The 130,096-nt window shown below is 43.9% G+C and overlaps 2 protein-coding genes across 2 annotated transcripts; both read left to right on the plus strand.

The window, feature by feature from the left end:
- Window positions 1-16,594: 16,594 nt before the first annotated feature.
- mybpha (myosin binding protein Ha) lies at window positions 16,595-70,358 on the plus strand. The gene is made up of 11 exons (XM_080209784.1): window positions 16,595-16,725; window positions 17,124-17,258; window positions 24,478-24,645; window positions 25,788-25,876; window positions 31,072-31,267; window positions 33,728-33,867; window positions 36,472-36,631; window positions 38,759-38,895; window positions 40,382-40,568; window positions 58,747-58,801; window positions 70,107-70,358. The coding sequence occupies exons 1-10, from the start codon at window positions 16,695-16,697 to the stop codon at window positions 58,764-58,766; spliced, it is 1,263 nt and encodes a 420-aa protein (XP_080065910.1). The 5' UTR covers window positions 16,595-16,694; the 3' UTR covers window positions 58,767-58,801; window positions 70,107-70,358.
- A 13,399-nt stretch (window positions 70,359-83,757) lies between these two features.
- LOC145357050 (choline/ethanolaminephosphotransferase 1-like) lies at window positions 83,758-129,020 on the plus strand. The gene is made up of 8 exons (XM_080210117.1): window positions 83,758-84,241; window positions 94,749-94,896; window positions 104,250-104,391; window positions 105,901-105,985; window positions 113,047-113,178; window positions 113,738-113,896; window positions 114,731-114,856; window positions 125,598-129,020. The coding sequence occupies exons 1-8, from the start codon at window positions 83,852-83,854 to the stop codon at window positions 125,733-125,735; spliced, it is 1,320 nt and encodes a 439-aa protein (XP_080066243.1). The 5' UTR covers window positions 83,758-83,851; the 3' UTR covers window positions 125,736-129,020.
- Window positions 129,021-130,096: the final 1,076 nt, after the last annotated feature.

Raw genomic sequence — 130,096 nt, forward strand, 5'->3', positions numbered from 1 at the left:
CTGTTGTCTGACTCAAAATGTTGTTATTGCTAAAAAAAAGGTCAGCTTGTTTAGTTCTGCAAGATAAATTCTGCAGACTTTAAGTTGTACAAAGATGCTAACCTTTACAACAAAGCTGGTTTTCTGTAACAAAGAACTCTGTAGCCACTTCTCTATCATTTTCTGATTAATTATTCATTCTTAAACCTAACTTCACAATCCTATTAAAGCCTCAACCTTTATATTTGTTATCCCCCAACACTGCCCATTTGATAAATGGACTAGCTGAATGAGCCACAAAGTCTAGCCTAAAGAAGCAGTCAGGAGGGACCCTGGAGACCAGGATCTCATGATGCCTTCTGGGCTATTGAACCACTCCACTTGCAACAATGGGGGTTTCACCAGCAGAGTTGTAATGAACCATTGCCTCAGAACGAGACTCAGACTCATGTTTCCAAATTTGCCGGGGATATAGTGGCCAGCCAAAGCAGTCAGAAGACGAACAATGATTCATAAGAACATAAGAACATAAGAAATAGGAGCAGGAGTAGGCCATCTAGCCCTTCGAGCCTGCCCCACCATTCAATAAGATCATGGCTGATCTGTCGTGGCTCAGTTCCACTTTCCTGCCCTCTCCCCATAACCCTTAATCCCCTCTCTTATCAAAAACCCATCAACCCGCGTCTTAAAAATATTTAGCGAGGCAGCCTCCACCACTTCAACGGGCAGAGAATTCCAGAGATTCACCACCCTTTGAGTGAAGAAGTTCCTCCTCAACTCCGTTCTAAACCACCCCCCCTTTATCTTGAGGCTGTGCCCCCTAGTCCTACTGTCTTTTTTGAGCGGGAAGAGTATCTCCACCTCTATCCTATCCATCCCATTCATCATCTTATACGTCTCAATGAGATCTCCCCTCATTCTTCTAAACTCTAACGAGTACAAGCCTAGTTTATTCAGCCTCTCCTCATAGCTCAACCCCCTCAACTCCGGTATCAGCCTAGTAAACCTCCTCTGCACTCCCTCCAAGGCCAAAATATCTTTGCGCAGGTGCGGCGCCCAAAACTGCACGCAGTACTCCAGCTGCGGCCTCACCAATGCCCTATACAGCCGCAGCAAGACCTCCCTACTTTTATATTCAATGCCCCTCGCTATGAAGGCCAGCATCCCATTCGCCTTCCTGACCACCTGCTGCACCTGCAAGCTGGGTTTTTGCGACTCATGCACAAGGACCCCAAGGTCCCTCTGCACCGTCGCCTGCTGCAGTTTTTCGCCACGTAAGTAATAGTCCTTCCTACCATTATTCCTACCAAAGTGGACCACCTCACACTTGCCAACATTAAATTCCATTTGCCATTTCCTGGCCCATTCTCCCAGCCTGTCTAGATCCTTCTGCAGACTCTCCACACCCTCCGCACAATTTGCCGTTCCCCCAATCTTGGTGTCATCAGCAAATTTCGACACCTTACACTCGGTTCCCTCCTCCAGATCATCTATATAAATGGTAAAAAGCTGAGGCCCCAGCACCGACCCCTGGGGCACTCCACTAGTCACCATCCGCCAATCCGAATAGCACCCGTTGACCCCCACTCTCTGCCTCCTATTTGACAACCAGTCCTCTATCCACGCTAACACCCTACCCCCAACTCCATGTCCCTCGACCTTCTGAAATAACCTCTTGTGAGGTACTTTGTCAAACGCCTTCTGAAAATCTAGAAAGACCACATCCACCGGCTCTCCTCTATCCACTGCCCTAGACACATCCTCATAGAACTCCAGTAAATTTGTCAGACACGACTTCCCTTTAATGAAACCGTGCTGCGTCTGCTCTATCAAGCAATTCCCTTCAAGATGCCTCGCAATTTCCTCCTTAATGACAGATTCTAACATTTTACCTACCACAGACGTTAAACTAACCGGCCTATAATTCCCCGCCTTTTGCCTGGCACCCTTCTTAAACAATGGCGTAACATTAGCCGTTTTCCAATCTTCCGGCACTTCCCCAGAATCCAGCGACGTCTGGAAAATAACCACCAAGGCATCCACTATCACCTCCGCCATTTCTTTCAGAACCCTCGGATGCATTCCATCCGGTCCTGGGGACTTGTCCACAATCAGCCCCTCCAGTCTGTCGAGCACCGCCTCTCTCGTAACAGTAATGTCATTAAGACCCTCCAGTCCTACCACCTTTCCATCGCTAACACCCGGCAAATTATTCACGTCCTCCTCCGTGAAGACAGAAACAAAAAAGTTATTCAATACCTTAGCCATATCCCCATCCCCTACCACTAGGTCCCCTTTCTCATCCTCTAAGGGACCAACGTTCACCCTAGCCAGCCTCTTCCTTTTTATATACTTATAAAAACTCTTGCTATCCTTTTTTATATTAAGCGCTAGCCCAGCTTCATAGTTTCTCCTACCCTTCTTTATCAACTTCTTTGTCAATCTTTGTTGACATTTAAACCTCTCCCAATCCTCTTCTCGCCCACTACTCTTAGCTACTCTAAATTCCTCCGCTTTTAATTTAACACTTTCCTTCACCTCCTTCGTTATCCATGGCTTATTACCTCTCCTCCTACGGTCCTTTTTGACCATCGGAATAAATTTCCGTTGAGCACCAAGAAAGATCTCCTTAAAGATCCTCCGCTGCTCCTCAGCAGACCCTCCCTCCAACGCGCTCCCCCAGTCAACATTCGCCAATTCTTCTCTCATCCTACCGTACTCCCCTCTGTTCAAACAAAGGACGCGTGTCCGGGAACCCACTTTCTCCTCCTCCATCTGCACCAGAAACTCCACCATACAATGATCACTCTCCCCAAGAGGATCCTTCACCTCAAGGTCCCTAATTCTACCCGCCTCATTACATAGCACCAGATCCAAGATAGCTCGCTCCCTCGTCGGCTCCAACACACACTGTTCCAGGAAACTATCCCGGCAGCATTCCAAGAACTCCTCCTCGAGCCCACTGCGTCCAACATGGGTCGACCAATCAATATGCAGATTGAAATCCCCCATAACTACTGCCGTCCCATTCCTGCACGCCGCACTTATTTGCGCGTTAACAGCCCGCCCCACCTCCAGATCATTATTCGGGGGCCTATAGACGACACCCACCAGCGTCTTCCTCCCTTTGCTGTTCCTAATCTCCACCCACAACGATTCCACGTTCTGCTCCAACATGGTGGTTTTCAGTAGATGAAGCTGTGTATTGCAGCCATTATAGCCCTGACCGTCTGGCTGCCCCAGCTGCCTCCCCCACCCACCCACGCCTTCCCCCCAACCCACATGGCCAGCCCACGACCACCCACTTCCTTTCCTCTGCCCACGATCCAACAATCCCAAATGTGGACTGGCGACAGGATTCCATCCCCCATCACCACCAATCACCCCTTCTGGCCTTGCCCCCTTGGCACTGTCTGATGCCTGGTGGGCAGTGCCACTCTGCCCCTTGGGCAGTGCCAGAGGCAGGCTGGCACTGCAGGTTGTCAATGCCCGGGGCCAGCGCCTTTATATCCAATCTCTTTGGGGGGGAGGGGAGCTCCATGGCTTTATGCTTCAGTGGGATTGACCACCATTAGTGGGGAGCTGTTGTAAACCCCGCTGGTGTGAAGCACTCCTGGCGGGAGGAGGCGGAGGGGTCTTCAGTCATGGGACTGCTATTCCAGAAATCCTGTGTCCAGAGACACATGAAGACAGTGGAGCCCAATGGGGGGGCTTGTTAAATGGCCTCCGCTGATGTCTCCCGACCCAGGCTGAGAGAATCGCCCCCTTCATTTATAATGAACTGGATTCATATGTTTATTGTTCAATTATTGGGGACTGAGTAAATTGATTGTTATCAATTACATAAAAGAACTTAAGGGGGAGGGTTTTGGTGATTGTCTCTGTAAGAGTCACATGACCCCAGAAATCAACTGGGGACCAGGTTGGAGGTAAGCAGGGGTTTCTGTTCCAGAATGTGGGAGCTGGCTGCAGTCAAGAGCCTGTGAACTTCTGTATAATCTTTATCTGTTATTAAGTGTGTCACTGTTTCACTCTTAACTGGTGAACAAGAATTATTACACCTACCAACCCCAATAACCTTTCACTCCTTTGATAACCAAGAATCTTAGAAATAGTAAGTAATTGGCTGATGACTGCTAAGTAGTTTTTCTTTTATTTTTCCTCATTTATTTTCTCGTGGCATTGTAGTTAACTTAAGGGTTAAGTCATGGCAGGAGATCCCAGACCTGGGGCATGCACCTCCTGTGCGATGTGGGAATTCAGGGATCCTTCCAGTGTCCCTGGTTCCTCCATGAGCAGGAAGTGTGTCCAATTGCAGCTCCTGTTAGATCACTTGAAGGTTCTAGAGCTGTGGGTAGATTCACAGCAATGCTGAGGAAGTCATTGATAGCATTTTCAGTGAGTTGTTTACACCGCAGATAAAATGTACTGAGAGAAACAGGTGATGGGTGACCACCAGCAAAGGAAGAGTAGGAAGGCAGTGCAGGGGTCCCTGCAGTCACCTCCTTCCAAAACTGGGGGAAGATAACTCACTCGGGGAAAGTGGCAGTAGACAAGTTTGTGGCACTGTGGCTGGTTCAGCTGTACAGGAGGGCAGGAAAAAGAGTGGCAGAGCTATAGTAATGGATGACTTAATTGTAAGGGACATTTCTGCGGATGCAAATGAGACTCCAGAATGGTATGTTCCCTCCATGGTGCAAAGGTCAAGGATGTCTCGGAATGCTGCAGGGCATTCTGGAGGGTGAGAGTGAACAGCCAGCTGTCATTAAGCCTCCAACAATATAGGTAAAAAAATGGGATGAGGTCCTACAAGTTAAACATAGGGAGTTAGGAGTTAAACTGAAAAGTAGGACCTCAAAAATAGTAATCTCAGGATTGCTACCAGTGCCACGGGCTAGTGAGAGTAGGAATGTCAGGATAGCTGAGATGAATATGTGATTTGAGGGATGGTGCAAGAGGGAGAGATTCAAATTCCTGGGACATTGGAACTGGTTCAGGGCAGGTGGCACCAGTCAAATTGGATGGTCTGCACCTGGGCAGGATTGGAACTAACGTCCTTGGGGGAGTGTTTGCTAGTGCTGTTGAGGAGGGTTTAAACTAATGTGGTGTGAGACGGGAACCAATGGAGGAAGTTAGAGGGAAATAAAGTGGGAACAAAAACAAGAGGGAGTAAGGGAAAAACTGGAAGGCCGAGAAACCAAAGACAAAAATTAAAAAGGGCCACATTATATCATCATTTTAAGAGGGCATTAAATGCCAAAAAAACAAGCCTGACGGCTCCATGTCCCAATGTGAGGAGCATTTGTAATAAGGTGGATGAATTAACCATACCCCTGTCTACATCAATAGGGATGAAGTAGAAAGGGTCGAGAGCTTCAAATTTTTAGAGGTCCGGATCACCAACAACATGTCCTGGTCCCCCCCCACGTTGACACTATAGTTAAGAAAGCCCACCAACCCCTCTACTTTCTCAGGAGACTAAGGAAATTTGGCATGTCAACTACGACTGTCACCAACTTTTAGAGATACACCATAGAAAGCATTCTTTCTGATTGTATCAGAGCTTGGTATGTCTTCTGCTTTGCCCAAGACTGCAAGAAACTACAAAGGGTTGTGAAGGTAGCTCAAACCATCACGCAAACCAGCCTCTCATCCATTGAGCCTGTCTAGACTTCCCACTGCCTCAGCAAAGCAGCCAGCATAATTAAGGATACCACACACCCCAGACATTTTCTCTTAAGAACATAAGAACATAAGAAATAGGAGCAAGAGTAGGCCATCTAGCCCTTCGAGCCTGCCCCGCCATTCAATAAGATCATGGCTGATCTGAAGTGGATCAATTCCACTTTCCCGCTTTCTCCCCATAACCCTTAATTCCCCTGTCTATCAGAAACCTATCTACCCGTGACTTAAATATATTTAGCGAGGTAGCCTCCACCACTTCAATGGGCAGAGAATTCCAGAGATTCACCACCCTTTGAGTGAAGAAGTTCCTCCTCAACTCTGATCTAAACTGCCCCCCCCCCTTATCTTGAGGCTGTGCCCTCTAGTCCTGCTGTCTTTTCTGAGCGGGAAGAATCTCTCTACCTCTACCCTATCCATCCCCTTCATTATCTTATACGTCTCTATAAGATCCCCCCTCATCCTTCTAAACTCCAACGAGTACAGATCCAGTCTATTTAGTCTCTCTTCATGGGCCAACCCCCTCATCTCCAGTATCAGCCTAGTGAACCTAGTGAACATTCCACATTCTTCCACATTCTTCGTCAGGAAAAAGATATAAAAGTCTGAGGACATGTACCAACCGACTCAAGAATAGCTTCTTCCCTGCTGACATCAGAGTTTTGAATGGACCTACCTTGCATTAGTTGATCTTTCTCCACACCCTACCTATTAATGTAATACTACATTCTGCATTCTCTCGTTTTCTTCTCTATGAATGGTATCCTTTGTAAAGCACGCAAGAAACAATACTTTTCACTGTATGCTAATACATATGACAATAATAAATCAAATCAAACAGGAAGGAAGATTATTATCTGAATGGTGACAGTTTAGGAAAAGGGGAAGTGCATCTTGACCTGGGTGTCTTGGTGGAACAATCGCTGAAGGTTGGCAGGCAGGTATAGCAGGTGATGAGGAAAGCTAATGGCATGCTGGCCTTCAGGGCAGGAAGATTAGAGTAAAGGAGTCTTGCTGCAGTTTACAGGACCTTGGTGAGGCCACACCTTAAGTATCGTGTGCAGCTTTCGTCTCCTAGTCTGAGGAAGGACATGCTTACTACTGAAGGAGTCCGGCGAAGGTTCACCAGGATGATTCCCGCAATAGTAGGACTGACATATGAAGAAAAATTGGATCGACTGAGCTTGTATTCCCTGGAATTTAGAAGAATGAGAGAGGATCTCAAACAAACATATAAAACCCTGATGGCACTGGATAGGCTAGATGAGGGAAGAATATTCCCGATGTTGGGGAAGTCCAGAACTATGGGTCACGGTCTAAGAGTAAGGGGTAAGGCATTCAGGACTGAGATGAGGAAGAACTTCTTCACAAGAGTTGTGAACCTGTGGAATTCTCTACCTTAGAAAACTGTTGGGGTCAGTTCATTAGATACGTTCAAGAGGGAGCTGGACGTGGCCCTTGTGGCTAAAGCAATCAAAGGGTACGAGAGAAAGCAGTAGTGGGATACTGAAAGTCATGATCAGCCATGATCATATCGAATGGTAGTCCAGGCTCAAAGGGCTGAATGGCCGACTCCTACACCTACTTTCTATGTTTCTAACTGGCCTGTAGTTTCTCACTTTCTGGCTCCCTTTTTGAATAAAGGAGTTACATTTGCTACCTTCCTATCTAATGAACCTTCCCCCAATCTGTGATGTTTTGGAAAATTTAATCCAATGCATCATTTCACTAATAATTTCTTTTAAGACCCTAGAATGAAGTCCGTCAGCACTTGGGCTCTTTTCAGCTGCGAGTCCAACAATTTACTCAGTATTACCTCTCTGGTGACTGTAATTTTTCTGAGTCCCTCTCTTCCAGTTCCTGGTTTCTAGCTGCTTCTGGGATGTTACTTGTATTCCCTGTAGTGAAGACTGATGCAAGATACCTGTTCCATTCATCTAAATACTGGCACAAGACTGATAGTCAACAAGTACCGTAAGGGAAAGTTGAAAAGAACTTTGAAGAGAGAGTTCAAGAAGTCGTGAAACCGTTAAGTGGTAAACGGGTGGGGTCCGGTTTCCTCCCACACCCCAAAGATGTGCTGTTAGGCTGATTGGCAGGAATAAATTGTCCCTAAATCAGTTTCTCTCAATCTGGATGGCCATAAAACATTAGACAGGGGTCATGGGTAGAGAGGTGGACTGGTGGTGTTGAGATGGTGGCGCGGGCTCGTTGGGCCGAAGGGCCTGTTTCCTGGGCTGATTTTGTTCTTTGTTCTTTGTTCTTTATCTACCATCTCCTTGTTTTCCTTATTTATTCTCCAGGCTCATTTCCTTTAGGACCAACGCTCACATTGTTAACTTTTCTTTTTTAGATATTTATAGAAACTCCTACTACCTGTTTTTACATTTCTGGGTAGTTTTCTCTTGTAATCTAATTTTTTTCTCCTTATTAATCTTTGTGTCATCTTTTGCTGTTCCTATTATTGTGCCAATCTTCTGACCTGCCACCTGACTTTGCACTATTATGTGCTTTTTCTTTCAATTTGATGCTGACTTTAATCTTTCTAGTTAACCATGGTTGGTGTATCTGTCCTTTGTGCTTTGTCCTAACCATTGGAATGTGTCTATTCTGTTCATTCCAAAATATCCCCTAAATATTTGTCACTGTATCTCTATCCTTTAACCTAATTTCCAATTCACTTCAGCCAGCTCTGCTTTCATTCTGGCCGTATTACTGTCGACTTGTTCTCTTGAACCTTCCGAGATCCAGGGTAGCTATTCCAACACAACTACCACATTAGTTTCTACCTTACAGTTGGAAAATTGCCAGGCTATGTCCTGTCCATACAAACAGAATAAATCCAATCCAGCTCATTACCACTGTCAGCCTATTTTTGATCAACAGCAAAGTGATGGAAGGTGTTATCAACTGTGCTATTAAATGCAGATTGCTTAGCAACAATAACCTATTCATCAATGCTCAGTTAGGTTGTGTCAGGGCCACTTGGCTCCAGACCTCATTCTCAGATATGGGCAAAGAACTGAATTGTGGTGGTGAGATGAGAACAATTTCCCCTCACATTAAGGCAGCACTTGGTTGAATGTTGAATCATGGAGCCCTAGCAAAACTGGAGTCAATGGGAATCAGGAGGAAAGCTTCCACTGGTTGGAGTCATACTTGGCACAAAGTGATTGGAAATCAATAGTTGGAGATCCAGGATGTCTCTGCAGGAGTCCCTCAGGGTAGTGTCTGAGGCCCAACAATCTCCAGTTGCTTCATCAATGATCTGTCCTTCATCATAAGATCAATGGTGGGGGTGTTCACTGATGACTGCACAATGTTCGGCACTAGTCACGACTCCTCAGATACTGAAGCAGTCCATGTCCAAATGCAGCAAGCTCTGGACAAAATTCACTTAGGCCTGGGACTGATAAATCACAAGTGCCAGGCAATGACCATCTTCAACAAAAGAGAATCTATCCATCTCTTCTTGATGTTAACAGCATTACCATCACTGAATCCCCCATCAACATCCTGGATGCTACCATTGGCCAGAAACTGAATTGGACAAGCCATACAAATACCGTGGCTACCACAGCAGCTTGGAGGCTGGGAATCCTGCAGACAGTAACTCACCTCCTGACCTCTCAAAGCCTGTCCACCACCTACAAGGCACAAGTCACGAGTGTGATGGAATGCTTCCCACTTGCCTGGATAAGTACAGCTCCAAAAATACTCAAGAAGCTTGACACCATCCAGGTGCATTGGCACCACATTCACTCCCTCTACCACTGACGTTTAGTAGCAGCAGTGCGTACCATCTACAAAATGCACTGCAGCAATACACTGCAGCAGTACCTTCCAAATCTATTACTTCAACCACCGAGAGGAAAGGAAGCACATACATGGGAACACCATAATCTGCAAATTCCCCTCCAAGTCACTCACCACCTTGATTTGGAACTGTATCATCATTTCTGCACTGTCACTGGGTCTTAAATGTGGATCCCCCTTCCTAATAGCACAGATTGTGTATCCACAACACACGGCTTAAAGATACATGTCACATGACCTCTGAAAGGGCAATGAAATGACAGCCGTACCAGCAACAACCACGTGTTATGAAAGAATAAAAAAAACTTATGTTGCACAGGCTGCAAATATCTACAGCCGCACACATCTCTCTAGCTGTACAGAACCCCTTGCATATTCACTGGCTGTGGAAAGTTGTTGGCAGTAGATGACATCACATTGCTTGTACAAGTTCCATTGACTGTATGCATTTAATTGACTGCACGTACCTCATTGATTGCAAAGACCTCACTAGCTCATTATTAAACATAAGAGCAACTGATAACAAAGGCAATTAACCAATTGTAGGAATTTCAATCTTCATAAACATTGGACAAATTAAATCAACAAACACAGTTTGGAGGACAAGATTATGGAATAAGACCATAAGACATAGGAGCAGAATTAGGCCACTTGGTTTATCGAGTCTGCTCCGCCATTCAATCGTGGTTGGTATTTTTCTCATTCCCATTCTCTTGCCTTTTCTGGATAACCTCTGACCTCCTTATTAATCAAGAACCTATCTATCTCTGTCTTAAAGACACTCAATGACCTGGCCACTACAGCTTTCTGCAGCAAAGGGTTCCACAGATTCAGCTCTCTGGCTGAGGAAATTCTTCCTCATCCCTGTTTTAAATGATCGTTCCTTTAGCCTGAGGTTGTGCCCTCTGGTTCTAGTTTTTCCTACTAATGGAAACATCTTCTCCATGTTCACTCTATCCAGGCCTGGCAGTATCCTGTAAGTTTCAATAAGGTCCCCCCTCATCCTTCTAAACTCCAACAAGTACAGACCAGAGTCCTCAGTCACTCCTCACATGACAAACTCTTCATTCCAGGGATCATTCTTGTGAACCTCCTCAGACCCTTTCCAAGGCCAGCATATCTTTCCTTAAATATGTGGCCCAAAACTGCTCACAATATTCCAAATGGGATCTGACCAGAGTCTTATACAGCCTCAGGAATACAAGAGGTCTGCTCTTGTATTCTAGCCCTCTTGATATGAATGCTAACATTGCATTTGCTTTCCTAACTGCCTACTGAACCTGCACATTAACCTTAAGAGAATCTTGAACAATGACTCCTAAGTCCCTTTGTGTTTCTGGTTTCCTAAGCATTTTCCCATTTAGAAAATAGTCTATGTCTCCATTTCTCCTTCCAAAGTGCATAACCTCACACTTTTCCATGTTGTATTCCATTTGCCGCTTCTTTGCCCACTCTCCTAACCTGTTCAAGTCCTTCTGCAGCCCCCCTGCTTCCTCAATACTACCAGTGCCTCTACATATCTTTGTATCATCTACAAACTTAACAACAGTGCCTTCAGTTCCTTTCCCCAAATCATTAATGTATATCGTGAAACGTTGTGGTTCCAGCACTGACCCCTGAGGCACACCACAAGTCACTGGCTGCCATCCTGAAAAAGACCCCTTTATCCCCACTCTCTGCCTTCTGCCAGTTAGCCAATCCTCTATCCATGCCAGGATCTTACCCTTAAGGCCATGGGCATTTAACTTATTTAACAGTCTCCTATGTGTGTAGAAATGTACTGCATTGATTATTGGAGATTTTAATTTTCATATAGATTGGATAAATAAAATTGGCAAAGGTAGCTTGAAATATTCCGTATTGTTTCTTAATATATTTTCTGAAACAAACTAGGGAACACATTATTTTAGACTGGTAGCATGTAATAAATCAAGATCATTGAAATACCTTATAGTAAAAGATCCTCTACGGTCACAGGAGTAACCATAACATGGTAGAATTTCACATTCAGTTTGAGGGTGAGAAATTTGGATCTGAAACTACAGCTTTAAACTGAAATAAAAACATGGGAACGTAGGAATTAGGAACGAGAATTGTCAATTCAGCCCCTTGAGCCTGCTCCATCATTCTATATGATCATGGCTGACTTCCAACTCAGCCTAACTCCACTTCTCTGCCTTTTCCCCATACCCTTTATCCTGCCTTTGGTCAAATATTTATCTGTCTCTTTTTTGAATCCATTGATTGATACCGCATCCACTGCACTCTGGGGCAGTGAGTTCCATAGACTCATAACCCTCTGAAAAGTAGCTTCTCCCTATCTCTATCTTGAACCTCCCCTTTCTTACTCTACAACTATGTCCTTTTGGCCTGGACTGCTCCAGAAGGAGAAACGTTTGGTTAACATTTACTTTTTCAATCCCATTGAGTGTTTTATTTACCTGAAAAACAATTGCAAGGGTATGAAAACAGAGTTTGCTAAAGTAGATGGGGCAAATAGGTGAAAAGGTAAGACAGTGGAGGAAGAGTAACAGATAGTTAAGGAGATATTTCATAACTCCCCAGAAAAATATATTCTATTGAAACAGAAATACTCTGTGAAAAGGATTCTCCATTCACAGACAACTAAGGAAGTTGAGGACGGTATCAAATTGAAAGAAAAAATGTACAATGCTGCAAGTTAAGCCCAGGAGATTGGAAAGATTTTTTGAAAAGGACCATTAAAAATTAATAATGAGGGAGGATTTGGAGTATGAGAGAAAATGAGTAAGAAATATAAAAATGTTGATGAAAGCTTTTGTAGGTATATAAAAGGAAGAGTGACAATAAGTGTTGGTCGGTTGAGAATGGGACTCAGGAATTGGGAAGCAAAGAAATGGCAGAGGCTTTGAACAAGTATTTTGTATCTGCCTTCATAGTGAAAAAGATGAAAAAAATCCAAATAGTGAGAAAACGAGGGGAAGGGAGCAAGGAACTTATAGCAATGTCTAGAGAATAAGTACTTGGAAAACCAGTGGGACTAAAAGCTGACAAGTCCCCAGGACTTGATGATTTGCATCCTCATATGCAAATCTTAAAAGAAGAGGCTGCAGAGATAGTGATATATTGGTTGCAATTTTCCAAAATTCCCTAGATTTTGTAAAGGTACCTGCGGATTGGAAAACAGCGAATGTAACACCTCTGTTCAAGAAAGGAGGGGAGATAAAGCAGGAATCTGTAAGCTGGATAGCCTAACATCCGTCATGGGGAAAATCTAAGGTCCATTATTAAGGAGGTATTAGCATTCCATTTAAAAAGCTCAGAATATAATCAAGCAGAGTCAACATGGTTTCTGAAAGGGAAATCATGTTTGACAAACATTATCCTCCACAATCATCCTCAACACCAGTGCCCAACAAGACTGTGTTCTCAGCCCTCTACTAGGCTCTTTCTACACCTATGACTGTGCGGCCAAGTTCCCCTCCAACTCGATTTTCAAGTTTGCTGATGACACCACTGTAATGAGTCGGATATCAAGACGAGGCAGAGTACAGGAATGAGATAGAGAGTCTGGTGAACTGGTGTGGTGACAATAATCTCTCCCCTGATTTCAACATAATGAAGAAGATAGTTGTCGGCTTCAGGAAGTGTAGTGGAAAACATGCCCTATCTACATCAATGGGAATGAAGTAGAAATGGTGCAGTGCTTCAAGTTTATAGTGTCCAGATCACCAGTAACCTGTCCTGGACCCCCCATTTCACCCACCTCCACATGATAGTTAAGAAAGCCTACCAGTGCCTCTACTTCTTCAGGAAGCTAAGGAAATTTGTCATGTCATCTATGACTCTCACCAACCTTTACAGATGCGCCATAAGAAGCATTCTTTCTGGTTGTATCACAGCTTGGCATGGCTCCTTCTCTGCCTAAGAAGCCTAGTCCATCACGCAAACCAGCCTCCCATTCATTATAGACTCTGTCCACACTTCCTGTTGCCTCGGAAATGTGTTAAAGAAAACTAGCAATTCAGCAAATTCAAGCAGAAAAGGTAACTGAGATTGCTGTCTAGGTTCTCCAACCTCGCCTGCAGCTGGGTTTCTCCAGTCCTGCTGCAATGAATGGAGATTTGGTAGAGTGCAAAATTCTCTGTTCTCACTGGCAGTGCCATGGTTTGAATGGCTGGAGAATTCCTGCCTATATGTCAGAATGAGGTTCTGCTGAAATCGTCCTGACAATGGAAATGCACAAGAACCAAAATGACAATATTGTCGTTAGCAAACAAGATGAATAGAAAAGCTAGGAAGAGAAGGAACTTTATCACACAACATAAGTACCAGAAACAGAATAGCATGACTTTTTCCTTCATAAGTGACAAATTGAGTTTGTGTATGAGCTGTCAGGATTTAAGACTGTGTGGTATTGTAATGATGGGAGCTGTGTGCATGTGGAGTAAGGCCCCTGACAGAGAAAAGGATCATAGATTACTACAGTGCAGAAGGAGGTCATTCGGCCCATCGAGTCTGTACTGACTACAATCCCACCCAGGGCCTAGCTGCATAACCCCATGCATTCACCCTAGCTAGTCCCCCTGAAACAAAGGGGCAATTTAGCATGGCCAATCAACCTAACCTGCACATCTTTGGAGGAGCACATAATGGCACAGTGGTTAGCATTGCTGCCTCAGAGCACCAGGGACCCAGGTTCAATTCCGGCCTCGGGTGACTGTGCAGAGTTTGCATGTTCTCCCCATGTATGTGTGGGTTTCCCCTGGGTGCTCCAGTTTCCTCTCACAGTCCAAAGATGTGGCCATGTTAAATTGACCTAGGGAGATTAGCAGAGTAAAATATATGGGATTACGGGAATTGGGTCTGGGTGGGATTGCAGTCGGTGCACACTTGATGAGTCGAATGGCCTTCTTCTGCACAGTCAGGATTCTATGGATCAACAACGAATTGAAGAGCGACACCAACCACAGAATAAGGTATGCAGTCCTTAGTCAGCATAGAGTCTAGGACAGAACTCAGAAAGCAGCAAGCTCGTATGAATGATCCCATGCAGGACCATATTTGGAACTGTGCGTAGTTGAAGCTTTCTAGAAATGTTACGTTAAATGCAAAGCTCAAGATCCCTCCACTGAACAATTACTATACCAATTTACAAATGTCTAACTTGTGTATATAATGTTTATTTAGAATATGGGTTGAATAAATTGATTTTGAAGATTGTATAAGAAAGTTAAAGGGAAAAGGATGCTGGTATGTGGAGTCTGAGACAGTTAAAGACAGTTTAAGTCAGTACAGTCGAAGTGTCACCTGACTTGAGGGACTAATGGGAACAGTAAGTGATCACCCCAGAGTGTGGAATTATCTCAAGGAAAATTATCTGGAAGCCATGTTGGAAGCATGTAAAGACTGCTCCGGGGCAGATTGGAGCTGCAACCCTCCTGCACCAAGTTCCTCTTATCAATAAATAACTTTTGTTCCAAACAAAATCTGAAACTTCTTAGCAATGCCAGAGCATGCCACAACATAACAATTTGGAGCTCCAAAAGGTTTTCAATAAGGTGCCATGTAAATGGTTGCTGTGTAAGATGATGTTGGGTTATAATTTTAGCATGGAGAGAGATTTGGCTAGCAGGAAGCAGAGTTGGGATAAATGGGTCATTTTCAGGTTAGCAAACTGTTACTAGTGAATATCCACACAGATCAGTGCTGGGGACTCAACTATTTTTATTATTGATGGCTGAATGAAGGGACAGATTGTATTGTAGCCAAGTTTACCAGTGATACAAAACTAGGTGAGAAAGCAAGTTGTGAGGAGGATACAAAGACTATATAAAGTGATATAGACAGGGTCGGTGAGTGGGGAAAAATGGCACATGTAGTATAATCTGGAAAAATATGATGTTGTTCACTTTGGCAGGAAGAATAGAAAAACAGAACACTACTTAAAAGGAGAGACTGCAGAACGCTGTGATACGGAGGGATCTGGGTGTCCTTATACATCAAACACAAAAAATCAGCATTGCAGGCACAGCAAGTAATTGGGGAGACAAATGCAATGGTGGCCTGTATTGCAAGGGGAATGGAGTATAAAAGTCTGGAGATTGTGCCACAACTGCACAGGGCATTGGTGAGACCAAACCTGGAATTGAGTGTAGTTTTGGTCTCCTCACTTTATACTGTCATTGGAAATAGTTCAGAGGATATTCACCAGTCGGATTCTTAGAATGAAGGGGTTGTTTTTTCATGAAATGGTGAGCAGGATGGGCCGATACTCACTGGAGCTATGTAGAACGAGACATGATCTTACTGAAAAGTGGAAGAGGGGGTTTGAAAGGATAGTTATTCAGAGGATCTTTCCTCTCATTGGGGAATTTAGAACTATGAGGCAAATTTATTAGTAAGGCATTTTCTAGTTCAGATGGAGATAGGGAGGAGTTTCTTCTCTCAAGGTTCCATAGTTTTTAGACTTCTCTTGCCAGGGAGCAGTGGAGGCTGGGTCATTGCATTTGACAAATTTTTGACTGACAAGGGGCTCAAGGGTTCTGGGGGTCAGAAATGAAAATGGAGTTAAGGCTGCACTCAGGTCAGCCATAATAAGGAGAATGGGTTAATTAGTAACCTCATTGTGAAAAGTTCTTCAGAGAAGAGTGATCTTAATATGCGGGAATTTCAAAATTGGAGAGTGATTTGTATCAATCCAAAGCAGCAGTATGGAAAGTAAATAAAGCTCCTCACCCAGGATGTGGATCAGGGAGAATGGAGATGGGAATATGCGTGAGTAAGGGTGGGTATATATGTGTGAAGATAGAGGGAGTGTGAGAGTGCGGGGGGAGTGTGAGAGTGCAGGGTGAGAGTGCAGAGGGAGTGTGAGAGTGCGGGGGGAGTGTGAGAGTGCGGGGAGATGACAGTTAGGGGGAGTGTGAGAGTGGGGGTGAGAGTGTTGGGGAGGGTAAGAGTGTGGGGGGTGGGTTGGTGAGAGTGTTTCGGGGGGGGTGAGAGTGCAGGGGGCGGTGGGGGTGGGAGACAGCGAGGCAGGGACAGCTCCCACCCCCGGTCTGCCACTGGTTGCTCAGTCTCTGCCCCTGTGGGGGCGGATCCTCAATCTCTATATAAATCACTGACTGTCCACATTCTCCCGGTACTGTCGGAATCTCCCCCTCGGACTGTCCAGCTTCTCCCCCGGACTGTCCAGCGTCTCCCCGGACTGTCCAGCCTCACCCCCGGACTGTCCAGCCATGTCTTCGGAACCAGAGACTCCTAAGGAGGGTAAGTGAGTGACCAGAGGTGCAGTGATTCTGCCGCAGATCAGTTACTGCTCCGTGTAGTTACCTGTGAGGGTATTGAACTATTGTCCCTCATATAACTTTATTCCGATCGCTCTCCCGGTATTTCTTTCTGGTAGCTGTCTGTCTATCTACCTATCTGTCTGTCTGTCTATCTATCTGTCTGTCTGTCTGTCTCCCTGTGTCTAGCTGACTCAATTTCTACCTATCTAGAATTTCTCTAAACCTCCCTTTACCGAAACTGACACTACATTTCCATGTGTTCCCTCTATCCTTATCTTCTGTGACTGGCTGTTTTGTTGTGATATGAAATATAAATGTGTAAGCTCTAGGTGAATTCCAGTGCACTAACCATATTGTCCTCTCCCTTTCCCTCTGCAGTGCCCGAGGGCCAGCCCACTGAGCTGGCAGTGGAAGATGTGACTGGCAGCTCACTCACTCTCCGGTGGAATCCCCCCAAGTACATTGGTTCCTGTGGACTAGCGGGATACATGGTGGAATATCGCACAGAGAGCTGTGAGTCACTCTCCCCACCAACCCCCACCCCCCGTGCACCAACTGACAGTGGGAGCACCTGCTCAAGACACGCTCACATGCCTCATGACAGTAAGGGCAGGCAAACGCTTCAGGCCCGCAGGCCAACTGGGTGGGTGGGGATGGGGAAGGTGGGGGGGGGGGGGGCTACAGTGAGGAGGGGTGAGGTTAGAGTAAGGAGGCAGTGGGGTTAGAGTAAGGGGAGATGGGGTGAGGGAGAGGTTGGGGTTGGGGTGATGGAGAGATTGGGGTTGGGATGAGGGAGGGGGTGGGGGTAGAGGGGGAGTAGGGGGAGAGATGGAGAGGGGGAGTGAGGGGGAGAGGGGGTCAGGGTGAGGGGGTGGGGTAAGGCAGGGACTGGGATTGGTGGGGAGGGAAAGGATGGAGTGAGCCTGCTCCTGTGGAAGGTGATTGGAGGGATATTTCATTCACTGCCACTCTACATAAGGCTAATCTCTATTTCATCCTAACTCATTTTCCCCTCAGCCCTTTATCTCCACATATCTTTATCCTCATAGCCCTTTGTCCCCACAGCCCTTTGTTCCCTCAATCCTTTGTCCTCATAGCCCTTTATCCCCATAGCCCTTATCCCACCTTTGATCAAATGTTTATCCATCTCTTTTTTTAAATCCATTGATTGATTCTGTATCGCCTGCACATTTCAGTTGGTCAGTTGGATACCAGGGTCAGTATCATGCAGAACAGGACTAAACAGGGATCACACTTAACTCATCACAGAAATAGATCCAAATCTTTAAACCGCTGACAAAGGCTTTACTCAGAGCATTGGCTCAGAACACAGTTCAGTAATGGGTTAAACACATCACTAGCTACTTTTAGATAATGATTGAGAGAGCAGAGATCTCATCTGTAGAATGAGGATTCCTCCCCTGAGTCATCTCATACTTGTATCCTGACCCCTCTCAGATATGAAGGACAAACGTTTAAAGTAAATCATCACAGTAACTATGACCAGGAAAATCAACTACAAATATTAATATTACAATCACCTTTTGTTCATAAGCTGAGTTACATACATTCATGCCAGGAATCTGAACTAGTTTAGCAACATTCTCTAAGATTGGATAGTGATGGTGTGAGTTTACGATTAATTCAGATTAGGATTTTGATTTGGTTTTTGATTTGATTTATTATTGTCAAATGTCTTGACATACAGTGAAAAGTATTGTTTCTTGTAAGCTATACAGACAAAACATAGAATATAAAGGGGAGAAGGAAGGGAGAGAGTGCAGAATGTAGTGTTATGTTTATAGCTAGGGTGTAGAGAAAGATCAACTCAATCCTGGTAGATCTGTTCAAATGTCTGATAGTGGCTGGGAAGAAGTTGTTCTTGAGTCAGTTAATACGTGTTCTCAGATTTTTGTATCTTTTCCCAAGGGAAGAAGGTGGTAAAGAATTTGACTGACTTTGAGTTTCCATTTGTAATGCGAGAGTGTCTGTACAACAAGCTTTCATAGGATATGGGTGTCGCTGTTTGGCCAGCATTTCATAGAATTCATACAATGCAGAAGTAGGTCATTTGGCCCATCGAGTCTGCTCCGGCTCTCAGACAGAGCATTCCACTCAGACCACTTCCCCGCCCTATCTCCGTAAATCCATGCATTTACCCCGCTAATCCCCCTAACCTATATATCTTGAGACACTAAGGGGCAATTTAGCACGGCCAATTCACCTAACCTGCATATCTTTGGACTGTGGGAGGACTCTGGAGCACCCGGAGAAAACCCACACAGATATGAGGAGAATGTGCAAACTCCACACAGGTAGTGACCCAAGCCAACAATCAAACTCAGGTCCCTGGCGCTGTGAGGCAGCAGTGCCATCATGCTGTCCAGTTTATTGCCCAACCCTATTTGCCCTTGAGAAGGTGCTAGTGAGATGTCATCTTGAACTGCTGTAGTTCATGAGTTGTAGGTGCACCCACAGTGCTGTTAGGGAGTTCCAAGGATATGGACCCAGGAGCAGTGACAGAATGGCCAATGTATTTTCAAGTCAGGATGGGGCGTAGCTTAGATAGGAACTTGCAAGTGGTGGTGTTCCCATGCATCAGCTGCCCTTGTATTTCTAAGTGGTAGCGATCCTGAGTTTGGAGGGTGTTGTTGAAGGAGTCTTGGTGAGTTCCTGTAATGCATCTTATAGATGGTACACATGGCTGCTACTGTATGTTGGTGGTGGAGGATGTGGATGTTTGTGGAAAGGGAGCAATCAAGCGGGCTGCTTTGTCCTGGATGGTGTTGAACTTCTTGAATGTTGTTGGAGCTGCACCCGTCCAGGCAAGTGCAGAGTATTCCATCACACTCCTTGCTTATGTCTTGTTGATGGTGGACAGGCTTTGGGGAGTCGGGGTTGAATATTGTGCAGTCATCACCAAACTTCTGATGTTATGATGGAAGGGAGGTCATTGATGAAGCAGCTAAAGATGGTTGGGCCTAGGATACTACCCTGAGAACGTGCTGGAACTAAGATGATTGGCTTCCAACAAGCACCACCATTTTTTATTTGTTCCTGGTATTAATCAGTTGTCTAATGAAGAGTTCTATATGATGTGTAAACCAAGAAGCACAAATTCAACTTAAAGGCTCTCACTGAGACTCAGCTACAAGCTGCACATGATTGGAGGATAAATGCCATATAGCTTATAAGTGTTTAGAAAATACATTGAATTTCAGAAAGGATGAGAATAAACATTGATAAAAAGTGCTCCAAGAGACATCAGTAAATTTGAGCAGGCAATAGAAAACATTCAGGTACAATTGACCCAAAACTAAAGATGTTGATGCGTTGGGGGAAGTTATCTACTGATGTCCTGATGAGAGTGGGGAAGTAGCAGAATATATAGACGTGGGGATGGTGGGTTGGAAAGGTTGAGTGGCTATAATTTTCACATTGACTGATGGAAACAGAATAACAGGAGATTTAAAGACAGGAGACATTCTGGGGAATGTTCAGACAGTTCCTTGTATTTAAACAAGAGTATGGGATTTTGTGGTGAGTAATAAACAAGAGTTAGTCAGTTAGCGAACAGTAAGTGACACAATTGAGTTCCATATTCGATTTGAGATGGAGATGATGAGTCACCAACCAAGGTTTTATATTTAAATAAGGTCAGTGTTGAAAGGTTCAGGAAAGAATTGACCACAATATACTAGGCAGAAATATTAAAAGACCACCTAAAAGACAGTGCTGCTTGCACCATTAAATAGTCTTGGTCAGCAAGAGAAGTGAGATATTGTAAAAGTTAAATAGTAACAGAGATCCTGTAGGATCCCCCCAACTCCCACAGCTACCTCAACCATACCTCCTTATGCCCTCCTACTTGCAAGAATTCCATTCCATTCTCCCAAATTGTCTGTTCTGATGATGCCACATTCAAATATGGCGCTTCTGACATGTGTTTTTTTTTTCCTGAACCAAGGTTCCCCCCACTATGGGAGACAGAGCACTCAACTGGGTCTGACCCCTCTCCCACATCTCTGCCCTCACTCCTCCCCCTGCCTCCCAGAACACAGTTCCCCTTGTCCTTACTTTCATTAATCGAGGGATTGAGTTTAGGAGTCGGGAGGTAATGCTGCAACTTTATAAGACCCTTGTCAGACCCCACTTGGAGTACTGTGTGCAGTTCTGGTCACCTCACTACAGGGAGGATGTGGAAGCTATTGAGAGGGTGCAAAGGAGATTTACAAGGATGTTGCCTGGATTGGGAGGCATGCCTTATGAAGATAGGTTGAGGGAGCTAGGTCTCTTCTCCCTGGAGAGATGAAGGTTGAGAGGCGACCTGATAGAGGTTTATAAAATGTTGAGAGGAATAGATAGGGTGGATTCTCGGAGGCTATTTCCCAGGGCTGAAATGGTCGCTACAAGAGGACACAGGTTTAAGGTGCTGGGAAGCAAGTACAGAGGAGATGTTAGGGGTAAGCTTTTCACTCAGAGGATGGTGAGTGAGTGGAATCGGCTGCCGTCGGTGGTGGTAGAGGCGAACTCGCTGGGGTCTTTTAAAAGACTTCTGGATGAGTATATGGGATCTAATGGGATTGGGAGTTACAGCTAGTTCTATGGCTTGGTAAGTATAGATGTGATCGGTGCAACTTGTGGGCCAAAGGGCCTGTTTGTGCTGTAGTGTTCCATGTTCTGTGTACTTTCACCCCACCATCTTCTGCCATTTCTACCAACTCCAGCATGAAGCCACTACCAAACACATCTTTCCATCACTCACCATGTCAACACTCTGCAGGGACCATTCCCTCTGGGATACCCTGGTCTACTCCTCCATTACCCCCAACACCTCAGTCCCTGCACATGACACCTTCTCTTACAATCACAGAAGGGTACAACACCTGCCCCTTTACCTCATTCCAGTCACTGTCCAAGATCCAAAGCACTCCTTTCAAGTGAAGCAACATTTCATTGGTATCTCTTTCAATTAGCTCTGTATTTGTTGCTCCTAATGTGGTGGTTTCTAAACTGGGAGAATAAATGCAGACTGGATGCCCACTTTGCTTAACACCTTTGCTCAGTTTGCATGACCCCAACCTTCCTGTCACATGCTATTCTAACTCAGGACCTAGTTCTCATGTCCACATGTCCATTCTTGGTCTGTTTCACTAAAGTCCCATGCAAATTGGAGGAACAGCATCTCATCTTCCAATTAGGCATGTTACAGCCTCTGGACTCAACATTGAGTTCAACAACTTTAGATTGTGAACTCTCTCCTCCATCTTAAATCCTTGGTTAAATATCCCACTCATTTATTGGCTCAATGCAAAAATCTTCTTCTCCCACCCCCAGCCAGGCCATCTGTCTCTAAGTTTGCTATATCTTGCGGCAATCTTGCCCAGCTACAGTTTTATAAAATAACACATTTTCTAATTAATTTCATTTCTAATGAAACATTGACTGGAATTTTACCGCTCTGCCTGCCACGGGAGTCAGAGGGGGCAGTCAATGGAAAGGTCTGTTGACCTCGGATGGGATTTTACAGTTTCAGGACAAACATAAAACCCTGCCCATAAACTATGTTTTCTCTTCTTACAGATACTGTCAGGTCTGTTGGGTTTTTCCAGCATTCTTGTTTCAGAGATCATGTAGACTGGGAGATTTAAAGACCAGCAATAGGATATAGGGAAAATGGTAGCAGGATATCAAAGACAAGTATGTTAAGAGAAAGATTGTGGGCCTTAGATAACAGATAGGTGATATTGTAACTGGATAGCAGGAAATGGCAGACAGCACGGTTAATGATGTGGAAAAAATGTATGAGACACAAGAAAAACTAAACCAAGTCAAGAAAATCACTCACCTGATGAAGGAGCAGTGCTCCAAAAACCTGTGATTCCAAATAAATCTGTTGGACTTTAACTTGGTGTTGTGAGACTTCTTACTGAAATCAAGAGAAGGAATTAACTAGATTTAGTTTACTTAAAACTGTGGGATAGAGAAATTAATGAGATTAAAAATAGACAAATCTCCAGGACTTGATGGTCTCCACCTCAAGATATTAAGTAGGTTAGGAAATTATTGATGTATTAGTTGTGATCTTTCAAAACTTTCTTGGTTGAGGAATTGAACCCTTAGATTGGACATTAATCTATCACTCTATTGTCGAAGAAGAGTACAAGAGATGTAGGGAAGTTACTAGAAGGTATTATCAGGGACTGCCTCCACACTTAGACAGCTATAAACTCTCTCATCAGAGAGATAGCAGCAGTATGGATTTGTAAAGGGGAGGTCAGGTGCAATGAACACAATTTAAATTTTTGAGGAGGTAACTAACATGGTAGATAAGGGCGTGATAAGGAATATTCTTTGTCTCAGCATCCAGAAGGTATTGAACTAATTTCCACTTAAGCAACTTCACAAAAAGGATTGCTTATGGAAATGGTAGCAATTATTCACAGGGAACTGGTTAGCAGCTAGGAGACAGAAATTTAGGATAATGTCTATAAACTCCAATTGGCAGCACCCGACTAATAGTGACCCTTAGGATTCTGGGACTTTGGTTTGCACACTATTCATAAATGACTTAGGCAAAGGAATAACAAGGCATGTATTCATGTTGCCGATGATACTAAGTTAGGTGACAGTCAATAGTGTAAATGAAAGGAGAAATAAGGTAGGAATTTTATCTCCTCGCCAACCTGAAGCACATTAAGATCCCATCCAAAGCCAACAGAGAATAGTGTTCTACAAGCCTCACCTACCCTGATAAAATTACAGCCATGTGGGGATTGCGAGGACATTATTTGGCACCTAAGAAAGTTGGTTTAATTCATTTTTTAATGGTGAATAAGTAGGAACTTTAACAAAAGAGAAATTTTGGAGTTCAAATACAGAAAGTTAGTGGACCAGTTCAACAATAAATTTAAAAGCAAATGGATTGGTTGCCTTCATCTTAAGGAGGCTGGAATATAAAGTTAGACTGCTGTTATATAAAAGTCAGTCTGAGCCCCATGGAGGCTTCTGACCATCACAGTTCAGCCAGCAGATGTTGATTTTAGATTCACCAAAATGTCTCTGGGTAAAAAGGGTGACGTTCTGAGGACTGATTCATTAGATTAGGCTTTTATTTCTTGAAGTGATGAAGCTTTAAGCATCCTTATGGAGGTGTTTATGGTGATTTGTGGTATCAATAGGGTGTGTAGAGAGAAATTTGTGAAGAAGACCAGATCAAGAGCACATTAAGATTAGAAGCAGACTGTTTGGCGGATATGTCAGGAAGCACAGTTTCCACAATGATAGTGAGGACCTGGACACTCTTTCTTTCTAAAGGCCTATTGATACTTGGCAGGGGGGGGGGGCGGTGGTCAATTGAAAATTTCAAATCTGAGATTGTTATATTCATTTCTAGGCAAGAATAATAAGGATTACAGAGTCAAAGCAGTTAGACAGAGTTACGATGCAAATCATTTTTGATCTCACTGAATGGGAAGAGGCTCAACATGCTAAACTCCTGTTTGAATGTTCCTCAGTAACTGGCACCAATCAATGACTGTAAATTCAATGAACGTCTGAAGTCTGTAACTGAACTCTAGCCAAGTGTAACCATTATTCACTGATTACTCCCTCAATATGTTTGTACATTCTCAGAAAAGGAGAATGAGGTTTCACAGAAATATCTCGATGTTATTTTCTACCCTAAGCTTCTGACACAAAGCTGAGTTAATTTATTGATTCTTTCTTTAAGCTGAAGCCTGGCTTGCTGTTAATAAGGAAGTGACTACAAAAACTGTCCTGGTGATTAAAAACCTGGCTGAAGGTGACAAGGTTCAGGCTCGGGTTAAAGCAGTTCATGGTGATGGTGGTATTGGCACTACTGAATTTCCAGAGCAAGTGCTAATCAAGAGGCCCATTGGTAAGTGAGGAAGGAGTTAACTCATAATTCTGTTACAGAGTTTGACTTAAAAAGATTCTTGAGCAGAAGGAGTGGGAGGGTGTCACATTTCCCCATTCCCAGCAGACTGATAGTGACAAGTGTTGGTATGAAGAAAAGATTCTGTGACAGATTCCTGACTCAGGGAAAACATGTAATTTCAGCTGTCCCTGAAGACATCTGGATCATCAACGGTTATGTGTTCAGTATAGGACTGACTGTCATTTTGCAATTATCTCTCAGTTACATACAGTACCTGTTTCCACTCAGTGGCCCACAGACTGCCCAGCTAGTGATCTATATTACCAACAGGAATTCGCATTAACATTTTGTAACTGACAGCGCATTGATTAACTTGCTATTCTGTACATCCCAATTCAGTTTCCCACATCACCATTCAGTAATTCAGATTATCTCAAGTATTTCACTTCACATTCAGTGAACCAATTCTAACCACATTGTGACAGCTTCATTGGCAATTCTTCTTACTTTGAAGATTTTTTAAAAGACTGAATATAAATTACCACAGCGCAATTTGATTTCCAGTTATCTGAGATTTCTAATTAAGTACCGCTCCCATTACACTTGACAGCTCCAAGGGAGATTTAGACAGTTGGCTGCACTTCAAACACAAATACGATGCTGTGTTAATCCTATTTACAGGCAGATATTTTGTACACCAGTGTATGTCAATGTATTAATGTTTAGTTTGCTACCTGATATACCCCAGGGACCTGGATGCATGATCAAGGCCAACACACCAAAGCAGAACAGGTGAGGGCTGCATTGTCAGAGGTGCCATTTTTTTGAGTGGCCCAGCCTCACGTGGGTGTATTAAGTTGCAGAGCAGTTTTCCCCAGTGTCCATCCAATATTTATTCTTCAACCAGAATCACCAACGCAGACCATATTATTTCATCACTATTTGTGGGAGCTTGCTATGCATAAATTAGCTGCCGAGTTTCCTACATCACAATAGCAACAACACTTGGAAATAGCAAATTGGCTGTGAAGTGATTTGGGATGCTCTCAGGTGATGGAAATTGCAACAGACCTACAATATTTACTCTCTTTTGAATTCTCAGCTTCAATTTTGATTCAGTGCTTTATTCTTTCTTCTCACAGATGCTCCCAAAATTCGTTTGCCTCGCAACTTGAGGGAGACCTTTATTAGGAAGGTTGGACAGCCATTAAACCTCTCCATACCTATCCAGGTGAGTGACTAGCATTGGGTGCTGAATCCTCATGCTGAGTTCACAGCGCAGCCCGCACACATTTCTTGGGCTCAGCTAAATATTAGCATTAGCCCAGACTGGCAATATGCTTCACGAAACCTTGATCAAAGGCTTTTTTTTATTATTATTCATTCATGGGATGTGGGTGTCACTGGCTAGACCAACGTTTGTTGCCCATCCCTAGTTGCTCTTGAGAAGGTTGCGGTGAGCCACTTTCTTGAACCACTACAGTCCATGATACACCTACAATGCTGCTGGGGAGGGAGTTCCATGATTTTAACCCAGCGACAGTGAAGGAACGGCAATATATTTCCAAGTCAGGTTGGTGAGTCACTTGGAGGGGAATCTCCTTGTGGTGCTGTTCTCATGTATCTGCTACCCTTGTCCTTCTAGATGGCACTGGTTGTTAGTTTGGAAGTTGATATCTAACTTTGGTGACTTCCTACAGTGCATCCTGTAGATAGTACACATGACTGCCACTGTGCATTGGTGCTGAAGGGAGTGAATGTTTGCGGATGGGTTGCCAATCAAGTGAGTTGCTTTGTCCTGGATGGAATCGAACTCAATGAGTATTGTTGAAGCCGCACACATCAAGGCAAGTGGAGACATAGAAACATAGAACATTACAGCACAGTACAAGCCCTTCAGCCCTCAATGTTGTACCGAGCTATGTCCAATCCCAAGATCAAGCTATCCCCTCCCTATAATCCTGGTGCGCTCCATGTGCCTATCCAATAACCGCTTGAAAGTCCCTAAAGTGTCTGATTCCACTATCACAGCAGGCAGTCTATTCCACACCCCAACCACTCTCTGAGTAAAGAATCTACCTCGGACATCCCTGCTATATTTCCCGCCATGAACCTTATAGTTCTGCTCCCTAGTGACAGCGACATCCACCCTAGGAAATAGTCTCTGCACGTCCACTCTATCAATCCCTCTCATCATCTTATAAACCTCTATTAAGTCGCCTCTCGTCCTCCTCCACTCCAAACAGAAAAGCCCCAGCTCACTCAACCTTTTCTCATAAGACCTACCCTCCAAACCAGGCAGCATCCTGGTAAATCTCCTCTGCAGTCTCTTCAATGCTTCCACATCTTTCTTATAATGAGGTGACCAGAACTGAACACAATATTCCAAATGTAGTCTCATCAATGCCCGGTATAGTTGCTGCATAACCCCACAGCTCTTAAACTCAAACCCCCTGTTAATAAACGCTAACACATTATAAGCCTTCTTCACGGCTCTATCCACTTGAGTGGCAACCTCCAGAGATCTGTGGATATGAACCCCAAGATCTCTCTGTTCCTCCACATTCCTTAGAACCCTGCCATTGACCCTGTAACCTGCATTCAAGTTTGTCCTACCAAAGTGAACCACCTCACACTTAACAGGGTTAAACTCCATCTGCCACTTTTTGGCCCAGCTCTGCATCCTATCAATGTCTCTTTGCAGCCTGCAAGAGCCCTCCACCTCATCCACTACTCCACCAATCTTGGTGTCATCAGCAAATTTACTAACCCACCCTTCAGCCCCTTCTTTCACGTCATTGGAGAGTATTCCATTACACTCCTTAGATGGCGGACATTTGTTGCCCATCCCTAGTTGCTCTTGAGAAGGTTGTGGTGAGCCACTTTCTTGAACCACACCAGTCCATGATACACCCACAGTGCTGTTGAGGAGGGAATTCCAGGATTTTGACCCAGCGACAGTGAAGGAACGGCTTTGGAGAGTCAGAATATGAGTTACTCTCTGCAAGATTCCCAGCCTCTGACCCGTTCTTGTCAAATACAACCTGCTTGTATTTACATGGCTGATTCAGTTCACTTTCTGGTCAATTGTAACTCTCAGGATTTTGACAGCAGGGGGTTCAATGATGTAATGCCATTAAATGCCAAGGGGTGATAAATTCCCTTTTGTTTGAGATAGTCATTGCCTGACACTTGTGTGGCATGAATATTACTTGCCACTTGTCAGTCCAAGCCAGGATATTGTCCAGATCTTGCACATTTGTATATGGATTGGTTCGGTATCTAAGGAGCCATGATTGGTGTTGAACATTGTGCAGTCATCAGTGACCAGCCCCACTTCTGACCTTATGATGGAAGGAGGTCATTGATGAAGCAGCTGAAGATGGTTGTTTCCTTTGTACCTCCAACCAGTGGGGAGTTTGCTCTAATGTTGCTAGGGTCCTTGATGCCATACTCGGTGAAACGTGGCCTTGATGTTAAGGGCAGTCTTCTCACCTCACCTCTTGCATTCAACTGTTTTATCCTTGTTCGAACCAAGGCTGTAATGAGGCAGGTCACCCTGCTGAAATCCAAACTTGAGAATCAGTGAGCAAGTTATTGTTGAGTAAATGCTTCTTGATAGCACCATTGATGACCTCTTCCATCACTTTACAGATGATCAAGAGTGGACTCTTTGGTTGGTTGTCCTTTAATACTCTGCACTTTTGTTCTGCATTTACACATTCCAATCTCTTAATGGGCTGCTATTAGCACCATTCTCAGCCTTTACTACCATCATTTTCCATCCCTTTATCGTTTTGTCTATGACATTTTTGACAACTACACCCTCCCCACCCTTGCTGTATGAGTTTTGTCCTATTTTCTTTGTCTTCAGCTCTGACGAAGGATTATTCAGACTCAAAACATTGGCTCTATTCTCTTTCCACAGATGCTTTCAGACATTCTGAGATTTTCCAGCATTTTTTGTTTTTAATTAAGAATAGATTGGTGGGGCAGTAATTAACCAAGTTGGATTTGCCCCATTTTTTGTGTAGAGGATATACCTAGGGAATTTTCCACATTGTCAGGTAGGTGCCAGTTGTAGCAATACTGGATCCCTAGCTTGGCTAGGGATGTGGCAAGTTCTAGAGCACAAACCTTCAGTGCTATTGTTGGAATATTATCAGGGCCCATTGCCTTTGTAGTATCCAGTGCCTTCAGCCATTTCTTGATATCATGTGGAGTGAATTGAATTGGCTGAAGACTGACAGCTGTGATGCTTGGGACTGCCGGAGGAGAAAATGTAATAATCTTTTCTAAACAGAAAAACATATTCAAAGAATATATGTTAGAGAAACTTCACTCAGAGGATGGGTGAATCTATGGAATTCTCTACCACAGAAGGCTGTGGAAGCCAAGTCACTCAATATATCTAAGAAGGAATTAGACTTTTCTAGATTCTAAAGGCATCAAGCAGTTTGGGGAGGGACGGGAGTATAGCATTCAGTTAGAGAGTCCGCCGTGATCTTATTGAATGGTGAAGCAGGTATTCAATCCATACTGACTGAGAGCCTACTTCCTCACACTACCATAAAATCATGGCACCTTGCAGTTCCAAAGTGAATAGTTACCAAGAGAACAGGCTAGGAATGTATTATAAATACTTGAATGCACAAATTGCAATGAGGCCAATCTGATCAGAGAGAATTTAATTTAAATACATGAATATTACTTGTTTGAATGCACAATTTGCAGTGAGGGCAACTTGAACAGAGAGAATTTAATTTAAATACATAGAAAATATAACAGGTGAATGAATATTGTCACTTGTTCATACAGCAGATTGAAGTACATCAGAATGTAACCTGCCCTCCAGTATGAGGGCTGAGTGTGTTTCAAGGAATAAGGTATTTTAAGCCATTGTGTTTTTCAACCCAATGAAAGGTAAGGTTACATCAGCAGTTATTTTGCTCAGAGTCACATTACTGTGGTGAAACTTTAAGCAAGGGTTTTACCATTAATTTTTAATTTGAATTAAATTTTACATTAAACCCTCTTGCAATGACAAACATGATAGTCACTGTGTCATCAAAAAGTGGATCAACATGGGGGGAGAGGGGGGTGCTGCTGGGCAGAGTAACTCAGTGCAGGATGGTTCAGAGAGTGGATCATCATGGGGGTGGATCAAGACTGGGTCAACATGGGGGGGCTCAGAGAATGGACCAATATGGAGGGACAGTCAAAGAATGGAACAAGGTGGTGGGGTGGAAGGCTGGAGGGTTCAAAAACAGATGAACCTGGGTGGCAAAGATTGGGTCAAAATTCAGAACAAATCAAGCAGCTCAAAACTGGCATCAATGAGGCGTTGCGGGCCATCAGAAGTAGCACAATTATACTCAATCACAATCTGCAACTCCTCAGGCACTGAAGCAGTCCATGCCAATATGCAGCAAAACCTAGACATAAGTAGGTTTGAGCTGATTAGTGGCAAGTGACATTCACACCATACAAGTGCCAGGAAATGACTATCCCCAAGGGCAGGCTATTTAGGAATGAGATGAGGAGGAAATTCTTCACTTGGAGAGTGGTGAATTGTTTAAATTCTCAGTCCTTGAGTGCTATAGAGGTTCAGTCATTGGGTATATTCAACATAGAGACCAATAGATTTCTACATATTAAAAACATTACGGGGATATTGTGGGAAAATGGCATTGAGGTGAAAGATCAGCCACGATCTAGTTGAACGTTAGAGTAGGCTCCAGAGGCTTAATAGCAACTGCTGCTCTTACTTCCTAAGTTCTCAACAAGAGAGAATCCAACTTTCACCCCTTGACCTTCAATGGCTTTGCCATCAGTGAATTCCCGGTATCAACATTCTGGGGGTTACTATTGACCAGAAACAGAATTGGACTAGCCATATAAATACTGTGGCCTGCAGGGCAGGTCAGAGACCGGAAATCCTGCAGCGGGTAACTAACCTCCTGAATTTCCACAGTCTGTCCACCATCTACATGGCACAAGACAAGAGTGCGGTGGAATAATCCCCACATTCCTGGATGAGCGCAGCTCCAACAACACTCAATCTTGACACCATCCAGGAGAATGTTTTGATTAAATTAATATTTAACTGTAACTCACTGCCACTGCCTCACTTTGTGATGACTTCCTCCTCCATGTTTATTCACTGCTTTCACAAATTCCCTCTGTGTTTATTTTCTATTCTGTTGAGTCTGACATCACTGCCATTTTCAAACCTCAGAGCTCTCCTGAGGATCACTGCACTCCCGAGGTCTCTGAACAACTATTCTTGTTGCTGAGGCTGGTGATGAGAATGCTATGATCACTGCTCTCCTACAAAACAATCTGAATGAACATACAGTGACTAGTCCATCCACAGCAGCTGCACCTTTCCTCACTTTAAGAATATTTCTTGTCCAATGTGCTCAGGGCAATCCCCAACCTTCCATAAGCTGGATGAAGGATGAGCAGCCTGTGGACACAGCCCGTGTCAATATCCGCAATAGCCCCCGGGACACAATCTTATTCATCAGGAAACTAGAGAGAAAGGATTCGGGGAAGTACAAGCTGAGAGCCCAGACAGAAGCTCTGGTGGATGAAGTGGTCATGGACATCCAAGTTATAGGTAAGCAAACGTCTGATACTCAGAAATATGAGCTGTGAGTCTGCGTTGAAATATAGTCATTATAAATGTGTTGGTATTAAATACAGGCAGACACAGGGAAATTGTAGTGTCAGTTCAATGGTACCATACTTGCTTCTGAGCCAGAAGCTTTGTGGGCTCAAGTCTCACTCCAGGGGTCTAAGCACAAATTGCAGGTCGCCATCCAGCAAGGAACTGAGACAGTGCAGTACTTTTGGATGAATGTCACACTAAAGCCCCTCTGTTTGTCTCTCTTGTGGATGTAAATGAGTGGATAACCTCTCCCCAGTCTCCTGGCCAACATTGTCCCTCAACCAAAATCATTATGGAAGAAGAGTCACATTAGACTTGGAACATTAACTTTATCTCTCTCTCCACAGATGCTGCCAAACCTGCTGAGTCTTTCCAGCATTTTCTGTTTTATTTCAGATTTCCGGCATCTGCAATATTTTATTCTTATCATTACGATATGTGACAAGGAACAGAAGGTTCCGAATTTACAAACCTAAATGTACATCAACATATAAGGTTTCCACAAATGGAAAATAAGGAATTGGTGGATAAATTGAACAGACATTTTGTATCTATCTTCACTGTCGAGGATACAAAAAAATCCCAGAAATAATTATGAATCAAGAGGTGAAAGAGAGAAACTTTAAAAAATGCCTATCGCCCGGGAAAAGCTATTGAGAAAATTATTGGAACTAAAAGCTGACAAGTCCCAAGTTCTGATGGATTTCATCCTAGGATTTTGAAAGAAGTGGCTGCTGAGATAGTGGATACAATGGTTTTAATCTTCCAAAATTCCCTAGATTCTGGAAGAATCCCATCGGATTGGAAAACAGTGAAATGTGATCCCTTAATTCAGGATAGGAGGAAGACTGGAAGCAGGAAACAACGACTAAATAGATTAACTTGTCACAGGGAAAATGCTTGAATCCATTATTAAAGAGGTCATAGCACAGTACTTAGAAAATTGCAATATCAACGATGTAGTCTTGTTAAAGGGAAATAATAAAGGACTAATTTATTGAAATTCTGTGAGGAAGTAACACACAGCTTAGATAAAGGGGAACCCGTGGATGTGGTGTACTGAGATTTCCAGAAGGCATTTGAGGAAATGCTAGACCAAAGGTTACTATGTAAAATAAGAGCCCATGGCGTAGAGGAGGACATATTAGCATAGAATCCCTACAGTCCAGAAGGAGGCCATTTGGCCCATCAAATGGGTGGCACGGTAGCACAGTGGTTAGCACTGCTGCTTCACAGCTCCAGGGCCCTGGGTTTGATTCTCAGCCCAGGTCGTTCCGAAACCGTAAAATCCCACCCAAGGACAACAGACCTTGCGGCGGAATAGTAAAATTCTGGCCACTATCTGAGAGTGTGGTGGAAGCAGAGTCAATTGAAACATTCAAAAGGGAATTAGTATCTGAAGAAGAAGAATGTGTGGGGTTACAGGTAGAAGGTGGGAGAATGGCACTGAGGAAATTGGTCATTGGGAGAGTCAGTGCAGACACTGTAACAATACTGTGATTCTGTGGTATGGTCTGGTCAGTATCTCATTGCTGCTTTGGGGATCCTGCTGTGTACAAATTGGCTGTTGTGTTTTCTAAATTAGACAGTGACTACATGTCAGAAATATTTTGGTGGCTGTGAAGTGATTTGGGATGTTCAGACAGGGTGTAAAGTGCTTTTAAAAATGTGTTTTTTATATTTTTCCTTCCTTTTCCCAAACACTCATCTTCATCAAACACGAATAGTAACAGAAGTAAAGTGAGTAAATGTAGTTGGATACAGATTGGCCATGGTCTAGGTAATGCAGAACAGATCTGAAGAGCTGAATGACCTCCTGATGCACATCAGATTAAAGTCTGGTGAAATCAGTATAAGGTGATGGTTACACCAGCTGACACCCTGGGGTGCCTGTCTGAGATGATTATGCCAGATTAGCCCATATACTGGAAGATTTCTTGAAGCCGGCATACCACACTTTGCATGAGATTGGATAAAGGAAACAATGCCAGGTGGGCCAGCAGTGAGGGTGACTAAACCTCCACACACCCCATTGGCAATGGCCTACTTAGCACCTGGCGAATTTGTGAGACTGGTACCAAACTCTTCTCAGTAAATGAAAGACGCCGAGTTCCACCAGGAATGGACTGCTCTGATCCCTGGCTCTTTATCATATTCACAAGCTCTGTGAATCACATCTCTCACTGACTGGACTGAGAGAGTGTCACCAGGAGGGTATCCACCAGGATCCTTACCTTTACAGTCACAAGCTGGTGTAGGAGCCAATGAGATGTTGGGGGGGGAAACTGGTGGAAAAAGATTCCATCCCAATTTCTGTCCCCTCTCCTCCCAAAGGGATCCAATTAGCCCCCCCGAGGAAACATGTTCCAAAGCACTTCGCTGACCAGGCAACTTTCATTAATTTTACAGAGAAGCCTGGACCTCCACAAAACTTGAAGATGTTGGATGTTTGGGGATTTAACGTGGCATTGGAGTGGAAACCACCCAAAGACAATGGAAATGCTGAGATCACTGGCTACACAATTCAGAAAGCTGACAAAAAAACAGGGGTGAGTGGTGGGAGGAACAACTTGACCAGCACAAAGTACTTACTAATTGCATTAATAGATCAGCACAATAGATTTATCACAATTAGATGATGTTTTCAATTCCAACCGACAATTTCATCCTCAGAAGTCCCATCAACTATCCTGATTTTATTTCTTCAGGCTAATCTGGTTAATACTGAAAGTTGATGAGTAACTCTCATATCTCAGAGAGAGGATATCAAGGGTTAAAGTTGTATATCAAAGATTTTAACACAGAATCCAGCAATGCTCCATGCAGCTGTACAGAGAGAGTGCTGCAATGATCCATTTCAGATAAGACATGAATCTGAGGTCGGCCTACCCTCAGGTGGATTTGGAAAGCCCCCACAGCAATATTCCAAAAAGCACAAGAAGGACTGATTACACAAGGTCTGTAATGACTCAGGAAGCCCAGCTGGAAAGGAACATAGTTTATTAAAGAATGCTAAGTAAAACCACTGCCCTGGTGTAGATACAGTAGTCCCTGCCTAAAATTACAGTTCAGCAGGCCCAGTCATGGGCCTGCCTTATAAAAAGATCAGGTAATGAGTTCCAGCTCATTCCACTGCCTGTTTCCAGGGGAATGCATACTCACAAACCACAGGGAGATCAATCAGTTATTACCCACTAAAAGGGGCTTGTCCTCAGTGATGACCTCTAACTGGGTGTCCATCGCTTCTGTCACCATATCCGAGCCAGAATCTTCATTGACCAGATGATTGGCTCTTGAGTTTTTAGAGAGCAGAGTTTCCTGTCCACAGGCTAGTGTGGAGGATGCCGATGAAACAGTTAGAAACAGTTGCCTTTTCATAGGGTTGCCTGTGATGGAGGTGATTTACGTGTTTCTTTGAGGTCTTCATTGTGGCATTTGCAATTTCTGAATTTTTTTTAACAGAATGTGGAGAAGTATCAGCAGGGTTACCAAGTTTGGTATGAATTTTCCATAGTAATTTATGAGACCTAGGAAAGACTTGTTCCTTGGGAGTCAGAGCCCATTTTCAGGCCTTCACCTTCTCTCCAACAGGTTGTAATCCATCCTTGTCAACTCTTTACCTGAGGTATGTTACCTCATTTACCTGGAACACATTTTTTAATCAAACACCAGCATGAGAAAAACACTGTAAGATCTCCTCCAAACTCTCCAAATGTTCATTTGCAGTAATTCCTGAGATTAAAATGTCATCCAAATAGAGTACCACTCAGGGTGTCTCTTAAAGGATGGTCTTCATTATCCTTTGAAAATGGCACAAGCTGACGACACCCCAAAGGGCAAATGAGTATACTCGGCCCTTTGTGAGTATTTATGGTAACATGCTTTCTAGATGAGACCTCAAGCTCCAGTGGCTCATGTCTAATTTGGAAAATACATGATCTTCCCAACCAGCTTCACATACAAGTCTTCCATGCGTGGCATAGGGTATTTGTCTAAGCGGGAGGCTCTGTTGACTGTCAACTTTTAATCCCCATAGAGACGGGCCAAATTGTCGTGTTTTAAAACTGGGACTACTGGCTCAGCCCACTCAGCAAATTGTACTTGGCATATGTATAATGCCAAGTTCCTCTCGATAATTTGGCCTCTACTTTGGCACAAAAGGCATAGGGGATTGGTCCTACCTTTAAGTATTTTGGTCAGGCCTCTAGGTCCACGGAGATCTTGGCCCTAGCACCTCTAATCTTCCCAAGGCTTCTGTGGAAAACTTCAGGATACTTCCCAATGACTTTGTATAAATTGCTAGTACCCATTATATGATGGAGTTTTTTTGGACTCACTGTGCCACCTATGCTAACCCTGTCCTTTTGATGCACTGTTCCATACAGGGAACTGATAGACTATGTGCTGTAATCTCACCACAAGAGATCCATCCATTTGGCAACTCTTTGTTTGAGCACCAGATCTTTCCACTTCACTTTTCGGCTTTAACATACTCATTAAAACCTATCAAAATTTGTTCACCTATCCTGATATCTTTATGTGGCTCGGTGTCAAATTTGTTTTGTGATGCCCTTATGAAGTACCTTGGAACATTTGGTTATGTTAAAGGTGTTATAAAAATGCACCATGGTGTTGTTATTCTTTCCCTTCTGTCTGCAGATCCTTCCCTTTCCAGTATGTATCCAATTCTCTTTTGAAAATTATTATTGGATCTGTTTCCACTGTCCTTTCAGGCAGCACCTTCCACTTCACTACCACTCACTTTTTAAAAAAGAATCTTTCCTCATCCCACAGTTCTGAAGGACCTGAAATGTTAATCCTGTTTCTCTCTCCACAAATGCTGCCTGATCTGCTGAGTATTTCCAGCACTGTCTGTTTGTTTTTCAGTTTTCCAGTATCTACACTATTTTATGTTTATTTCCTCCCGTTAACTCGGCTTCTTTAATCAACCAATAATGTTTACCAATGAAAACAATTCCTGGTCCTTTATGAAAAACCTTTATAATCTTCAACAGCTCAATCAAATTTTCTCTTAACCTTCTCTGCTTAAGGAGAATAACACCAGTTCCTGCAGCCTAACCACTTAGTTGCACCATTATCAGTGTGTGGGAGTCTGATGTTCATATTTGGTCCTTCTCTTCTGTTTTTGACAGGAATGGTTCACCGTGGTGGAGAAGTGCCATCCCTGTTCCTACACAGTCTCTAACCTGGTGATGGGCAATCGCTATAACTTCCGAGTCTTCTCCGAAAATATGTGTGGACTCAGTGAGGCAGCAGCACTGTGCAAGGACACAGCCTTTGTCCCCAAAACAAGTGAGAGCTCACCCACTGTCAAACAAACTGGTGCCCTCCAGGGGCTCAGCAATGACAGCCTGATCAAGTGTCATTTAAAGGGGTAACTGAGTCAAAAGGGTAATTGAAAATTGGGAAACGGGGCTCACTTCTGATTTCAGTACAGGAGGGTGAGCTGATAAACTGAGAAGGCAGCCCAGTCGTTGAAAGAGGTACCCTCTGTGTCAGTTAAAGTTTTATTTTGAATTCATGGAGAACAGAAATCGTGGCTGGTAGAAGGAGTTGAGAAGCTGAGCATATTTGGTAGGAGCCTTACTGCACTATTTGTGGAACACTGTAATGTCCTACCTCCCACCCACCCATCCCTCATTCCAGCTACCAGCTTCTCCCATTATCTGACAATTCTCTGCAATGTACAATCATCCTCTCCTCACTGTCAGACTACAACATTGACTGATAACCACCCCCATGCCACCCAACTCACACTGTGTGACTACACTACTGCTACTGCAGAAAATACAGATGCATGGGATTGAGGGTGATTTAGCAGTTTGGATCAGGAATTGGCTAGCTGATAGGTGGTGGTTGATGGGAAATATTCAACCTGGAGTTCAGTTACAAGTGGTGTACCTCAGGGATCTGCTTTGGGGCCACTGCTGTTTGTTATTTTTATAAATGAACTAGATGAGGATGTACAAGGATGGGTTAGTAAATTTGTTGACGACACCAAAGTCGGAGCAGTTGTAGACAGTGGGGATGGATGTTACAGTTTGCAGAGGGATATAGATAAGCTGCAGAGCTGGGCCGAGAAGTGGCAAATGGAGTTTAATACGGAAAAGTGTGAGGTGATTCACTTTGGTAAGAGTAACAGGAATACAGAATATAGGGCTAATGGAAGGACTCTTAGTAGTGTTGACGAGCAGAGAGATCTCGGTGTACATGTGCATAGCTCCCTGAAAGTTGGCACCCAGGTTGATAAGTTTGTTAAGAAGGCGTACGGTGTGTTAGCTTTTATGGGTAGAGGGATTGAATTTCGGACCCATGAGTATTGCGTACAGTTCTGGTCGCCGCATTATAAGAAAGATGTGGAGGCATTAGAAAGGGTGCAGAGGAGGTTTACCAGGATGTTGCCTGGTATGGTGGGAAGGTCTTATGAGGAAAGGCTGAGGGACTTGAGGTTATTTTCATTGGAGAGAAGAAGGTTATGAGGTGACCTAATTGAAGCATACAAGATGATTAGAGGGTTAGATAGGGTGGACAGTGAGAGCCTTTTTCCTTGGATGGTGATGGCTAACACAAGGGGACATAGCTTTAAATTAAGGGGTAGTAATTATAGGACAGATGTCAGAGGTAGATTCTTTACTCAGAAGGTAGTAAGGGTGTGGAATGCCCTGCCTGCAGCAGTTGTGGACTCACCAACTTTAAGGGTGTTCAAATGGTCAGTGGATAGGCATATGGATAACATTGGAATAGTTTAGGTTAGAGGGTCATTAGATTGGTTCCACTGGTTGGCGTAACATCGAGGGCCAAAGGGCCTGTACTGCGCTGGAATGTTCTATGTTCTATGTACAACTTCCCATTTCCCCGAGTCTCGTGTGCTTCCTATTTCATCATTGTCTACTCCACTCCTCCCCTTACACCATCTGACTCCCTCCTATATATCCTGCTTCTCCCCCTTAACGACCACCTTCCCTGGTACTGTTCTCTGCCAGTTTTCCTAGCCTGTCCAGCTGCCTGGCTCTAAAGGTAAGAAACCTTTAAAAATTCACCAAATTCAATGGGAGCTGTGAGAAAGCCATATTTCTGAAAATCCTGCTTCATCTCTCAAGCTTCTCTTCCTGGAGAGGCAGAGACTCAGAGTCGTGAGGGTAACCAGAGAACTGGAAAGGCGATGACAGCTTGACAGCACTGCTGAACAAACAGCATCCACACTGCGTGCGCGCATACGCGTGCATGTGTTCCTTTCCCTAGTCCAGGATTTGATGAGCACTGTACTCTGCATCATCAGCAGGCAATATCTAGGAATGGGATGCTATCATTTCCTGGTCAGCACAATTCAGCAGCAATAGTTTGTGTGATTCATAGGTTCACCTGCTCATGTCTCGCTCCACCAACAACTGCAATCTCAATGTTTATTTCTGTCTGTAGGTACCCAGTACAAACCTCCTGTGTACCAAGCGAAAGACTTCACCGAAGCCCCAAAATTCACACAGCCCCCAGCGGACAAGACTGCAACTGTGGGATTCACCACCAAACTATTCTGCAGCGTTCGAGGAAATCCCAAGGTCAGAAATCACTCGCTTGCTCTCTCACTCACATTCTCTCTCTCACTCACATTCTCTCTCTGACTCACATTCTCTCTCTGACTCATGCTCTCTCTCACTCACGCTCTCTGTCGCACTCACGCTGTCTCTCACGCTCTCACTCACACTCTCTCTCACTCATGCTCTCTCTCTCAGTCACACTCTCTCTTACTCACACTCTCTCTCAGTCACACTCTCTCTCATGCTCTCTCTCTCAGTCACACTCTCTCTTACTCACACTCTCTCTCAGTTACACTCTCTCACTCACTCTCTCTCACTCATGCTCTCTCTCTCACTCTCACGCTTTCTCTCACACGCTCACTCACTCTCTCACTCACACTCTCTCTTACGCTCTCTCTCTCACTCATGCTCTCTCTCTCTCTCACACTCTCTCTCACTCTCTCTCTCACTCACGCTCTCACTCACCACTCTCTGTCATGCACACTCTCTCTCACGCACTCTCTCATTCACCCTCTCTCTCATGCTCTCTGTCACTGTCATGCTCGCTCTCTCACTCACGCTCTCTCTCATTCACACGCTCTCTCTCACTTCTTCCCTCATCACTATCCATATCACGAAATCTGCTGTAGGCTCAGAAGTCTATAGTCTTTGGTAGGGATGTAATCTGTATCCACATATTCCCTTCATTCTTCCACTCAAAACATGATTTCGAGTGGAATCCCACCCCAACAATTTCCACGTGCCATCTGCCAATTTTTACAATAGTCACTGAATTTCTGTCTGGTTTTTATTAATTGAACTTCGGACCTTTATGCAAACACAGAACAGTACAGACCCTTCAGCCCTCGATGTTGCGCTGAGTTATGTCCAAACCCAAGATCAAGCTATCCCACTCCCTATCATTCTGGTGTGCTCCATGTGCCTATCCAATAACCGCTTGAAAGTTCCTAAAGTGTCTGACTCCACTATCACAGCAGGCAGTCCATTCCACACCCCCACCACTCTCTGAAAGAAGAACCTACCTTGGATATCCCTCCTATATCTCCCACCATGAACCTTATAGTTATGCCTCCTAGTAACAGCTACATCCACCTGAGGAATTGTCTCTGCACATCCACTATCTATCTATCTATCTATCTATCCCCCTCATCATCTTATAAACCTAATCATGATCTTTGGATAACCATCCTTTACTGCAATTCCTTAATCCAGAAAGCCAGTTAATGAAGTTTAGAACTGGAGTAGATCTTTACACATGTTTATATTTATGTACAGAGGTACACGTCATAAAGACGTACCTCCTCACCCAATAACCACAGCTTTACTCTGTGTCTATTGATAAGGGGTTCAACTGAATCCAAAATAAATGCCCACTACTTGAATCCAACTGAATACCATTAATATGCAATAAGCCTGTTTTACTACAATTGGATAGAAAATGTTTCCCCCAGTGTAATCGATTATAGTGCTTCACATCACAAAAATTCTTTATTATGGTCTCTTGCAGCCCAAAATCAGTTGGCTGAAGAACCAGATGTTACTTGACCAAGACCCCAAGTTCAGAATTCTGACCATTGAGGGGATCTGTACGCTGGAGATCCGGAAGCCAAGCCCCTTCGATGGAGGAGTTTATACATGTAAAGCAGTCAATGCATTTGGAGAAGCAATAGCAGACTGTAGGCTTGATGTGAAAGGTAAGTTAGAATGAATTGGCATTTCACAACCTTAGAGTGTCCCAAAACTTCCAAACTTTCAATATGATGAAGGTGTGACCTATTTGCACACTACAAGATCCTAAAACTGCAGTGATCAGATAATCTGTTTCAGTGATGTTGATTGAATGTTAGATATTGGCTAGGACGTGGGAGAATTTTCCTGCTTATCTTTCACATAGTCCCATGGGATCTAAATGTGACACCACTGTTTAAAAAAGGAGGTAGACAAAAGGCGGGTAACAACAGGCTGGTTAGCTTAATTCCTGTAGTCGAGAAAATGCTTCATCATTAAAGAAGAAATAGTAAGACATTTGGATAGGAATTGTCCCATTGGGCAGACGCAGCATGGGTTCATAAAAGGCAAGTCATGTTTAACTAATTTACTGGAATTCTTTAAGGATATTACGAGCGCGGTGGCAAAGGGGAACCAGTGAATGTGCTTTATCTGAATTCCCAAAAGGCATTCAACAAGGTGTCGCACCAAAGGTTGCTGCATAATGTAAAGGTGCATGATGTTACGTGTAATATATTGGCATGGATAGAGCATTGGTTAACTAATAGAAAGCAAAGAGTGGGGGTAAATGGGGGTTTTTCTGATTGGCGATCAGTGACTAGTGGTGTGCCTCAGGGATCAGTGTTGGGACTGCAATTGTTTATCATTTATATAAATGATTTGAACATAAGAACATAAGAACATAAGAAATAGGAGCAGGAATAGGCCATCTAGCCCTTCGAGCCTGCTTTTTGGAATTGGGGACCAAGCGTAGTGTGTCAAAGTTCACAGATGACACTAAGATGAGTGGTAGAGCAAAGTGTGCAGAGAACACTGAAAGTCTGCAAAGAGATGTATGTAATCTAAGTGAGTTGGCGAGGGTCTGGCAGATGGAGTACAATGTTGGTAAATGTGAGGCTGTTCATTTTGGTAGGAATGACAACAAAATGGACTATTATTTAAATGGTAAAAAATTGCAGCATGCTGCTCTGCAGAGGGACCTGGGTGTCCTCGTGCAGGAATCTCAAGGAGTTGGTTTGTAGGGGCAGCAGGTAATTAAAAAGGCAAATGAAATTTTGCCCTTCATTGCTAGAGGGATGGAGTTTAAAAACAGTGAGGTTATGTTGCAACTGTATAAGGTGTGCAGTTTTGCTGTCCTTACTTGAGAAAGGATATACTGGCAGTGGAGGGGGTGCAGAGGCATTCACTAAGCTCATTCTCGCTCATTATGTGCACATGCTTGACCTGTATAAAGACAAAAGAAAGGCGTCTGATCAGACGTTGCATGTCCCCGTGTGTGGTCAGTCCTTCCAGAAAGGCCAGAGGATGACATGGAACAGCATAGTAGATGGGATGATAGTGATGTGAGATTCACCTCATGTGTCCATGAGATTCTGAATGCCGATATGCGTGCCCCGCTAATGGATGTGGGAGACCCGTGATGAGAGTGCCTATTTGAGTACATGACGCCATGCTAAGAGTTTAAAAGTGGAGCAAGCTGAGAGAGGACTTACCCTGGTGTGGTGAAGGAGATCATTCATTCATTCCCTGCATTGCATTGTCCCTCTGGACAGTTGCTAGTCAGACTAATCTCTGGGCAATGACCTCCCAGGCTGGAGAGGTGGGGTTGTGCTTCCTGGAGTCTCCCTGGGGGTAGAGAACATGTCTCTGTGCCCAATCTCCTTGAGTCAAGGGCATGGTGGTTGAATCATGGTGCTGACTTCTTCTTGAGGCTGCTAGACTTTTCACTCTGAGTTGCTGAAATCCTGAATGGACTGATGAAGACAGCTAGGCTGGAGAGCGCAATGTGGGGCTGCTGGACTGGCATTTATGGTGCTGGGGCCTTTGAACCCAACACCTGAGGACAGGTGGATGAATCAGCTCCCGATCTGCCAGGTGATTCCAAAAGATACTCAATTGGCCATAGCTAATAAGGCTTCAAGTGCAGAACTGGGCATGAGTTCCCACCATTCTGGCCATCAAAATGGAGAATTCGGCCTTTTGTCTCTGGCAGGCCATCCCCATGCCCCCACTTCTTGTCTTCACAAGGCCACCCTCACACCCCCATTTCTTGCCTTCACAAGGCCATCCCCACACCCCCACTTCTTGCATTTAAACAACCGCATAACCTCAAACAGACCATTGTCCGCAGCAGATTACCCAGCCTTCAGGGGAACAGTGACCACAATACCACACAACCCTGCCACAGCAACCTCTGCAAGATGTGTCGGATCATCGACGCGAATGCCATCATCTCACGTGAGAACACCATCCACCAGGTACACGGTACATACTCTTGCAACTTGGCCAACGTTGTCTACCTGATACGCTGCATGAAAGGATGTCCCGAGGCATGATACATTGGAAAGACCATGCAGACACTACGACAACAGATGAATGAACACTGCTCGACAATCACCAGGCAGGAGTGTTCTCTTCCTGTTGGGGAATGCCTCAGCAGTCACGGGCATTTAGCCTTTAATCTTCGGGTACACGTTCTCCAAGGCAGCCTTCATGACACATGACAATGTAGAACCGCTGAGCAGAAACTGATAGCCAAGTTCCACACACATGAGGACAGCCTCAACCAGGATCTTGGGTTCATGTCACACTAACTGTGACATGAACTTGCAACTGGGCTTGCAAAATCTCACTAACTGTCCTGGCTGGAGCCAATAGACATCTCTTTAACCTGTGCTTAACCCTTTCTCCACTCACCTTGCCTGTACCTTTAAGACTTAATTACCTGTAAAGACTCGCATTCCAACCATTATTTTGTAAATTGAGTTTGTGTCTTTATATGTTCTGTTTGTGAACAGAACTCCCCACTCACCTGATGAAGGAGCAGCGTTCTGAAAGCTTGTGGCTTGTGCTACCAAATAAACCTGATGGACTTTAACCTGGTGTTGTGAGACTTCTTACAGGATTTCCTCAGCCACAGGAAATAAGTGATTCAAGAGAATGTTTGTCAGGATTTTTCCTGCTATGGACAAGTGGGAATACCTCGATAGTTTCCATAGCAGGGTTTATCTCTCTTCTTGAAGATAGTCACAATTGGCGCATTCCTGAAGCCAAGATGGGCTTTTTCCTCCTAAATCGATGGGATGAGTGCATGGAATCTCGTTGTAAGCTCAGACTCTGCAGCTTTGAAGACCTGAGCTGGAATGCCATTCTGATCGCAAGCTTTGTTAGTCTTCATCCTTTTGATTGTTTGTTGTAACTCTCCCATTGATGATGGTCACCCATGGATTTTATCACAGGGACTGGGAGTGTAGCCTGGAGAGTATCAGCTGTCACAGTGAGTTCACACTTGAGTTGTTGGGAATGACCTGTGGCATTGTTACTTTTGAGAAGAGAAAGATCATTCAATGAGCGAAGGGGACTTTGTCCATTTGATTTTGCTCTACAGATGGCTTCAAAAAAACCTTGCATGTCAGGATGGTCAGCAAATTGTTAGATCTCAGGCTTTCTCTTCCAACCACATATCTTTTCTGTAGAATAATGTGTAATAGTTATGGTAATGAGATAGTGTATCATGCTGTAACAGTGACATTGGCAGTCATGTAGAAAAGAAGATGGAATAGTGTATCCAAGAGGGAGATGGACTTACCTAGAATCCTGGAGTGTTTGTTATGTAAATAAAGCAATTTTTGAAGACAGCTACCAGAATTTGACTGCAGTCACTCATAAGTTGTTGGAAACCCTCCCAATCCAGAAGGTGTCACAAGTTACCTGAAGAGAGATTGAAAAAGTATTTAAAGTGGAAATCAAGACACGGGCCATTTTATCTTTGGAGGTCAGCCTTGGGCTGGTGGAATGTTGCCACCTTGACTTGTCATCTTGGGTTATTCTGCCAGACGGTGAAGGCTGACTCTCTTTGGAGGAATTCCTCTCTTTGGTCAGACATTGATCATCTTCCTCTTTGAGCTTTGGGTCTTCTGATGTTTTGTCGCTATGAGGATGATCATCTTGAATCAAACGTCAATGATCTGTCTCCATGTGGATCGAGTGATACAGACATCACTTGGTTCTTTGACCTGCGGAATGCACAATCTAGGATATGCCAATGCTTTGATATAGAGTGCCTCCATGCGGTTTTGTATTTGTCCTTCTGGCTGAAGACGGTGTTTGTTATAATGACACAGTGTTGAGCATCTTTGTCAGCATGAGAATGTCATTTACATCGGGAAGAATAAAGGTATATGGGGTGGCAGTGCTGCCTAGGGAAGTCATTGTCATGTATGGATGAAATGATATCCTTGAGGGACCAAGGGCAGAATCTATTTGGTTAAAGCTGTAAAGCAAGAAAGGTATGATCATGTGACTGGGGACATTCTATAGATCTCCAAATAGTGAGAGAAGTAAAGCTACAGGGAAATCACAGAGATGTACAAGACTGATAGAGTGGCAACTTTGAGATACTTTAATTATCCAAATATTGATTACCTAAATTGGGCGGCACGGTAGCACAGTGGTTAGCACTGCTGCTTCACAGCTCTAGGGTCCTGGGTTCTTGGCTCGGGTCACTATCTGTGTGGAGTTTGCACATTCTCCTCGTGTCTGCGTGGGTTTCCTCCAGGTGCTCTGGTTTCCTCCCACAGTCCAAAGATGTGCGGGTTAGGTTGATTGGCCATGCTAAGAAATTGCCCCTTAGTGCCCAGGGTAGTGGAGGTTAGAGAGATTAGTGGGTATAATGGGTAGGGCCTGGGTGGGATTATGTTTGGTGCAGACTCGATGGGCCGAAGGGCCTCTTTCTGCACTGTAGGGTTCTATAGTTTAAATGTTAAAGTAAAGGGTAGGGTGGAGGGAGGAACTTTTGAAAGAATCCAGGAGCATTCCTTGATTGGTATGTTCTCATTTCAACTAGGAAGGAGGTATAAATAAAAGCAAAATTGTGTGGAAATCTGAAATGAAAACAGAAAATGCTGGATAAACTTAGCAGGTCTGGCAGCATCTGTGAATACAGAAACAGAGGGTGGAATTTTACCGGCACATCTGCCCGAGGTTCGTACAATCCAGCCCGAGGCCAACGGAGAATGCCGTTTTCCAAGCCTCACACGCCCTTGGAACTGGGGCCAGCATGTCGATAAAATTCCAGCCAGAGCTAACACTTTGAGTCCATATGACCCTTTTACAGAGCTGGAGGACGGATTTCTTTATCTGGTGCTGGGGAATGGTGTGGGTCAAGCGAATCCTAGTGTCTGTGGGGAAAGAGTGATTGTTGTATCGTAAGATTTGGTAATGGAGAAGAACAAGGAATAATGTTAACTGGAATTTCTAAAGTCGAAGAGGGCTTACTTCAATGGAATGAGAGGGGAACTAGCCAGAGTTAAAATGGAATCAAAGACTGGCAGGAGAAATTGGGGCCAAACAATGGGTGATGTTGAAGTGGAAGATGTTTTAGGTGCAGAATATTAACATTCCAACAAGAATGAAATGTAAAGAGACCAAATGCAGGGCTACCTGACTGATGAGGGGCACGGAGTGTTAAACCAAGTAGATGCATGATAAATTGCAGGAACAGGAAGGCATAGTAAATGGTTATTTTTCAGACTGAGGGAGTGTTTACAGTGACGTTCCCCAAGGGTCAGTGTGGGTAACAACACTGCCCATCTGAAAACTGTTGATTATGTACATTCATGGTGATCAGTTTCATTTTGGCACAGAGGTGATTGCGGTTAAAGAGTTTTCCATCCAGGCGGTATTTAATATTCACACCAGTGGGCAGTTGATCTTTGATGAGGTGATGTTAGAGAGGTTGTAAATATATGGGAGCTATCACACAGCATTGCTTGACATCAGTCCAGATTTTGAAGGTGTCAGTTTCAGAGCTCCCACTCAGGATAGTCGAGATATGTCATCATGAAGCAGTTGCAGGGCTGTGAGGAAGTTTTTTTTTTGGACAAACAACAGAGCCTCACAATTGACTGAGTCAAATGCTTTGGTCAGGATAGTGAATGCAATGCAGGGTTCCTGGGGTTCACGACATTTGTCAGATCCCATTTTCTTAACTTTCAAATGGCCAGCATTCTGAAAAGGACCAAGAAACTATTATAAAGATTCACTGAAGCTCTCTTTGAAGTGTGATGGTATTGACACTAATAACTGGAAGGAGCTTTCTACCAATCATTCAGAGTGGTGACAACTTGTCCGTCAGGCCACTTCACATTTGTATCCAAACATCTTAATGATTAGAGTGGCACAGTGGTTAGCATTACTGCCTCACAGCACCTGTGTTCAATTTCTGGCTTGGGTCACTCTCTGCATGCAGTTTGCACGTTCTCCCCGAGGGTTTCCTCTGGGTGCTCATTTCCTTACACAATGCAAAGATGTGAGCGACAGGTTGATTGGCCATGCTGAAATGCCCCTTAGTGTACAAGATGTGTAGGTTAGAGGGATTAGTGGAGCATATATGTGTGGGGCTATGGTGAAAGGGCCTGGGTGAGGTGCTCTGTCGGAAAGTTGGTGCAGGGTAGATGGGCCGAATGGCCTCTTTCTGCACTGTAGGGATTCTGTGATTCTATGAGGCAGAGCAGCAACGGAAAGAAGGAAAAGGAATCAAATCTTGCATCCAGATCTCACTGCATTATGGGATATCTTGCCCCAGGTGTTCGAAGACCTGCGAGTTGAAAATCGTCCTATTCACATAAGGACACATAGCAGAAACTCACAACACTGAGTTGATTTCACCCTCTAATCAAGGGACAGCCAACAACATTAATGATTGAGTACAAAAGCAGGGAATTTATGATGAATTTTTATAAATCTCTGGTTAGATCACAACTAGAGTAATGCAGACAGCTCTGGCCATTGCACTTCAGGAAGGTTTTGATTTTGATTTGGTTTGGTTTATTATTGTCACGTGTGAAATAATTAAACATACAGTGAAAAGTATTGTTTCTTGCGCTATACATACAAAGCATATCATTCATAGAGAAGGAAACGAGAGAGTGCAGAATGTAGTGTTACAGTCACAGCTAGGGTGTAGAAAAAGATCATCTTAATGCAAGGTAGGTCCAATCAAAAGTCTGATGGCCGCAGGGAAGAAGCTGTTCTTGAGTCAGTTGGTACGTGACCTCAGACTTTTGTATCTAGATGCGTGGGGTCTTTAATTATGCTGATTGCTTTGCCAAGGCAGCAGTAAGTGTAGAGAGAGTCAGTGGATGGGAGGCTAGTTTGGGTGATGGATTGGGCTACATTCATGACCTTTTGTAGTTTCTTGCGGTCTTGGGCAGAGCAGAAGCCATACCAAGCTGTGATACAACCAGAATGTTTTCTGTGGTGCATCTGCAAAGGTTGGTGAGAGTTATGGCTGACAGGCTAAATTTTCTTAGTCTTCTGAGAAAGTAGAGGCATTGGTGGGCTTTCTTAACTATATGTTGGCATGGGGGGAACCAGGACAGGTTGTTGGTGATCTGGACACCTGAAAACTTGAAGCTTACAACCCTTTTTACTTCATCTCCATTGATGTGGACAGGGGCATGATCTCCTCTATGCTTCCTGAAGTCAATGACAATCTCCTTTGTTTTGTTGATATTGAGGGAGAGATTATTGTCACCGCACCAAATGTAAGGGTCCTTGAGAGGGTGCAGAGGGGATTTACCAGAATGGTCCCAGGGATGAAGGAATTTAATTACAAAGAGTAACTGTTTCCCTTGGAGCAAAGAAAATTGAGGGAGATCTGATTGAGGTGTATGATATTATAGCAGATTTCATTAAGGTAAACAGCAAAATACTTTTTGCATTAGTTATTCGTCCATGAACATGGGAGAACAAATTTAAGGCTTTGAGCAGTGTTGGGACTCTTGTTTCTCCTGATATACAGGAGAATATCTTGATATATCTTGTTTCTCCTGATATATCGGACTTTATTGATCGAGTACAACCGCAAGAAGGTTATGTGAAGACACTAAAGAGAATGCAGAAAAGATTCATTAGAATGGTTCCAAGGATGAGCAACTTCAGTTAAAAAGATAAACTGGAAATATTGGGACAGTTTTCCTTGGACAAAAGAAGGCTGAGAGGAGATCTGATAAACATATTTGAAGTCATGAGGGTGAATGTGAGGGTTCATGGACACTATTTTCCCCAGTGTCCTGGCCAATATCATTGTAATAGAGATGCTAGCTGTTGCTTTTTGAGGGAGCTTGCTGTGCACCAATCAACTGCTACATTATTGTAAGGTATACTTCACGTTTTCTTCATTAACTCTGAAGTGCTTTAAGATGTCTGGCCATCACGAAAGATGTGATAGAAATGCTGGGCAATTAATACTGCATTATGAGTAGAATCGACCAGTGAAACTCATTTAAGATTGATACAGTGATAAAGTAATGTGGTGTTGAGGGAGGTTGCAGGATTCAGGCTGATAGGTTTCTAGGCATTCTGGGTTCAAGGTGGTGTAATTCCTACTGGTGCAGGGGGGTGGGATATCTGGGATAAAGGTTACAAGTGATGGGGTCTCAGGTTGTTCAGGGACTCCATAGAAACCATAGAAAATTACAGCCCAGAAACAGGCCTTTTGGCCCTTCTTGTCTGTGCTGAACCATTTTTTGCCTAGTCCCACTGACCTGCACTTGAACCATATCCCTCCACACCTCTCTCATCCAAGAGCTTACATTTCTCCATTCATGTTGGTAAGAGTTCAGAGGTTAATTGTGACTGAGACCAATATCACCTGTATTGTCCAGTGTTTTAAAGAACAAAGAACAAAGAACAACACAGCACGGGAAACAGGCCCTTCGGCCCAACATGTTGGTAAGAATTCAGAGGTCAATTGTCACTGTGACCAAAATACTGGACAACACCAGTTGATATTAAATCTGCTGCTGATATGTGATCGATCTCCATCAGTCTTCATCATCCTTATCAATGAATGTTTGCTGTTTTGACAAAGTCCCATGTGAGAGATTAGTGTGTAAAATTAAAGCACATGGGATTGGGTTTAGTGTATTGAGATAGATAGAAAACTGGTTGGCAGACAGGAAACAAAGAGTAGGAATAGATAGGTCTTTTTCCAAATGGCAGGCAGGAACTAGTAGGGTACTGCAGGGATCAGTGCTAGGGCTCCAGCTATTCATAAGATATATTAATGATTTGGAAGAGGGAACTAAATGTAATGTCTCCAAGTTTGCAGATGACATAAAGCTGGGTGGGAGAGTGAGCTAAAAGAAGGATACAGAGATACTTCAGTGTGATTTTGACAAGTTGAGTGAGTGGGCAAATGCAAGGCAGATGCAGTATTAGGTGGAATAAATGTGAGGTTATCCACTTTGGTAGCAAAAATAGGAAGGCAGATTATTATCTGAATGGCCACAAATTAAGAGAGGTGAATGTGCAAAACAAGACCTGGGTGTCCTCATACGCCAGTCATTGAGAGTAAACATGCAGGTGCCACAGGTAGTAAATAAGATGTTGGCCTTCATAGCAAAGGGATTTGAGTGCAGAAGCAGGGATGCCTTGCTGCAATTATACAGGGGCTACCACACTCTCGATCACAATGTCACTCTTCCCTATCAGTGATCCTGCTAACCTACAGCCCAATCATAGAACAGAATCATAGAATCCCTACAGTGTAGTAGGCCACTTGACCCATCGAATCTGCACCGACGCTCTGAAAGCATATCTTACCCAGACCCTCTCCCCACCTTAGCTCCATAACCCCACATGTTTACTCTGGCTAATCCATCTAATCTACACATCTTGGGACACAAGGGGGCAATTTAGTGTGGCCAATCCACCTAACTTGCACATCTTTGGACTGTCTCCTGCCCTGTCTCCCTTCTCTCCCCAGCCTCTGTCCCTTCTTCTCACCTTTTAGTCCTCTCCCCACTGTACTCTCTCCCACCAAACATCCCATCTCTCCTCCCATCCCACTGCAGGAATGAAGTACCTGGGAGGGCAGAAAACCTGGACAAAATTGTTAATACAGAGGTATTGCTTAAACAGGGGCCAATGTTGGTCAGTGAGAAACTGGAAGATAGATGAACAGACTTGGTGTTAGTAAGGACACAGGCAGTAGGGTTTTGGATGACCTCAAGTTTACAAAGGGTAGAATGTGGGAAACTAGCCAGGAACACATTAGAGTCAGGCCTGGAGGTAACAATAGCATTAATGAAGGTTTGAGTGAAGGCATGTAATAAATCAGGCATTGTTCCAGAGGTGGAAATCTTTGTGATGGAATGAAGGGAAGATTGATAGCTCTATGCAGTCAGTTAGGGTGTCATAATTACATAAGAACATAAGAAATAGGAGCAGGAGTAGGCCATCTAGCCCTTTTAGCCTGCCCCGCCATTCAATAAGATCATGGCTGATCTGTCGTGTCTCAGTTCCACATTCCCGCCCTCTCCCCATAACCCTTAATCCCCTCTCTTATCAAAAACCCATCAACCCGCGTCTTAAAAATATTTAGCGAGGTAGCCTCCACCACTTCAACGGGCAGAGAATTCCAGAGATTCACCACCCTTTGAGTGAAGAAGTTCTTCCTCAACTCCATTCTAAACCGCCCCCCCTTTATCTTGAGGCTGTGCTGCCTAGTCCTACTGTCCTTTCTGAGTGGGAAGAGTCTCTCCACCTCTATCCTATCCATCCCATTCATCATCTTATATATCTCAATGAGATCTCCCCTCATTCTTCTAAACTCTAACGAGTACAAGCCTAGTTTATTCAGCCTCTCCTCATAGCTCAACCCCTTCAACTCCAGCATCAGCCTAGTAAACCTCCTCTGCACTCCCTCCAAGGCCAAAATATCCTTGCATAAGTACGGCGCCCAAAACTGCACACAGTACTCCAGCTGCGGCCTCACCAATGCCCTATACAACCGCAGCAAGACCTCCCTACTTTTATATTCAATCCCCCTCGCTATGAAGGCCAGCATCCCATTAACCTTCCTGACCACCTGCTGCACCTGCAGGCTGGGTTTTTGCGACTCATGCACAAGGACCCCGAGGTCCCTCTGCACCGTCGCCTCAATTGCCTGATATACCCTCAGGAAGTGGCCAGTGAGAGGTGAGGTGTTGGTGGCTAAGGAACAAAAGCATTGGATAATCCAGGATGATCCAATATTGAAGCAGCTCGAACAGTTCAGACATGTGCTGACAGTTAGATATGTTGGCCGAAATTCTCCCAACTCACCCGCCTCGGGAATGGTAGCAGGCGAGACAGAAGATTTGGTGGACCACTTAAAGGTCCATTGAGCTCAGGTGGGAATTTCCAGTCTTGGGGCACGCACAATGAGAGAATTCTACCCATTAACAGGAGTCATCTCTGACCTTCGGGGAGAAGGCGGTGAGGGGCGAACCAACAGAAGATGTACAGACCAGGGAGCCAATAAATAAAGCCCAAAGAGTGAGACCTACATGACTTACCTTTAGGGAGAGAGGCAGAGAGAAGTCCTGGAGTGCCATCAGAGTGAACAAAGAAAGGAGATGACTTAAAAGTTTTAAGTTGATTTACCAGTGTTAGACACTTTGGTAGGAAGAATAGAGGCATAGAATGTTTTTTAAATGGGGAAAGGCTTTGGAAATCTGAAGCACAAAGGGACTTGGGAGTTCTGGTTCAGGATACTTCAGGTTAACATGCAGGTTCCGTTGGCAGTTAGGAAAGCAAATTCAATGTTAGCATTCATTTCTAAAGGACTAGAAAATAAGAGCAGGGATGTACAGCTGAGACTGTATAAGGCTCTGATCAGATTCCATGTGGAATACTGTATGCATATCTAAGGAAGAATGTGCTGGCCTTGGAGGGGGTCCAGAGGACGTTCACAAGGATGATCCCAGGAATGAAGGGTTTGTCACATGAGGAGCAGTTGAGCAGTCTGGGGCTATACTCAATGGAGTTGTGCAATGTGAGGTAATGTATTCTGGAAGGTCTATTACATATGGGAAATGTAGAGTAAAGAGTATTGATAGGCAGAGGGATCTAGGTGTACAAGTAGTCAGGTCACTGAAAGTGGTAACACAGGTGGAGAAGATGGTCAAGAGGGCATACGGCATGCTTGCCTTCATCGGTCTGAACATTCAGTTTAAAAATTGGCAAGTCATGTTGCAGCTTTATAGAACCATAGTTAGGCCACACTTGGAAGATAGTGTTCAATTCTGGTCGCCACAAAACTAGAAGGATATGGAGGCTTTAGAGAGGGTATAGAAAAGATTTACCAGGATGTTGCCTGGTATGGAGGGCATTAGCTATGAGGAGAGGTTGGAGAAACTTTGTTTGTTCTCACTGGAACGACGGAGGTTGAGGGGCAGCCTGATAGAAGTCTACAAGATTATGAGGGGCACGGAGACAGTGGATAGTCAGAAGCTTTTTCCTAGGGTGGAAGAGTCAATCATCAGGGGACATAGGTTTAAGGATCGAGGGGAAAAGTTTAAAAGAGATGTACAAGGCAAGTTTTTTTACACTGGGTGGTGGGTGTCTGAACTCACTGACAGGGAAGGTAATGGAAGCAGATATGATAGCGGCTTTTAAGGGGCATCTTGACAAATACATGAATAGGATGGGAATGGAGGGATATGGTTCCCGAAAGGGGAGGGGGTTTTAGTTCAGCCAGGCAGCATGATCGGTGCAGGCTTGAAGGGCTGAAGGATATGTTCTTGTGTTGTAATTTTCTTTGTTCTTTGAGTTTAGAAGGATGAGGGGGGGATCTAATTGAAACTTACAGAATACTGAGAAGCCTAGATAAAGTGGACGTGGAGAGGATATTTCCAATAGTGGGAGAGACTAGAACTCGAGGGCACAACCTCAGAATGAAGGGACATTTCTTTACAACTGAAATGAGGAGGAATTTCTTCAGCTAGAGGGTGGTGAATCTGTGGAACTCACTGCCACGGAGGGCTGTGGAGGTCAGGTCATTGAGTGTCTTTAAGACAGAATTAGATAGGTCCTTGATCAATAAGGGGATTATGGGGAGAAGGGAGATGAGAATTGTATCAGCCTTGATTGAATCGTGAACCAGACTCATTTGGTCGAATGACCTAATTCTCCTACATCTTATGGTCTTATGGTATTGCTGCTTCAAGACTGAATCTCAACAACTGGGGGTTTAACAATCGTTAAAAATATTAACAACAGATAACAAGCGAGTAGCTGTGGAATCTTATCTTCCATTTTTAAGTTTAATACATCACTGAGGTGTATTAAGTATCAATAAGATTTATCAGTATTAATAAGGTTTACTAACAGTAGTGTTTATTGATATTAGTAAAGTTTGTTACGATTAGGAAGGTTTATTAGCTGTAATTAATTAATAGATAGAGTTGAGGCAGTTTGAGCTCTGGGTTTTGGAGATTGAGAAGCAGCACCCTGTAAGGGTGAGAACTTTGTGGATAGTATGTTTACAGATCTGGTCGTTGTGCAGCTTAAAGATATGCAGGAAGAGAGGGAAGGGTTGACCACCAGACAGCAGGCAGGCAGTGCAGGAGTGCCTAACTTTTCTGAACAGCTTATTGCCAGGAATATTTAGCATTCAGTCCTGCTCTTCCTCAAGCCAGGTCTCTCTTATCACCACAACTTCATACATAATTCCACATAATTATCTGAGTCTGTAATTTACCAGTCTTACTTCTATATCCCATTCTTTCACATACATGCACAGTAATCCTGACTGTTTCTCCTTTACTCTGACCCCCACTTTATAGATACTGTTTCCTACTCTAGTGTTCTTTACCCCTCCCAAATATTCTGTATCCCTTGGTATTCCTCGCTGATATTATTTCCTGGTTCCCATGCCCCTGCTGAGTTAGTTTAATTCCTCTCCAAAAGCAACAGCGAAATGAGCAAGGAACTCCATCCTGGTTCTGTTTTGGTAAAATCTGTCTAGCCTGAACTGTAGGCTCCTCTCCACCAGGGCTGGTCCCAGTGATCCAGGAGTCTAAACAACCTCCCCCCACTCCACCCACCCCTGCCCATCTTTCCAGCCATGCGGTCATTTACCTTATCTTCCTGTTTCTGTTCTTGTGTGTGGCAATGGGAGTAATCAGGAGATTATTACTTTTAAAGCCCTACATGCTAATTTCCTGCCCAGCGTCCTGAATTCTGACCTGTGGCATTTGTACCAGCTGGAATATTGTGTACAGTTCTGGGCACCTCACTTTAGGAAGGATTTAAACACATTGGAGAGAGTGCAAAAAAGGTTTACAAGGTTGGTTCCAGGGATGAGAAACTTCAGTTATGAGGATAGATTGGAGAGGTCAGGACTGATCTCCTTGGAGAAATGAAGGCTGAGAGGAGATTTGATAGACATGTTCAAAATCATGGGAATGCTGGACAGAGTAGATAGACAGAAACTGTTGCTGCTCATAAATGAAAGAGAGCATTGATATAAAATAAATTGTAAAAAGAAGGAAAAGTGACACGAGGAAAAACCTTCTAACATAGCGAGTGGTTAGGATCAGAACATAATGTCTAAAATTTTGTTGTAGACAGAGTCACACAGCGAGTGGTTAGGATCTGGAATACACTGCCAGAGAGTGCGATGGAGGCAGGGCCAGTTGTAGCATTTAAAGGGAGTTAGATTGTTATCTGAAAGAGAAGAAGGTGCAGGGATATGGGGAGAAGGTAGGAGATTGGCAGAATGCAGATACAATGGGCTGAATGGCCTTCTTCTGGACTTCAGACAATCCTGGGATCCTAGCATCCTCTCCACCTTGGACAGGAACCATTCACACTGGCAGATACTGTTCCAAGATGGCACAGTCACTAACTTCACACCACAGGGAAAGTCACCTTCCTCCCACAAACATCCTGGGGAACAGTTTACAAAGTGAAGAAACATTTTCACAAGTAGGTTTATAGCCCTTCATAAATTAGCTTGTCATTGAACAGGATCAGAATGTCCCTACTGGCAGGAGCAGAAATGGAGAGAATGGTAATGAAGAACATGTCCTAAATACCAGTCATTTCTCTTTGAATCTGGGTCTGTGCCAGTGCTGAATTGTTTACTGTGGAAAGGACCATGTTCCATCTGGTTGTATTCCATCTGGGTGCTAAAATAATCCCAGAATCTTTGCCAAATACCATCAGGAATGTCCCGAGAGGAATTAGCAGCCCATTAGAAGCTGCTATTTGACCTGGGGCTGCTGCTTCACACATTGCAGGTTCAGAGCCCTGTCTCAGACTGTTTGTGCCACACTGTGATTTCTCTATCCTGACCACCCCACCAAATGCTGACTCTGCCGCTCTTCAGTCACATGGCGTAGGCCTCATCATTAACTTATCCAAACAGCCACTCAGCATTGCTGCACTTAGACCCTCAGAGCACTGACCTCAATTCTAAACGTGATTCTAAGCCTAATCCTAATCCCAACTGCTTCCTGAAATCAAGCTCATTCCTGAGATCAATGCAGAACGTGGTCCTGATTTGAATTACAAACCCTTATCCTGATTCTGGTTCAAAGTCAGATCTCAAACCCAATCTCTGGCATGAATCCTGATCCAGGTCCAATCTGGATCCTAATCCAGAACCTGAGCAAAGGCCAGATCCTGACCCAGGGCCTAGGCTGAGGCTGGATCCTGACCCAGGGCCCAGGCTGAGGCTGGATCCTGACCCAGGGCCCAGGCTGAGGCTGGATCCTGACCCAGGGCCCAGGCTGAGGCTGGATCCTGACCCAGGGCCCAGGCCGAGGCCGAATCCTGACCCAGGGCCCAGGCCGAGGCCGAATCCTGACCCAGGGCCCAGGCCGAGGCCGGGTCCTGACCTAGAGTCCAGGCTGAGGCTGGATCCTGACCCAGGGCCTAGGCTGAGGCCGAATCCTGACCCAGGGCCCAGGCCGAGGCCGAATCCTGACCCAGGGCCCAGGCCGAGGCCGAATCCTGACCCAGGGCCCAGGCCGAGGCCGAATCCTGACCCAGGGCCCAGGCCGAGGCCGGGTCCTGACTCAGGGCCCAGGCCAAGGCCGGATCCTGACTCAGGGCCCAGGCTGAGGCCGGATCCCAACCCAGGGCCCAGGCCGAGGCCGAATCCTGGCCCAGGGCCCAGGCTGAGGCCGGGTCCTGACTCAGGGCCCAGGCTGAGGCCGGATCCCAACCCAGGGCCCAGGCTGAGGCTGGGTCCTGACTCAGGGCCCAGGCTGAGGCCGGATCCTGATGCAGGGCCCAGGCTGAGGCTGGGTCCCGACCCAGGGCCCAGGCTGAGGCCGGTCCCGACCCAGGGCCCAGGCTGACATGCCTTTATTATCAAGGTTATCTCTCATAAGAACCTGCCTGAAGAACTCCTGTCTTTCACCTTCTCCTGTCCAACCCTGGCACTAAGACTAATTGCAATTCCCTGTTGGTGCTCTGAACGCCTAGCCTTCCTAGCCTGTCGTGTCTCAGCTCATTTACTAGCAGAACCACATACTTTTGATGGCACTCATGTTGACCCAACATCTCGAGAATTATTCGACCAGGTTTATCCTTCAGTGTTTGAGCAGAGTGATAGTATTGGGGCTGATATATGAACAATTGATGTCCTCAGACTGTCTCAAAGTGATTTACAGCCCAATGAAGCATTTTAAGTGTGCAATAATGAAGGGAAATGAGGTAGTTGGCTCACAGCAGCTTCCCACAAACAGCAATATGCTACGACCAGATCATCTATTTATTGGTGTTGATGAAGGATCAAAAATTAGTCCAGACACAGGAAATTCCCTTCTATTACCCAAATAACACCCTCTAACTATTTGGCTGGGAGACACCAGCAATGTTTTTAGTGCAATTTCTATGTGATTACTGGTCCTGGCCCACTATTCTCCAGGCCCACTAGAGTCCGGCAATGCCAACCTGGCACCCTGGCATTGCTCAAGGGACACCAGCCAGTGCCAAAGGGGCCGTGCCAGTAGAATGGAGCATACTGGGGGCAGGACCGACTAGGGGGAGGGGGGGCAATAGGTGGAGGTGGGGTGGGGGACGGCTGCCACTCAGCACTTGGAGCATTGGGAGAGGGAGGGAGGAGGACGATCGGGCCTGGTCATCAGGGTGAGGTGAGGGAGTGGTTGAAGCTGGTCATGCAGGTGGGGGGGAAACCGCGGCTGGTGGTGTTGGGAATCAGGGCTGGTCACATGAGTGGGGGGGACATCGAGCTGGTCCATGGAGATCTGATAGGCCAGCAATTGAGAGTGGGTGGGTCTGAAAGGCTAGCGATCAGTGGGGTTGTGGGGCTGGCCAGCAACTTATTGCAAGATCCGTTGGGGATCAGCGGGAGGCCAGCATGGAGATGCCACTGCGCATGTGCTGATCTTCACATTGACAGCTCGGCACATGTGCAGTGGCCCACTCAGCACTATGCTGCCGGCCTCCCGAGCGGGAATAGGCCCCACCCTCTACTTACCAGAAGGAATACTGCTGAGGCACTCTGCTTTGTGGTCTGTTCTGATAAGTACACCCAAAAAAAAGGCGGGAAACATTCCCATTTTCGCGCTGTTGGGCACTTAGTTTTTTTGGGGGGAGAATTTTACACTATGGACCTGAGTTTACCATCACAGTGCATCTGTTTTTGGGCGCAAAAGCTTGGTAAAGTTGGCACAACGCGAGTAACGTGATCCACGCCTGCTTGTGTGCTGGTTCCCCCTTTACCAAGGCCCAAAAGTGGCTGCAATCGGGATTCACCAAAAACGGACACGACAGCCATTCTGCCTGAGATCAGTAGGGGACAAGAGGGGTCCGCTGCCACTCTGCCTGAGATCAGTGGGGGAGAAGGGGGGATCTGCTGCTACTCTGCCTTAGATCGGTGGGGCAGCAGGGGAGAGGGGCCCAAGATCAGTCTGGGTGGTGGAGCGGGTTGGGGTATAAGGGGGTCAGCAATGTTGTGGGAGTGGGTCAATGTCTGTGGGGGCCAGGAGAAGGCATTATCCAGCCTGTGACTGATGTGGCAGGGGAGCTGTACTCTATCATTTTATCCCTGCGCATGCGGAGTTGGAGGTGCCGATAGGAGCTGCAGGATTTTGGGCGTGATAGGCCCTCCCACAGGCTTCTGCAGCGCAATTTGGAATTCCTGGTATTTTTGCAGGCAGAGTGCGTAAGGGGGTGCCTGAGAATGGGTTTAAAAGTCAGATCTGAAACACTCCCAGTTTCAAGTCCGCCTAGCACTTAGAATTAATGTGGTAAAATTGGGCCCTCTGTCTCTTTATCCATTTCCCTCTTTTTCTCCTTTCTTTCCACTCTGATTCTGTTGTTCTGTGCTCTCTGCAGCTGTCCCTGTGGCCCAGTGAAGATTGGAACCATTGAAACTAGCTCCTCTGGACAGGTGAGGTTCAACATGTTCCACAAAACTGAATTCTCCCCCAAGTTCACTTTTCACACAGAGTGTGGAGGAACAATCAGTCACAGGAATTACTGAAAGGAAGAATTGGCATTCATCTCTCAATTGATCACATCTCCAGGGTGTCACACACTGCATTCTAACCAAATAAATAAATCCATTGTTATTTAGACCACAAACTGGTTCACACTTGGATTTTACTGTGCAGCCAATTTGCACACAAACAATCTCCACAAAGAGTACATTTAAAAAGGTTAGATAATCAGATTTTAGAGTAAAGTTTATTTACTAGTCACAAGTAAGGCTCACATTAACACTGCAATAAAGTTACTGTGAAATTCACCTAGTTGCCACACTTTGGCACCTGTTTGGGTCACTGCACTGAACCAGTATAGAACATAGAACATAGAACATTACAGCGCAGAACAGGCCCTTATTCCTAGTCTTTGTTTCCTGTCTGCCGACCAGTTTTCTATCCATCATATACTAAACCCAATCCCATGTGCTTTAATTTTACACACTAATCTCCAATGTGGGACTTTGTCAAAAGCCTTTTGAAAGTCCAAATAAATCACATCCATTGGTTCCTCCTCATCAACTCTATTAGTTACATCCTGAAGAATTCCAATAGATTTATCAAGCATTATTTCCCTTTTGTAAATCCATGCTGACTGTGTCCAATCCTGCCACTGTTTTTCAAGTCCTTTTATGTTTCCTGCATGCTTACTCTCAAACTCTATTTTTCCCTTCTTAGTCAATCTCTTGGTCCTTGTTTGATGAATTTTAAACTACTCCCAACCCTCAGGTCTGTTTTTTCCTATGGCCAATTTGTATGCCTCTATTTGGATTGCATACAATCTCTAATCTCCTTGTAGACTAGGGTTTGAACACCTTTCCCATTTTACTTTTGCACCAGACATGAATGAACAATTATTGCAGTTCACCTACGCACTCTTTGAATGTTTGCCATTGCCAATTCAACATCATCACTTTAAGTAATGTTTTCCATTCCATCATAGCCAACTTGCATCTCATACCATCCTAGTTTCCTTTATTCAGGCCCTAGTCTCAGAATCAACTATGTCATTCTCCATCTTGATGAAGAATTCTAGCATATTATGGTCACTAATCCACAAAGGGCCTCACACAACTAGATTGCCAAGTATTTCTTTCTCATTAAACAATACCCACTCTAGGATGGCCTGTTCTCTAGTTGGATCCTCAATGTATTGGTCCAGTAAACCATCCCGTATACACTCCACGAATTCCTCCTCTACAATATTGTGACTAATTTGATTTGCCCAATCTTTCTGCAGATTAAAGTCACTCATAATTACAAATGTTCCCTAATCACATGCACCTCTAATTTTCTATTTAATACCATTCTCTACATCTCCACTACAGTTAGGGGGTCTATGTACAACTTCCACTAATATTTTTTGCCCCTTCATGTTTCTCAGCTCTACCTAGAGAGATTCCATATTGTCAGAGCTCGTATCTTTCCTCACTGTTGCATTAATTTCCTCTTTAACCAACAATGCAACTCCACCGCCTTTACCTTTTGTCTATCTTTCCTAAATGCTGAATACCCCTGGATGTTCAGTTCCTATCCCTGGTCACCCTGAAACATTGTCTCGGTAATCCGGACTACATCATGCCTGTTTACATCTATTTGTGTGATTAATTTATTTGCTTTATTGTGAATGCTTCCATATTAAGGCACAAAGCCTCAAGGCTTGTCTTTTTAACATTACAGTTTGATTCCGGCCCTTAATTTCTCTGCCTATCACTTTTCTTATTCCCCTTTCTCTCTTTTGTTCTTGTCCTTGATTCTGCCTCCTCTGATTCCTTACACAGGTTCCCATCCACTGCCATTTTAGTTTAAACTCTCCCCAACCACTCCAGCAAATATTCCTTCTTGGACATCAGTCCTGATCCTACCCAGGTATAAATCACCCAGTTTGTAGTGGTCCCACTTCTCCCAGAACTGGTCCCAATGTCCCAGGGATCTGAAACCATCCCCCTTTCCCATCGCTTCACCAAGTATTCATCTGATACATCTGTTGTTTCTACTCTGACTAGCACGAGGCACAAGTAATACTCCTGAGATCACTTCCTTTGAGGTCCTACTTTTCAACTTACTTGCTCCCTATAATCTGTCTTTAGGACCTCATCGCTTATTTTACCTATGTCATTTGTATCAATGTGTATCGCGACCACTGGCTGTTCGCCCTCCACATCAGAATGTCCTGCAATCACTTTGAGACATCTTTGACTCTAGCACTAGGGAGGCAACATACCATCCTGGAATCCCTTTTGCAGCACAGAAATACCTATCTATTCTCCTTACAATTTAATCCCCTATTACTATTGCATTCTCACACCTTTTACTCCTCCCCGTGCAGCAGAGCCAACCATGATGCTATGAATTTAGCTGCTGTTGTTATCCTCTGAGAGGTCATTCCTCTAAACAGTAGTATCCAAAGTGGTGTACCTGTTTTGCAGGGGGAGTAGCCATTGGAGATTCCTGCACTGCCTGCCTAGCCCTCGTGCTCTGCCTGGTGGTCACCCATTTCCTTCCTGCCTGTGGAATCTGAGCCTGTGGTGTAACTACCTTTCTATATGCACTATCCATGACACTCTCCACCTCACAGATGCTCCACAGTGTCCCCACCTGCTGCTCCAGTTCTGAAACAGGGGTTTCTAGATGGTGCACCTGGAGATATTTCCTGCACAAATGCTGGCCCCAGGCACTGGAGGCTATAGAAAGACTTGGACAGGTTAGGAGAGTGGACAAAGAAATGGCAAATGGAATACAATATGGAAAAGTGTGAGGTAGAAAGAATAGAGAGATAGCCTATTTTCTAAATGGGGAGAGAATTCTGAAATTGGAAGCACAAAGGGACTTGGGAGTCCCAGTTCAGGATTCTCTTAAGTTTAACTTGCAGCTTGAGTTGGTAGTTAGGAAGGCAAATGCTATGTTAGCACTCATTGTGAGAGAATCAGAATGCAAAAACAGGGATGTGCTGCTGAAGCTTCAGAAGGCTCTGGTCAGACTGCATTTGGAATATTGTGAGCAATCGTATCTTAGGAAAGATGTACTGGCATTGGAGAGGATCCAGAGGAATTTCACGAGAATGATCCCAGGAATGAAAATCTTGATGTATGAGGAGCTTTTGAGGACTCTGGGTCTGTACTCAATGGAGTTTAGAAGGATGAGGTGGGGGGATCTCATTGAAACTTACAGAATACTGAAAGGCCTGGATAGAGTGGATGTGGAGAAGATGTTTCCATTAGTTGGAGAGTTGCTCCTATACCTTATGGTCTTATAAAGAATGCCAAACAGTGTGTTAGGAAGTTGGAATGAATTTAGAGTATTTACTGAAATACCTAACAGGGGACAGCCAGCTCTATCTCACTGGTGGATCTGTACAGAAGAGATACTGCCTGATGGCACATATAAGGCCAAAGAGCCATTAGTAGGCCAAGACTTTGAAGAGAGATTAGGGAATCAGGATATCAGAGTGGACTAGCCTACTGCAGGGAAAGTACGTTTGGCTTCGTATTCCTGGAAGTATAAATCAATTGACATGAAGGTTGCATTTTTACAAAGTGAAATGTTTGAAGTTTGAAGTTTTTTTGAGACTGCCCAGAGAAACTAATGATATAGAAGGAAAGCTATGGAAATTGAACAAGTGTTGAATGACATAATGTTTTTCCATTAGGCCTATCCTATTGAAAGCTGGTTGCGTTCAGTTAAAGGTGGATTCTGCAATGTTCCACTCTTGCCATAAGGAGAAACAGCTGATTTATCATCATGCATATTGATGATTTCATTTGGGGAGGCTCTGCTGAATTTGTGCAAGGGGTAATTGAGAAGATGAAGAAGAGATTTAAGCTAAGAAGTCAAGTTTCGGGGGCTTTAAATACATAGGTTCAGATAACAAGCAAAACAAGTTAGGAATGACATTGAATCAGCAGTCTTGTCTAGAAAATATCAATCATATCCCTATACCTCACGTTAGATCCCCACAAAAAGAGAATCGAGCTACCAAGGAAGAAAAAGAATAACTGAGAGTTTGATAGGACGGTTGAACTGGTTGGAGAAGTTTGTTTGGGCAATTGAACTGGGTTGTGCACTCAGACTAGACTTGTGGCTATAATTGTGTTAAATCTATGCACCATGATGAAACATGCTTCAGCTGAGGAAATTCTAAGAGCACAGTAGCACAGTGGTTGGTACTGCTGTTCGCAGCACTGGAGTCCCGGGTTCAATTCTGGCCTTGGGTCACTATCTGTATGGAGTTCGCATGTTCTCCCTGTGTCTGTGCAGGTTTCCTCCAGATGCTCTGGTTTCCTCCTAACCTTTAGATTGACTGGCCATTCTAAATTGCTCCTTAGTGTTGGGGGATTATCAGGGTAAATACATGGTGTTACAGAGATAGGGCCTCAGCTGGATTATTGTCTATGTGGGTTCAATGACCGAATGGTTTTTTGCAAAGTAGGGATTCTATTATTAGATTTAATGAAAAAAGCCACATCGGGAAAGATGTGTGCTCAGGTTCTTAGCCTTGGGTGAGTCAGCGATATGAGGTTGGTTATTTTTAGTGATACTGCACATGCTAATCTCCTACGTGGATGTTCTAGCTCAGCAGGGTATATCATATTCCTGGTGGGAAATAGTGCTGTCCATGGCTTGGGAGGCCAAGAAAATAAACAGTTGTAAAAAGCCCATTCGCTGCTGAGACATTGGCATTGGTACAAGCACTGGATATGGGGCTTTACCTGAACAATATATTGTCAAAGATTTCATATAAGGGGGAATGCAGGAAAAAAATGTTACAAAGGCAACCAGTCTCTTTGAGCCAATGGTCATTCAACAAAGAATGTAATTGAGAAAAAGCTAAGAATGGATTAGCCAGCATAAAGGAAATATTAGAGTGAAGGGAAATCTCTAAATACAATGAGTTGACACAAGTAACCAACTGTCTGACTGTTTTACAAAAAGAAGTGCCTGCTCTAAGAAATTACTGAATACCTTAGAAAAGGGCTGTCTAATATTATAATGATGAAATAAAAAACTAATTTCTGTTCATGTAATGGCTTATGTGTATTTGATAAAGGAGTTATGGGATTCATAGATGTGAAAATCTGAGATCATTTATTTCTATTTAAATTCAAAAAAGGGAATCTGTCAATATACTACAGATCAGAGTGGCAATGATCTCAATCAAAAAATTGCCAATAAAACCTCTGACATTTAAAATTTATTTATTAGTGTCACAAGTAGGCTTACATTAACACTGCAGTGAAGTTACTGTGAAAATCCCCTAGTCGCCACATTCCAGCGCCTGTTCTGGTAGCAATGCTGTCTCAGAGCAATGGGTTCAATTCCGGGCTTGAGTCACAGTTTGTGCAGAGTTTGCATGTTCTCCCCGTGTTGGTATGGATTTCCTCCGGGTGCTTCAGTTTCCTCCCACGGTCTGAAAGACATACTAGTTAGGTGCATTGGCCATGCTAAATTCTCCCTTAGTGTACTAGAATAGGCGCTGGAGTGACGCTAATAAATAAATTTTAAATCGTAGAGTCTGTGACTCTATGACAGACCTCTTATAATAGACCTGCCATCCCAGGAATCAGCCTGGTAAACCTTCAGTGTACTCCCTCTATAGCAAGCACATTGAGGGAGAATTTAGCATGGCCAATGCACCTAACTAGCACATCTTTTGGACTGTGGGAGGAAACTGGAGCACCCAGAGGAAACTTAGACCCGTGGAGAACATGCAAACTCCACACAAATGGTAACCCAAGCCGGGAATTGAACCCAGCACTCTGAGACAGCATTGCTAACCAGTGTGCCATCGTGATGTATGATTATGCTGTAAATAGAGACAGCTGCAACATTTTGGGGTTACATGGGGAAACATAAAAACTGGAAGCAGGAGTAGGCCGTTTGGCCCTTCGAGCCTGCTCAGCAATTCATTTTGACCATGCCTGATCATTGAATTCAATATCCTGGTCTCCCCTTCCCCCAGTATCCCTTGATCCCTTTAGCCCCAAAAGATATATTTAATTTCTTCTTGAATTCAGACAACGTTTTGGCCTCAACTACTTTCTGTGGTAGTGAATTCCACACATTCGCCACCCTCTGGGTGAAGAAATTTCTCCTCACCTCAGTTCTAAAAGGTTTACCCCTTATCCTCAAACCATGACCCCTAATTTTGGACTCCCCTAACACTAGGAATATTCTTTCTGAATTTACCCTGTCTAACCCTGTTAGAATTTTATAAATTTCTCTCGCTCTTCTAAACACCAGTGAATATAATCCAACCAGTTAAGTCTGTCCTCTTATGAAAGACCTACCATGCCAGGAATCAGCCTGGTAAAGCTTCAGTGTAATCCCTCTATAGCAAGGACATCCTTCCCTCAGATAAGGACACCAAAATTGCACACAATATTCCAGATGTGGCCTCATCAATGCCCTATACAATTGCATCCTTGTACCTATATTCAAATCCTCTTACTATGAAGGCCAACATAGAACATAGAACATAGAACATTACAGCGCAGAACAGGCCCTTCGGCCCACGATGTTGCGCCGACCAGTTAAAAAAAAACAACAACAATGACCCACTAACCTAAACCAATCCCTTTTCGTCCATAAACCTGTCCACAGACCTCTTAAACGCCCCCAAACTAGGCGCATTTACAACTGCAGCAGGCAGGGCATTCCAATCCCTCACCACCCTCTGGGTAAAGAACCTACCCCTGACATCTGTCCTATAACTACCCCCCCTTAGTTTAAAGCCATGCCCCCTCGTGCTAGATTTTTCCATCAGAGGAAAAAGGCTATCACTATCCACCCTATCTAAACCTCTAATCATCTTATATGTTTCAATAAGATCCCCTCTTAGCCGCCTTCTTTCCAGCGAAAACAACCCCAAATCCCTCAGCCTCTCCTCATAGGATCTCCCCTCCATACCAGGCAACATCCTGGTAAACCTCCTCTGCACCCTCTCCAAAGCCTCCACATCCTTCCTGTAATGTGGGGACCAGAACTGCACACAATACTCCAAGTGTGGCCGCACCAGAGTTGTGTACAGTTGCAACATAACGCTACGACTCCTAAATTCAATCCCCCTACCAATAAACGCCAAGACACTGTATGCCTTCTTAACAACCTTATCTACTTGATTCCCAACTTTCAGGGATCTATGTACACATACACCTAGATCCCTCTGCTCCTCCACACTATTCAAAGTCTTCCCGTTAGCCCTATACTCAACACATCTGTTATTCCTACCAAAGTGAATTACCTCACATTTCTCTGCATTAAACTCCATCCGCCACCTCGCGGCCCAGCTCTGCAACCTGTCTAAGTCTTCCTGCAAACTATGACACCCTTCCTCACTATCTACCACACCTCCGACTTTGGTGTCATCAGCAAATTTACTGATCCACCCAACTATACCCTCATCCAGATCATTAATAAAAATCACAAACAGCAGTGGCCCCAACACAGATCCCTGAGGCACACCACTTGTAACCGAACTCCATGATGAATATTTACCGTCAACCACTACCCTCTGTCTCCTATCCGCTAGCCAATTCCTAATCCAGTTCCTTAGATCACCCCCAATCCCATACATCTGCATTTTGTGCAGAAGCCTACCATGGTGAACCTTATCAAACGCCTTACTAAAATCCATATACACCACGTCCACTGCCTTACCCCCATCCACCTCTTTGGTCACTTTCTCAAAAAACTCAATAAGGTTAGTAAGGCACGACCTACCCGCCACAAAACCATGCTGACTATCTCCAATCAACTCATTACTCTCCAAATAACTATAAATCCTATCCCTAATAATTTTTTCCAAAACCTTGCCCACAACAGAAGTGAGACTCACCGGTCTATAATTCCCGGGGAAGTCTCTGTTCCCCTTCTTAAACAATGGGACAACATTCGCTAACCTCCAATCATCTGGTACTATACCAGAGGCCAACGACGACCTGAAGATCAGAGCCAGAGGCTCTGCAATCACTTCTCTTGCCTCCCAGAGAATCCTGGGGTAAATCCCATCCGGACCAGGGGACTTATCTATTTTCAGCCCCTCCAGAATATCCAGCACATCCTCCTTATCAACTGTAACGCTGTCAATTCTACTCCCCTGCAACCCAGTGTCCTCCTCAGCTATATCCATGTCCCCCTGCGTGAACACCGAAGAGAAATATTGGTTCAATGCTTCACCAATCTCCTCCGGTTCCACACATAACTTCCCTCTTCCGTCTATAACTGGCCCTAACCTTGCCCTAACCAACCTTCTGTTCTTGACATACCTATAGAACGCCTTAGGATTCTCCTTAACCCTATCAGCCAAAGTCTTCTCATGTCCTCTTTTAGCCCTTCTTAGCTCGCTCTTCAACTCCCTCCTAGCCAATCTAAAGCTCTCTAGTGCACTACCCGAGTGCTCACATCTCATCCGAACATAAGCCTCCTTTTTCTTTTTAACCAACGAATCAACTTTTTTGGTGCACCACGGTTCCCTAGCCTTACCAATTCCACCTTGCCTGACAGGGACATACCTATCACAGACTCGCAGTAGCTGCTCCTTGAAAAAACTCCACATTTCGGACGTTCCCAATCCCTGTAATCTCCTAGTCCAACCTATGTTTCCTAATTCTCTCCTAATAGCCTCATAATTACCCTTCCCCAGCTAAAACCACTGGCCCGAGGTTCATGCCTATCCCTTTCCATCACTAAGGTGAACGTAACCGAATTGTGGTCACTATCACCAAAATGCACACCAACTTCCAAATCCAACACCTGATCTGGCTCATTTCCCAGCACCAAATCCAATATAGCCTCACCTCTAGTTGGCCTATCTACATACTGAGTCAAAAAACCTTCCTGCACACTTTGCACAAAAACTGACCCCTCTAACGAGCTAGAGCTATAACAATTCCAATCAATATTAGTAAAGTTAAAATCCCCCATAACAATTACCCTATTACTTTCACTCCTAACCAGGATCGTCTCCGCAATCCTTTCCTCAACCTCTCTAGAACTTTTAGGAGGTCTATAAAAGACTCCCAACAGGGTGACCTCTCCTCTCCTATTTCTAATCTCCGCCCATACTACCTCAACAGACAAGTCCTCATCAAACCTCCTCTCTGACACTGTAATACAATCCCTGACCAATAATGCTACCCCTCCCCCCCTTCTACCTCCTTCTCTACTTCTACTAAAACATACGATTTGCTTTCTTTACTACCTGCTGTACCTGCGGGTTAACTTTCAGCGATTGAGCTACTTGTCGGCCTGTGGCTTTGAGGAAGAGGTATACAATAAAATAACTTGAACCTAAATACAGTGTGAAGTGATTCTTCCACCACAATAACTTATCGTATGTAATGTCAGTGTATATTAGATGGCAGGATGTAGGGTGTGTTAATATCAGTGTATAATTTGATGGCAGGATGCTGGGTGTGTTAATGTCAGTGTATATTAGATAACAGGATGCTGGGTGTGTGAATGTTAGTGTATATTAGATGACAGGATGCCATGTGTGTTAACATCAGTGTATATTAGATGGCGGGATGGTGGGTGTGTGAATGTCAGTATTCATTGGATGGCAGGATGCTGGGTGTATGAATATTAGTGTATATTAGATGGCAGGATGCTGGATGTGTGAATATTAGTGTTTATTAGATGGCAGGATGCCGGCTGTGTTAATGTCATTGTATATTAGATGGCAGGATGGTGGGTATGTTAATGTCAGTGTATATTAGATGGCAGGACGTAGGGTGTGTGAACATCTTCTAAGCAAAGTTAAAGCTCGTGTATTGAAAGGGACAATACCAACATGGATAGTAAATTGCCTGGTGATTGGAAACAGTGGTGCTCAGTTCTGAAGAAGTGATATTGATTTGAAATGGTATCTCTGTTTCTCTGTCTGCAAATGCCAGCCCTGCTGAGCTTTTTCAACACTCTGTCTTTCAGAACCCTGGACTTTTAACAGGAGCAAAGAGTAGAAGAGCAAGGCAGTATGTTGAACTTGTATAAGACTTGTTCAGCCTCAACTGGAGTACTCCATCTACGTGTGGATACCACTCTTTCTGAAGGATGTGAAAGCATTGGAGAGAGTCCAAAAAAGGTTCATGAGGAATGGTTCTAGGGATGAGGAATGTTAGTTATGAGGATAGATTGGAGAGGTTGGGACTGTTCTTCTTGGAGTGAAGAAGGCCAAGAGGAGATCTGATAAGAGATGTTCTAAATCATGAGGGGGCTGGACAGAATGGATAGGGAGGAACTGTTCCCCATCATAAAAGGGTCAAGAACAATTTTAGGCATGGAGAGGGGAGAACAAATACGAGGAAAAACCCTTTCACACTAGTTTTTAGGGCTTGGAATGCACTGCCTGAGAGTGTCGTGAAGGCAGGTTCAATTAAAGTATTCAAGAGGAAATTAGATTGTTATCTAAATAGGAATGCAGGATTACAAGGAGAGGGCAGGGGAATGGCACAAAGTGAACTGCTCATTTGGAGGGCCAGTGCTGACACAAAGGGTCGAATGGCCTCCTATAGTTCCCTACCCACTCTGCCCAACCCCCTCATGATCAAACCATTGCTCTCACATCTCCTCTCAGCCTTCCCTTCTCCAAGGAGAATAACTCCAGCTTCTTCAATCTATCCTCATAAGTGAAATTCCTCATCCCTGGAACCATTCTTGTGAATCTTTTCTGCATTCTCTCCAATGCCTTCACTTCCTTTCTAAAGTATGCCGCTTGGAACTGTATGCAATAATGCATCCAAAGCCAAACTAGTCTCTTATACAAGTTCAACACATCCTCCTTGCTCTATTATTGGAGGCAGTATGTTTTATTAACTGCTCTCTCCACCTGTTCTGCCACCTTGAATGATTTATGCACGTATACACCCAGGCACCTCTGCTCCTGCATTCCCTTTACAATTATATGCTTTTGTTTATATTGTGCCTCCATGTTCTTCCTACCAAAATGAATCATTTCACATTTCTCTGTACTGAATTTCATCTGCTACTATCTGCCTACTTCTCTGTTTTTTTGAGGTTCTCCACTCTTTTTGAGGGGATGGTTTTAAAGAGACTCTGCATGAGCATGTTACCAGCCTATTGCACATTTCAACTCCACCAACATCACTTTAAGAAGAGCAAAGAGTGTGCAGTCTGTTTTCTGTTTCATCAGCTTACTGATTGTAAGGTTCCATCTTGGTGTCTAGGCCTGACCTGTGCTTCTGTTTGTTATCACAGATGCACGATTAACGTCATCGCCCTCTTGCCTTGAAGACCTGGAGGACATATTCCAGCTGTCCTGAGTCTGGTGCTGAACTCAGCTGAAATTTAATAACATTTATTGAGAGTTTTATGTATCTGTGAACCCCACTGGGGTAAATCTTCCTTCACCCCTCTGTTCCCCTGAAATGATATCTTAAATCGTGTGTGATATTAGTAGAGGAGTGACAATGGAACTTTCCACTATGCAAATAAAAGCTATACACAGGTCTGGCTGTGTCGTTATTTAATTGAAAACTGCTAATAACACAGAGTGGACAGTGACAACAACTTGTATTTACGTAGCAGCTTCAGCAAAGTAAAATATCCCATAGGAGCTTTACAGGATCATTTTCCAACCAGGTTTGACACCGATGAGTAGTATGTAAACATCTGGACTAACGGTTAAAGGTTGGGTCAAAGAGGTGGGTTTTAAAGAGCATCTTAAAGAGGACAGAGAACAGAAATGTAGAAAGATTTAGGGATAAAATTTAAGAGCCTAGGTCCCAGACACAGTGATGGAAAACAGAAACTTCAGAACAGGAGAGCTGCAGAGATCTCAGAGGGTTGTGGAGCTGGAGGAGGTTTATTTAAAAATAATTCATTCACATGATGTAGGTGTCACTGGCTAGGCCAGCATTTATTATCCATCCCTTATTACCTTTTTGAGAGGTGGTTAGCTGCCTTCTTGAACCACTGTAGTCCATGTGGTATAGGTGCACCCACAGTGATGTTGGGGAGCGAGATAAGGATGGATAAGATTAGACTGGGAGTTGCAAACAAGAATTGGGAAGTTTAAAATCAAGGCCGTGCTGAACAGGAAGCTAGTCTAGTTCAGTGATTTTGGGGTGATGGGTGAACAGAATTTGGAGCGATATTTCTGGGACAGTGGGTCAGACTCCATCCTAGCAAAGTGCTGAAACGTGAATAGTTCCTTATCAGCCAATGTAGAAACAATGGACCAAATGGCCACAGTACATTATATAACATTTTGATATAAGATAGTATCTGTACCCACACCCAGTCTGTACCCAAACCATTGGGACAGGAAAGATTAGTACTATTGTGATAGGCTCCACCAGCACAGTGGGCAGAATGGCTATTCAGTGCGATTGGTGATTGGCTGAGTGACCATTCAGCATTATTGATGATGGACAGAATGACTAATATCAATTTCTTGAACTTTCTTCACTCCCTCTCAGTTGAATAATGAAAGGGGTGTAATTTCATAGAGCTCACAGGATGAGAACACTGAGCAACTTACTTAAAAAATCACAGTAAATGTTTCAGTCCCTGAATAATATAATGGTCCCTTGCATTCCTTAAACTCCCAAATAATTTAATAAGGTGCAACATCAAAGGTTATTGCAAAAAAATAAAAGATTATGTTATTGGAGGGTAACATATTAGCCTGGATTGATAATTTGCTGGCTGGCTGGCTGGCAAGCACAATAAAAAGTCTGACAACACCAGGTTTTAGTCCAACCTATTTATTTGATAATATTCTCACTAGCTTTCGAGGCGACAGCCTCTTCGTCAGGTGACGAAGAGGCTGTCGCCTCGAAAGCTAGTGAGAATATTATCAAATAAATAGGTTGGACTAAAACCTGGTGTTGTCAGACTTTTTACTGTGTTTACGCCAGTCCAACGCCGGCATACCCACATCATGGCAAGCACAAAACAGAGAGTATGCATAAATGGGTCTTTGACAGGATATGATGAGTGGAGACCCACATGGGTCTGAACTGGGGCATCAAAATTTTACAATTTAAATCAATGACTTAGATGAGGGGAGCGAAGGCATGGGAACTAAAGAACAGCTGACAAAAAAAGGTAGAAAAGTATGCTCTGAAGAAGACATATGGGGTGGAATTTTAAGAGAAAAATTCTAAATGTCCACCTAGTGTGAAAATGGGGAGGTGCAGATCCATTTTTTGGGTGAGATTTTACTCCCAATCTTATGCACATGGTGCTTGAAAGAAAAATGGGCTGGACTGTTTAAAGCTACTAGAAGCAGTGGAGCTCAACTCACCAGCCAGCTTGATCAACCAGAAGAGGGAGCTATTGCACATATGCAGACACCTGTGGCTGCACATGCCCAATTCCAACAGCTGAGGCCTGCCAGAGAGAGAGACCTGTCAGGCCTCTGCTGTTGCAGCCTGCCTCAACTCAGCTTTCCCTCCCCTGCAGCCCACAGCTCACATCCGATCGTGGCCCTACACTGCCTGTAAATATAGGCCGCCCCCCCCCCCGCCCCCCCCCCAACTGATCACATTCAGAGCATCAGGGGACCCCCTCCCGCCCTCCACTGATCACACATAGAGCAGTAACGTCCCCTTCCCTCCCACAACCAATCACAGGCGGAGAGTGCAGTGCCACCACCACTTCCCCCCACACCGCACCCCCCCCCCCCCCCACAACCACCCCCCCATCCTTCCAGGATTGGGCTGCCATGGCTTGGCCTCGTCCCCTTCAGGTCCTGGCCCTTAAGGCCCCCATAGGCTTCACCCCTTCAGGCCCTGTCCCCATCAGCACTGCTCTTTTCAGGCCCCACTCTTTGGCACTGCTCAGTGGGCACAGTCTAGATGCCAGCCTGGCACTGTCTAGGGAGCACACCCCCTTGCTCTTGGCCACTTCGGAGGGGGCCTTAATGGCCTCCAGTTTTACCGGCAAGGCCAATGCAACTGTCCCCCGTTCGTAGGAAGCAGGTGTTTTCCTTGGCTGGCAAGAATCTCCCCCAGTGAGGCCATAAAGGCAAGTGAGCCTGGAAATTGAGTGCCAGGTTCACTAAACAGGTGAAAATGATCATTTAAATAAATTTAAATAATATACTCAGCCTCTCACCAGAAATGGGAGAGAGGCTGACCGTGCCAGAAATCTGGTGCCGGTAAGATCGCGAGAGCCACTAAGTCGGGCGCGATCCTGCTTTCTCTGCTCTTGCATGATTTTACCAACTCACTCACCCATTTGATGTGTGGAGGGTCGAGCTGGTAAAATCGCAGCCATGGAGTTTGCAGATGGATTTAGCTCGGGTGAGTGAGTGGACAGAAATTTGGCAGTTTGAGTGTAATGTGGAAAACTATGAAGATGTTCACTTTGGCAGGAGAAGTATTTAAATGGGGAACAACGGTAGAATGTTGGGGTACTGAGGGATCTAGGTGTTCTCTTGCAAGAGTCACAGTAAACCAGTTTGCAGGTGAAGTATGTAATCAAGGCTAATGGAATGCTATCTTTTATTATGAGAAGAATTGGACATGCAAGTAATGATGTTACGCTTCAGGTATATGGGGCATTAGTGAGACCACATTTCAACTACAGTGTGCGTTTTGGTCTTGTTATTTAAGGAAGGATGTCAATGTGTTGGAGGCAGTTCAGAGCAGGTTTTACTAGATTGATATTTGAAATGAATGGGTGTTTTATGAAGAAAGGTTGGGTTTGTTTTCACTCAAGTTTAGAAGAATGAGGGGTGACTTGATTGAAGTATTGACTAGGTAGATGTGGAAAGGACATTTCCTCTGTTGGGTGGTCCAGAATTAGGAGGCTATAAAGATGCATTTTCACAGACTTCATTAGTGAACACAAAAGGAATATATTAATAAGAATTGTATAGCAATTGCATGGCTGTAGCCAGCTCCCAAAATGTGTCTGCCTAGGAGCCTCTCTTACCCATGGGGTGATTCCACACTTGGTCATCAAGGTCAGGTGATACTTGCTTTGTTGTGTTGCCCTTAGAGGGACAGTCACTACATCCCTCCTCTTTAACTCCTTTATACAATCTTCAATAACTAATTTACTCCTTCCTAACTACTAACTAAACATTATAGCATCGTTGGACAAATACAAGTCAAATCTTTAAGGGGGTTTTCTGTATCTTATAAAGTAGTGTAATTCTGATGCCTGAGATTCTTCCACAGGATTGACACTAACAGGAACTGCAAATAATGGATACCTCTTCTAACATGGGTGATTTACTCACTATTTGCTTCCATGGAGACATCAGTTATGTCGGTTACAGGTCGATCAAGTACTTCAGTGCTTGACGGTTTCAAAAATATTTATAGATAACAATACTGACTGCCAGAATGTCTCTCTATTCCTCAAGTGGTTCAGGTGCTTACGAACAATCTATCCCTCCAATTGATATAAATGGGATCCGATTTTAGAGACAATAAATCTGGGGATCCAACTTGATCTGAAGTTTCTCACGTGTACGGCTTCATTTACCAAAAATAATCGGGCAGCACTATGTGAATCATGGCTTGCTTTCTGGTTACTCTGCCTGCTTCTATCCTCCCTGGCAAATTTGGAAACACGAGGCTCAGTCTCATTCTGAGACTCATGTTTCATTAGTATTCTGTTGGTGCAACTCCTGTTGTTGATATAGACTGGTGTGATAACTGAGTAGAAATCATGAGCAGAAAGAGGACATTCAGCCCATCAATCTGCACTGATTTTCTGACAGAGCAGCCTACCCAAGGCCCTCCCCTCCCAGCCTAACCCTGTAACCCCACACATTTACCATGGCCAATCCCCCTAATCTACATAGCCTGAGACACTAAGGGTAGATTAGTTTGACCAATCAACCTAACCTATACATTTGTGACTGTGGGAGGAAACTGGAGCGCCCAAAGGAAACCCACACACACACGAGGAGAATGTGCAAACTTCACACAAATTTACCCAAGCTGGGAATCAAACCCGGGTCCCTGGTACTATGAGGCAGCAGTACTAACCACTGTGCCACTGTTCCTCCTGACAGTTTCTTTTGGCCAGACTGAAAGTTTAGACAGCTCTCTCATCTAGTCTGTTTGTTGCTGGTTGGTAAGGCACAATTCTAATGTGTTTAATCTCAATGAGAGCAATGAAGCTTTGGAACTCAGCACTTGTGAATATGGTTCCATTATCTGATATCATGACTTCAAATAATCTGTGAGTTGAAAAGCAATGATGTAATCTTTCAATGGTAGCATGCGATGCAGGTGACTTCAGCTCAAAAATGTCCATCCATTTAGAGTGTGCATCATCACAAGCAAAAACATTGTGCCCAGGCATGAACCACATGACCGATATGGATTCATACCAAGGCTGACAGGACATTCCCAGGGTGCAATAGGGCTGCAGCAGGCAACCTCTGTGAAGCTGGCACTGTTGACAGTGCTTGACTAGTTCCTTGATAGCAGCATCAATACCAGGCCACTACACAACTCCTGGCAAGCACCTTCACCTTAGTGACGGCAAGATGAACACTGTAATTCAGTTACAAACAGTTCTAAACAGTTGCTTTATGAACTGGGCAGCATGGACATGTTGGACCAAAGGGCCTGTTTCCATGCTGTAAACTTCTACGACCCTATGCGTGTACTGGAATAGAAGTTTGTGTGTGTTTATCGTGACATACTCCAGGAAGCATCATCTAATTTGAGTTGCTGCTTGGCATGATTCATATCCAGCTTTGTGTAAGGTTGACTTCCTGCCAGCTTTGCATACAGCTGACAGGTCTTCAATTCTCGAGATTAAATATTTACCCAGCTTGGTGACCTGATTAACTGCTAGCTTATAATCACCACAAATGCTAATGATCTTGTCCAGTTTCAAGATGGGGACTATAGGTGCTGCCCATTGCGAGAACTCAACTGGCTGGATAATGATTAGTTGTTCCAACCTGTTTAACTCAGTATCCACTTTCTCTTGTGAGGCACATAGGGTCTTGTCCTAAAGGACCATGGAGTCACATTTGGATCCCCATAAATCTTAGCTTGTAGTCCTTCAATTTTGCCTAATTCATCATAGAAGATGCTCTCGTATTTTCTTATCAGTTCGGGCAATTACTCCTTCCTGCACTTGAAAAATCCTGGCCCAATTCAACTTGATATCTTTAAGCCAATCATGTTGAGAAGGCTTGGGCTTTTGCCCAACACTATTATCACTAGGAGCTGGGTAGGTTGTTATCCAAAGTTTACAGATAACATTGTGGTGTTTTTTATTTCTATTACTTCTCCCGTATAAGTCTTCAACTTGGCAGAAGTGATCTTCAAGTTGAATGATTGGACTCCCTCTCTTAGGTACTGAAATGTATGCACAGCCAGCACAATGGCTGATGCCCTGTATCCACTTTCATCTGAAGAGATAACATAACAATAATAGGGTCCAAATTGCCTGATTTTAGTTCAAACAGAAATTGAATACCAGAATCACAGATGCCAGGCTCATCCACATTGTACACTTGTCACATCCTGGTTGATTAATCGGCGATTTAGACTTTGCTCTGCACTGCTTTATCAAATGTCCTCTTTTGTGACAATAAAAACACTCATAAGAACATAAGAACATAAGAAATAGGAGCAGGAGTTGGCCATCTAGCCCCTCGAGCCTGCCCCGCCATTCAATAAGATCATTGCTGATTTGAAGTGGATCAGTTCCACTTTCCCACTTTCTCCCCATAACCCTTAATTCCCCTGTCTATCAGAAACCTATCTACCCGTGACTTAAATATATTTAGCGAGGTAGCCTCCACCACTTCAACGGACAGAGAATTCCAGAGATTCACCACCCTTTGAGTGAATAAGTTCCTCCTCAACTCCTATCTAAACTGCCCCCCCCTTATCTTGAGGCTGTGCCCTCTAGTCCTGCTATCCTTTCTAAGCAGGAAGAATCTCTCTACCTCTATCCTATCCATCCCTTTCATTATCTTATATCATTATACGTCTCTATAAGATCCCCCCTCACCCTTCTAAACTCCAACGAGTACAGACCCAGTCTATTTAGTCTCTCTTCATAGTCCAACCCCCTCATCTCTGGTATCAGCCTCGTGAACCTCATCTGCACTCCCTCCAAGGCCAATATATCCTTGCGTAAGTGCGGCGACCAAAACTGCACACAGTACTCCAGCTGCAGCCTCACCAGTGCCCTGTACAGTTGCAGCAAGACCTCCCTGCTTTTGTATTCTATCCCCCTCGCGATAAAGGCCAACATTCCATTCGCCTTCTTGATCACCTGCTGCGCCTGCAGACTGGGTTTTTGTGACTCATGCACAAGGACCCCCAGGTCCCTCTGCCCCGTAGCATGCTGCAGCTTTTCGCCCTTTAAATAGTAATCCCTCCTACTATTATTCCTGCCAAAGTGGATAACCTCACACTTGCTAACGTTATACTCCATATACTCAGCCTCCTTAAACTGACACGAATCAGGAGTGGGGTTACCTCCACACCAGTAACATTCCTCTTTGAGCATTACTGTCTGATTGTCCATTCTGTACCTTACTGTTTTAGTTGAAATTGTTTCCCACTTTGAGTCTGCTTTGGTGGTTTTGGTACCAAGTCTGGCTACAGGTTCCCACCCTAACTGGTAAGTGGCACCATTCTGTAAACTCTGCAGTTTTGTGTACCTTTTTCAGCAGTTAGGACAATTAGGGATGGAGAGCAAATACTGGACTTGCCAGCAATGTCCACATCCCAAGGCAGAATAAATAAAGAAAAATTCCATGAAAATTTCAACCCTTTGAGTAAAGAAATTTCTCACCTTTGTCCTAAATGACTGCCCCGTTATCCTGGAACTGTGTCCCTTTGTTTTAGACTCTCCATCAGGAGAAACTATCTATCAGTATCCACACTGTCAAGCCTTTTCAGAATCTTGAATGTCTCAATGATATCATTTCTCACTCTTCTGAACTCCAGAGAATATACACCCAATTTATTCAACCTCATCATAGGATAACCCAACAACCCAGGGACCAATCTAGTGAACCATTTGTTGTACCACTGCACACAATACTCCAGATACAGTCTCGCCAAACCTCTCTACAATTATAGCTTAATTCTTTATTCGTGCGCTCTAATGCTCTTGCAATAAAGGCCTTCCTAATTGCTTACTGTACCTTTAAACTAACTCCTTGTGTGAGTATGGCCAAATCTCTCTGAACACCGTCATTTCCAAATTTTGAACCTTTTAAACAGTATTCTGCTTTGCTATTCTTATAACCAAAGTCAATAATGTCACATTTCTCCACATTCTAATCCATCTGCAACTTGTTGCCCACCTACCTGATCTCTTTGCAACTTCTGTGTCCTCCTCACAGCTTGCATTCCCTTCTGGCTTTGTATCTTCAGCAAACTTAGATACATTACTTCCTGTTTTTTTTACCTGAGTCATTAATGTAGATTGTAAATATCTGTCTCTGCTGCTATCAGTCGCTGCTTAGCCTTCAGGAGAACAGTGATCACGACACCACACAACCCTGCCACAGCAACCTCTGCAAGACATGCCAGATCATTGACACAGATGCCATCAACTCACGTCAGAATGCCGTTCACCAGATACGTGGTACATACTCTTGCAACTCGGCCAATGTTGTCTACCTGATACGCTGCAAGAAAGGATGTCCTAAGGCATGGTACATTTGGGAGGCTATGTAGATGCTATGACAACGGATGAATGAACACCGTTTGACAATCACCAGGCAAGAGCGTTCTCTTCCTGTTGGCGAACACTTCAGTGGTCACGGGCATTCGGCCTGATTGTCGGGTAAACGTTCTCTCCAAGGCGGCCTTCACAACACATGACAGCGCAGAGTCGCTGAGCGGAGACTGATTGCCAATTTCCCACACATGAGGACGGCCTCAACCAGGACCTTGGGTTCATGTCACACTATTTGTAACCCCCATGACTTGCCTGGGCTTACAACATCTCACTTACTGTCCTGACTGGAGACAATATACATCCCTTTAACCTATGCTTAATACTATCTCCACTCACATTGTCTGCATCCTTAAGACTTGATTAGCTGTAAAGACTCACATTCTAATCAGTACTCTGTAAACTATGTGTGCCTTTATATGCCCTGTTTGTGATCAAAACTCCCCACTCACCTGACGAAGGAGCAGTGCTCCGAAAGCTAGTGGCATTTGCTACCAAATAAACCTGTTGGACTTTAACCTGGTATTGTGAGACTTCTTACTGTAATCAGATTAGTTGGCAGGTTTCTAATCCTAATAGACCATTAGGAGTGGTGACCACAGCTGGAACTACGGTCCTGTGAGTCTAAATACCAGGAACCCAGGACAAAAGTCAGTACAGGCGGGAGTGTCTTGCCTCTCCTTGTAACTTAACCTCTGAAGTCCTGGAATAATTTTTGAAGCGGTAACAGGGACAGTGTAGTCAGAGGGATTGATACCATTCTCACTTGTGGGATGTATGTACAGGCCCTCGAAAAATAACCACATGGAGCATAAGGGAAGAAATAATGGGAACTTGTCAGAAAGGCACAGCGAGTCACGGGAGATTTTGAATAGAATGGAAAAGTCAAATTTGTCACAGTTGAGATGTGAAGGAAAATATACATGTATATATACATTGTACATATTCGTTAGCTGGAATACTTTATAAAGCCCTTTATTATACTTTTTAAAATGGGCAATTGCTGAGCTGACAGTCTGGCTTCCAAAAATTTCAATGATAACAAAGGCCAACTCCTCAAATGTCTGGAATGTTACACTCCTGGCAAAGCATAGCATTCCAGCCCAGCAACATAATGGCCCAGTAGGCGGCAGGTCTGCTTCAAACAAAGACAACCCTTCACAGAGGAGATGTCAGGGGTAAGTTTTTCACTCAGAGGGTGGTGAGTGAGTAGAATCGGCTGCCGTTGGTGGTGGTGGAGGCGAACTTGTTGGGGTCTTTTAAGAGACTTCTGAATGAGTACATGGGATTTCATGGGATAGAGGGTTATAGATCGGCCTGGTAGGTAGGGATATGATCTGTGCAACTTGTGGGCCAAAGGGCCTGTTTGTACTGTAGTGTTCTATGTTCTAGATCCTAATCTCCAATAATGGTGCTAATGGTCTAAGCATTAAATGTTCTAACAAATACTTTCAACAAGAGATCCTCATTTATTAACCTGACACCAGGATCACATGACCAAGACTTGGCTATCTGCATTTCTTTAATTATATAATCAACTGACCTTATGTTCAGTCAGTGTTGGATCCCTGGAGGAAACTGCAGCTCCAGGCAACACCCTCTTACCATCAAGCTGCTGGCAGCAGAAAGAACTCTGGCCCTCATTAGAAACTATAAACTGCTGGAACCTTTGAACTCGTGCCTCCAGACTAATTCACTCTATATGCTTTCTCCCATTTTGGATGTCTCACTCGATAATTACCCTACAATCAGTTAGTCTCTCCTCGGAAGAAATCTTTCATTAAATGATGAAATCTTTCATCATTTCTGGTCACATGTGAAACCTTAAATTTTATTTTATGTTAGTCGGGCCCTCAACCCTCTTCCTTTTCCCTTACTTCCTGTTTACCGTGTGAGTGTGAAAGGGGTGGAGAATGTGAAACCCTTCTCACGCATGAAAAATAAACCTTTTTGTTTCATCTTAATTCAAGTTTGCTGTGCAAATTATTCATAGAGGATTGAAACTCTCCAAATTTAAGAACTGGGGCAAATATGCCTCCCTTTATAAAGGAGGAAATCAGAAAAAAAAACAGCTTTCTGTTTCTGGAAATCAGGACAGTTTAAACTGACCCCCTCCTGTCAGTAATAGACATTGAAAGATGTAAATGCATTGGAAGGAGTTCAGGCAAGGTTTGCCAGGAGAATTTTCTACAGTAGTATGTGCCAGTTCAACAAGAAAGGATACACTGTTGGATCTGGTTCTTGGAATTGAGGTGTGCCAGGTAGATCAAGTGTCAGTGGGGCAATATTTTGAAGACAGTGATCATTGTGTCATAAGATTTAGGATGATGATTAATAAAAGACAATAGACATCCAGACCCTCTACTACGGCTACATTCGCAGCCAGGTGTCCCTGGAGAGGGAGTATGCGGTGTCCGCGGGCACAGTTGACACCTTCCATGCCCGCTGGGCACCGCAAGGGCTGGGGTGCGTTATAGATCCCGACAGTCACATTTTCATTTGACGTGTCTTAAGTTTCCTTTGTGCTTTTGCTTTTGTTTGGGCTGTTCCCCTTCCTTTTGGGGAGCTGCCCCTTTTACTCTGAGTTTGTCTATTTAGTTTGACCTTGAAAGATGACAACAGACATCCAGATAAGAATAATTAACTGAAGGAGAATTAATCTCAATGGACAAGAATGGAGCTGGGCCAGATAGACTGGGATGAAAGGTCAGTGGGAAAACATGCAGCTGAACAATGGACAACCCTCAAAACAGAAATGGTCTGGACACAATCAAGTTATATTGCCTTGAAAAGGAAAAGGTAGGGCTAACAAATTCCTAGCTCTCTGGCGAAAAGGGAGATAGAAATTAAAGAAGAAAACATGTGCATATGACAGGTGTCAGGTAGAAAATACAATTGAGAACCAACCTAAAATTAGAGGTTTAGGGTTAGAGTGATGCAGCAGAGTCTTTGGTGAGACCACATGTGGAATAGGATGGACAGTACTGGTCTCCTTATCTAAGGAAAAATGTAAGGGCATAAGAAAAAGTTCAGAGAAGATTGATTATACTAATACCAGGAATGGTGGGGGGCGGGTTGGTTGTCTTAAGTGGATGATTAAAGAGGTTAGGTTTGTTTCCACTACAATTTAGAAGAGTAAGAGTCTATTTGATCAAAACCTTGAAGATCATAGAATCCCTACAGTGCAGGAGGCCCAGCAAGCCTGTGCCACCCAGGCTTTATCCCCATAACCTCACATATTTACCCTGCTAATCCCTCTGATACTAAGGGGCAATTTAGCACTGCCAATCAAATTAACCTGCACATCTATGGACTGTGTGAGGAAACTGAAGCACCTGGGGAAACCCAAACACGCATGGGAAGAACATGCAAACTCCACACAGTGACCCAAGGCCAGAAACGAACCAGGGTCCCTTTTCCTGTGAGGCAGCAATGCTAAAAGCTGTGTCACAATGCTGCCCTGAGGGATATTGACAAGGTGGATGTGGGAAGGATGTTTCCTATAGTCAGAGAACCTAGAACCAGGGTCACTGTTTAAAAATAAGGGGCTGCCCATTTAAGACAAAAATGGAGAGAAACTTTGGTTCGCCTTGTTGACCAACAAGGGGCATACACACGGTGGGTCGTGCCACGGCTGCTCTTGGATGTTGCTTCGAGAGTTGCCTAGTGCTTCATGTCATTAGTGTACACTTAAACTGGACCATCTGACGGGCACCACAACAGCTCAGTGACTACCACTGCTGTGCAGATACATGGATTTGGGCCAGTGTCTGTGGGAGTTTGCACATTCTTCCCATGATTGCGTGAGTTTTCTTCGGGTGCTCCGGTTTCCTCCCACATCCCAAAAACGTGCTCTTAGGCTGATTGGTGTAACAAATTGTCCCTAAATTAGTCTTCCCTCAATCTTCCCCAATAGGTGTAGACAAAGGTCATGGGTAGAGGAGGGCACTCACAATGTTAAAATGGCGGCACGGGCTCATTGGGCCGAACGGCCTGTTTCCTGTGCTGTGTTGTTCTTTGTTCATCTTCCTGAAATAGCTGTGGAAGCAGAATCTTTGAATATTTCTAAAGCGGAGCCTGATAGATTCTTTATTAACAAGGGGCTGAAAGGTTATTGGGGTAGGCAGGAATGTAGGGTTGAAGTTACAGTCAGATCAGCCATGATAGCATTGAATGTGGACAAGCTCGAGGGGCTGAATGGCATACTCCTGCTTCTAATTCATGTTTGAACATTTTAAAATGGATAAATTCACGATAAGCCAGGGCGTGACAGGTTATCAGGATAAGCGGGATGCAAATTTGAGGTTACCATCATATCACCTGTGACTTGATTTAATGGTGGAGCAGGCTTGAGGGGCTGAATAGCCCATTCTTGTTCCTTGTGTAATGCTTGTATTGCTGATCTTTCACCATCACTGGGTCAAAATTCTGGAACAACCTCCCTAACAGCACTGTGGGTGTACCTACACCACATGATGCAGTGGTGCAAGATGGCAGCTCACCACTTTCTCAATGGGGATTAGAGATGGGCAATGAAAGCTGGCCCAGCCAGTGATGCTCACATCCTGTAAACAAATAACAATACTCCCCCAAGATCCCAATACTACCCCCAGTCATAGAAAAATAGAATCCCTAAAGTGCATAAGGAGGCCATTTGGCCCATCGAGCCTGCATCAACCACAATCCCACTCAAATCTTATCCCCATAACCCCACATATCTACGGTGCTAAACCGATCTACCCGAGCACTAGGGGTCAATTTATCATTGGCCAATCCAGCTAACCTGCACATCTTTGCACTGTGGAAGGAAACCCGATCACACGGATGAAACCCATGCAGACACGGGGAGAGCATGCAGGCGTCACACAGTGACCCAAGGCCAGAATTGAATTCATGTCCCTGGCGCTATAAGGCAGTAGTGAAAGCCACCGTGCTGCCCTGTTTTACAGTGTTAATGTAAGCCTAATTGTGACACTAAATAAATAAATTCAACTTTTCTCCCCCCTCCTCTTCAATCTCTCTGTGTCCCTCCCCCGCGCTCTATCAGCCGCTCTGGGCGTGGCTGACGCGGGGGCGGGGCGTGGTTGACGCGGGGGCGGGGCGTGGTTGACGCGGGGGCGGGGCGGGGTTGACGCGGGGGCGGGGCGGGGTTGACGCTGGGCGAGGTTGACGCTCGGTGGACGTTGACCCGGCAGTGAGTAGGAGTGTTTCCGGCTGTGGAGCTGGAGCCGGGCGGACTCAGTCACTCACTCAGAGCGGCGGCAGCGGAAGGTTCAGGCCTGGGACACACACAGGCACCGAGCGGCGGCTCCATGAGCGCACAGCGGCGGCCGGCGCGCAGGAGCGATGCGGGGGAGCTGAGCCCTGGCTCGGGGTTGGGGCTGTGCCTGAGCCGGCCGCCTGCTGCCTCCCGGCTGGGCCGCGGCAGCGCGGGGATGGGCGGCAGCCGGGTCCTCGGGCCAAGCCTCGGCTGGCTCCTCCAGCAGCCTCTGTCCCGGCAGCAGCTGAAGCGGCTAGAGGAGCACCGCTACCGCAGCGCCGGCGCCTCGCTACTCGAGCCCCTGATGCAGTCCTGGTGGGAGTGGCTGGTCCGCCGCCTGCCTCTCTGGATAGCTCCCAATGCTATCACCATCACCGGGCTGGCTCTCAATGTATGCACCACCCTCATCCTCATGGTGTACTGCCCAACTGCCACTGAACAGGTAACCCCTCCTATGCAATCCATAGGACACCGCACTGTCTATAGGTTACTGCCTGAATGCTACTGAACAGGTAACCCCCAATGGAATCCATAGGACGTATGGAACTGTCTATAGCTTACTGCCTGACCACTGAACAGGTAACCAACCCCCTATGGAATCCATAGGACGTATGGCATTGTCTATAGGTTACTATCTGACTGCCACTGAATAGGTAACCCCCTATGGAATCCATAGGGCATATGATACTGTCTGTAGATTACTGCCTGATGCCACTGAACAGGTAACCCCCTATGCAATCCACAGGACACATTGTACTGTCTGTAGGTTACTACCCAACTGCCACTGAACAGGTAACCCCCCACCCACCCCCATGGAATCTATAGAGGACACCACACAACCTATAGATTGCCTGACTGCCACTGAACAGAGTCCCCTATGGAATCCATAGGACAGTTTGCACTGTCTATAAGACACCACATAGTCTATAGGTTACTACCAGACCATCACTGAAGATAACCCCCCTATGGAATCCATAGGACACCACAGTCTATAGGTTACTGCCCAACTGCCACTGAACAGGTAAACCCCTATGGAATCCATAAGATGTACCTCAGTGTAAGTTACTGTACATAATCTGAGATTGAACAGGTACTCTTACAGAATCTAGGCTATAACCCAGTGTCTAATGACTGAATTTGTAAATGTGTAGAATATTTGGATATATGACCTGGCTATTACAAAGTGGAAATATCAAATTGAGGTGTTTTTGTTCCTTTGTGCCTGGTCCACCATTTATCTCACCTTCACTGGCTGATCTTTACACCAACTCTGTCCATCTGGCTTGGCTCCATATCCATTTTGTACTTTTGGTTAGTGAAAATGTATCTGTCAAAGATTTAAAAATGAACAATTGGGTTAGCATTTTGTGAGAGACAGCCATCCACACTTCTGTCACTGTTTTTGTGAAGGAGTGTTTTGTAACTGCTGTCCTGAATAACCTGTCTTGATAGTAAGTTTATAACTTTGCATCTACTGTAATTGGAGAAAGGTGTCTCAGTCTGACAACCTGGTGAATCTTTTGGATGAGACTTTTTAACCAAGGCCCAGGCTGCTCTTCAGTTGGATGTCAAAGAACCCATGGCACTATTTGAAGAACAGCGGGACAGTTATTGCTGGTACCTTGGCCAATATTTATCCTTCAATCAGTATCTCTCAAATTATCAGATCTATATCGCAGTGCTGTTTGTGGAAGTTTGATATACAAATTAACTTAAATTTTTCAACATTACAACAGTGAATACATTTCAGAAAGTGCTTAATTGGTTGTAAAGTGCTTTGAGAAGGCTGATTGTTATGAAGAGTGCTTTATAAATGCAAGTCTTTCTGTACTGCACTCAGATTAATATATCCTTCCAGAAAAGTACATGGTACTAGGTAGGGTTTTGTATAGCTGTAGTAAAGCTTCTTCCTTTATGTTTGTAGCTCACTAGACTGATTTCTGGGATGAAGGTGTTGTTTTAGGAAAGTATAAGCAGGTTGGACCTGTACTCATTGGAGTTTAGAAGAATGAGAGGTCATCTTGTTAAAACATGCAAGATGCTGAAGGGACTTGACAGGGTGGGTGCTGAAAGGTTGTTTCCTCTTTTGGGAGAGACTAAGACTCTATTCAAATGTCACTGCTAGGTACCTGTGTCAGTCTAATGGACCATGTAAGAAACTTGTTCTTGTGGATCTGCTAGGAGTTAGCTCTATGTGGGAGCTGCTGGTGTGATCGTTATATGGAGTGAGATTGACTTGGTTTTGTCACTCAGTAAATTCTATCTTCTTAGACTTTATAGTAATTGTTTATCAACAAAGCTTTTCCTGATTTACGTTGTTGTCAATTAAGTTTTGTTTAACAGTAATTTACTTTTTGTAGTTGGTTGAACTGCAAGTAGTCATCAAGTAGCTGTAGATTTTGTCCTCCCTAAATTGGCATATGAAGCTGTATAACACTGGGGTGAGGAACTGGTGGGTGTGAAATTTTTGCAGCATTGTTCGTTCATTCATTTTAATTTCATTAGCCATGAATGGCGCAGTCTTCCCCCGGGCATCTTTCTTTCTAATGTTGTTTTTTGTTATTTTTGTCGAGAGTTGTGCAATATCTCCTCAAATATCTGCCTCTACTTAACTGTTACTTTTTTTACTGATTTTTCCCTGCCCATTTTAGCAAGCTGTCTTCATACTTTTGTAATTACATTTATTTAAGACTCTGGTTTCAGATCCAAATTTCTCACCCTCAAATTAAAATTTCATGTTTGGGCCTCTAACTTCGAAGATCCTTTACTATGAGGTCATTAACCTTTATTACACATTATCAGGTCTAACATAACTTGTTTCCTGGTAGGTTCTAGCATATGTTCTAAGAAAATTCCTGAGTAGAGTCTATGAACATGTCTTCCAAGCTATTGTTGCTGCTTTTATTTGTCCAATCTATAGGTATAGAAAGTGCAGGGGGGAGCTTAAAGCAATTAGGAATGCAAAGAGGAGATATGAGAATGCTCTGGCTTTCCAGCAATTGTCTCTGCTGTATGAGATTGTTATCTTCACAAAATAGGGAAAATCCCAAGATAGATGATCTGGAGGAGGGAACCGAGTGTTTGGTGTCGAAATTTGCTGATGACACCAAGATTGGGGGAACGGCAAATTGCGCGGAGGGTGTGGAGAGTCTGCAGAAGGATCTAGATAGGCTGGGCGAATGGGCCAGGAAATGGCAAATGGAATTTAATGTTGGCAAGTGCAAGGTGGTCCACTTTGGTAGGAATAATGGTAGGAAGGACTATTACTTACGTGGCGAAAAACTGCAGCAGGCGACGGTGCAGAGGGACCTCGGGGTCCTTGTGCACGAGTCGCAAAAACCCAGCCTGCAGGTGCAGCAGGTGGTCAGGAAGGCGAATGGGATGCTGGCCTTCATAGCGAGGGGGATTGAATATAAAAGTAGGGAGGTCTTGCTGCGGCTGTATAGGGCATTGGTGAGGCCGCAGCTGGAGTACTGTGTGCAGTTTTGGTCGCCGTACTTATGCAAGGATATTTTGGCCTTGGAGGGAGTGCAGAGGAGGTTTACTAGGCTGATACCGGAGTTGAGGGGGTTGAGCTATGAGGAGAGGCTGAATAAACTAGGCTTGTACTCGTTAGAGTTTAGAAGAATGAGGGGAGATCTCATTGAGACGTATAAGATGATGAATGGGATGGATAGGATAGAGGTGGAGAGACACTTCCCACTCAGAAAGGACAGTAGGACTAGGGGGCACAGCCTCAAGATAAAGGGGGGGCGGTTTAGAACGGAGTTGAGGAGGAACTTCTTCACTCAAAGGGTGGTGAATCTCTGGAATTCTCTGCCCGTTGAAGTGGTGGAGGCTGCCTCGCTCAATATTTATAAGACGCGGGTTGATGGGTTTTTGATAAGCGAGGGGATTAAAGGTTATGGGGCGAGGGCGGGAATGTGGAACTGAGATACGACAGATCAGCCATGATCGTATTGAATGGCGGGGCAGGCTCGAGGGGCTAGATGGCCTACTGCTCCTATTTCTTATATTCTTATATTCTATAAGTATATCAATGGGAAGAGGATAACCAGGGAAAGAGTAAGGCCCATTAGAGACCGGGGGGCAATATGTGGGTGGAGCCAGAGGACATTGGAAGTGTGTTGAATGAATGCTTCAATTTTATCTTCACCCAAGAGAGCGAGGACGATGGTATGGAATTCAGCAGGGAGAGAGAGATTGAGGAGTTCTTGAGCAAATTGACATAGGAAAGGATAAGGTATTGGAGGTGTTGGCAACTTTGAAGGTTCATCCCCACGTTCATTTATTTCTACTTGTGCTTTTAATTCATCCACTATCTTATGAATGATGTGAGCATTCATATAAAGACCCTTTAACTCTTTTTACCATTTCTCCCTACTGTGATCTTATTTGCTGATGAACTCTTACGTTTGTGTGCTCTGCCTGTGTGTCTCACGGTAGTTATAGAACATAGAACATTACAGCACAGTACAGGCCCTTTGGCCCTCGATGTTGCGCCGACCAGTGGAACCAACCTAATGACCCTCGAACCTAAACTATTCCAATGTTATCCATATGCCTATCCACTGACCATTTGAACGCCCTTAAAGTTGGCGAGTCCACAACTGCAGACAGAGCATTCCATGCCCTTACTACCCTTACCTATATCTCTATCTATATCTCTAACCTGCATTATTGCTTTCACCTTTCTCTTTAAATTTTACCAATTTCCCTTCGTGTAACAATACCAGCCTGCCCCCGCCCCACCACATTTGACTTTATTGTCCCTTCTACAGTCTTGTTTTACCCTTCAATAATATACTGGTCCCAGCGTGGTTCAAGTAAATGCCATCCCAACAGTAAAGCTTCCTCTTTCCCCAGTACTGGTGCCAGTGCCCCCTGAATCAAACACAATCTTTAAGCCATGTATTCATCTCTGATTTTAATTACCTTACATAAATTTGGTTTGTGGCTCAGCTAGCAATCTAAGGATTCTTACCTTTGATTCTGCTTTTTAATTTTGTCCTGAGCTACTTGTGCTACCACAACAGAACCTTTTTCTTGGTTTTTTCTATGTCATTGGTTCCCACCTTAAAGTATAAGTGCTAACTTGAAAATTTGGTACAGGTGGGGATCTCTCTGGTATGTGTTTCTCAAGCTATAATATAGATTAGCAGTGAAACTCTGACTTAGAATTTTAAAACTGAACCACAATAACTTGCCTGAGATGTCCTGAACCCTGGCACTGGGCAGGCAGCACAGCCTTTTGGACTTGTGCTCTCGGCTGCAGAGTACAGTATCTGTTATTCTGACTATACTACAATAAAAGCAAAATATTGCAGACACTAGAATCTGAAGCAAAAACAGAAAAATGCTGGAAAATCTCAGCAAGTCTGACAGCATCTGTGGAGAGAGAATAGAGCCAATGTTTCAAGTGTAAGTGACTTTTCATCATGCTTGTGGACCAAATGGGGCCGTTCTGGAAAGCAGGAAACCAGTCTGCATTTGGTCTTCCAAAAGCAGAGGAGACCACATCAAAAGGAGGAAATACAGTATCTTAAAAACAGTAAATTGCAGCTTTACTTGGATGGACTGTTTGGACAGTTAGTGGATTAACGGCAGCTGTTCCATTTCCTGCCCCCTCATTGAGGAGGGGCTGTTAGGTGGAGAGCAGTGTGTTGCAGAGGGGATGGTTCCTTTGAATTGTTGAAAGGGGAGGGAAAGCAGTCGGAGTCAAAGTGAGTTTGTTCCCACACAAAAAGGCAGTAATTAACTGGCAGTTGCTCTGGCTCCAGCACCATGAGTTCACCAGCTTCACATCTTTCCATAACGTCAAAGTTCATTCTGCCCTTCAAATCTGTCCTAGCTCTTTGTCAGTCTCATTCCTCCACTTAATCCTTCTAGTCATACAAATTTATTTCCCTCCAGTGCCCATCCAATTTCCTTGTAAATTTGTCAATGATTTTCATTTCAACGACTCTCATGAAAAATGAGTTCCAGCTCATATTCAAGTACCATCAACTAATGGGATTTTCATAGTAATTTCATTGCAGTGTTAATGTAAGCGTACTTAGTGACACACATAAATAAACTAAAAAAAAACTAATGGGAACAGTGTACTTTATCTCTACCTGTCATAATCTTGTATACCTCTATCAAATTGCCCCTCAATCTATTTTACTCCAAAGGGAACCCCCAGCTTGTCCAAGCTCACCTTGTAGCCAAAATCCCTCATCCTGGAACTACACTAGGAAATCTCAGCATCCTGTCAAGAACTTGTGATCACATCCTTCCTAAAATGTAGTTTAAGAAACTAAACTCATGCTGTATTCTAGTTGCGGCCTAACAAAGCAATCATAGAATAGATAGAATGTGCAGGAAGAGGCCATTTGGCCCATTGAGTCCACACCAACCACAATCCTGCCCAGGCCATATCCCCATATCTACCAACTAATCCCTCTAACCTGTGCATCCCAGGACACTTAGGGACAATTTTGAATGGCCAGTCAACCTAGCCCGCACACCTTTGGACTGTGGGAGGAAACCGAAGCACCTGGAGGAAACCCACGCAGACACAGGGAGAATGTGAAAACTCCACACAGACATTGACCCAAGCCAGGATTTGAACCCAGGTCCCTGGAGCTGTGAAGCAGCAGTGCTAACCACTGTGCTACTGTGCCATACAGATCAATGTCAAGGTTCTGCTTTTGTACTCTGGATCGCTGTATGAAGCCCAAGGTCCTATTTACCAGTTACTCTCCCAATATGTCCTGCCACCTTCAGAGATCTATACACATGAGCTCCTAGGCCCCTCTGTCCCTGCACGCACGTTAGAAGCGTACCCTCATTAAACTTCAAAACATTCAAAACGCTACTGCTCTTAGTCTTGGTTCCTTTGTCCAAATGGTCCATCTCTTCCAGTGCTTGCTAACCACCTCCTGGACTCCTGCTTAAGTAGTGCCCCAATTTTTTAAAATCCCCATTCTTGTTTTCTAATTTCTCAGCCCGTCCCTATGTGTGAAGTTTCTGCCAACGTTTCTGTCCCTTCAATTCTGTCCTCTTGATTTCAATGTGTTCACCATTAGTGGTTGTTCCTTCGGTGCTCTAGGCTCTAGAAGCCTCATTCCTTCCTTCCTTCCTTCTCTCTCTCTCTCTCTCTCTCTCCCCCCGGCCGTATCTTTTTGAGCAAGATCGTGGTTATGTTCCCTGACATGGAGTTATTATGGTATCATCAGACTACATGTGCAACTGTTTGTGATATTTCACTACTTTAAAGTCACTGTCTAAATGCAACAAAACAGGAGCAGCTCAGAAGATTCCCAGCCAGTGTTTACGAAACCTGAAAGTTGCTTAAAATATTTGAGGATCATGAATCATATCTCAGCTTCTCAACCTTTGGTTGTTTTTATCAGTTGTTTGGGGGCACTGCCAAAGAGTTTCTGCGGTGTTTTCAATAGATGAGATTGTGGTTTGCAGTGAAATGCAATCACTGCCTCCAGTCTATTCAGGGTTGCTTATCAACCTCACCATTAGCAATTTTATTGCAAAAAAAATGATTTCTCCCTCCCTACTCCAGCCTAGAAAAACACTAAAGCTATGTGGAAAACAAGAACCTGGAGACTGTGCACAGATCATTTCAGCAAGTAGTTTAGTGCTTCTAACCGTCCCTAGAGCCAGGCAGCATTTTATTTCATTCTGAAGCTGTTCTGAGCTGGACCAGGTTTCCAGGATGATAGACACATCTGGTGACCCTGCTGGCACTCAGTCACCTAGCAGTAAATTGGAGGCAAACTCTGGCCAGGGCACGGATCATACTGGGCAGCAGTGGTTTCTTGCAAGGTAAATGGGGACACAGCAAATGCAGATTTTCATGTGACCCATCTCACCCATAGATGATGCACTTACAGTGGGTTCAGGCCATTCAGCTCCTTGAGAATAATCTGCCATTCAGTGTGATTGATCAGTGTCAGTGTTCCAGATCTCCTTTACCTCGATGTGCTTAGAATGTAAAGGAGAGGAAGAGGCCATAGAGAAATTAAGCGGCACTATAGCACAATAGTTAGCACTGCTGCTTCAAAGCGCAAGGTACCCGTGTTGAATGGCGGGGCAGGCTCGAAGGGCTAGATGGCCTACTCCTGCTCCTATTTCTTATGTTCTTATGAATTCCGGGTGACTGTCTGTGTGGAGTTTGCACATTCTCCCTGTGTCTATGTGGGTTTCCTCTGGGTGCTCCTGCTCCAGCTCCACCCCTAAAGATATGCGGATTAGGTTGATTGGCCATGCTAGGGGATTAGCAGGGTAATATGTGGGTTTATGGGAATAGGGCCTGGGTGGGATTGTGGTCAATGTAGATTCAATGGGCTGAACAGTCTCCTTTTGCACTGTAGAATTCTATGAAAGTCCTTCTATGAAAGTTAATGTTTCAGTTCTAGGTCAGATCCTGTCTGTGTTCAGTTCTAATATATCTCGGGAAGGATACAACACAGCATAGAGTCTTGAATGTAACTTAGGCTAAGAGGTTTAGATAACAAGGAAAATGAGTTCCCTTGAGTTTAGAAAATTGAACAGTCTAATTGAGGTGTTTAAGATGTCAAATGGATTCAATAGGGGAAAGCCACAACAAAAGGCCTTAAATTCAGAGTTACAGCCTGGACAGTTTGTAGTGTAATTGGGTTGTGATTTTTCTCAAGTGGAGTGGAAATATGGGAAAGATCCCCTTGCTGTGAAAGTTTGTGGATGTTGTGGGCCAACTAAACATTTCAAGAATTTTTTTTTTAAAAATTCATGCATTGGATGTCAGTGTCACTAGCAAGGCCAATATTTATTGCCCATCCCTAATTCCCTTGAGCAGGCGATGATGAGTTGCTTTCCTGAACTGATGTAGGTACACCCACAGAGCTAGGGAGGGAGTTCCAGCATTTAACTCCGTGATGGTGAAGGAATGATACAGTTCTAAATCAGATAATCCCATTGACTGTCACAGGACGTAATTCGATTCCCTGTTGGAGGGGTGGCATTGTCTAACGCTTGTATAGCAGGTATGTTACTTACCATTTATCAGCCCAAGTCTGAATGTTATCCATATCTGCCATGAGGATCTCTTGCCTTGATACTCAGATGATTAATCTCTAACAAATGTGACAATCTTTCTTGGTGCTAGGTATGACTTCAAGTGCTGGAGAGTTCCATAATTTCCATTAATTTCAATTTTATTAGCACTCCCTAATGCCACACTCGGCCTTGACATTGAGTGTCCTTTCCCCTTGTTTCGCCTCTTGAATTCAATCCTCCTGCCCAGGTTTGAATCAAATCTGCAATGAGGTCTGGCACTGAATGTTCCTAGCAGAATCCAAACTCAACATCTGGTAGTAGATTCTTAATGAGTTCGTGTCAGACTGCCCATTTCAGCTTCCAGCACTTTGAATGAGAGCAGATTTCAGGGGAGATGATTAGCCAGATTGGATTTGTCTTTCTCTTGTGGACAGCACACAACTGGGCAGTTGTAGCTAAATAGCTAATTCTCAGCACAAGTATTCCACCACTAAAGCTGGGGTACCTTTAGCATCCACAATCTTTGCTATATCCAGCTCCAACACTACTTTATCATATGGAGTGAATTGAATTGGCTGAAGACTGGCTTTCGTAATGATGGATCTTTGGGAGGACAGTTAGGTTAGCTTCTTGGCACTTCTGGTTGTGAAAAATTCAGCTTTGCCTTTTACACTTATGCTAGATTTCCTTCCCTAAAGCATATTAGTGAACCAATGGATGTTTTATGACAATCCAGTTACTTCATTGGTACTGTTAGCCTTTTATTCTGGATTTAAGTAACAAATTTATATTCCTCAGTGATTCGTATCTCTGGATCATTGGTCGAGGCCTCAGGATTGCTAGGCCAGTAACGAAACCACAATATTGCCATACCCCAGATGCATGGGCTTTTGTTCTGTATCGAGGTTAGGTTTGTAGTCTACATGTAGAGGAGACTCAAGGAGCTGAAAAGCAGCCTCTGGCTCCTATTCTCCAATCCACAGTCATGCCTGATATCTTGAGATTTGATTAAAATGAAAGCAAAATGCTGTAGATGAGGGAAATCTGCAATAATGTTCCAAAGTAGTGTCATATTGGAGTGGAAATGTTAACTCTGTTTCTCGCCATGATGCTGCTGCTACACCTGCTGAGTTTATCCAGCATTTTGTTTTATTTCTCGAGATTTGATATGTTGGTTGACTTGAATTGGTTGGAATCCTGGATTGTTGATTGACTATTTCCTGTAAATGGTTTTTATATTTTGTTGTCTACCCTGTCCTGCTCAAGCTTTGCATCAGGCGCTCCATGTTGTCTCTGTTGTCTTCATAACTCAAGTCAGACAGAGCAGACTTGATGGGCTGAATGGCCTCCTTCTGTCCTTATGTATTATGGTCTATACTCCTGCCTTCCTCCATCACCTTCTTAATTTCCAAATTCCTCAAAGATATAAACCTTGTGGCACATCTCATTAGGCCTACGATTTCTCCCCTCAGTGAACTTCAGATTTCGGTAGTGCCACTGTATATAGCTCCTGGGTTAGGGTGGGAGTAACATTATCCTTCCCGTCCCTGTTGTTAGGCATGGCCTCGGACACTTGAATTGGAAGTAAGTACGTTGTTGAGTGGAGTCATTTAATTAATGATAGACTGACCTACATTTGTACGGCACCTTTTGAGACCTCAGCACATCCCAAAATGCTTTATAGTCAGTGGAGCACAGTTACAATGGCATAACTTTTGTTGTTTCTGTACGCACAGTTTGTTGTGATCCGGTTCATTGTTAACAATATAGAGAAAACTCATTTAAACTAATGTCACTTTATAGTTCTGTCAGTGTGTTTCATGTGTGATCTTTTCATTCATCCTTCACTGTGCTCATGGTGTGTTGATCTGCTGCTGCCTTTGGGCTTATGCTGTGAATTCTGTACTCTGCAGGCACCTCTCTGGGCTTACCTCGCCTGTGCACTGGGTCTGTTTATTTACCAGACGCTCGATGCTATAGATGGGAAGCAGGCTAGAAGAACCAATAGCAGTAGTCCTCTTGGAGAGCTATTTGACCATGGCTGTGATTCACTTTCCACAGGTAGGAGGAGCTCACTTATTTTTATTTAATATAACCGAATATAACCTTTTGTGATTCCCAAGTCATTATAAGCAGTACCTTATGAAAACAGAGGGCCCAAAACTAGAATGGGGTAGAAAGCTTGAGGCCTCCTATTCAAGCTTTGTGAAATAAGGTGCCTTCACTACTACTGAGGAGGATGTGATGCCCCATGCAATTCTGCCACACTTTCTTTCATTGACAGTGGGGGTGAACAGAAGCAGTGACATGTAGGAATAGAAGCAGGTGTAGACCATACTGCCCTTCGAGCCAGCTCCGCCATTCATTTTGATCATCAGATTCAATACCCTGATCCCATCTTCCTCCCATATATCCCCTTTAGCTGCAACAGCTACATTGAATTTCTTCTTGAAATCTGTCAATATTTTGGCTTCATCTACTTTCTGTGGTAGTGAATTGCACAATTTCACACTTTGGGTGAAGAAATTACCTCAGTCTTAAAAGATTTTACCCCTTATCCTCAAACTATGACCCCACAGTTCTGGACTCCTCACTATCAGGAACATTCTTTCTGAATCTACCCTGTCTAATGCTGTTAGAATTTTATAAGTTTCTGAGATTTCCCCCTCTCCTAAATTCCAATGAATGCAATCCTAACCAACTTTGGGCCCTATTTTACCAATGCAGGTGCAAAAACGTGGTAAAGTCAGGTGTGAGGCCATTAATGTGATCCGTGCCCGCACCGTTGGCCACTTTACCGAAATCCGGGAATGGCAACAATCTGATTCGTGCCCAAAACGGGTGCAGCAGCAATTAAATGCATTTGCATGCATTTTAATTGAATTAATGAACTGCCCGCCCAACTTTATCAGCATTTCCCCCTTTACCACCATGTTCACTGATCTGGAATAGCACCAAAATGAACTTGCTGAATAAGAGTCTGAATCGGGCGCTTCAGCTGCTGAAGAGCAAGTTCAGCATTTCCAGTGGTTCTCTCTGACTCAGATCAGTGGTGGAGAGGAGGGAGGCGGGTTAAATCATATTCTTGGAGGGGTGGGAAGGGGAGTGAGGCCAGATCATTGTCTTGTGGGGGGGGGGGTGGAAGTTTCATTGGGTGGGTGGGGAGGGAAGATTGTTGTCTGGTGGGGAGGGAGGAGAATGCGGGTCAGATGTTCTGGATGGGGGGAGGGATGAGTGAGGCGAGATTGTTGTTTTTTGTGGGGGGGGGTGGGTAGTGAGGCCAGGCCTTTGTTTGGGGGGGGCGTGGTGCAGGGGAGTCTGTTTTCTGCGGCCTGGGAGCTATCTGAGATGGGCGTGCTTTTTAAAATTTTTTTCAACTCTGCACGCACTTCAGAACTCCAGTTGTTTTGGTCGTGCCATGCCTGTCCACAGCACGAATGGGACCCGCGAATTTTTTTTTCAGGCTGAGTGCATCTGGGAACGCCTAAAAGCAGATTTCTAAATCGGATCCGAATTAAGCCAGATTCAGCATTTAGAATGAAAATGATAAAATCAGGCCCTTCGTGTCTCTTCATGACAGACCTACCATTCCAGGAATCAGCCTGGTAAACCTTTGCTGCACTCCCTCTATAGCAAGCACATCGTTCCTCAGATAAGGATACCAAAACTACACAATACTTCAGGTGTGGCTTCATCAACACCCTGTACAATTGTAATAAAATATTCCTATTCCTGTACTCAAATCCTCGTGCTATGAAGGCCAACATGCTGTTTGCCACCTTTACTGCCTGCTGTATCTGCGCAGCTCGTTGTGACTAATGCATGACGACACCAAGGTCTCGTTGAGTATCCACCTCTCTCAATTTACACCCATTCAAATAATAACCTACCTTCCTATTTTTGCTCCCAATGTGAATAATGTCAGATTTATCCGCGTTATACCTCACCTGCTATGCAAATGCCCACTCACACAGCCTGTTCAAATCACACTGAAGTATCTCTGCGTTCTCCTCACACCCAACTTTGGATCATCTTCAGATTTGAAGATAATACATTTTGTTCCCTCATCCAAATCATCAATATATAACGTGACCTATTGGCATCCTAGCACAGATCCCTGCAGCATCCCGCTAGTCAATCATTGCCTGCTATTCAGAAAAATACCTACTTATGCCAATTCTTTGCTTCGTATCTGCTAACCAGCTTTGTGTCCATCTCAAGACATGACCCTCAATTCCATGTGCTTTAACTTTACATAGCAAACTATGAGAGAGCTTGTCGAAAGCTTTCTGAAAATCTAAATAGACCACATCCACCGATTCTCCTTGGTCAACTCTCCTAGTTACATCCTCAAAGAATTTCAAAATCATCAACCATAATTTCCTCTTTGTAAATCCATGTTGACTTTGTCTGAATAAAGATAAGCCCGTGGACTAAAAAGGACAGTGGCAGCATGGATACCAAGTTAGCTGAGTGACAGAAAGTAGTGGTGAAGGATTTTATTCCAAACTGGAGGAACATTGGGGTCCCCTGGGATTGATACTGGGGTCCATAACCTGTGATAGGATTTTTAAGAAATAAATACCAGAAGATATGAAAAGTATGCACAATGCAAAATATACTTGAAATAGGGTAGCAAATATTCTGAATGGTCCCTTGTGTCCATCTCTTCAAAAGGGAAAAAATGAATAATGTTTCTTTCCCAAGCTTAACTTAAGTAAAGTGAGTTACATTCACAAAGTGGAGATGAAAATCCCAGACAAACTTGAAACAGGGTAGGCACTGAGAATTTTAGAGGATTAACAGCACAGAAATGGGCCATATAGCTAACCTGGTCCATTTCAATGTCTGTGCTCCACACAAGCCTCTTCCAATCATACATCATCTCACCCAGTCAGCATGTTCTATTTCTGTTCCTCATCTGTATAAAGTGAGAAATGGTCCATTTTGGCAGAGAAAATGAAAAAGGAGCATTTCTAATGCTGAGAGAATGCAGAGGGATCTGTGTCCTGCTGTGTGAATCATAAAAGGTTATTATGCAGGTGCAGCATTTAATTAGGAAAACTAATAGAATGTTATCACTTATTGCAAGGGGAATTGAGCACAGAAGTAGAGAGGTTATGTTTTAGTTGTTGAGAGCATTAGTGACGCCACATCTGGAGTGCTGTATACATGCTTAAGGAAGGGTGTAAATGTGTTGGAAGCTGTTTAGAGAAAGTTTACTAGCTAATGCCTGGATTGGATGGGTTGCCTTGTCATGAAAGGTTGGACTTGCTAAGCTTGTATCTGCTGGAGTTTAGAATAAGAGGAAACTTAAATGAAGTCTTTAATGATGGATGTGTAGATTGTTTCCTCTTGTGGGAGAATCTGGTACTAGGAGTTACCCATTTAGGACAGTGTGGTGAGCGTAGATGCTCCAAAGACAGTGGAAGCAGAGTCTTTGAATAGTTTTAAGGCAGAGCTGGACAGATTCTTGATTATCAAGGGGTGAAAGGTTATCAAGTTTAGGTAGGAATGTGGGATTTAAGGTACAATCAAATCAGCCATGATCGCAGTGAGAAAGCAGGGCAGGCTGCCCAGGCCAAGTAGCCTATTGCACTTAGTACATTTGTTTATATGTATTAGTTTCCCCTAAACTGCATCTGGGCTATTGGTCTGACCACTTCACATTCTAACTAATCACTTGTCATAAAGTTTCTCCTGAATTCCTTACTGGATTAATTAATGGCCATTTATTTTAATTCCTCGTAGCCTTAGATTCTCTTGACTAAAAACATCCTAGCCGGAATTCTCCCAAAAAATTTCTAAGTGTCGAATTCACGCTGGCTTTTCAGTGGGATTTTAGAGAAGAATCTTCCACACTTTGTGCACTGCAGAGGTCAATATCTTTAAAATTAAAACCTGTTGGACTTTAACCTGGTGTTGTGAGACTTCTTACTATATTAAAATTCAGTGCAAAGGCCACTACGCACATGCCGATTGTTAGCACCAAGGTTCGTGCATGCAGAGGGGCCCTGCATTACCAGCCTTCTGATTGCTGGCCAGCCCCCTGCGAATCTCCCAGTCCATTGCACTAAAATATTAGCGCAGGAGGGAGGGAGAACCACGGCAAGATCTCTATTCTGTCACCTGTCAGCCTTTTCTAAAAGAGCTTCAACTTCTACAGTCCTTTGAGACAATAGCAGAAGTTCACAGAGCACTGTTGATCATTTTGAGGGATACGTTCTGAGGCAGTGCCCCCATTCAGCAAAGGGAAGACATCAACTACTTTCCTTTCATATAAAATAAAATTGATTATTGGGTACAGTAGTAGGTCACCATAATAATGACTAGGAGAATGCTGCCCAACCAACCTGTTCAAGTCCTTTAAGCAGCAACCCCTAATAGGCTGTGAAACGCTATAACTTATCAAAATGAGACTTTCATTTGATAAAGCTCTTCGTGAAAGGACGTTAATGAAACTCAAAAGACGGTTGTTGGGAAATTGTCTGAAGGATAGAAACGAGAGGTCAGAAAAGTATAGACTGGGCTCCTTAAGTAATTGGTATTGGGGCCACCCTGCTGTTTTGGAATTTCAAAATCTAAAACTGATAGTAAAAGTTTTTACAAATATATAAAATGGAAAAGAGTGGCTAAAATAAATGTTGGTCCCTTAGGAGATGAGAAGAGGGATTTAATAATGGGAAATGGCCAGGGCCTTCAAGTTTGTTGTGTCGGTCTTCACAGTGGAGGACACAAATAGCATACTGATAATTGATGGTCATGGGACTGTAGGGGGTGAGGACCTTAAAACGATCACTATTACTAAAGAGGTAGTGCTGGGTAGGCTAATGGGACTAAAGGTAGACAAGTCCCCTGGTCGAATGGAATGCATCCCAGGGTACGAAAAGAATCGGCAGAAGTAAAAGCAAATGTATTAGTTGTAATTTATCAAAATTTGCTGGACTCTGGGGAAGTGCCAGCTGTTTAAAAAAGGAGGTAGACAAAAGGCAGGTAACTACAGGCCGGTTAGCTTAATATCCGTAGTTGGGAAAATGCTGGAATCTATCGTTAAGGAAGAAATAGCAGGACATCTGGAAAAAAAATGGTTCAGTCAAGCAGACACAGTATAGGTTCATGAAGGGAAAGTCATGTTTGACTAATTTACTGAATTTTGAGGATGTAAAGAGTGTGGTTGACAGAGGAGAACCAATGGACATGGTGTATTTAGATTTCCAGAAGGCATTCGATAAGGTGCCTCACAAAAGGTTGCTGCATAAGATAAAGGGACACAGTGTTGGGGAAAAGTGTTAGCATAGATTGAGGATTGGCTATCTAACAGAAAGCAGAGAGTCGGAATAAATGGGTGCTTTTCCGGTTGGCAGTCAGTGACTAGTGGCGTGCCACAGGGATTGGTGCTGGGGCCTCAACTGTTTACCATATTCATAGACGATCTGGAGAAGAGGACCGAGTGTAGGGTAGCAGTTTGCGGATGACACAAAGATGAGTGGGAAAGCAAATTGTGTGGAGGACACAAAGTCTGCAGAGATTTGGATAGGCTAAGCGAGTGAGCAAGGATCTGGCAGATGGAGTATAACGATAGTAAATGTGAGGTTATCCACTTTGGAAGGACTAATAGTAAAATGGACTATTATTTAAATGGTGAAAAATTACAACATGCTCCTGTGCAGAGGGACCTGGGGGTCCTTGTGCATGAATCACAAAAACTCAGTTTGCAGGTGCAGCAGGTGATCAAGAAGGCAAATGGAATGTTGGCCTTTATCGCGAGAGGGATAGAATATAAAAGCAGGGAGGTCATGCTGCAATTGTACAAGGCACTGGTGAGGCCGCACCTGGAGTACTGTGTACAATTTTGGTCCCCTTATTTAAGAAAGGATATATTGGCTTTGGAGGGGGTACAGAGAAGGTTCACCAGGTTGATACCAGAGATGAGGGGGTTAGCTTAGGAGAGATTGAGTAGACTTGGCCTGTCCTCATTGGAGTTTAGAAGGTTGAGGGGTGATCTTATGGAGACATATAAGATAATGAAGGGGCTAGACAGGTAGAAGCAGTGAGGTTATTTCATATAGAATGGAAACAAGAACTAGGGGGCATAGCCTCAAAATATGGGGGAGTCAATTTAGAACAGAGCTGAGAAGGAACTTCTTCTCCCAGAGGGTAGTGAATCTTTGGAATTCTCTGCCCAATGAAGCAGTAGAGGCTACATCGTTAAATGTGTTTAAGTCACATAGATTTTCAACCAATAAGGGAATTAAGGGTTATGGGGAGCAGGCGAGTATAGAACATAATAGAACATAGAACATTACAGCGCAGAACAGGCCCTTCGGCCCACGATGTTGCGCCGACCAGTTACAAAAACAATGACCCACTAGCCTATACCAATCCCTTTTCGTCCATAAACCTATCCAGAGATCTCTTAAATGCCCCCAAACTAGACGCATTTACAACTGCAGCAGGCAGGGCATTCCAATCCCTCACCACCCGCTTGGTAAAGAACCTACCCCTGACATCCGTCCTGTAGCTACCCCCCCCTTAATTTAAAGCCATGCCCCCTCGTGCTAGCTTTCTCCATCCGAGGAAAAAGGCTATCACTATCCACCCTATCTAAACCTCTAATCATCTTATATGTTTCAATAAGATCCCCTCTTAGCCGCCTTCTTTCCAACGAAAACAACCCTAAATCCCTCAGTCTCTCCTCATAGGACCTCCCCACCATACCAGGCAACATCCTAGTAAACCTCCTCTGCACCCTCTCCAACGCCTCCACATCCTTCTTGTAATGCGGGGACCAGAACTGCACACAGTACTCCAAGTGCGGCCGCACTAGAGTAGTGTACAGTTGCAACATGACGCTGCGACTCCTAAATTCAATCCCCCTACCAATAAACGCCAAGACACCGTACGCCTTCTTAACAACCTTATCTACTTGATTCCCAACTTTCAGGGATCTATGTACACATACACCTAGATCCCTCTGTTCATCCACACTATTCAAAGTCCTCCCGTTAGCCCTATACTCGACACATCTGTTGCTCCTACCAAAGTGAATTACCTCACACTTCTCCGCATTAAATTCCATCCGCCACCTCTCGGCCCAGCTCTGCAACCTATCTAAGTCTCCCTGCAGACTATGACACCCTTCCTCACAATCTACCACACCTCCAACTTTGGTGTCATCAGCAAATTTACTAATCCACCCAACTATACCCTCATCCAGATCATTAATAAAAATTACAAACAACAGTGTAAGTGTAACAGAGTAAGTGGAACTGAACCCACTATCAGATCAGCCATGATCTTACTGAATGGCGGAGCAGGCTTGAGGGGCTAGATGGCCTACTCCTCCTATTTCTTATGTTTGATAAATTGGTCAAAATGACAGATTGTATCAAACAGGGAGGGGCAGTAAAATCTGAGTTAGCAACTCAAATTACAGAGTAAGATGAACAAAATACATGTGGGAAGAAGATGGGGAGACAATTTGTTTCAGGCAAGAATAAAGTGCTGTACAAGGGGAGGAGAAATGAGGACCAGGCATACTGTATGATATTTAAATAATCAAGGATGGGGTTGAGACACATGAGAGGCCTTAGAACATTGCCCAATCAATACAGCAACCAGAGAATTTATAAACCAGGAATACTGATCCCATTGTGATGACCCATTTTAGCACTCTGCCCAGTGTCGGTCAGGCCTGCAGGACGGCCTCTGCCCAGTGCCGGTCTAAATCATCTCTCATTCTTCCAAATTCTAGGGACTATAATCCAGATCAATTTGATCTCTGCTCATACAATCCCTTCATCTCAGGAACCAGTGTTGCACTCCCTCTAAAGCAAGCATGTCCTTCTTTCTATAAGATGGCCAAAACTGCGCACACTACTCCATGTCACCTCACCAGTGCCCTACATAATTGTCATAAGTTTTCTTTGCTCAAGCCCTCTAACAAAATTGAACTATTTGCTTTCCTGATTACTTACTGTACCCTCTGTTAACTTTGTAACTCAGGTCCCTGTTTGCAATCATTTCTATATGTATGTATGTTTTTGTCTCTCGCTGGTCTACTTTCATTCTCGTTCCTCTTTCCTTTGCAATTTCTTGGTTTCCCTTTGCATAGATATAATATGCTCCCAATCCTCAGGTTTGCTAATCTTTTTGGCAACATTATAAGTACATTTAATATCATGTTAATATGTTAATATCCTTAACTTTTTTGCCACAGTAGAATCACTTTTGCATGACTTAAAATAATGTATATTTGTTTTGAGTTACACATTGTTTATCTGCTGTCATTCCTTTTAATCTAGCTTCCCAATTTACTTTAACCACATATAGTTTCATTGTTTAGCTATAAGACTCTGGTTTTGGACTTAATCATTTTCAAGCTCTAACTCAGTATATAATTCTATCATATTATGGTCATTCTTCTTGAGAGGCCCCTTTCCCACCAGATTGTTAACTAACCTTTTCTCATTGCACAATACTCAAAGCAAAATCCTGTGTTTTCCAGTTGGTTACTCGATTATACTGATCTAGTAAACTATCTTGTATGCATTCCAGAAACTTGTCCTCCACATTATTACTGCAAAGGTGATGTTCTTCGTCTACATGAAGATTCAAGTCCCCTGTGATTATTATATTACCTTTACTACATGCACCTCTAATTTCCTAATTTATACTCTTCCCTACACTGCAGCTATTATTAATTGCTGAGACCACCTCTTATCAATCTTTTCTCTCTCATGCTGTGCCTTAGCTCCTTCTGAACTGATTCTTTTACTTCATCTTTTCCCCTCAACTCTCTTTGCCTTGTCTTTGTCTATCTCATCTAAAAGTTAAGTAGCCTAACCTTGGTGACTTTGCAAATATGACTAATGACTATTGGTCAAACGTATTAATTTCTATCTCTGCTATTAATCTAATTTGTGGCAAATGCCTCACTCATTCAAATTAATGTCTTTATAGCTTTGACTTTTTGTTTCCAAGATGTGACCTTAGGCAGTAATGCCTTAAATGCTGACAAGTCTGTTGTGTTCCGTAGATAAGCTCCGGCTTCTCTTTACATTCCCATCTTCATATTGTGAAGCCCCTAATGCACCATATCAAGAAGGGATATTCCCTATCCTTTGCCTAAGGGTTAGGGAAAAAAATGCCTGATTTCTTGACTTAGATTGTGATATCACTGGTGGCTGAATTGAACAGATTAATGATGGGCTAGAAGTGTGATGTTTCTTGTTGCTCCGAGACAGGCTGGCAGACCTGGCTTCATCCTAGATATCGTGCTCCTTAACTGTTTTTAAGGCTGCAGTGATTGAGAAAGATTATACTAGACCATCTCCAGATGCAGAGGATGTGCTTTAATTCTTTTGGTCTATGTCCTTTCTGTATTGAGTGAATTCCATTCATTTCCATTCCAGTCTTTGTGGTTCTTGGAATCTGCATTGCTGTGCAGCTGGGCACAAACCCAGACTGGATGTTCTTCTGCTGCTTTGCTGGGGTCTTCATGTTCTACTGTGCACACTGGCAGACGTATGTCTCTGGGACTCTGCGCTTTGGGATGTGAGTATTAAATGGGTGCTGGGGAGATGATGAAGCAAACTCTCTTCTAAAAGGATGAAAATCCAAATCCACAAACACGCTCTCCCTGAACACAGGAAAGCTTGAGTGGAGCATGAGCTGGATGGGATGAATGGCTTATATCCTGTGTAACATTGTGTGTCTGACCTGTACTTTTATCTTTGTACAGGTATGTAAAATTCAGTTGTCTATCGATTTTTAGATGCTGAAATACAAATGAGGTTCAGTATGGACACACTGGTCAGGCCCCTACTTTTACTTTATTACAAAAAGCCCCAGTTTCAATTCCAATGCCTTTGTTTTTGACTCTGCTTCTGGTGGAGCCATTAGTTACAGTCAGTGTTATTCCTCAATGCTGTCAGTAACCTGACACCAAGAACTGGGACCCTCTAGCAGAGAGGTGAACTGCTTCACTGAGCAGAATTACTCTCAGAACTGCTTCTTTGCTACTGGTTCTGTTTCTCTTGTTTATGGTGTTTCATTGTTTTATGATTCTCTAACTGACAGATTCGATGTTACAGAAGCTCAGCTCTGTATTGTAGTTGCACAAGTTGTGACAGTCATTGTGGGGCCTTCACTGTGGAATATTCCGGTAAACACCAGCCTTTTGGGCGACTGCATGTTGACTGTAGCCAATCAGACTGCTGCTCTATCACACACCGTAGCCAATCAGTAACACTTTTCACCGCTTCAGACCCCCTAGATGCCTGCACACCATTGATAATTAACCCTTGAAAGGGCTGCAGAGACTCTAGTGCAGAAACACATGGCTTTCATTAAAGTTGTGCTGCATCCAAATTCTTCAAATTGGTTAGGTGATGTGAAGCACCAAGTTAAATTCTTGGGTCTCTGAAGCTAAGTGTGTGTGTATGTGTGGGAGGTAGTCTAGAATTTTAGTAGTTTGTAAGGTACCTTTTTAAACTGTAGTACCACTCATGGTAGAGTTTTGTACCTAATCTCTCTCTCCCTTTGTCCTCTGGTGGTGATGAGCCTTTGCTGGTATATTACCTGTTCCGTAGCCCCCACCAGCATGCCAGTGCCTTACTTGACAGCCATTCTTTGCAATGGGGTTAACATCAGCAGGTATTCCACTTCAAGGCAGAGCTCCAGCTGAGCCTGATTTATAAACACCCAGCTCCCCTCACCAGACACACACTTTCAGTAGAGATAGCTGGATAGCATTCAGGTGAAGGAGCCCTGGACCTATTCCTCAGCCTAAAGGCACAGAGGCCAGTTACAATAAGGCTGTCCCTGCCCCAAACTGACTAACTTGGTGCAGATTGCCTCTTTGGCTGGAGTTACTCTTAATGGTCAAAGAGACTTCATGCTGATGAATTGCGAATGGTGTGTTATAGAGAGTGCAAAGTGGACTAATGGAGCGCGTTACTCTGTTGGTTTGGTGCATGATGGAGCTGCAGTTGCTTCGCTTGGGATGCACTAACTACCAATGAGTGGCTCTAATACTGATTTCTGCTTTTCTCACCCAATCAGAATTGATGTGACTGAAGTGCAAATCTTCATAATTACCCTGTTTTTATTGGCTGCGAGTGGAGGAACTGCATTTTGGGAATCAATGGTAATTAATAGCATAACTGAATTCTGAGCCTGTTTACCTTGGGGAAGGATGGGGAGTTGGGAGGGTAGTGGGGGCTTGTCTTGGGTGGAGAATGAACTCCTTTTTTCCTGGAGAGAATGTGGGGATGTAAAGCTGGAGATTGAGCAGCTGTGTCATTGTTTTCCACCAGCTGATTTCCTTTCTCTGTTCACTGATGCACAGAAATTTACTCCAAATTCTTGGCTGAATGTGGCACTCAACTTCGTGAAGTTTTGTTCTGTTCAATACAATGATGGGTTGTGATTCATTTTCAGTATTGTGTGATCTATGAACAGTCTGTGTTTTCAACTTTGCACAGTTCTCTCAATTCTTAAAGCACCGGGCCAGTGCATCTGATTCCTTGTAGGGAAAGCAGGAATAACCAAGATAGTTCAGAGATCCACCTAGACTCTGCTTGACCTATGATCTGAGTGGCATCCTGATTCAGCAGAATCCAGATTCTTCTGCAATCTGGCTAAGATCATTTGTTTTGCTTGAAGTAATTTCAACTCGTTAAGGTTACTGTTGCTGACCTCGCCATGTCAAGCCCATTAGATCTGGATCAGCACAACACAAAGCTGACTGGCTTTAATGTGCAGTTCATTGAGGTGACAATACTGAATGCTGTATTAAACTCTTCCCCCTCATGCACTTCACCAGTATAACACACTTCAGCTTTCTAAATCTAAAAACATCAACAATTTGCAATGTAATAAAATACTCCAAGGTGCTTTGCTGTCTTACCAGACAATTTGACAAAGCTAAATAAGGAGGGTTAAAGACAAAGGGGTTAGTGTTGTTTCAGCTGCTGCTTTATTAATCTTCCCTCCATCATAAGATCAAAAGTGGGGATGTCTGCTGATGATTGCACAATGTTCAATACCATTCGCAATTCCTCAGAGACTGAAGCAGTCTGTGCTGTATGCAAGAAAACCTGGACAACATACAGACTTCAACTCAGGTGGCAGGTAACTTTTCTGTGCAGTGTAAATACATGGCAATAGCCACCTCCAAAAGAGTGTCCAACCATCACTCCTTTCATTGGCATTATCGTGAATGAGTTTCCCCACAGTCAGCATCCTGACGGTTACTGTTAACCAGAGATAAAATTAGATCAGTCATGTAAACATTGTAGCTGCAAGAGCAGGTCAAAGGCTTGGAAATATACAGCAAGTAACTTGCCACTTGATACTACCCCTCCTCCCACCTACCCCGACTCCTCCCCAAGAACTGCCTCCACCATTTCTACAGGACAGAAGTCAGGAGTGTGATGGAATACTCTATTTGCCTGGATGAATGCAGTGCAGCTCCAACAACAATCAAGAATCTTGGTGCCATCCATAACAAAGCAACATCCACTTGTTTCTATCCACTGGTTTAAACATTCACTTCCTCCCTCATCAGCACACTTGCAGCAGTATGTACCAAAAAGAAGATGCACTGTAACAGTTCACCAAACCTCCTTTTGATGGCAACTTCCAAACTTCTAACGTCTACCACCTAGACAGACAAGGGCAATGGGCATATGGGAATACATGGCAAGTTTGCCTCCAAGACACATGCCTTCCTGAACTGAGAATATATTTTCATTCCTTCAACTTCACTGGGTCTCTTCCTCACCAGCACTGTGGGATTAGCTTCATACTGACTGCAACAGTTCTGGAAGGCAGCTCACCACCACTTCCTGAGGGCAATTAGGGATGAGCGATAAATGCTGGAGTGAGGAATTGCTTGTTAGTTAAATGAGGGTGGATTTTCTTCTTTGGCCCCTGTGGGGTGCCAAAGATATGCTGTGTATATATGGTGAGGATTATTCATTATCCCTGACACTGGCCAGTTCCGAATGTAATAAGAAAAATGGTGGGAAAGCAGGAAATTTCAAAGCTTGTTAGTATGGTAGCTGTTGTGGGAAATAATTGGAATCTCAAAGGACAGAATGATTGAGCACTTAAAAAGAAAGTTGAGCTTATTATCAAAGTGCCAATATGGACTTATAAATGGGTGGTTATGGAAGACATTTGATAAGGTTTCATATCAGAGACTATCGGCTCAAATGAAATCTCAGGATTGAAGGCAAATTATTGACTAGTTAGGAGATTGATTAGGTGGAAGATGGAGTAAAGATACTGGAGGTATACTCAAACTTGCAAGATGATCCATGTTGAGGCTTCATCTGCTTGCTGTTTACTAATAATTTGGTAGTCTAAAATTAGAGGGCATAGGTTTAAGATGAGAGGAGAGATATAAAAGAGTCAGAGGGGCAGTTTTACACAAGGTGGTGAGAGTTTGGAACAAGCTACCAGAGATGGTGGTAGAGGCGGGTACAATTTTGTCTTATACAAAGCCTTTACATGGGTAAGATAGGTATAGAGGAGTGACCCAAATGTGGGCGGTTGGGACTAGCTTAATGGCTAAAACTGGATGGCGTGGACAAGTTGGACCAAAGGGCTTGTTTCCATGCTGTAAACCTCTCGACTGACTCTGGAGTATAAAATTCCATGAGATGTTGATAAATAAATGCACAAAACTCTGGCAAATGGATTTGAACAAAGGTAATTGTTCAGTTATTAATTTTGCAAGTATTCTTTAGTGAAAAGTTAGGAATCGGAGGACCAGAGAGATTGTGGTCCATGTGCACAGATCACTAAAATGATAGGGTGAATGAATAATCAAAAATGACCTCTTTACGTCGGCCTAGAATATAAAGGGGAGAAATGTTGTTCCAATCATACAAAGCCATGGATAGGCCATCTCTGAAGTTAGTGCATACAGTTCCCAGCACCTTGCCTAAGAAAGGGTGGAAGAATGTGGAATACAATCACAAATAGCAGTAGATACTCCTCTATCCATCTTCAGATTTAAATGTTTTAGTAGCTTTTGAGTGTTCAGGGGCATGGGCCAAGATGGGTGGATGTTCTTAGTAAAAAGTCTGACAACACCAGGTTTTAGTCCAACCGATTTATTTGATAATACTCACAAGCTTTCGAGGGGACTGCCTCTTCATCAGGTGAATGGAGAGTTCTGGCCTCAGAGCATATAAAGCACAGACAGTTTAGAGATTACTGATTAGAATGCGAATCCTTACACCTGACCTGCTGTTCAAGACCTGAATTAGCTGACAATGTGAGTGGAAGGAGCACTGATCACAGGCTACAGAGATGTGTATTGTCTCCAGACAGTACAGTAAGTGAGGTTTTGCAAACCCAGGCAAGTCACGGGGGTTACAGATAGTGCGACATGAACCCAAGATCCCTGTTGAGACCGTCCTCACGTGTGCGGAACTTGGCTATCAGTCTCTGTTCAGCGACTCTGCGCTGTCGTGTGTCGTGAAGGCCGCCTTGGAGAATGCTTACCCGAAGGTCAGAGGCTGAATGCCCGTGACCACTGAAGTGTTCGCCAACAGGAAGGGAACAGTCTTGCCTGGTGATTGTTGAGCAATGTTCATTCATCCGTTGTCGTAGTGTCTGCATGGTCTCCCCAATGTACCATGCTTCGGGACATCCTTTCTTGCAACGTATCAGGTAGACAATGTTGGCCGAGTTGCAAGAGTATTTACCATGTACCTGGTGGATGGTATTCTCACGTGTGATGATGGTATCCATGTCGATGATCCGGCATGTCTTGCAGAGGTTGCTGTGGCAGGGTTGTGTGGAATTGTGGTCACTGTTCTCCTGAAGACTGGGTAGTTTGCTGCGAACAATGGTCTGTTTGAGGTTGTGTGGTTGTCTGAAGGCAAGAAGTGGGGGTGTGGGGATAGCCCTGGCGAGATGTTCGTCTTCGTCAATGATATGTTGAAGACTCCGGAGAAGATGTCGTAGCTTCTCCGCTCCGGGGAAGTACTGGACGACAAAGGGTACTCTGTCCACTGTGTCCCGTGTTTGCCTTCTGAGGAGATCGGTGCGGTTTTTCGCTGTGGCGCATCGGAACTGTCGATCTATGAGTCGAGCACCATATCCTGTTCTTATGAGGGCATCTTTCAGGGTCTGGAGGTGTCTGTCACGATCCTCCTCATCTGAGCAAATCCTGTGTATACGGAGGGCTTGTCCATAGGGAATGGCTTCTTTAACATGTTTAGGGTAGAAACTGGAGAAGTGGAGCATTGTGAGATTGTCTGTCTGTGGGCTTGCGGTACAGTGAAGTGCTGAGGTGACCGTCCTTAATGGAGATGCGTGTGTCCAAGAATGCAACTGATTCTGGGGAATAGTCCATGGTGAGTCTGATGGTGGGGTGGAATTTGTTGATATCATCATATAGTTGTTTCAGTGATTCTTCACCATGAGGCCAAAGGAAGAAAATGTCATCGATGTATCTAGTGTATAGCATTGGTTGAAGATTCTGTGCAGTGAAGAAGTCTTGTTCGAACCTGGGCATGAAGATGTGCATGAAGATCTTCATGCCCAGGTTCGAACAAGACTTCTTCACTGCACAGAATCTTCAACCAATGCTATACACTAGATACATCGATGACATTTTCTTCCTTTGGCCTCATGGTGAAGAATCACTGAAACAACTATATGATGATATCAACAAATTCCACCCCACCATCAGACTCACCATGGACTATTCCCCAGAATCAGTTGCATTCTTGGACACACGCATCTCCATTAAGGACGGTCACCTCAGCACTTCACTGTACCGCAAGCCCACAGACAATCTCACAATGCTCCACTTCTCCAGTTTCCACCCTAAACATGTTAAAGAAGCCATTCCCTATGGACAAGCCCTCCGTATACACAGGATTTGCTCAGATGAGGAGGATCGTGACAGACACCTCCAGACCCTGAAAGATGCCCTCATAAGAACAGGATATGGTGCTCGACTCATAGATCGACAGTTCCGATGCGCCACAGCGAAAAACCGCACCGATCTCCTCAGAAGGCAAACACGGGACACAGTGGACAGAGTACCCTTTGTCGTCCAGTACTTCCCCGGAGCGGAGAAGCTACGACATCTTCTCCGGAGTCTTCAACATATCATTGACGAAGACGAACATCTCGCCAGGGCTATCCCCACACCCCCACTTCTTGCCTTCAGACAACCACACAACCTCAAACAGACCATTGTTCGCAGCAAACTACCCAGTCTTCAGGAGAACAGTGACCACAATTCCACACAACCCTGCCACAGCAACCTCTGCAAGACATGCCGGATCATCGACATGGATACCATCATCACACGTGAGAATACCATCCACCAGGTACATGGTAAATACTCTTGCAACTCGGCCAACATTGTCTACCTGATACGTTGCAAGAAAGGATGTCCCGAAGCATGGTACATTGGGGAGACCATGCAGACACTACGACAACGGATGAATGAACATCGCTCGACAATCACCAGGCAAGACTGTTCCCTTCCTGTTGGCGAACACTTCAGTGGTCACGGGCATTCAGCCTCTGACCTTCGGGTAAGCATTCTCCAAGGCGGCCTTCACGACACACGACAGCGCAGAGTCGCTGAACAGAGACTGATAGCCAAGTTCCGCACACGTGAGGACGGTCTCAACAGGGATCTTGGGTTCATGTCGCACTATCTGTAACCCCCGTGACTTGCCTGGGTTTGCAAAACCTCACTTACTGTACTGTCTGGAGACAATACACATCTCTTTAACCTGTGATCAGTGCTCCTTCCACTCACATTGTCAGCCACTTCAGGTCTTGAACAGCAGGTCAGGTGTAAGGATTCGCATTCTAATCAGTAATCTCTAAACTGTCTGTGCTTTGTATGCTCTGTCTGAGGCCAGAACTCTCCATTCACCTGATGAAGAGGCAGTCCCCTCAAGCTTGAGTATTATCAAATAAATCGGTTGGACTAAAACCTGGTGTTGTCAGACTTTTTACTGTGTTTACGCCAGTCCAACGCCGGCATTCCCACATCATAGATGTTCTTATACAGGCTAGTCTTGAATGGTGGGATGGTCAAAAGGGGTTGGATAGCCTCCTCATTACCTATTCCTATATTTTGATAACTTGCAAATTTCCAGCACCTCCTGGATCAGCAATTATATCTTGGTTGGTGAGAGACCCAACTTTGAAGCCATACAAAGTACCTAACGAAAAGCTGACTTCAGTAAGATCTGCCTGTCCCTGTGCAGATCAGCTGGGTCCAAGACCACTGCTACTAACTGGAGCATGTTGTCTTATAGAAACCCCTTCATGAGGGCCTGCTGTTTCCAAACTGATTCCACCACTGTATATCATTCAGTCTTACCTTGGGTCTATGTCATCTGTAGATTAAAGTGCACTGAGGTCAACCTCATCATTCCCATCTGTTAGCCTCTGAAGGAAATCCATCTATGGATGTTGCAGCATGAGCTACAGCATTGATTGCACTGAGAGCTCTCTGTCACCTATCTGAATAGCATAAAACCAACTCCACATCTTCATTATCGAAGGCCCCACGATTCTGGGTTGAGCAATGTCCAGGAGGTTTGTGCCATTTATTCTGCTACCTTTGACTTGCAGAACTGAAAGTGTGTGGAGGATGCCTCAAGCCAGACAGCTTTACGGGGGGAAATCTTCATGAAGCAACAGAGAATTTCCTTCACCTACTTCAATGTGCATCCCCTTTCACCCTTCTGTTTGAATGGAAGTTTTTGATGCAGTTTGCTAAATGGATGTCTGAATACAGGATTGTCCAATTCTGAAGACAAACTGGAGAAATGGTGTTTTGCAGTCTAGAATAAGAGCCAACCAGGAGGTGCTGTTATGGCGCAGATGTGGGTAATGGGAAAGCTAACATGGAATATTATTTTACTGAGTTAGACAAGGGAAGGGATATGAGTTCAAGTTTGTAAAAGGCAATTTTAAGGCTAATATTGGGGAAAGTATTTGTCACACAAATTGATCACTGAGTAGTGGAGGCTAAAACTCTGAACCCACCCGAGAGCTTAGATGCCACATTCAGGGAAAGAAACTATTGGACCTTGGGCCAAGATAGTCTGATGGGCCTTCTCACCATATTTTTCTTCTGCAGTTTGAGCAGTGAATTCCAGATGCTTTCTTTCATTCTTATTTTCTCTTTAATTATGTTTCCCTGCGAAGATCCCAGTGTTGGAAATACAAGTTAAAATCGTGCCTGCTCTACTTGTGGTAGCAGGTGGTATCTTCTCCTGCACTAACTACTTCACAGTCATCTTCACTGGTGGTGTTGGCAAGAATGGCTCCACCATAGCAGTAAGTGGCTGTGTGTGTGTGTGTGTTTGGTTGCGGGGGGGGGGGGGGGGGGGGGGGGGTGGGAGGTGGTGGCGGTGGGTGGAAATTGTTTAATTAAGATGAATGGTGCTGAAATGGTGTGTGTGATAAATAAATCACAGGTGACTGTGTTGGGGAGGGAATGAGGGTGGTGGGCTTTGGGACCAGAAAAAATTGAGGGGTGTGGGGGGGTCAAAATGGAAGAGAGATGTCATAGTCTAAAGTTGTTGGACCAGAAGGCCATAATGTGCCTAATCAGATGATGAGTTGCTTATCCTCCAGTTTGCATTGAACTTCACTGGAACATTGCAGCGTGCTGAGGCTGGACATGTAAGCAAGGGGGTGAGTTGAAATGACAAGCTGCAGGAAGGTCGGGTTCTTGCTTGTGGACTGAGTGAAGTTGTTCTGCAAAGCAGTCACCCAGTCAGTGTTTAGTCTGGGAGTAGGGTATCTGACTGGAGCACTGTTATGGTTACTCTAGACAGGTAAGAAGGTGTACAATAATTGACACTGTTAATCATGTGTATCTTTGTGTCGATAGGGTACAAGTGTGCTGTCACCATTTCTGCACATTGGGGCAGTTATAACATTGGCATTGATGATCTACAAGAAATCTACCAGCCGACTCTTTGAGAATAATCCCTGCCTCTACATCCTCGCTTTTGGCTTTGTTTCTGCAAAAATAACCAATAAATTAGTGGTAAGTACTCTTTACTAGCTGCTGTCCTCCACCCATATCAATCCTGACCCCCTGTACTGGTAGTAATACCATTACCTACCTGATCTGAAACCTGGAACCTCTGATTGCCATTCCAAGTGTTAGCCTCATGGTCACCTCTGATAAAGCACACAGCGGAGGCTGATGTACATCTTTAATCCTGTTGTAGTATCGTTAAGACCTAGCTTTTGCAACTTTAAATCTCTCAACTGATTACAATAGGTGGTGATTGAATGTTGTGATATCTTGAACTATCTTTTGATGCTGGCCTATTTGAGCTTGGTTTGCCTCATGTTCGGGTGTGTCAGCAGCATCTCAGTTAGTCTCACAATGAAGTCAGAAGAAAGTTGTGGTTTCAGAGACCACCCCGGAGACCTGAATATTTGATATAGGCTAACACTCCAGTGCAATATTTAGAGTTGAAACTTTCCACTATTTTCAACTATCTTCCCACTTAGAATATGGCAAAGATCGCATGACCTGACCAATATTTATCCCTCAACCAACATATCTAAGACTGATGGTCTGCTCATTATCCTATTGTTTTTGGTTGGAGTTTGCACAAATTGGTGGCTGCATTTCCTAAACTGGTAAGTGTACTTCATTGTAAAGTACTTTGGGGAATTCTGCAAGGGGATTGCAGTAGCTGAATTTGCACCACAGCATTTGTAGCAGACATCCTGAGAGCTTGAAAGGTTCTGTATGTCTGCAAGTTTTTTTTACACGTGTTAATCTAATGATGGATCTTGGAACCAGTGCAAATTATTTTTGAAGCAATTGCAGGTAGAGTGAATAGGTTTTCTCTTCTGGTTACAGGTGGCCCATATGACAAAAAGTGAGATGCATTTGCAGGACACAGCCTTTGTGGGCCCGGGGCTCCTCTTCCTGGACCAATACTTCAACAGCTTTATAAACGAGTACTTGGTGCTCTGGATTGCTTTGGTAAGTAGAGAGCAGAGGTGTTATTGACCCATGTCTTGCCTAAACCCAAGTTTAAGTTATTACTTTCAGATGCTTTTACACTGGTCATGGATCAAATCATTAACTAGAACCACTAGTGAATTGACAGCTGCAATTTTCTGAGCACTAACTATCCAAAAGATAGGCATTTGTTAGTGTGGATTGAAAGCTGGCTAATGTTTATTGACAGCAATCTGTAGATTTGCTGCTTTCCACGTAAGTTGCGATAAAGGAATCAGAGCTCGAATAACAATGGGAAAGAATGTGCTGCTTAATTCAGGAATAAGTAAAGTTAAGAAAATAATTATCAAGACTTGGAGTGTCTTGTTGTATGGAGTTCAAATGTGAACCTTGAGAAAAGCAGGATATCCAAAGAAAAGTTATGAAATGTGGTTTTTGGCAAATTATAGGAACCCTACAGAGCAGGAGGAGTGCATTCAGCCCATTGACAACATTACCCATATATTTACCATGGTAATCCCCCTGACACAACCTACCATGATGTGGGTATGCCGGCGTTGGACTGGCGTAAACACAGTAAAAAGTCTGACAACACCAGGTTTCAGTCCAACTGATTTATCAAATAAATCGGTTGGACTAAAACCTGGTGTTGTCAGACTTTTTACAACCTACCATGGCCAGTCCACCCAACCTGCACATCTTTGGACTGTGGGAGGAAATTCATGCAGACGTGGGAAGAATGTGCAAACTCCACACAGACATCCACCCGAGGCCGGAACTGAACCCATGTCCCTGAGCAAGTCAAGTGGAGAGAGAATGAGGGAAGCAGAGTGAGAGGCACAACAAGTGCCAAGTTGGGAATTTGATGCTGACGCAAATTCAGTTCAGTCTTTAGTCTCCATACTAGGAGACCTGCTATTACATTAATAGCTAATTAACTAATGAAATAAAGAAGTTTGGACAGCCATGCCAGAGATAATGGAATGCCTTTATTGCAGCATGTGGGGAATCTGGAATGCGGGGCAGTCCCAGTCTGCCATATCTGCAGTTAGTGTTTGCACCTTGAGAAACTTTGGCTCAGAGTTGCAGACATTGTTGGGCGTCAGGGAGGGGGAAGAGTTATTTGGATACTTTTTTCCAGGAGGCAGTCACATCCCTTCCCTGAAATAAACATTACTGTTGGCCAGTGGGCAGGAATAGGAGGTTGTGACTGAGTCAGGCAGGCATGGATCCAGAGCCCTCAACTTTGTCCAACAGGTATGAGATAATTGCTCATCCAATGTGCTGAGCAAATTGATCATGGCATAAAATGCCATTAGAGTTGGTGGGCGGAGTAGAAAGGATAGTGACAGGAGACAGTAAAATCAGGGTGATAGATACTGTTCTTTGCAGCTGTGCCTGGGAGCTCTGAATGTTGTGTTGCCCGCCTAATGCTGAGTTCAAGACTTCTTTTTGCAGCTTGGAGGGAGTGGGAGAGGATCCTATTGTTAAACCATTAACTTAGACAAAAACAGAGTTATGTATACAAGTTTGTTGGCAATACAAGCTAGATGGGAATGGGAGCTATGAGGAGGACGGTGCAAAGAGATATAGATAGTTATTGACTGGACTGCAAGGTCCAGCGTTGGAGTGTAATGTGCAGAATAGAGGTTAATCATTTTGGTCTTAAGAATAGAAAAGCAATCTTTTAAAAAGGCATGTGAACATCACTTACTGGAGTGAACTACTTCGATGAACAATAATTAATGTGCAGATAGAACAATGGCATTTTGTCTCTTATTGTAAACAGACAAGGTCTTGGTAATGGGGATGTTGCTGTAACAGGCCCCAGTAATGGGGATGTTGCTGTAATAGGGCTCCAGTGATGGCTGTTTAATTTGATTTATTATTGTCACATCTATTAGCATAGTGAAAAGTATTATTTCTTGCACGCTATACAAAAAAGCATACTGTTCATAGAGAAGGAAAGAAAAGAATCAGAATGTAGTGTTGCAGTTATAGCTAGGGTGTAGAGAAAGATCAACTTAAGGTAGATCCAGTCAAAAGTCTGATAGCAGGGAAGAAGCTGTTCTCGAGTCAGTCAGTACGTGAATTTAGACTTTTGTATCTTTTTCCCAAGGAAGAAGGTGGAAGAGAGAATATCTGGGGTGTGTGGAGTTCTTAATTATGTTGGCTGCTTTGCCAAGGCAGCGGGAAATACAGTGTTAGTGGATGGGAGGCTGGTTTGCGTGATGAGTTGGGCTACATTCATGACCTCTTGTAGTTCGTTGCAGTCTTGGGCAGAGCAGGAGCCCATACAACCAGAAAGAATGCTTTTTATGGTGCATCTATAAATTTGGTGAAAGTAGTAGCTGATGTGCCAAATTTCCTAAGTCTGAGAAAGTAGGGTCCCGGTGGTGGGCGTGTTACTGTAACAGGGCCCCAGCGATGGGCCTGTTGATTGGCCTGTAATAGAGACATGTAAGAATGAAACTTGATGTTCCACCTGATATCTCCCAAACCTGTTGACCTTGAGAAGGCCTCATTAGCAAAATCCTGCAGTTTGTATCAACATTCTGGGAGCTGTGTCTCAGACCAATCAAGCAGTAGACGCAATAGACCCTTACGGATCATGCCCCAGCCATCAACATTACCATCCCTGGGTATGTCCTTTCCCACAAGCAGAATTGGCAGCACAGAGGTATGTAGCCAGGAAGGATTTGCTCTGAGTGTTCTCGACATCTGTTCCAGCTCCAATGAAGTCTCATGGCATCAGCTCAAACATGGGCATGTAAATCTATTGATTACCATATAACCATGGCAAATTGTCCAGGTATGTCCTATGCACAAGGAACGGGACAGATGCAACCCAGCCAATAACTCCTCCGTCAATCTACTCTTGCTAGACAATCGTCAACCGTGCTAGCAAGTAAACTTGCAAAGCAATAACCTTCTCATGGATGTTCAGATTGGGTTCCACCAGGTTACGCAGCTCCTGACCTCATTACAGTCTTGGTTCAAATGTAAACAAAAGAGCTGAATGCCAGATGTAAGGTGAAAGTAACTGCTCTTGACTTCAAGGCAGCATTAAATAGGATGAGGCATCAAGAAGCACTATCAAAACTGGAGTCAGTAGCAATCGGGAAAACCCTCCGTATTTACTAAGAAGTGGAAGATCTAGTGTCAAGGAGTGGTAAGTCAAAAACATATTAGTGTTTCCCTCCCTCCCCCACCAACCAAAAAAAAGGGCACTATGAGAAGGTAAAAGTGAAGGTAAGAGTTTAATAAATTTTCTTAATTGGTGCTAGAAATGTCCGTCAGTGAGGTCAAGTGCTGCACCATGAGATGTGGGAGATCTGTGATGCGTCCAACATCTCAGACGACTACATCTGCAGGAAGTGCACCCAACTGTAGCTTCTTACAGACCGCATGGATAGGTTGGAACAGCAGTTTGGATGCACTGAGGAGCATGAAGATGGCAGAAAGCATCATAGACAGGAGGTTTAGAGATGTAATGCTATTTCAGAGACTTGGTTAAGGGAAGAACAGGATTGGCAGCTTAACATTCCAGGATACAGATGTTTCAGATGAAATAGAGGGGGATCTAAGAAGGTGGGGGAGTTGCACTACTGGTTAAGGAGAATATCACAGCTGTATTGTGGGAGGACATCTTAGAGGGCTCATACAGTGAGGCAATATGTGTAGAGCGCAGGAATAGGAAGGGTGTAGTTACAATGTTGGGGGTTTACTATAGGCCGCCCAATAGCCAGCAGGAGATAGAGGAACAAATGTAGGCAGACTTTAGCAAGGTATAAAAGCCACAGGGTTGTTGTGGTGGGTGATTTTTAACTTCCCCTATTTTGAGTGGGATTCACTTAATACCCAGGGTGTCGATGGGGCAGAGTTTGTAGGGAGCATCCAGGAGAGCTTCTTGAAACAGTATGTAAATAGTCCAATTAAGGAAGGGGACATACTGGATCTGGCATTGGGGAATGAGCCCAGGCAGGTGGTCAAAGTTTCAGTGGAGGAGCAGTTCGGGGAGCAGTGACCACAATTTAGTAAGCTTTAAGGTACTGATGAATAAAGATAAGTGTAATCCTCAAGTGAAGGTGCTAAATTGGAGGCTAATTACAACAATATTAGGCAGGACTGAACAATGTAGATTGGGATAGACGTTTGCAGGCAAATCAACATCTGGCATGTGGGAGACTTTCAAGTGCAAGTTGATAGGGATTCAGGACCGACACATTCCTGTAAGGATGAAGGATAAGTATGGCAAGTTTTGGGAACCTTGGATAGCAAGACAGCTGCTCTGATAACGAGTCTTGTCAGAGACAAAGGAAGCATCTGTCAAGGCTAGGAGGCTGGGAAACAAAGCAAGTGTGGAATACAAGGGAAGTAGAAAGAAACTTAAGCAAAGTCTCAGGAGGGCTAAAAGAGGTCATGAAAAGCCATTGGCCAACAGGATGAAAGAAAATTCAAGTCTTTTTATACATATCTAAAGAGCAAGAGGGTAGCCAGGGAGAGGATTGGTTCACTCGAGCAGGGGAGGGAATCTGTGCGTGGAGCCAGAGGAAATGGGCAAGTTAATGAGTATTTCACATCAGTATTCACCAAAGAGAAGGACTTGGTGGATGATGAATCTGGGAAAGGTGTGTTGATGGTTTGGGTCATGTTCAGATCAGAAAGGTGGTGGTTTTGGTTTCTTGAGAAACATTAAGGTGGACAAGTCACCAAGGCCTGATGGGATATACCCCAGAATACTGAGAGAGGCAAGGGAGGAAGTTGCTGGGGCCTTGAGAAAAAATCTTTGTATCCTCACGGCTACAGGGGACGTGATGTGGGTATGCCGGCGTTGGACTGGCGTAAACACAGTAACAAGTCTGACAACACCAGGTTTTAGTCCAACCTGTTTATTTGATAATATACTCACAAGCTTTCGGGTTAGCCCCTTTGTCAGGTGAACAGGGGACGTCCCAGAGGATTGAATGTTCCTTTGTTTAAGAAGGTTAGCAAGAATAATCCAGGTAATTACAGGCCGGTGAGCCTTACGCCAGTGGTAGGGAAATTATTAGTGAGATTTCTTCGAGACAGGATTTATTCCCACTTCAACATAAGTGAACGTATTAGCTAGAGACAGCATGGTTTTGTGAAGGGGAGGTCGTGTCTCACCTAACTTGAGTTTTTCGAGGAAGTGACGAAGATGATTGAGAGTAGGGCAGTAGATATTGTCTACATGGACTTCTGTAAGGCTTAGCAAGGTCCCTTATGGCAGACTGGTGCAGAAGGTGAAGTTGCGTGGGATCAGATGAGCTGGCAAGGTGGATACAGAACTGGCTCAGTCATGGAGGGTAGCAGTGGAAGGGTGCATTACTGAATGGACAGCTGTGACAAGTGGTGTTCCTCGGGGATCAGTGCTGGGACCTTGCTGTTTGTAATTATATGTGATTTGGAGGAAAATGTAACTGGCTTGATTAAATTTGCAGATGATACAAAGATTGATGGACTGGCGGATAGCAATGAGGACCGTCAGTGGATACAGCAGGATATAGATCGGTTAGATACTTAGATGGAGTTTAATCTAGACAAATGTGAGGTAATGCATTTTGGAAGGTCTAATACAGATAGGAAATATACAATAAATGGCAGAACCCTTATGAGTATTGATAGGCAGCGGGATCTGGGTGTACAGGTACTCAGGTCACTGAAATTGGCAACACAAGTGAAGAAGGTAGTCAAGGCACAAGGCATACTTACCTTCATCGGCCAGGGCATTGAGTTTACAAATTGGCAAGTCATGTTGTAGCTTTATAGAACCTTAGTTAGGCCACAACTTCCACTATGTGCCATTATGCCTTCTGTTTCATGAGGACCTGGGCTAGGTCTGCAATAATGGGGCCTTGTGGTGCTGTAATGAGCTTGGCCTGGTGAAAGAGGTGTGCTTCATTGTTTGTTCACTGCACTGGATGAAGGCAGGGTTTGTGTTACAGGCTCCAAACCCTAATAGTTTTGACTCTAGGGTATTGAAACAAAAGGGTAAGTTACAAATGTTGGTCATAAGTTGCCATTAGGTTAAACATTTTTAAGAATAGGCAGGAATAACAATTAAGATGTGGGGAAAATGCTGATTGTGAGTTGTGTGGCTTTGATAAACCTGGTGTATTTTTGAAGTGGTCACTAATAAGACATTGTCTGATTTTTAATCTATTCTGTGTGCCTCAGCACACAGCCTTATCTGCTAAAGAAACCCTCATTCCTGCTTTTGCTACCAATAAGTTTTGGTTTAGCTTATGCATGCAATGTATCAATTAATTAACTTAATATTCTGTTTATATTGTAATCACTAAAGACTTCAGTAATTTGTGTTCAGTTCAGCTTTGGGCACGAGGCAACAGTCAGTCTTTTGTCTCCCCATTATTTCTGTGGTCCTCTGCTTTCTTGTGGATAGCAGACTCTGCAATCTTCAGAGTTTTAAACTAGGTGCCACTCTTTTGAGTTGAACAAATTAAAGTAAATAAACTGAGGGGCAAAGCAAGAAGGGCAGCCCCTTTAAAGGGGAATCACCCAAAACAAGAATAAAGCACAAGTGAAACTTAAAACATCAAACCAAAATGAGTTAAAGGGGGGACACCTGGCCATGAATACAGCCGCGGTAAAGGGACAGTCAGGTCAGATGACCCCCTCAGTGGCTAGCTGCGTGGACCGGTTGGGGAAGATTGCCTGCCTATATACCGATTAGTGTACAGAGTGGATGATGTCAGCAGCCTCTGCTGGCAGCAAAAGCCTACTGCACATGGTATTCCCAGGCAGTCTCCCAACCAACTACTAACTAGGCTTGAGTCTGCTTCTGAGACCAGCGTTTTCAGACCAGTATGGCCCTACGCTCAAATTTGGTGCCTTGGTCAGTGACCCTTTCCAGTCTTTTGAGTTAAACTACTTAAATTAAACGAATTGAAGCACAAACTAAAAGGGCCAGCCCTTTAAAGGAAAAATATCTGAAACAAAAACAAATCACAAATGTGATCCCTTCCAAGCCAAAACCTACAGTGCGATCAATGATATTGCATTCTGATTGGCCTAAACCAGGCTCTTTTTTAATTGGCTTGAGGGGTGCATGATCAATCAGTGATTGGCCCTCAAGGGTGATGGTCATTGACTGATGTTACCTCCTGTTAACCTGACCAGTTCCTCATAACATAAGAACATAAGAAATAGGAGCAGGAGTAGGCCATCTAGCCCTTCGAGCCTGCCCTGCCATTCAATAAGATCATGGCTGATCTGTCGCTGCTCAGTTCCACTTTCCCGCCCTCTCCCCATAACCCTTAATCCCCTCTCTTATCAAAAACCCATCAACCCGCATCTTAAAAATATTTAGTGAGGCAGCCTCCACCACTTCAACGGGCAAAGAATTCCAGAGATTCACCACCCTTTGAGTAAAGAAGTTCCTCCTCAACTCCGTTCTAAACCGCCCCCCCTTTTATCTTGAGGCTGTGCCCCCTAGTCCTACTGTCTTTTTTGAGCGGGAAGAGTCTCTCCACCTCTATCCTATCCATCCCATTCATCATCTTATACGTCTCAATGAGATCTCCCCTCATTCTTCTAAACTCTTAACGAGTACAAGCCCAGTTTATTCAGCCTCTCCTCATAGCTCAACCCCCTCAATTCCGGCATCAGCCTAGTAAACCTCCTCTGCACCCCCTCCAAGGCCAAAATATCTTTGCGCAGGTGCGGTGCCCAAAACTGCGCACAGTACTCCAGCTGCGGCCTCACCAATGCCCTATACAGCTGCAGCAAGACCTCCCTACTTTTATATTCAATCCCCCTCGCTATGAAGGCCAGCATCCCATTCGCCCTCCTGACCACCTGCTGCACCTGCAAGCTGGGTTTTTGCGACTCATGCACAAGGACCCCGAGGTCCCTCTGCACCGTCGCCTGAATGCCATTACTTATAGGATCATCCTCCTATATATTGTTTCTATTACTTTAATGACTTGAGTCTGTTTTATCATATCTTCTTTACCCATTTGTTCAGAATGAAGTATGTTGTCATGGCCTTGTAAATGATATCTGATCATCTCAAATTTTGCTTAATTGGTACAAGTTACTCATTAAATCAGACTTGTTTTTACAGGTCATTTGTGAGGTGATATTTTCTTCGTGGTTACAAGTGCTTGGAATGAGTTACTTTGCCACTCTAGTCTTTATTTTCCAAGTAAAGTTGCCTGTAACCTTAACTATGTAAACCTAATGCCAAAGATTACAAAGTTGGTACCATTATATTCTAGACACTATAACTAAAAGTCTTTAATGTGTGAGGATGTAAACTTCCGTTCAACCTTGAAAGGCTGCACATTCTCGCAATGTGGCTCGGTGAAATGGAAATGAGTACAACAGGAGTGTCAGCAGCAGCTTTGTAATTAACTGTGTCACCTTTAAACTCCCCAATTCTGTCAAATGAAGTAAGCAATGTTATATGATAAATACTGAAGTCCTCTATTGGTTACAGTTTGAACAGGGTTAATCAATTGATGCACTGAATATAAACTAAAACTAATGGTTAGATATTAATTTCCCTTACACACCTCAGTTGATCTACCACATTCTACCTCTGCAAGCCTGAGGTCATCTAAAACTTTTGGGATTTTACCAAGAGTAGAAGTCAGAGACTGAGAATTCTGATTGACACAAACTCACATTAAACCCAACACCTAAGTTGAGAATTTTAAATAAAGCAGTTTTATCAAGTTACAATTACCCCTCAGGTCAATTTGACATGACTATAGTCACTTAGCATGATCGTTGACTGAGATTGTTCTACTTTATGTCTTGTTCTTTTTTGGAGTGCTCTTGTGTGAGATAGTTGCACTGTTTTACATTCAGTACACAGTTTTTTAAAAGAGCTCTTCTGTATGTGAATTGGTTAGTTGGGTGCTTGATTGGCGGTTGGTTGATTAGTATATGCCTAAATTGTCATCCAGTGGCTTTGATCAGTTTGCTCTCTTTTAATGTAAATTGTCCTATTCAGGTCTGTATCACTGCAGTTCACAAGTATTGATGTAATGAGCAAGTATCACATCCATCATTACATTGTTCTGAACTTGTAGCTAGTCTGGTAACCTGTTCCATAGTAAGTCTCAGCAAGTCCTGATCTCCTACCATCCTATTGACCTGTACTGCTCGTGGTAAGGCAAGTCTTGATTTTTTTTTTAAAATTCCTATTTTTGTTCTCAAAAGAGGAAGGAGTTGGATAGTAGTGATAAAGGGAACTTTTTCCTCAGTGCCAGAAAATGATTTTCACCAAGGAATTGTTCTGGGACCTGAACTTTTTAGCATTTTATTAATGATGTGGACCTAGGAATAGAAAGATGTATATCCAAGTTTGCGGGATACATCAAGTTAGGGATGGTATATAGTATAGAGGGGAGAAGCACATTGCAAAGAGATGTAACCCAATTAATATGGCAAATGGAGTTCAACTGTGAGGTCATCAGTTTGATGTCGAGAGATAAATTGGAGTATTTCCAAGACACTGGGAGTTATGGAGGAATAGAGGTGCCCAGGACATACCATTAAAAATCAAAACCAGAGAAATAATTCAAATAAGCTAATGGGATATTGGCCTTTTATTCCAGCCCCCTTGAAATTAGGAGCAGGTAATTGTCTTGGTAAGGCTCCATCTGGGATACTGTTGTCAGTTCTGGATGCTGAACCTTTCTAACAGCATTCTGGGTGTATCTACACCACATGTACTACAATGGTTCAAGCTGGTGGCTAATTACTACCAGCTTCTGAAGGGCGATTCGGGATGGCCAAAAGATGTGGCCTGACTGGCAGCACCCACATCTAAAACAGGAAGGATATGTTAGTATTGGAGGGGGTGCAGATTTGCCAGAATGAAGCTGGCAGTTAAGGTTAAATGAAGGAAAAGGATGCATAAACTAGATTTATATTCCTTTGAGGGCAGAAGGTGAGCGATTATTTCCTTTACTGAGGCAATTCAGAACAGTCATGTTCTCCACCCTTCCCCATAAACGGTAACTACAATCACTTAAACTTGCTGCCAATTTAAAATACAGAGCACTAAACTATGAGATATAAATAGCCTGGAACATAGGACAAAGTCCCCAACTAATTATATGCAAAGACATAACTCCATCATCTAAGTCATCAGGCTGTGACTTATTCCAATCTCGTTGTGTTGGGGACAGGTGATGGGTGCACTGGTTGAACAGTGCCTGGTAGTGAGTGGCTGATATGACAATGGGACTTATTTGCTTCAGCTGTTGGCAAACAAATTTGAATTGAATACTGAATCCTTAAGTTTCTGTTTGATTGCTCCTTTGGGGTAGGTTAAACACACGTTGCGGATAATAGTTACACTTAATACTAACACCATCACATACTTTCTATGAAGCTGCGAGAGACCCTCACATTATCCCACCTGCGTATCAGGAGATTAAAACTTGATTCTGAGCTGTTCAATGCAGATTGGGGCTGGTGATATTGAAGGTCAGGATGATGACATTGTCTCTGGTACCTGACCTAAGCAGGTATTGACCTTTATGATGGGATGTTCTTGGTTCTGCCTCTAATTGTTTGACAGGATTCCTTTCTATTCAGCTTGTAAGTTCTTTTTATTATCTTCAGATCACAGATATACAATTAGGGTCCTCTCTCTTTCTCCATTCTAGAAAATGGGATAGTAGGTCAAGATGTGTGTCAAGTGACTCAAGCCACTCATTCATTTCCTTACTAACTTCTTTTGTTTCTCTTTGACCCACAGGTCTGGTCTCTCTTTGACCTAATCCGTTACTCGGTGGGTGTCTGTAACCAGATTGCCTCCCATCTTCACATTAACATCTTCAAAATCAGTCCCCCCTCCTCGCCAGTCAACTTCCAGGAGCAGAACCATCACAAGTGACTTAAACCATTGTGCTCAATGAGAGAGAACTCCAGCACACGACTGAGGGAATGTACATAGAAAAATATGGAATTGGGAGAAAAAGTGAACACGTTATTAATTTATGGTTCAATCATTGTGTGCACTTTTTTGTTTTGTTCAAGCATCAGTTTCTGAATGAAGCCTAACACTCCTAAACTAGCTGACTGATGGGAAGGACTGACTCACCCCTGCATGCGTGTCTCCCTGTAACACTGGCAGCTCAGGAACCAACAATGATGTGCGTCTACTCTATGGATTTGAACAAAAATAATGGGAGCACTATTGTGTTCAATTTTTGTGGTCTGATGTAGCTGCTGACTGTCCACAGGCCTGGTACAGTCTTTAAGGTTTGGTAATGAACTTAATGGAAGTTCCTGCAACTTAACTAACTACCTTGGAAAAATCAGATGAGCCATATTGCAGGTGAGAATTGCAGAGGGAAAGTTTTGTGCCAAGCTGGAACCTTGCAGGCAGCAACTATGAGCTGGGTGTGAGAATGGGAACTACAAAAACGTGGTTATTTTAGTTGTTAAAAACCTAATGGGTTGTCCTAAAATTTATTGGGTGTAGGCATGGCACTGGCCCATGTCCATGGATTATAAAAGTTTTTGCATTGCTCTTTGGATCATGCCCCGATTACACCAGTAAAGCTGTCTTTAAGATGCTGCTGTTAATGCTGAAACTGTAGAAGGTGGGTAATTAAGGGAAGGGCCTGATTTGGGCTGAACTGGCACTTTAAGGAGCAGAATCTGTCATGTTTCTAATTTTCTCACTGTGCTTTATTTGCTATTCTTCCACAATCTTGTGTTCGTTTTAACAAAGATAGTGCTTTCAGTTTCAAAAGTTGTCTGGAAGATCCAGTAATCACAACCCTTTCATCCTGCCTTGTAGATTGTTACTCCAAAGGTCAGCCCACACTTTCTTAGTGATCTGTCCACACTTGTGATCTGAACCCAAAGCACTTTGTTTCTAAACTACTGCTGCCATTAAAGGAATGAATTTGTAACATTCACTGAGGGACTTGCACCGAGTGGTCTTCACTTCTGGACAATTGTTCAAAAAAATCAGATTCTCCCCTCATTCCTTGAAGGTCAGAATGTGTATATTCCCTCTTGAGCAGCGTGCTGGTTTTTAGGCTCAAATATCAAATGCAGTGACTAACTTTTTGCCTGTGGAATCTGAGCAGTCGCTGGGCCTAACCTGTTCCTATACATTTGCCTACGATCCTACAGGATCAGTAATTCTTCACAACAGTGTGCTAGGATCTTTACTGTGTGTGGGTAATATACCAGTACTCCTGTATTTAAAAGTGATCCTCCATAGTGTTGAGGGTTGCTGTTCACCTTTTGCATTGCAGGAAATGCTTTATCCATCTGCATTTCAGCCTTTCAAGCCTTTATCTCCATCTGAGAGGTAATCAAACCCAAATGTATTCAAATGTCAAGTTGATGGCAGTTGTGCAGATTCCAATGCTGTGTATCTGAAAGTTATGATGCTTTCTGACACATGCTAGTCTGGTATGAAGATGAGTGATGACAAGCTGACGCTAAAGCCTGCAGAGTGCAAATCCAGGTCAGCACAAGCTTTTCCATTCAGTAATAGAAGGAGATAGCTGCTGAAAAGGCTTTAAATATTGAAGTGGCGAAAGCTTTTAACGTTGTTCCTCACCTTAAATAGATGGCGAACATTGTGCAACTCCCACTCTTGACATGGGTAACTTGGGGTTTAACTCCAGAGTACATCACACTTGTTTTGCTAATGATGTGTGATCAGTTCTTTGCCAGGTGTCTAGATGACTTTGTGCTGTTGTACACCCAAATTGCTGCCTATGGTTCTGAATCTTGGTGCACAGCAAACATTTTGTTTTCAGTTGCATTTGTCAAGTTCTGATTTTTTTTTTGTTACGGTGCAGAAACTTACAGGTCTGGAATGCTGGCACAATGGGACAAAGCCATGAGTTGGCGCCTGGAGATCTATTGCACAGAGGAAAGGTGCAATAAAGTTGACCTGTCTCTGGACATGCTGCCTATGTTCATTAGGAGCTTTGCCATAATACCTGCTCTTGTTCCCAAATCGGGACAAGGAAAACTGGCAATAATTAGAATCGTAAGCATCTCTGGGTGAAACGTGTCACTTTGTTACTATATTTTGAAACCAGGGAGCCTTGCTTTAGCTAGAAAATGATGCAAATTCCTGTGACTATCATATATAGTAACTGGAGAACACAAGCTTGTTCTTCCTGATTTCCCTTTGGACAATGATCCACAAGAGTTCCAACTTTTCCAGTAAGTACCTTCTGAATTTAAGAGAGCTAATTTTTCTTGTAATTATTTTTGTGCATTTGCAAAGCATATACTTTAGCTTATTGAAGAACTTTTTTCTGAGCATATACTGCTCCCAGTATTGTGAATAGTACAGGGTTGTGGCTGATTAATAATACAGGGGTGGGGACAGCCATGCTGTGATGATCCATCACTGCTTTGGCCCTGAAGTGATCTTGAAAGAGATTAAATGTCTGAAGGTGTCTTTGGCCTCTTGAATAATTCTGAATCACAACATTTCTGTTGTAATGGGAATTGGCATCTTCATAGGATATCTTGCATTGTGGTAAAAGCTGCTGGACATGCAGCCAATTCACATCAGTGAAAATGCCCAAACTTTGCAAGAATCTGACACCAGTGAACTGTTCATGGCACTATTTACAATGGATTGTTGCCTTGAAGTAAAGTTGAACAGTTGCCACAAGTATTATGTCTGGATTCCTGACAGTATTTTGTAAACCATGTGTGCAGGGCTGCTTTGTATTGTTTCCACATGGATGGGATGGGAGATGAACCTAGAGTGAAATACTGAAATGTTTGTTTTACTCCTGATATCACAAACACAGCCACAGCCCTGTCTCTCACCACATTTAATGCCACATGATTTATAACAAGAACCAAAGCATTTCTCTTACTCTTGTACCTTTTCTTGGACTTAAATGTTTCTGCACAAAGTATTGTAACTGGAAGAATTTAATGAGGTATTATGCAACAGGAATGATCCAATAAGATGTTGTATAACAGGTCCTCCAATGCACCAGCCCCATTTACTTGGAGCAACTGGATATAATGGAAAATTAATTTGTTTTTGCAGAAATCTTGTTTGTTTTGTGAACATACAGATGGTTCTCACCTAATTTTGCCTTTTAGTGTAATTGAGCCTCTTGATTTTACTCCATGCTTAATTGTAATTTTCTGTTCTTTCTAAATAAAAATAAATACCAAGTGCATGGTAAGTCTAAGTTGTGGTCAAGTTCTATACAGTAATATCTATCATCCGATCTAATTTTTTGCTACTCCATCTTGCCCTCCTCGTCTATAAACACAGCTTCTCTAATTCCGAACTCAAGTCCATTTCTCTTTCCATGATCATCAACAACTAATCACCCCACCTGCACCCTCCCCCCTCACTAGTCCAAAATGCACATTGAAACCTGTCATCCTACCCTGACCTTGCTTCAAGGTGACTCCAGTCTCTCCCTGCATAGTGAAAATCTTAGTGCTGTCAGTGCAGCTTGCCAATAAAAGAGACTTTGCTAGTATTGCTGACATAATGAGGCATGTATACTCTTAATGTGAGTCGAATCAAACTGTCCAGCAACATCTGATTGGTGTAGTACTTTATGAAACAATGTCTCCCCAATATTCTTCATGTCTGTGGGTTTCCTCTGGGTGCTTTGGTTTTCTCCCACAGTCCAAAGATGTGCAGGTTAGGTTGAATGGCCATGCTAAATTGCCCCTTAGTGTCAGGGGACTAGCTAGGGTAAATAGACGGCACTAATAGGATCGGGCCTGGATGAGATTGTGGTTGGTGCAGACCGAATGGGCCAAATGACCTTCATCTGCACACTAGGATTCTATTCTCATTCTGATGTCTGAATTGTGGCAGAAGACGAACACTGTTCAGACTACCAAGAGCATTCAATTCTAAAATTACAAATTTCATCAGTCAGTGGAAAAAACACATATACCTATTATGTCGCATCAGCAACATGGATGAAGTGCCCATGAACTTCAATATGCTAGCTTGTGGAGTGGAAAGGTTCAGAAAGCTCCAGTGAAAACTAGAGGATGACGACAAAATGGCTGAGACAATGTAATTAAAGTTAATGCTGACCATCAACTTCCCTACAGGAGTTTTTGTCATCACAACATGAACAATCAGATGGGGGAAGATGGAGTCAAACATTTGTGAAATGTGCCTATGTAAAAGGACAAAGTTGTTGGATCCTACATTTCAAAACAGTGGCCACCTCAATTCTCATTAACTGTTCACACTTCATCCTCTGCTGACTGTTT

This window comes from Carcharhinus amblyrhynchos, chromosome 22 (genome assembly GCF_965287045.1).
Source record: "Carcharhinus amblyrhynchos chromosome 22, sCarAmb.v2.hapA, whole genome shotgun sequence".
Classification (NCBI taxonomy): Eukaryota; Metazoa; Chordata; class Chondrichthyes; order Carcharhiniformes; family Carcharhinidae; genus Carcharhinus; species Carcharhinus amblyrhynchos.

Bases quoted from the DNA above. Each gene is read 5' to 3' on its own strand.
- mybpha (XM_080209784.1), top strand. From the start codon at position 16,695: ATGTCTTCGGAACCAGAGACTCCTAAGGAGG. The intron at 17,259-24,477 runs GTGAGTCACTCT...TCTTTCTTTAAG, and splicing joins GGAATATCGCACAGAGAGCT to CTGAAGCCTGGCTTGCTGTT. The intron at 31,268-33,727 runs GTAAGCAAACGT...TTAATTTTACAG, and splicing joins CATGGACATCCAAGTTATAG to AGAAGCCTGGACCTCCACAA.
- LOC145357050 (XM_080210117.1), top strand. From the start codon at position 83,852: ATGAGCGCACAGCGGCGGCCGGCGCGCAGGAGCGATGCGGGGGAGCTG. The intron at 104,392-105,900 runs GTGAGTATTAAA...TCACCCAATCAG, and splicing joins GGGACTCTGCGCTTTGGGAT to AATTGATGTGACTGAAGTGC. The intron at 113,179-113,737 runs GTAAGTGGCTGT...TTGTGTCGATAG, and splicing joins AGAATGGCTCCACCATAGCA to GGTACAAGTGTGCTGTCACC.